Source organism: Engystomops pustulosus, chromosome 4 (assembly GCF_040894005.1).
Source record: "Engystomops pustulosus chromosome 4, aEngPut4.maternal, whole genome shotgun sequence".
Taxonomy (NCBI): Eukaryota; Metazoa; Chordata; class Amphibia; order Anura; family Leptodactylidae; genus Engystomops; species Engystomops pustulosus.
Window position 1 is genome coordinate 107,518,086 of NC_092414.1, and position 129,328 is coordinate 107,647,413.

General features: G+C 42.2%; 3 protein-coding genes and 1 long non-coding RNA gene across 9 annotated transcripts; 2 read left to right on the forward strand and 2 right to left on the reverse strand.

The window, feature by feature from the left end:
• The first annotated feature begins 2,402 nt into the window (after window positions 1–2,402).
• On the forward strand, window positions 2,403–43,248 carry ASB15 (ankyrin repeat and SOCS box containing 15). 3 transcript variants are annotated; one of them, XM_072147018.1, is made up of 11 exons: window positions 2,403–2,475; window positions 3,416–3,504; window positions 5,989–6,100; window positions 31,264–31,316; window positions 31,405–31,536; window positions 31,911–32,069; window positions 36,386–36,631; window positions 37,652–37,823; window positions 37,957–38,524; window positions 40,589–40,742; window positions 42,601–43,248. In XM_072147018.1, exons 3-11 carry the CDS (start codon window positions 6,003–6,005, stop codon window positions 42,774–42,776), a joined length of 1,758 nt encoding a protein of 585 aa, XP_072003119.1. In that variant the 5' UTR covers window positions 2,403–2,475; window positions 3,416–3,504; window positions 5,989–6,002; the 3' UTR covers window positions 42,777–43,248. The 3 variants fall into 3 exon arrangements, with proteins under 3 accessions (XP_072003119.1, XP_072003121.1, XP_072003120.1); XM_072147020.1 differs by lacking the exon at window positions 31,405–31,536; XM_072147019.1 differs by lacking the exon at window positions 3,416–3,504.
• On the reverse strand, window positions 31,406–56,398 carry LOC140126950 (uncharacterized). 3 transcript variants are annotated; one of them, XR_011854930.1, is made up of 3 exons: window positions 55,923–56,398; window positions 47,024–47,156; window positions 31,406–31,544 (listed from the first exon to the last, which is right to left on the reverse strand). It is a non-coding gene; the product is annotated as an uncharacterized lncRNA (long non-coding RNA). The 3 variants fall into 3 exon arrangements; XR_011854929.1 differs by having other exon boundaries at window positions 47,024–47,159; window positions 55,766–56,398; XR_011854931.1 differs by lacking the exon at window positions 55,923–56,398 and adding an exon at window positions 52,740–52,818.
• On the forward strand, window positions 51,529–60,570 carry LMOD2 (leiomodin 2). The gene is made up of 3 exons (XM_072147021.1): window positions 51,529–51,938; window positions 53,677–55,083; window positions 60,240–60,570. The coding sequence occupies exons 1-3, from the start codon at window positions 51,669–51,671 to the stop codon at window positions 60,264–60,266; spliced, it is 1,704 nt and encodes a 567-aa protein (XP_072003122.1). The 5' UTR covers window positions 51,529–51,668; the 3' UTR covers window positions 60,267–60,570.
• A 15,467-nt stretch (window positions 60,571–76,037) lies between these two features.
• WASL (WASP like actin nucleation promoting factor) lies at window positions 76,038–113,480 on the reverse strand. Of its 2 annotated transcripts, XM_072147022.1 has the most exons (12): window positions 113,186–113,480; window positions 87,038–87,172; window positions 84,905–84,991; window positions 84,299–84,395; window positions 82,619–82,642; window positions 82,127–82,292; window positions 81,533–81,575; window positions 80,920–81,073; window positions 78,942–78,959; window positions 78,163–78,677; window positions 77,974–78,082; window positions 76,038–77,193 (listed from the first exon to the last, which is right to left on the reverse strand). In XM_072147022.1, the coding sequence occupies exons 1-12, from the start codon at window positions 113,294–113,296 to the stop codon at window positions 77,132–77,134; spliced, it is 1,521 nt and encodes a 506-aa protein (XP_072003123.1). In that variant the 5' UTR covers window positions 113,297–113,480; the 3' UTR covers window positions 76,038–77,131. The 2 variants fall into 2 exon arrangements, with proteins under 2 accessions (XP_072003123.1, XP_072003124.1); XM_072147023.1 differs by lacking the exon at window positions 78,942–78,959 and having other exon boundaries at window positions 113,186–113,478.
• Between the last annotated feature and the right edge of the window lie 15,848 nt (window positions 113,481–129,328).

Below are 129,328 nucleotides of genomic sequence, written 5' to 3' on the forward strand. Positions count from 1 at the left end.
TGTAGTGTAGGGTAGCCTTTTTTTATTAAAACTTTTAGTGCCCCAGATTGTGTGAAAACTTTTATCTAAGACATATGTAAATTTTCTTTAGAGGCTGCTGGGGCATGGAGTAGCCGCAACAGGAGAACAGCTCCAGATAAACAAGGGTATGCAGCTACTGCGCAGGTGCAGGACTCCAGGATCTTGGACGAGTGCTGAAGACAGGAGGGTAGGAAGGATTGAATGGAGGTACTGGGGCATGGAGTAGCTGTAGCTCCAGCTCCATGTCACGTCTACTCCACGCCCCAGTAGCCTCTTAAGAAAATTTACATATATCTTAGATAAAAGTTTTCAGACAATCTGGGGCACTAAGAGTTTTAAGAAAAAAAGGGAATAGATTACACTACATTACAGAAACCTGACTACCTTAGTAGGTCGATCCGTGATGGTAGGTTTCCTTTAACACATGGGCCCACATTTATTAAAAACCCATGCACCGGAGTTTTGTCTGGCATGTTCTTTTCAGTGCAAACTATTTGCAAATGTATTTATAAAGTGTCTGCCATACATTTGTGTTGCATCTGCACTATACCTGATGCAACACAATTTTCTGCGCTGAAATTGGCGCTCCAATGCTGTCGAAGTTTGTAACACATTTATCATGCAGTGTCTTACAGAATTGTGTCTCACTATTCTGCACTATTTTTGATAAATGTGGGCCATGGTGCATGAGCAGCAGAGTTATCCCAAGTATGGACAACCTTCAACTTCAGTGGAAAAAAGAAATATCCTTTAAAAAATTACCAGAAAATGAATTGGGATTTAGCCCCAGTTTACTTGGTGCACTTTTCTATGGTCTATGTTTAGTGGAAGCTGGGAATTGATCTCATACAATGGCATCCCTCTCTTGTTGGATTGATGTATGCTCTTATGACCTCTACTATATGTGCAGTGGGTACAAAAAGTATTCAGACTCCTTAACATGTTTCACTCTTTGTTTCATTGCAGCCAATAGGTAAGATCAAAAAAGTTCTTTGTTCTGCACATTAATGTACACTCTACACCCCATCTTGACAGAAAAAAACAGAAATGTAGATATTTTTGCTAATTTATTAAACAAGAAAAAGTGAAATATCAAATGGTCATAACTGCTCAGTATTGAGTAGAAGCACCTTTTGAGCTTGCAAAATTAGTCTTCTTGGGAATGATGCAAAAAGTTTTTGTCTCCTGCATTTGGGGATCCTCTGTCATTCTTCCTTGCAGATCATCTCCAGTTCCCTCAGGTTGGATGGTGAATATTAGTGGAAGCCATTTTCAAGTCTCTCCAGAGACTCAGTTGGATTTACGTCAGGACTCTGGCTGGGCCAGTCAAGAATAGTCATAGAGTTGTTTGCCACTGCTTTGTTATTTTAGCTGTGTGCTCAGGGTCATTGTCTTGTTGGAAGGTGAATCTTCGGCGCAGTCTGAGGTCCAGAGCACTCTGGAAGAAGTTTTCAACCAGCATATCTCTGTACTTGGCCGCATTCATCCTTTCTTAAAGTGCAGCCAGCCGTCCTGTAAAAATATCTTCATAGCATGATTCTGCCACTGTTGGGATTGTATTTGGCAGGTGAAGAGCAGTGCCTGGTTTTCTCCACACATATTGCTTAGAATTAACACTAAAAAGTCGCAATGGAGCTGACAGAGATCGCCGAGCGCTGTGCTCGGCAATTTCCATCAGCTCCATAGAGATTAATGGAGCATTAGTCTGACGGAGCAACAAGGGGTCCAATGGAAGTCCATGGGAGTCTCATCACTGACTGTTTGTGGGAAAATCCCTTTAAGGCTCTTCTCCCACGATTGCTTAGTTTGGCTGGAAGGCCAAGAGTTGTGCTTGTCCCAAAATTCTTCAATTTAAGGATTATGGAAGCCACTGTGCTCTTAGGAACCTAGAGTGCTGCAGAATTTCTTTTGTCACCTTGGCCAGACCAGAATTCTGTCTGTGAGCTCCTTGGGCAATTCCTTAGACCTGATGATTCTCATGTACTCTGACATGCACTGTGAGATTTGAGGTCTTCTATGCACTGCAAGATGTGAGGACACTACTGTACAGAGGCTACACAATATGGGCTTCTCTATACAGAGCCACCAGGGCTTCTTATACCACTGTACCCATGGATCTGTATGTATGAGCCCTTAAAATTACTCATTTGTTTTCTACAAAATTACTTGAATTTTCTCTTATTATCAGTGTTTTGGAAGAAGTAAAGGTGCAGACCATGTTTTCCTGTTTATTTACTGGCCAATGTAAACAAGTGTACCAAAGAAATTCACACATAGTTAATCTCTAGGGGAGTGCATTGTACTTGGAGTGAAGCTCCACAAGGTCATAGTTATATATAACACAGCTCTTCATGTTTAATTTTAGAAAGCGTGTATGAGCTGTGTTGTGCAGCCCTCTGCTCTTGTCACAAGTAAAGGCCTCTGTTAGCCATGTTCTAGTGAGGACTGGGAAAGGTGAGAAAAGCTTTACCTGTTGCCTAAAACATATTTATTTAACAAATGAGAGAAATCCAACTAATCATATTTCAGAGCTTTCAAAGGTGTTGTCGGGGCTGGCAAATAAAGGTCATGTAGCCAACACAGTATATGCTAACACTGTGTTATTTACACTATAAAAGACGTAGTCCCTTAGCACACCTAGTTATGTTCTTCTCCTAGCGCAAACTCTATGTATTGTTGCCAAATCAGTATTGTCTTTGATGACTTTGTTATGTTAGTGCCAGGAATAAATATATAATTTAAATTTCTTATATATAACAGATGTCGCAATGCTGTGCCCAGGAATATACAAGAAATTACAGTACAGCTTAAAGGGGTGTTTCCATTACAGCAAATTCATGTTATTGTTTGTATTATAAAAATGTATACAATTTTCCAATATACTTTCTGTATGAATTCTTTGTGGTTTTCTAGATCTCTGCTTGCTTCCTGCTACAGAAAGCTTCTGCGTCTATATCCAGTGGACAGAAATCTGATCATGGTCACACATGTGCACAGTTCGTTATGTCCCTGGTCATGTGATGTCACACAGGTGCACGGCTCATAATAACACACACATCTGATTATTCTCTGTGCACCTCTGTCCATTGGATCTATAACTTTTTATAATACAAACAATAACATTAATTTGCTGTAATGGGAACACCCCTTTAATAATGGCAGCAGCCTCTGTCTGCCTCTGGGGTTCAGCACGCTCCCCCACTACTTGTGGCTCTTTCCTTTCCTGCTATTCCTGACAACCATCTCCTGGATCCTAAGGGGCATCCCACTTCATGTGTGTCTGTACCTGACTCTGACTGTGACTCTGATCCATATCTGCCTAGCTTGACTATAGCTTGACTGCTGCCTGCCCTAAAGCCAAGCTTTCTCAAATTATTCTCTTCTTGACCCTTAGTGTTTCGCACCTACCAACGTCCTTGTGCCCTTGTTTCACCAGATCTCTGCACCAGAGTTAAAGGAAATCAACCAGTGACACAATAAATGGTAAATACTTACCCACGCTCCTTTTAATATTGATCCTGGTGGTATCCTTTTCTAAACTTGACACACCAGGATCACCTAGAAAAGAAATGTATAATTAGCCGCCCATAGCGATGTCTGGTGCTCCAGGCTGCTAATTATGCACAGCCTCGCCACCTCCCTCTCCCGTGCTGGAGAGGGAGGTGACATCATGCAAGAAGCGTGAATTCATACCTCCTGCATGACAGATGGTTCCCTCTCCCATGTTGGAGAGCAAGGTGCCCTCATGCAGGAGGCATGCTTAATGGGGGTGAATACCAATGGGTACAGTTAAATTAAGCCTTTAAGGTCAAGCCACATTCAAATTACGGCTACATTCACACGACTGTTGGGGGACGTATATACGGCCGCCGTATATATAGGCAGGAAATGGGCGTACGGAGCAGTTCGGTGCAGCACACGTGCAGCACCATACCGTTCCATACCGGGGGAAAAGATAAGACATTTCCTATCTTTCCCCATAGTACGGCGCTGTGCACTGTGTATCTCTATGGAGAGGGACTGGGGAGAGTAGTGCTCACCCCCTCCTCCTCTCCTGTGCGGCAAGGTGTGCCCACCATGCTACGGCACAGCGGGCAGACGTGAGTGTGAATGTAGCCTAGGTTGGTGACACAATGGGTAAATATCCTGTTTACACCTTCTATAATATAATGTCATAGAACATGAAGGTTTGGCATCACAGATGAAGCAGCAATAGAGTGCCAGCTTTTTTTCAATGCATTATAAATGAATATTGTATCAGCACCACCTTGTAAATTTATGGTCAATGTCTGCTTTAGGGTGCGTCCACAAGTTCAGTTTTTCAGATGTAGTTTTTGGAGCCAAAAGAAGGTGTGGGTCATTATGGGTGAGACAAATAATTGAAAGGTGCTGCTCCTCCTCCTACATTGAGTCCATTCCTGGTTTGGGCACCAAAAACTGCATCTGAAAAACTGAACGTGTGGCTGCGCCCCTAGGGCGAGGTCAAACGTTGCATTTTGGTTGCATTTTGAAACGCATAACTACAGCTGAGGAGAGGTGATTTGCCTAATTACCGTATATACTCGAGTATAAGCCGACCCGAGTATAAGCCGAGGCCCCTAATTTTACCACAAAATACTGGGAAAACCTATTGACTCGAGTATAAGCCGAGGGTGGGAAATTTCATTGGTCGCAGCCGCCCCAGTGTATATAGCCTGCCAGCCCCTGCCCCAGTGTATATGGCCTGCCAGCCCCTGCCCCAGTGTATATAGCCTGCCACCGCTGCCGGACAGATCGCACAGAAGTTATACAGGGGTCGCCGGAAAGGTGAGTTTAGATATATTTATTTTTTTGACTCGAGTATAAGCCGAGTTTGGGTATTTCAGCACATTTTTTGTGCTGAAAAACTAGGCTTATACTCGAGTATATAAGGTACATTACTGTTAACAGCGTTTACAAAACGCAATGTAATGTCAATGTAACATTGTGTTAACGCATGTGTTTTGTTAACAATGTGTTAATGGGTTTCATTGCGTTTTGTAAATGCAAATGTTAACAGTAATGTCATTAGGCAAATCACCTCTCCTCAGCTGTAGTAATGAGTTTAAAAACTTAATGAAAACACAACAAAAACGCAACGTGTGACCGCACCCTTAGGCCGCGGTCACACGTACCGGTAGGCGTCCATTCATAACGCGCCGCTAGCGCACAGGGGGAGGTCCTCGGCCCGAACGAACATGCGTTTCCAGGGAAACGTATGCAATTGATTAGCCGATCGCATGCGTTTCCCTGGAAACGCATGTGCGTTCGGGCTGAGGACCTCCCCCTGTGCGCTAGCGGCGCGTTAGGAACGGACGCCTAGCAGTACGTGTGACCACAGCCTTAGTGTTATGCTAGTAAAGAAAACATTTGCATAACTAGTCACAGATGGATAGGATTTTCCTTAGAATATCCTCAAAGAAGCAGCCAGGTGACATTTTCTAATCTTTCATCACAATCCTGAGCATGTATCAATGTATTATGTTTGTTTTTATCTTAGAATTCTCTCCATGTTCTCATCACTTGGGTCATGTGAATTATCATGCCTTTATGTTGGCTCAGGGGGTCACCACCTCAGGCATCAGGCTTTCTGTATGATCTTCACAGACGGTACACCCAAACTCTCCACAGATGGTAGCACATGCTACTTTAAGGCCCCTTCTACACTTGCGAGTGTGACGCGATGAACGCTGCAAAACGGAACTGAACTGACATGCTGAGTTCACTCCCGGTTTGCAGCGTTCAGGACGGAAGATTCCGGCAGCACGTGCTGCGAGTGTGATGCAAGTGATGCCTAACAGTCACTGATGACTTGACAAACTTCTGTCACACAGTTAGGCCTCATGCACTCAAACATGTGAATTTTGACGGAGCAGGCAAGTGAACTTGAACTACCATTCGCAGTATGGTTTGCATGTTTGCTGCTAATTTGCATTATGTTTCTTATAGTTTTGCTTTAAGATATGGAGGAAACCTTTGAAGATCAGTTAGACAGTTATGAAATCCAATTGAGTATTGAAGAATCCTTGCAAGCTGTTGCACCTTCTATTCGTCAGGATGGGTAAGATATATATGTTTTAGATTTTAATGGTCATCCTTAGTTGCAAGCACTGGGGGAGATTTATCCAGCTGCCTTAGAGTAAGAATGTGCTTAGTTGCCCACGGCAACCAATTACACCTCCCATTTAAAATATTCATGAGCACTGATAAAATGCAAGCTGAGCTGTAATTGGTTGCCATGGGCAACTAAGCACATTCTTACTCTTAGGCAGCTTGATAAACTATGTGCAGTTTGCCTGTGTAGTGTGCGGAGGACGCCTGATTCAGGATTTGTGCCACCACTTCTTCATTAATCTGGCGCTCCCTGCACTGCCCTGACAGTGTGCATCAACTTTTTTTGGTGCACCTTTAACATCTTCTGTCGGACTCTGCATGTTAAGTGTGGTGCACAGTCCGAGTGAGCCCTGGAACACCCATTTCAGTGCAGAAATTTAAGTGGGTTATATCACACTGTTGTGATGACATACACCTTACACATCATTTACTAGTGTAAAATTAGCTTTTATATTATATATGAGATGATTATTACCTTACAAATCATAATAAACACAGGAATTTATGTAATATGTCTCCTCATGTATATAATCCCAGTTACCTTATACGTGGTAGATGTAACTGTATGTCAGCTTATTACCTCAAACACTGTGGATATGGCTGCTTGATGTTACTGGGGAGAAATCTTTTATAATATTATGTGAACATGACTGCTGGGGTGTACTGCTCCCAGTTACCTCACATATTGCAGACACGGCTGTGGAAGTTATTTGCTATGGGATTTGCTATTTCTATAGGAGTGTTATTACCTCACACACTGTAGATATGGCTGTTTTCTATTCTGTGTGAGCGTTCTTACATTATTATCACATACTCATAGCTTCCCACCGTCCCAGATTCGGCTGGACAGTCCCGGATTTATAGCCATCCCGGACGGTTGAGAGATATCTCCCTTGTTGTCCCAACTCAACCTGCTCCTGGTCCCGACACATTAGGCTGCACAGCATAGAACCAGGCAGAATTAGCAGCTTCTGCTGCCTCCCACAGAGTGGTGTCTTCCCCCACGGCTTCCCCTATGCCGGCTCTGCCCCCCCCCCCATATTGTGCCCGAGATCAGAGGAGAACGAAATCACAGGGGGTTCAGAACCAGGAGTTCAGCTGCTATGGACCCCAGAAATCCAGTCTGTAATATTGCCAAGGAAACTTCCATGAACCAGATCCTCTTCAGCTCCTGCTGTGCTTAGTTGTCGGTCACAGCAAGGAGGGAGAGAAATCTGAGAGCTGCCTGACCAGGAACAAGTAAGGCCCCTTCCACACTTGCGTTGCAGATCACGTCAGAGTTTGATCAGGGTGCGATCAGGGTTTGGTCAGTGAAAAACTGACATTTTGCATCAGAGTTCAATCAGTTTTCAGTCAGAGTTTGTTCAGTGTCTCAGTTTTTCACGCGCATTTTCAATGCAATTTCAATGCGGTTTCAAGCACTCAGGACTGAGCTCTATCTTTTCTATGGCAATTGATGCGTGAAAAACGCATTGCACTTGCATTGGACTTGCATGTGTCTCAGAGTGCGATGGGTTTTTGATGCGTCTCCATAGACTTGTATGGTGCGTTTTTCACCCGCGTGACTTGCAAAAGAAGAGAATGCTGACATTCAAACGCGCGTTAAAAAAAACGCGCGTGTGTGCGTGGAAAAAAATGCAAGTCTGAAAAAGCCCATTGATTACAATGCATCAGAGAGCAATGCAAGTTCTGCATGTCAAAAGCATGCGCAGAAAACGTGCATGAAAAACGCAAGTGTGGAAGGGGCCTGAGCCTCATGTAACACTGGCAGCCTCTGCTCATAAACTGCGGGCTCCACCACAGGCATGACATAAGTAATTCACTGAAAAGAGACTGGCTGCCACTTATATCACAGAAGGTAAAAAGTCAGTGTATATTGGTAATAAATGTGTGTGAACAAGAGTGTACATTATGGCCCACATTTATTAAAGGGGTTTACCCATGAACAAAAGTTAGGCCCTATCCACAGAATAGAGCCTAACTTGCTGATCAGTGGGGGTCTCAGTGATGCAACAGCACCACCCTGTTTGCAATTGTCGCTCGTTGTGGAGCGGTGTTCAGTTTGTCATGACAGCCTGGGGTCTATGTAAGACCTGAGGCTGTATGGTTTCTGCACATTTGTTACAATGTGCCACTGTAGAATTGCAGTATATGGCAGGAACAATTAGACTGTCTAGGGTTAAAGTACCCTCAAGGGTCTAAAAAAAATAGTTAAAAAAATTAAAAATAATTGAAAAAAAACTTAAAATTAAAATCACCCCCGCCTCTTTTTTCTACAACTGATATAAAAATAAACAGTAAAAATCACAAACATGTAAGGTATTGCCACATCCTAAAATGCCCGATCTTTCAAAATATAAAAATGGTTATTCTTGGCGGTAGACCCCATAAGGGAAAATAGCGTCCAAATATCCGAATATCGCCACTTTTACACCATTTTACATTACATTAAAAAATGTATAAAAAGTCATCAAAAGGTTGCAGTGTTCTCAAAATGCTAGCAATGAAAACATCAGCTTATCTCACAAAAAATAATGTCTTAGACAGCTCCATACACTAAAGTATGAAAAAGTTATTAGCGTCAGAAGATGGCGAAACAAATTTTTTTCTCGTACACATTATTTTAGTTCTTTAAAATGCATTAAAACACACCGCAATTGTACCGAACCAAAGAATAAAGTAGACATATCTACTTTTTTTGGAGCGCACTGTGAAAGCCTTAAAAACTGAGCCCACAAGTGCCGCGAATGCGTTTTTGTTGCCATTTTGAGTACATTTGGAAGTTTTCCAGCTTCCCAGTACACGGCATGATATAATAAATAATGTCACTGAGAAGTAAAATTTGTTACGCACAAAATAAACCCTCACACAGCGGTGTACACAGAAAGTTATAGATTTTTGATGGTGGGGAGCATAAAATGAACGAAAAACGGCTCTGATGCGTAGAGATTAATGTGCAGAGTGAACCAAATTGTCAAATACTGATGCACGGTCCTTATGATTCTGGCGCACCCTGCAATTGCAAAAAGTCTCAAAAAAGACAGAAACAAAAAGAAGAAAAATAAAGATAAATGACCTCCTGTATGTTATAATAAGCCGTGCACCTGTGTGACATAACATGATCATGGACCGGTGTTTATTTACAGGAACGATGAAGCTTCCTGCTGCAGGACAGCAAGCACAGATCTTGGAAACCATGAAAAATTGATACAGAAGGTGTATTGGAAAATTGTATAACTTTTCATTACTCAAACGATAACAATTATTTGCTGGAATGTGTTAAACACCTTATGGACACGCCTAAAATGGCCTTCAGGACATAGACCTTTTTTATTTTCCTGCTCAAATTCCAAAAGACATAACTTTTTTTTTTATCTGACATGGGCATATGAGGGCTTGTTTTTTTTTTTTTGCTGTAAGATTTGTATTTTGCAATGGGTTCATTTTTATGGTAAAAATAGCATGATGATTCCAATTTATTAACTCTTTCCAGCAACTGTACAGACTAAAACAGCTGTTTTACCACTTGTTTTTTAAATAAAACATTTACGCAGTTCACCATACAGTATAATAAACAAGATACAATTATTCTATTAACCCCTTAAGGACACAGCTCATTTTCACCCTTAGGACACACCCCAATTTTTCAAATCTTCCTGTGTCACGATATGCAGTTATAACTTTGGAACGCTTTATCTTAGCTAGTTTATTTTCAGACTGTTTTATTCATGAAGTGTTGTACTTCACATTAATGCTACCGTGTTTCCCCGAAAGTAAGACAGTGGGGCACATTTACTTACCTGGTCCGTTCGCGATCCAGCGGCGCGTTCTCTGCGCTGGATTCGGGTCCGGCCGGGATTCATCAATGCAGTTCCTCCGCCGTCCACCAGGTGGCGCTGCTGCGCTGAAGTCCGCTGGAATGCCTCGAAGTACACCGGCCTACCCAGGTTGAAGGTGAGTGAAATTTTCGCGACACAATTTTTTTTTTAAATGCGGCGGTTTTTCCGAATACGTCGGGTTTTCGTTCGGCCACGCCCCCGATTTCCGTCGCGCGCATGCCGGCGCCGATGCGCCAAATTCCGATCGCGTGCGCCAAAAACCCGGGGCAATTCATGTACAAGCGGCGCAAATCGGAAATATTCGGGTAACACGTCGGGAAACCGCGAATCGGGCCCTTAGTAAATGACCCCCAGTGTCTTACATTCTTTTTACCCTCAAAAGTCCCCCCCAAAAATGTCGATTTTTGTTTTAACCATAAAAACCACAGTATCCCACACATCTCCCATAAGGTTACAGCCCTATACAGTATCCCACACATCTCCCATAGGGTTACAGCGCCATACAGTATCTCACACATCTCCCAGAGGGTTACAGCCCCATACAGTATCCCACACGGATCAATTCCTCTACGGTGCTGGGTAGAGGTGTGGCTTCTTCTTTCTCGTGCAGGTGCCGCTGGTCCAATCAGAGGCTGTACATGAGGGTACGGAGGCTGCATGTTTCTCTATGCCCCGGCCCCGCAATCTCCGGCCTCCGCCGGCATCAAGCTCCCGCCCACCCTTTCGCCGGCTCCAACCCGCCCCCCCCCCCCATACCTCCGCTTTCCACCCTGCCCCCCCTCCCCATACCTCCGCTTTCCACCCCTCCGATCCTGGATCCTGCATATAGCTCCCGCCCCGCCGGCCGACATCAGACTCCCGCTAGCAGCCACCAATCCCCCCTCCGCTCCCGGCACCCCTCCTGCTTCTGTATGTTGTCCATGGTCCTGATGCAGGTACCGGTACTGCCGACCAATGTAAAATTTATTACGTCTTACTTTCGGGGTACGTCTTACATTAGACGACACCCCTTAAACCCCCACTACGTCTTACTTTCGGGGGTGTCTTATTATCGGGGAAACACGGTATATTTGCACTTATTTATAAAACAAAAAGAAATTTAACTACTAGGGGCCACAGCAGACCACAGATTGGAAGGAGGCATTGGGCTTTTAGAGGGGAGATTTTGGTGACATTGTTTTCAGGTGCCATTACACGTTTGAAAAGTTCTTGAACTACGAGAACAGTGAACTCCCCCACCCCCCTATAAATGATCCTATTTTGGAAACTACACCACCCATAGAAAATCTTTTTTCAAAAAAACCTTTCGACCCCTGAATTTTTATTTTTAAAAGAGGTTAAAGAGGTAAATGCACGGAATAGATTTTTATCCAGTTTCTCTAGGTTGCAGTAATATATCCCACATATGATCACAAATTGCAGTATGGGCGTACTGCAGGGCTCAAAAGTGAAAGAGCGTCTATTGGCAGATTTTTGCTGGAACAGATTTCAGATGCAATGTCCCAATTGCTAAACCCCCAAGACAGAAGGGCAGTAAAAACCTCCAAAGATTGGACCTTTTTTAAAAGCTAGACTATACTATAAGTGTTTGTGTTTTATACACCAAATAGCATAAATAAGGTGTTACTTATGTTTTATGGGTCAGTACAGTTACAGTTATATCCCATTTATATAGCTTTTTATGTTTGACAGAATGTTTTAATTGTTCTAAAGAATAAAAATTCCTTGACTTTGCATTGCCGTCTACTAGGTGGCGAAGCCTTGTTATTATTTTGTTTTAAGCTGTTTTAGGGCTTTTTTTTTATCATGCAGGGGTATTTGTGACTTTTTCATTAATTTATATGACCTTTTTTTGTTTGGTTGGATGCGCTTAAATCATAATTTTTACTGTGTTTTCTACCTTTTTTAAGGCCCCTCCGCAGCATCATGATGGCTAAAGGAATTAAGGAGATACCAAACACGTACAGGCTTTCTTATTTTACTACTTTAGCAAATAAAAAATCCTTTTTAAGGAAACCACATTTTCTTAAGTTTTGCAATATTATAAGAGCTATAACTTTTTTATTCCTCAATCAAAAGAGGGCTATTAGGTACTATTATAGGGTACATGTGGCGTTTTGATCGCTTTCTACGTAGAAAGCAATAAAATTGCAATGTTTAATTCTTTTTTTTTTTTTGCTATTATTTTTTTTATCCCGGGAATATGGGTATAATAATATATTGGGTGCTTGGCCAAAGGCGCTATGGACATGGCAAAGTATGTATAGGGAAAGGGGTGGTTTACATGGGTTTTTTAAATAAAATACATTTTTTTACTTTACCTTTTTTTTACTATCCCACTATGGGACTTACACTGGGGATACCTTGATACCTTATACAATACATAGCAGTACTTCTCTACTGCAATATATTGTACATGTCATTCGTTTATTGACATTTTGCCTACTAGACTGTGTCCTAGACTGGGCCTCATCGGCCACCATACATGGCAGACTCTGAGGACTTTGTAAGACCTCCAGCTGCCATTGTAACCCCCTGCTACTCCACAATCTCTGCATGCCAGGCAATCGCAACATCGGGACTAGCTTGTATGGAAAAGCCGGTCTCAGCCTGTCAGTGTGCCAGCGGGATCCAATATAGATCGTCCTTATGCGCCATGGCCCACTGATTAGGACAATTTATGTCTTGTTGCGGCAACCAGTTGAAGTGGACAACCCCATTACGTTTTTGAGAGTGTAAAGTAGGGCATACTGGCTGAATGGATGCAGATAATTTGTTGAACCATGTTTAGAGCACCATGTATTTTTTACAAGTGAAGAGCTGAATAACTGAGGCAGAATTATCAATCTGTTTACAACAGTTATTATTTTAACCACAACTCTATCTAAAATCCCTTGACCCACATTTATCACACCTCTTAGAAACTTTTATGACTTGTGCACCAATAAATAAAATGTGCAAAATTAGACTAGACAGATTATAATTTAGCATTAGACACTGATAAATGTTGGTGCAATTTAGTTCTGTCTGTCTAACTTTGCACCATCTAAGTTTAAGACACTTTTATCCCAGGGTTGAACACTGGCAAATAGATTGTTTGCTGGGTCAAAACGATATATGCATGTAATGTGAAAATGAATGATGGATCCTGTTTGGTGAAGAATATGAGAAGGCTAAGCTCTATTTTAGTACAACTTAAAATGATAAGTTGGCCAAGATAAAATTGCTAGGGGTCAATTGGAGACCTGTCTCTGAATCTGAGCTGCAGGATTAAAGGCTGGCATGTACATTTCACTATCAAATTCACCCCAATGAGTAGGCGTAAGTTAGTAAAAATGTTCATGTAGAAAGAGAGAAGATGCAAGAGCAATACATGCATCAGAGTTAGTACCTGAGCAAATATGAAACTTTAGGAAACATGACCAAGCAATATCCCCAATAAAAAGATTGCTGGAGGACTCTTATCCTTTAACGTTATTGCAAAGAATAATATAGAATGATTTTATCTCAAATGTCATTTCATAAGCTTTGGATTAAGGGATGTTCACCTCTGCAACTATTTTTGTGATTGCTGAATGAAAGGGAACCTGTCAGCAGAAAGTAACCCCATAGACCTTATTTAACAGATTAACTTTCCAGATCATGTTCCTTTTATGGTGCAGTGTGGTGGCATTATCCAAAACAACTACTTTAGTGTGATTAAGGAAAGCATTCAGTGAGATACATATTTTCCCCCACAGGATTGTGGATAAGTTACAAAAGACTGTGGGTCTGACCTCTAGGACTCAGGGAGTGCCAGTGCGGTCAGACACCTAGTGATCAGCAATTTATCCCCTATCCTGGGATGTTTCTTGGTGCAATGACAAGGTATAAATACTAAATTGTTAGCAGACAGGCTAAACCACTGGCTCCCCCAGCTGGTCCATAAGGATCAGGTGGGTTTTGTTAGATTTCGCCAGGCCGGGGACAATACACGAAGGGCGGCTGACCTCCTGGAGGTTATTAGACATCAGGGAGAACAGGCCCTTTTCCTTAGCCTTGATCGCGAAAAGGCATTCGATCGTTTGGACTGGACCTTTATGTTTGCTACCCTTCAACGCTTTGGGCTTAGGGGTCCCTTTCTACAAGCTCTTAGGGCACTATACTCTAATCCACGCGCAGTAGTACGTTTGCCATATGCCCATTCTTCCCTCTTCCCCATACGGAATGGCACATATCGGGTTTGTCCACTCTCCCCACTGTTATATGTTATGAGCATAGAGCCTCCTGCGGCATATATTAGGGTGAACCCCGATATATTGGGAATATTGATGCGTGACACCCAATTCAAAATTTCCTTATTTGCAGATGACGTCCTGCTTACCCTATCTAATACGGTCATAAGTCTGCCAAACCTTCAGGAAACACTGTAACAGTACAGTGATCTATCTGGATATAAAATTAATGAGTCAAAGACAGAAGCCCTCCATATTAATTTGCCCTAAAGAGATTTAGTGGCACTACAATCGGCTTTCCGATATTCATGGAAGAACTCTTCTCTAAAATACTCAGGCATTAATTTAACTCCTATTTATGGTGAGATTTTCAGAGCCAACTTTGCGCCCTTATTACAGGAAATTCAACGTCTTTTAGGCAAATGGAAACCAATACATATGTCACTTCTGGGACGCATTGCAGCAGTTAAAATGTTGATACTGCCTAAAATATTATATTTGTTTGAGATACTCCAGGTTAGAGTACCAATGTCTTGGTTAACTAGACTACAGTCCCACTGCCTGGACTATGTCTGGAATGAGCGCAGATACGGTATCCCAAAGTCAGTTATGAGAGCGAGTGCCTCCAATGGAGGTTTAGCTTTCCCTGATTTGAAATTATATTATTTTGCAAGCCAGACATATAGTTTCCTGGACCATGCTTTCGACATACAACATGGGGACGGAAATAGAGAAACTGTGGCTAGCCCCTTTCCATCCGGCTATTCTAAAATGGGGCCCGGTATCAGAGGTGACCCCTTCTTCCCTTTTGGGACCTATACAATTCACAAGGGAAATTTGGCTTAAATGTAGGGTCCGCTTCCAGCTTGCTACATTGCGTTCACTGATAACCCCGGTCCTCTTTACCCCATATCTTCCTGAAAGTGTCTCCTCTACAGGCTTTAAACCCTGGATACAGGCCCGGAAATTTCAGATAAGGGATTTTATAGACGCCCATACAAGACCACCTTCCATTCCCCACATTGGTAGATCAGCAAATCAGACGTTATATATGGTCCACTATCGGTCCATAGACGGTTCCGTGGCCCACTCCTTTCGAGTTATTATGCACCAGCGGCCCATCCCACAAGGGCCTGATTTCTTATATCTATGGCATTTTTAATTCCCCCTTGGCCCCTGACCTTCTGACACATAGGTATATGGAGAGGTGGCAATCTTGGTTAGGCAAACACCTCTCAAAGGAGCAGTGGCAGATCGTCTGGCCCAGAGACAAAAATGTTCTGTAAATACCCTTTATAAAGAAAATCAAATTAAAATCCTCATGAACTGGTACCATACCACAGAATTGCTTCACAAATTTAATCCTGACATTCCTGATACATGCTGGCGTTGCAATGCAGCAGGGTCTCATTAATGCATATTTTTTGGGATTGTCCAATCATACAACCTTACAAGAATGCAGTTAGACAACTAGCCGTAGACTTAATAGGCCTGGATGTTCCCCTAGACCCCGAGGTATACTTGCTCAACCTATTACCGAAGACCATACAGGGTTCAAATGCCAAGCTTCTCCTTCACGTCCTCACCACTGCCAAATGTTTACTCTCCTTATTCTGGAAGAAACCCACCACGCCCTCCACTTTGGATATATACACCCGAATTAAAATATAAGGATAATGGAACACCTGACCGCCCAAGTAAATAATCAAATGGATAAGTTTGAAGTGGTGTCGTCTACCTGGGACAATTTCTGTGCAACGCATGTTCCTTAATAGTAGGGTTGACTGCTCAGATTATTCTTCTCATTAAGTACTATGAGTGAGAAGGGAATGCCAGTTCTATGTTTTTTTTTGTTTATTGATGTTATGTACTCTATATTCAGATATCCAAACACAAGCTGTCACATATGCAGTCTTTGTGCAGTGGTCCTCCTGCTGCGACAGGAATAAAGTCTGTCTTGTGCTTCCTTCTCCTTCCTTGATGCATATGTGTAAATTTATTCTGAAAACCAAAAATAAAGAGTTGATTAACAATCAACAATTAAACAATTAAACAATTGAATGCCAGGTGGGCATACTGCTGTGCGCTGAGTGGAGGTGACCCCTCCCCCTCCATAGAAAAAAGTGGTGCACAGTCGCGCACATACAGGGAAAGATAGAGCATGCTCTATCTTTTACCTGTGTACGGCGCGGAACGGTGCCACACATGTGTGGCACCATACCGCCACCGGACCGCCATTGACGTCTATGGGGGCAAATTTGCGGCCGCATATACATCCCCATAGATGGCCGTCTGAATGTACCATCAGTCTACATTCACGCGAACGTGTGCCCGACCTACCATAGCACCCCCACCCTTTCCATAGAGAAACATGGCACACTGTGCCGTATTACGGGGAGAGATAGAACATGTCCATCTTTTAACAATACGATAAAAAATGCAATGTTTATTTAAAAAATCATTAAAAATGTACAAAATAGAACAATTACATGGAAGAGAAGTGCAAAGGTCTGCGTTTCAATAAAATATCTTAATCATGTCTTAGCGTGGGGATCTGGTAGCCTGGATTATCTTCCCTTAATCTGCCGTTGTCACATGATTTTTATCACTACCAGGGGTTGGGGAATAAACAGTGGAAAAGCATATATTATAACACTTTTTATTTCAAACTTTATAATTGACTTGTCCCACTGAATTAGACACAATGAAAAAAAGAAAAAAGAAGACTATGTTTGTTTAAAAATCAATAATACCTAATAGAAAAGAATGACATCTTGGCGTCTGTTCAGAGCTAGGGGAGTACGGGTTTTTAAGAGGAAGATCCAAAATATTTCACGTTTTAATAAACATCTTTTATGGTCACCTAGTCTATTTGGTTTGCCGTTGGCAGCCATCTTACAAAAAGTGCAATCCCCTCAAATTGATTGAGGTTATGCACCCTGCCCATTTCTCCAACTTTATTTTCCAATGGTTTTGGTAAATATGCATTTGAAAGTATCTTAATGGAACAAGCTTTTCCACCAGGGCTCCAAGTATAGACAATCACTTAAGCTTCCAGAGATTAATGTAAAATACAGGCTGAGTAGGAATGCTGTGTCACAGACCAATAATGTCTGATGACCAAATGGTTTACACAGAATTGTCTCAGATTTAGAAGCTGATTAGGATGTGCCAAATGTCTGGAATTGTTCTTCATGATAAAATTAGAAGAAGAACATCCTGGTGTAAGCTTATTGTTATTAACACAAAACATGGGCCTAAATCCAGTTACTTCAGAGGCTGTTATAGATAAGTGAAATTATTATATGGGTAGTTGATTATTCTCTATTAAAGAGGTATCCCCTGTTTACAATGACCTACACTCAAGTCTCGCTTGGCAAGACTTGCTCCAGTTCAGTCGTGATGTCATATTTATGGTTATGCAATTGTGATTTTTGCATTCTTGCCTGATTACACATCTTGTAAATGTTTGATAATTTTCTCATCTATTTGATGATATATTGTGTCTTTTCATTTGAAGGTTTATGTTTTCGTTGAATATGTATGTTACCTATGTTGTTCAATAAAGGAATGATACAAAGAGGTATTCCCATGTGGGCATACATTTTAATTTAATTCATCTGCCATATATGTATATTTCTTCAATTGAAGTTTTGTTTTTTTATGAACCTGTGTGAAGATTATTTAGCCATGTTGTATCCATGTTGTTCCTTAAAAAAAGATAGCTGTTCTTGGAGACAGCCATCCCCTTTTTCTGGCAGCATTGGCCACAGATGCCCTATTGGATTCAGTGGTGCAGTGTAACAACTGTGGGACATGCAGTAATTCCCATCCATTTCACATGCAAAAAAAATTCATTACTTTGTGCAATCCTTCAGTTGTGGTCGTACCCAAGGACATATGTCCATCATTTCTGAGGGACCATATGACTACATTTATGGTACAAAAAAGTACAATAAAGCCCAGAAGGGGGTGGGTCAAACTAAAGTAGATTAGTGCCCACAAAAATCCCTTATAAATAGTAAAGAACAAATTACAAACAGTGATTTGAAAAAATGCTTTCTTTTATTAGTTAATCTACACGAGGAAGATGAAGCTCAGAGAGTCTTAATGGTATAAACTTGGCCTCTCCATTGGTAGTCAGTCTGTGAAAAGAGAATTTGATCGTATGAGTGTCAAATAATGGTGACCTCGTGATAGTGTGGTAACGTAAACGTATTATCAAGGGCTCACCTTGTTCATTATTCGTACATCTCAAAGGTCAGAAGTGAGGTAACTCTATAAGGCTCCTAGAGGAAATACCCAAGGAAGTTCACCTTAGCCTTTGTGACTGTCCAAAAAAGGTCAAATGCGGTCTAAGGTGAGAGAGGTAAAGATCCAAGTAGAATACTTCAGAGTTTTAGGAGAAGAGAGGGTGACTGATAGATGTTAGTCCATCTGGGCTCGGATCTTACTGGCCAGATAGTCATGTAAAAAATCCCTATACAAGCCCTATTTAGGACATAAACTATTGCACCCTGAAAACCTAGCCTCGGGACTATGATCCTATATGATCAAAGTACCGACTGGAACCTGTCCCTGCAGTAACTGGCCCTATTAAAGACCTATTCAGCAGGTATATACAGGTAGTTTAAAGCCTATTGGCGTCGTATACTGTCACAAGTAAGGGTCAAAAGATGTGTCAGAGAGAGAACCCCAATCCCGACAAGGCTTGTTTCGCCCCATTTGGGCTCATCAGGGGAATGCTGGGTTCTTCAGTGAACGCCCTATTAGAGACAGTAAATGGTTGCCATGTTATCCCCAATGCAATATAATCAACCTAGACTTGTAGTATTATACATGTATAGGTACGGTATGCGTGAAAAAATGGGGGGTCTTACCTTGCTGCCGTGGGGGCTAACAAGGGAGTAGCATCAAGCCAGGTATGCTTGCAGCCGTAGGAGAACGTGTAATGCTCCAGGTTACAGCCGTCTCAACCAGTGGGTTGTACCGACTGAAGCCATGCAGGGATTTAAAAAGGGAGCGCGCTGCGGCATGAGGGAACGCCCCCCACTCCCCCATGTCGTCCACCCATAGCAGCCAACAAAATTGCTTACTGAGGCTGGAGGGCGGGCGAGACGGGCGCACGCGCAGTGTACGCCGGTCGTGGGAGGTTCTAGCGCAGAGTCGGGGTAGAGACTCGACACGCGCATGCGCGCGCCCGGCGTGACCGCCGAGCGTGCGCACCCAATGTACCCCGCCCCCGTGGGCGTCCCAGAGGTGGGCGGATACAGAGGGGAGGAGACGTAAGAAGAAGGTAAGTGAGTTAAGAGTAGCACGATCCCTATGTATAGTAGGTATTAAAACTAAAATACCTAATGATCTAATGGGCCAAAGCGTGCCTATGGCACTGAATTGGTCCAGATACATAAAGAGGGATTTTATGAGGCATGTACATCAAAGTGGCTGCAAAATAGGGCAGGGCAGTACTGACGGACACTTAAGGGCATTATTTATCAAATATGATAAAAAAGGGGAAAGGTACCTCAATATACTGCGGACTGTATATAAACACTAGTCCAACCAGATAGTACAAGGGGTTAGTGGAGAAATAAATCCATTCACGCATGTTGTGGACTGTATATAGTAATCAGCCACATCGGGATAATAGATTATAGAAAGCAAGAGAAACTTAGCTGTTCATTGAGGCCAAGTGGAGACTCCGTACGCATGCGGAAAATCCAACGTGCCTCTTTTTGTCTTAGAGTACGGTCCCAATTTCCTCCTCTGTCTGAGGGTCTAACAAGATCAATACCAATAAAGGAAAGACCTGTCATATCGCCTTGGTGTTCATCGTGGATATGTCTAGCGAGTGGTTTATCCCTGTTATGTCTAATGTCACCCAGATGTTCGCCAATTCTGCGGCGGAATTCTCGGAAAGTTTTGCCGATATATTGTTTCCCGCATGAACAAACGGCCATATAGATGACCCCTAGGGATCTACAGTTGATGAAGTGGTATATGTCATATGTATTGCCTGTCGTGTGGCTGCTGAAGTTTTTACAGCTTTTAATTACTGGGCAGGCAATGCAACCACTGCACCTATAGCAACCTTTAATGTCCTTATTGAGCCAAGTTTGTTCTCTTCTTGGTTTTGTAAAGTGGCTGTGTACTACCCTGTCCTTAATGTTACGGCCTCTTCTAAAAGTAATGGAGGGCTGTGTTGTAATGACAGGACTAAGGTCAGGGTCTATTTTTAGAATGTGCCAATGCTTGGACAGTATCTTACGTATGCAGTCGGTGCCTCCGTCATAGGTACCTATTAACCTAATGGTCTGGGATGTAGGTGGTCTCGGTTTAGTAGTCAGAAGGTTGGAGCGGTCTAGAGCTAAAGCTCTTTTATATGCAGATTTGAGAATGTGATCCGGGTAACCCCTTGCTCGAAATCTGGAGCGAAGTTCTTTTGCTTCACTAGTAAAATCCTTCGTTGTCGAGCAATTCCTCCGGGCCCTGAGGTATTGACCGAAGGGGATACCACGTTTAAGGGCAGGGGGATGATTGGATTCCCATCTGAGAAGTGAATTTGTGGCGGTGGGTTTCCTAAATATCGTATTTTCTAATTCCCCTCTGTTGTTCTTCTGTATAAGGACATCCAGAAAGGGGATTTTCACGGGTTGGATGTCGTAGGTAAATCTAAGACCCATTACGTTGTCGTTAAGGTCCTCGACCAATTGTTTAAACTGGTCCGTGGATCCTTCCCAAGTGAGAAAGATATCATCGATATAGCGGGCCCAAAGGCCCGCCATACCGATGTGTCTTGGGCTGTTTTCTTCTTCACCAAAAACGCAGCAGTGCTCCCACCAGCCCAGGAACAAATTTGCGTAGGTAGGGGCGCATGAACTGCCCATTGCAGTGCCCCTGAGCTGGTGGTACACGCTGCCGTCGAAGGTGAAGAAGTTATGTGTAAGAGAAAATTCTAACAGCTCTATGATAAAAGTGCTGTGTGCTTTGCATTGGTTCCCTCTTGAGTTAAGATAGAACTCTACTGCCTTCAAACCAAGATTATGTGGGATGGAGGAGTAGAGAGCCTCCACGTCTATACTCGCGAGGAATGTCCGTTGTCCAATAATGAGGCCATCCAATCTTTTAAGTAGATCAGTTGTATCCCGGGTGAACGATGGCAAGGTAGACACAAAGGGGGCTAATACCTTATCGATATAGATGCCAATATTTTGGCAAAGAGATCCAACACCCGAAACGATTGGCCGACCTTTAAGTGGGTTAGTGCCTTTATGCAGCTTTGGGAGATCATAGAAGGTGGCCAAGACAGGGAATTTGGGTAAGAGGAAATCACTCCCAAGTATGTCTTCCAAAGTGGCCAAATATTGTTTTGTGGGGTTCCTCGGAAGTATGGCATAGCCTTCTTTATCATTTAAGAGTTCAAGGCACATTTTACGGTAGTCTTCTGTCTGTTGCCGCCTTTGTCGGACGATTTTATAACTATATTGCGATCTTTTTTGAGTGCGGATAGGGCTGATATCTCATCTTTGGTACAATTCAAAGTTTTAGATCAAAGGTCTGTGCTCATGAGGTCATCCAGGACCAAACGGGCGAAGATATCTATGCTTGAGATGTCTCCTACAGGAGGGGTCTTGGTACTGCGGTGCTTGAGGTCTGTGAATGGTCCCTTGCCGGTAGTTGTGGCAAGGGGTTCAGAGAGACTATCCAACAAGTGGATGTCCGCTAAAATATCACTAGGAATACCCAAATCCTGGCATTCTTTTCGTTCCTGAATTTTAAAATATTTATGCCACCGTAATTTGCGAAGGAATAAATGTATGTCTTTATACCAATTGAATATGTCGCATCTATTTGTGGGGACAAATGATAACCCTTTCCTCAGGATGGAGGTTTCTGCCGGAGTTAATGTGTGTTGTGATAAATTGATGACTAGGGAGTCTAGGTCCTTGCTCTGGGGTTCCGGTTCCTGAGAGGGTAAATAGGGCCTGTTGGTAAAAAATGTGATGATGAGGAGGAGGTGCAGTGTGGGCCTGAGTTTAGGGAAATGTTTGCTGTATTACTACCAGGGGTCTGGTCTTTCCTATTGCCGCCCCTACCTCTACCGCGTCTTCCTCTCCCTCTGCCTCGTGGGCCCTGTGATCCCACTGAGGGGTCTGTGTCGGTGTCAGTGTCCGTCGTTAGGTCTGTATCCACGGGAGTCGGTCTTACGTTTATGCGGGAGTACGCCTTGTTGTCCCTGAAATCGCTTAAGTCTCTGTTAAACTGTTTATGCTTTCTTTCTTTAAGGTGATATTGAAATCTCTCTAAGTTGCTCTGTAGCTGTTTCTCAAGTGATGCAAAATCTGGTTCTGCTGAGAATTTATCTGTAACCTCAATGTGTTCCTTTAGTTTGGCAGTTAGAGAATCTAGTCTAGTTTTTTCCTCTTGTAAGAGAAGTTGCATAAGACGTAGAGAACATGCAGTAGCCTATTTTTCCCACTTAGTGATGAACCCTGATCCTTGATATCGAGCTGCAGGGATGAGGGAAATTCTGAGGCCACGTGGAACTATATTATGTTTAATATAATTTTCTAGTCCTTGTACCTCCCACCAGGAGCTAATTTGATCTCTATACGTTTGGTGGAGTTCCTTAAAGGCTCCTTTAATTGTGGGTGTGTATTTCTTGATTGTAAATGCCTTGTCCGAAAATACTTCACTAGCCTCTGTCAGCCACTGAGAGGTATCCAATCCAGTTTTTAGGAAACCGGCCATCCCTATGAAGGAATTCAAAAAAGTACAATAAAGCCCAGAAGGGGGTGGGTCAAACTAAAGTAGATTAGTGCCCACAAAAATCCCTTATAAATAGTAAAGAACAAATTACAAACAGTGATTTCAAAAAATGCTTTCTTTTATTAGTTAATCTACACGAGGAAGATGAAGCTCAGAGAGTCTTAATGGTATGAACTTGGCCTCTGCATTGGTAGTCAGTCTGTGAAAAGAGAATTTGATCGTATGAGTGTCAAATAATGGTGACCTCGTGATAGTGTGGTAACGTAAACGTATTATCAAGGGCTCACCTTGTTCATTATTCGTACATCTCAAAGGTCAGAAGTGAGGTAACTCTATAAGGCTCCTAGAGGAAATACCCAAGGAAGTTCACCTTAGCCTTTGTGACTGTCCAAAAAAGGTCAAATGCGGTCTAAGGTGAGAGAGGTAAAGATCCAAGTAGAATACTTCAGAGTTTTAGGAGAAGAGAGGGTGACTGATAGATGTTAGTCCATCTGGGCTCGGGTCTTACTGACCAGATAGTCATGTAAAAAATCCCTATACAAGCCCTATTTAGGACATAAACTATTGCACCCTGAAAACCTAGCCTCGGGACTATGATCCTATATGATCAAAGTCCCGACTGGAACCTGTCCCTGCAGTAACTGGCCCTATTAAAGACCTATTCAGCAGGTATATACAGGTAGTTTAAAGCCTATTGGCGTCGTATACTGTCACAAGTAAGGGTCAAAAGATGTGTCAGAGAGAGAACCCCAATCTCGACAAGGCTTGTTTCGCCCTATTGGGCTCATCAGGGGAACGCTGGGTTCTTCAGTGAACGCCCTATTAGAGACAGTAAATGGTTGCCATGTTATCCCCAATGCAATATAATCAACCTAGACTTGTAGTATTATACATGTATAGGTACGGTATGTGTGAAAAAACGGGGGGTCTTACCTTGCTGTACATTTATGGTACATTTAAGGTTAATTTTTCATAACATAACATCCAATAGAAGAGATGTATGGACATGGCAGATGAATTGAGTGAAATGTAATACCAATTTAAATATTGCCAGGGGCGTAACAATCATGGTAGCAGGGGAGGGCAAGGGCTCCTGACAGTGCATGCTTTACACTATTAGCTGCAGACGCTTTCTATCACTGGGTTCTTTCAACTGTATCGAGTCCCTATGATACAGTTGAAAGCACTGGCAAAACAAAGAGTTTACAGTCCCTGTTCTGCCACTATGTGCAGCCCCACAATGGATGAGAACAGAGGGAGAATCTGGTCTGCGATCCGGCTCCCCTTTTCCCCTTCCCCCTTCTATGTGAGGCTCTGCACAATAGTGAGGGAAGGGTGGGCAGTGTTACTGTATCCTGTGTCTGCCAGTCCTCTTCTCTTCTATATAAGTTCTGCCCTTGCTTCTTGGAGCTGTCAGAGGAGATAAAGCAGGGAAGGGGTACAGCGTGAAGGCAGAGGAGTATATGAAATTTAGGGAGCTGTAAGCTCCTGCCTGCCCGGTGTTCCCCTTCTCCTCCTATGATGCTGAGACTAGTGATGGGTCGTTCATGAGCGACGGGATTCGGTCCCCCTCAGTGAGCCGATGGCTCGGTTAACCCCACAATTAATTGGCTCACCACGCCCCCTTTAACTCGATAAACTTGGGTTAAAAGTGGTGTGGAGTGGCTGACTGCCTGGACTGAGGCTCCCAATTATACATTTACTAGGGAGCCATTCAGGAGCCAGAAGAGCAGCGTTTTCTTAGTGAGCAGAGCCTAATGAGCCAGATGACTAAGAAGAGCCAGACTTCCCATCACTAGCTGAGACATCATTTGCTACACTACATACCTCCTCTATTTATGCCCTGAGTGCTGGGGGTTAATCTATCTGCCAAACCAATGGTTATTACTGTATGTGTGTGACTGTGTATGACTAGATACTGCGCTGAGTAAATATGTAAGTGTAAAAGTAAATGTCTGTATATTAGGGCAAACTGCAAGAGAATATATGACTGTGTGTGAATATGTATATGCTGCATGGGTGCATATGCTGTGGATATGCTGTGTGTGTATATGTTTATATATTACAGTATATGTGTATATGGTGTGTATATACCAGATGTGTTTGTTTATAGGGTGAGTATATGCTGTGTGTTTATGTGTATATGATGTGTATGTACTATATGAATGTCTATTTGATGAATATATATTTTATATATGATGTGTATATACATGTATATACTGTATATATAGTGTTTACATGTAAATATGACTGTATAAGTCTGTAGGAGTGTATGAATGTCTGTATATATAAGTGTATTTATGTATTTTTGTGTGAAGGTATATGTCGGTGTAGTATATATGTGTATTTTCAAATGTAATTTGTGGGACAGAGTTAGCAGCTTGATTTTAGGTTTATGGGGACACCGATCCAAAGTTCGGATCAGGGCCCAGTGGTGTCTTGTTACCCCACTGAATATTGCACATAGTAGAATATTGTGATTCTAACAGTGTGATCAGTGGATAGTAAAGTACAAGCCTTTGGTGAGTGTGAATTCTAATAAAGGGGATTTACATTCCCTATCTTGGGGCCCAAACAGAGGCCTACCCATTACTTATGTTGACCAAAGTAGAATGCTGCTATTGTAAGTATCATGAGCTCCTGCTTTAGTGAATCCAAATATGTGAATCCTTGTTAAATGGTCTCTATGCAATACAAATTTATGGCTGTTGCAAGTTGTTCTGACAATTGATACCGAAGACCAGCTTCAGGTTGAATAATGTCATGTGTGGTACCTTATGTTACATTTGTACAGTGTATTAATAACTCTTATACAAGGTTACCTAATTATAAATCCTACATAGTGTATGTCACCATACAGGCTCAAACAGTATAAACCCATAATATAAACCGGTAATTCAAGTGTTACTGAGCTTGTGGGAAAGTATACATTCATTTGAGTGACCACTACAGCACAAGTTATGTCCTTAGTACAGGAAAACCTGATGTCAAAGTATTAATTCACTGTATCCACACTGGTATGGCTTGTTTTCTCTCTGGTGGTGGAGTGATCAACTTGTTTTGTTGATATACTGTAAAATTTCTGACTACTGTAAAGGGGTTCATAATAGTTGTTTTACTTAAGGACCAGGTGACGTAAACATTATAAGAAAATAAAATCTGATTGTGTCACGCTCCTCCTTATTGGGGTTGTCACAATGGAAGCCTAGGCCCAATGGCTTATGAGTGAATTCTGTAAAGCACAAGGACTCCAGTTTCTGCCATTGTATTGTTTGTCTCAATCCGTTTCTTCTGCAACACTTCAAACAGAACTCATCAAGAGACATTGTTCATATTATCTGATAACTAGGCATTTGGCTGGTAACATTCTGTTTACTTTACTATTCTCACACTTTAGGATCCACCATCAAGACGACAAGTGTATCACTAATAGCACCACTAAATCTAGTTCACCATCAGAACTTGGGCGTCTTGCTAGGAAGTAGAATAAGCAGAATTTTATGAACCAAGTTATGTGTTAGGTTATCAGAGAGTATGAACAGTGTCTGTAAGTGTTTTAGGCAGGAGAAATGTGTCGAGACTGAGACAATACAATTACAGAAATTAGAGTCCTTATGCTTTGCAGAATTCCCTTATAAGCAGTTAGGTAGTCAAAGCTAAGAATACCACAAATAATGCAAACAAGCAGAGGTGCACTGCAAACTGTAATAAGCCTGCTCTGACTTAGCAATTATAATATACCAGCAGAAAAGTGAGATAATAAAATCAAATTTTATTAAAGACAAGTTTAAAATGTACAAAAATATAAAAAGTCCCTGAGATAGACCCCAAACAGAAAGAAATGACTCCCCAGACAGACTGGCAAAAAACACTATGATATATAGCCACAAATAATAACAAGTGTTGAGTTAATGCAAGAAGTAATAACCCCTACATGTATAGTAGCCACAAGCCGTGAGACTACTTCACATACAGGAACATATAAATGTAAAAGTAATATGGCTACTTACACAATAATGAGGCACCCTTTCTGCCGTTTCACCAACATGATATACAACATGTCGACAAAAAATTATCTGAAAATCACTTGGGTTTTTGGTGTGCAACTTTATTGGGGATGTACAATGCGTGGAGTGTACAGATTAGGGATACATTAAAACGAACATATGGGGGACGTATATACGGCCGGCGTACATACGGTGTTTATACATCCCCCATACACCACAATGGCCTCACTGCGTCATATGGGAGCGGTGCGGTACAACACACGTGCGGCACTGTACTGTTCCATAGCCCGTAGAAAGATAGGACATATCCTATCTTTCAATGGAATACGGCACCAGGCCCTATGTTACTCTATGGAGAGGGGTAGGGGTGAGATAATAAAATCTTAAATGCTTTATATAAGTAGTTGGGCCAGAGTTTCCATTGTCACAACTCCCACCGGCTCCCACAATGAAAAGTTATAAGTGGGAGGAGTGTAAGACAACCAAGATTTAGGCAAACACTGTTTTCTTAAAGGCATATCTTCCTGTTATGCAGGTTCAGAAAATGGACTTGTTGATGAAACAGACACTAATATTTAGCTCAGAGATTTAAGCCCCTTCCCATCTGTCCCTTACCCTACCCTGAGCAGTATGGGACCACTGGTCGACAGAGAGACAAACACAAGACTTAGTAGCGTAGTCACAGTGATGCCCACAGTAGTCATAGCACCAGCCCACAGTAGTGAGTAGTCAAAGTGATGCCCCCAGTAATCACAGGGATGCATCCTATAGCCATTAGTTACAGTGATCCCTCCAGTAGCCAGAAGTCAAGTAAACCCCCAGCAGTGACAGTGATGCCCCCAGTTATGCCTCCAGTGGGCAGCAGTCATAGTGATACTCCCAGTGGTCAGCAGTCACAGTGCTGCCCCCATTAGCCAGAAGTCACAGTGATGCCCCCATTAGCTAGTAGTCACAGGGATGCCCCAGTAGCCAGTAGTCACAGTGATGCCCCCATTGGCCAGCAGTCACAGTGATGCCTCCAGTGGCCAGCAGTCACAGTGATGCCTCCAGTGGCCAGCAGTCACAGTGATGCCCCCAGTGGCCAGCAGTCACATTGATGCCTCCAGTGGCCAGTAATCACAGTGAAGTTACAGTGATGTCCGAATTAGCCTGAAGTCACAGAGATGCCTCAGTAGTCACAGGGATGCCCCCTGTAGCCAGTATTCAGAGTGTTTGCCACCAGTAGTCACCGTGCCTGACCCCAATAGCCAGTACTCACAGTGCCTGAACCCAGTAGCCAGGAATTACAGTGATGCTTACAGTAGCCTGTAATCATAGTGATACCCCCCCCCAATAACATATGGAAAAAATAAAATATGAAACATAGTTACCTTGTTCCTCTCCACATCTTATTCACTCTGATGCTGTATCTGTGGTGCTGATGAAGTGTGTTGACTTCAAACATCCGTATGTGTCGGGTCAACTCAGGCCACAGGCTTCTCCACATTCGACCTGGCACATCTGGCGAACATCTGCGCCACATCTACTATCGCACAGACCATGCACTTGCAGAGAGCAGTGGAGCAGTATCCACATATTTCCAGTGGTCGATATCTGTGAAAAGGTCATTCAACCCTTCCACAGGTTGAGAACCGCTCCATTAAAGCCTAATACATGCTGAAGCTAATGGTAAGAGCCAAAGTATGTATAGCTCATAGTAAAAAAAAAAAGTCTTCAAGCTTAGTGTCCAGAGTGAAAATTACAGGATTGTACAGGATTAAAATATAGATAATGACATGAGAAATGTTTAATGGAAAGTTTTATTTTAAAAAAAATTGATACATTTTTGGTGGCACATTTCCTTTCAGGAAACTTTAAGGGTGAGTAAAACAAGTCTTTAAAATGATGCATATATTTCTTTGTACCAATGACTAAATATTTTACTATACAAATATTTTCTGTGTAATCATTTCTTTTTTTTTATATGTTTAAATTTACATTTTAGTTTTTACATTACAAACAAATCCTAAACATATCTTTCATATAATCAAACTGAAACACCAATATTTACTTCACTGGGAATATTTAAGCTTCTAAACATCTAAAACTATCCATTAGTTGTTAGACTGAGTGGCAGGGGCGTAACTAGGAGAGGCTGGGCCCCATAGCAGATTTCTGCATGGGGCCCCCCTTCCCCTTAAAATATATATATATGGCAGGCACACGTCGGGCGCGCTGGAGAGGAGGAGAGGTGAGCGCGGCTCACCCCTCCCCTCTCCATAGAGAATAGAGCCGCATGGCCGTTCTTATGGCCATAGATTGAGCACGCTCTATCTCTTTTGCTCAAAACAGTGAGTACTCGTTGTGCTCACCATGCCGAGCCCTGGCGTATAGAAGCCTATGGGGGAAGTATATCCGGCAGCAAATCTGCGGCCAGATATACGTCCCCCATATGTTCTTGGGAAGGTACCCCTATAAAGACATGTTTATACAATTACACACATTTATACACTGATATATACACACCTTTATATACACACATAAAGTTCTACATTTGTATACTCACACCCTTATACATACAAGCATTCACTTATACACACACATTTATGCACTCATATACATTTATACACTAATACACAGAGTATATACAAACTCATACAGTATACACATTATATACATATAATACATTTACAATACACACACACACATATATATATATATATATATATATATATATATATATATACATACATACACAAATACAGTATACACTGACCATATATACACATACATGCAGGATAAAAACACCATATACACACATGCTGCATATACATACAGAATATACACATACATTCAGTATATACAGCATACATACTTACCACATACAAAAACACACATCATATATATATATGCTAATATAAATACATGCATGTAAAAATACAGTATTTGCTTCAATGCATTTATACACAGTATATACATGTATACATAGTAGATGCATATATACACATATACATAGGATTTACATATATATATATATATATATATATATATATACGGAATATGCATAAACAGTATATATATATATATTTATGTATACACAGTATATATACAATATATACACATATACACAGTATATACACACATATTCACAGTATATATACAATATATACACATATACACAGTATATATACAATATATACACATATACACAGTATATATACAATATATACACATATACACAGTATATACACACATATACACAGTATATATACAATATATACACATATACACAGTATATATACAATATATACACATATACACAGTATATATACAATATATACACATATACACACATATTCACAGTATATATGCAATATATACACATATACACAGTATATACACAATATATACACATATACACAGTATATACACATATATACAATATATACACATATATACACATATACACAGTATATATACAATATATACACATATACACACATATACACAGTATATATACCATATATACACATATACACAGTATATACACACATATACACGTATATACACATATACACAGTATATACACATATACACTGTATATACACATACACTGTATATATATGTACACAGTATATGCATATAAATACATATATACATACAGATAAATACATATATACATACAGATAAATACATCTGTATATACTTACCTTTTAGGAAGTTTGGGAGCTGTATGGGTGTTCAGGCAGGTGTTCAGGTGGGTGTCCAGATGCATTCAGACGGCGGGGGGGGGGGGGGGCGCGAGCGGGGGGGGGGGCCGAGCGGGGGGGGGGGCCGAGCGGGGGGGGGGGCCGAGCGGGGGGGGGGGGGCCGAGCGGGGGGGGGCGGCCGAGCGGGGGAAGGGGGGGGCAGAGAATCAACTGTGCCGCTCTGCAGGCTGATGAGCGGGCAGGTCAGGGAGATGAGGGGGGCGGGTCAGAGAGGTGGCTGGGGACCGGGTCAAGGATATGAGCAGGCAGGGATCCCGGAAAGAGGTGGATGGGTGGGCGGCCGGGCTCAGGAGACGTGTAGATGCACAGAGAGGGAGGGGCCCGGGGGCACGATCCGGCACTGCAGCCCCGGACCACTTACCCCAGGCCGTGGCAAAGCACTGCAGGGAGCGTGCATCCCCGGGCCCCTGAACCTCACGGGCCCCGTAGCAACCGCTACGGCTGCTACGGCGGTAGTTACGCCACTGCTGAGTGGGGAACCAAACTTTCTATGTAACAGAAACACAGATTTGATGCTAAAATATTTTCACAGATTTGTACCACCAAGTGATATGAACAGAAAGATTGTGTCTGCTATAAAACAAGGTAAGTTGCAAACAAATATACATATATATTTGGGTAACACTAGTAAATGATATTTAGTAAAGAAAGCATTAAAACTTATCCTTTATAGGGGAGATTACTGAACTGCAGAAATATATGCAGTATAAGTATGCACTTGATGAAGCTGATGAAAAAGGTTGGTTTCCTCTCCATGAAGCCGTTGTCCAGCCAGTCTGTCAAATAACAGAAATCGTCCTTGATGGTAAGTTTCTACAAAATACAGATGTAAAAAATAAACCCTAATCATATGTATTTCCCCCACATGAGCACCACTTTCATCTCTGAATTCAACTTCCTTACCATCTCCTTCTCCCTGCTGTAAGATCTTACCAGAAGCTTGGTACTGCTCTTACTCAGAGGAGAGGGGATGAATTGTGCTATGAGATCACATACACTGGTGCACAAAAGCATTTAAAGTCCAGCTACAATCCTGAAATATGAATTCATACAAAAATGTATGGTTACATAGTTTTCCAGGGCCATCTTATGTCTTTGTGAACCTTAACTTGGAAGTTTGATGGACTCTCTCTTCTTCTTCATCTTCTTTTGAGTTGTGTAATTTTTGAATTCCTACAGCTTTACATAAAACACAGTGTGAGCAGAAGACAAATGATGGAGAGACCCCACTGACCCTTGCAGTAAAGTCTGGAATAATTGAAAATGTCAAGGTGCTTCTTGAGAAGGGAGTTTGGCCAAACAACAAGAATAGTAGGGGTGAATCACCTCTTCTTATTGGTAAGATTATCGTTTTATGTTTACTTTTGTTTGTGAAAGATATAGCTTATTTTCACCTTTAGGACACAAGCCAATTTTTCCGATCTGACATGTGACATCCGATATGTGATTATAACTGTAAAATGCTTAAACTTAGCCAAGCGATTTTCAGATTGTTCTTTCATGACATGTTGTATTTCATGTTAGTCGGGTAATATTTTGAGTGATTATTTATGAAAAAAATGAAAATTTGGTAAACAATTTATAAATATTTTAAAATGTTATGCTCATCAGACAGTTGTTCTAACCACCCAAAAAATCATTTTTTTTAGAACATTATGAGGCTTATAAAAAAAACAACCTTAAATTGGTAGCACAGTAAAGCTTCGGACTAAACATAAATGATAATACACTGACCCTATCTATGTAAAATAGCAGGCCTCTCTACATACTTCAACGAAACTCATAAATACCCAGGAGAGCAAATTATGTGTGTAATATTTAAAAATAATCAAATTTTATTAAAGACAAGTTTAAAATGTACAAAAATATAAAAAGTCCCAGAGATAAACCCCAAACAGAAAGAAATGACTCCCCAGACAGACTGGCAAAAAACACTATGATATATAGCCACAAATAATAACAAGTGTTGAGTTAATGCAAGAAGTAATAACCCCTACATGTATAGTAGCCACAAGCCGTGAGACTACTTCACATACAGGAACATATAAATGTAAAAGTAATATGGCTACTTCCACAATAATGAGGCACCCTTTCTGCCGTTTCACCAACATGATATACAACATGTCGACAAAAAATTATCTGAAAATCACTTGGGTTTTTGGTGTGCAACTTTATTGGGGATGTACAATGCGTGGAGTGTACAGATTAGGGATACATTAAAACGAACATATGGGGGACGTATATACGGCCGGCGTACATACGGTGTTTATACATCCCCCATACACCACAATGGCCTCACTGCGCCATATGGGAGCGGCGCGGTACAACACACGTGCGGCACTGTACCGTTCCATAGCCCGTAGAAAGATAGGACATATCCTATCTTTCGACGGAATACGGCACCAGGCCCTATGTTACTCTATGGAGAGGGGTAGGGGTGAGCGGCGCTCTCCCGCTCCTCCTCTCTGTGGCGGGCATACGTTGTGTGAATGTAGCCTTAATGTAATTAGTATTCAGCATATAAACCTCAGATTGGGAACAACACACAACCTCCTACTGAAACTTGTGAGATCAAAACACATTGAGGTCTGTAACCTACACCATAGACACCTTTCCTTTGCTAAGTGGGCGATGGTTAATGTTGAAGTGTGAGCCGCAATTAGGTGGTAATCCTGGTTCCCACAGTTTACTTATAGAGACATATTTACCACTTGCCATTTTTACCTTCGATTTAAATATAAATATAACAATTTCTTTAGCCAAAAGACTTTTCTGGTGGTTATAATCAGATATGGTATAGTTTTAACCCTTTCACGACCCGTGACGTAATAGCACGTCACGGGTCGGCCGCGGGTGCATGGAGAGGGCTCACGCGCTGAGCCCTCTCCATAGCCGGTAAGTCTTTGCTGCATATTGCAGCAAAGGCTTACCGGTAACACCCGCGATCGGTGCTAGCACCGATCGCGGGTGTTTTCACCTCGATCGCCGCCGGCAATGCTGCCCACGCGCCGCCATCTTTTCGAGGATCGCCGCTCCCCGTGACGTCATCGGGGAGCGGCGATCCGTCGCCATGGTAACCTCGGGTCTCGCGAAGACCCGAGGCTACTTCAGGTTAACCCATGCATTACAATGTGCTATCAGCACATTGTAATGTATGAGTAGTAAAATCCCCATATACTGCCATACTGTAGTATGGCAGTATATGATAGGATCGTGCAGACCCCCTAGGGCAGTGATGGCTAACCTATGGCACTGGTGCCAGAGGTGGCACTCAGAGCCGTTTCTGTGGGCACCCAGGCCATCACCATCAGATGACTCCAGGTATCTTCCTGCAGTCCCAGACAGCCCAGGACTTGCTGTGCACAGAGCTATTTTAAAGTGACAGCTGTACCTGGGACTATTTTCTGCTTTATTGGTGTCCTCAGGGGCTGGTATCAATGAAAACTGTGACAGAGAATGGAGTATAAATCACAAATTAAATTTCTGTGTTGGCACTTTGCGATAAATAAGCGGATCTTTGTTGTAGTTTGGGCACTCGGTCTCTAAAAGGTTCGCCATCACTGCCCTAGGGTTAAAGTACCCTAGGGAGTCTGAAAAGTACTAAAAATAAAAATAAAAAAAAGTTTAAAAAAAAAAAAATTATAATAAAAAACCCTAAAAACTCAAATCACCCCCCTTTCCCTAGAACTGATATAAATATAAATAAACAGTAAAAATCATAAACACATTAGGTATCGCCACGTCCAAAAATGCCCGATCTATCAAAATATGATAACGGTTTTTCACTGCGTTTAATCCCGTAACGGAAAATCGCCCCAAAGTCGAAAATGGCACTTTTTTTGTCATTTAAAAAAATTAAAAAATTCTATAAAAAGTGATCACAAGGTCGAACAGTCCTAAAATTGATAACATTGTAAATGTCATCAAAATCCGCAAAAAACTACACCACCCACAGCTCAGTACACCAAAGTATAAAAAAGTTATTAGCGCCAGAAGATGGCAAAATCCCCCAAAAAAATTTTGTACAGGAGGTTTTAATTTTTTTAAATGTATGAAAACATTATAAAACCTATACAAATTTGGTATCCCCGTAATCGTACCGACCCAAAGAATAAAGTAGACATGTCATTTGGGGCGCACAGTGAAATCCGTAAGATCCAAGCCCACAAGAAGGCGGCACAAATGCGTTTTTTTACCAATTTCACTGCATTTGGAATTTTTTTCCCGCTTCCTAGTACATGGCATGGAATATTCAATACCATCTCTATGAAGTGCAATTTGTTACGCAGAAAATAAGCCATCACACAGCTCTGTACATGGAAAAATAAAAAAGTTATGGATTTTTGATCATGGGGAGTAAAAAATGAAAATGAAAAAACGAAAAAGGGCCAGGTCCTGAAAGGGTTAAGGTGAAGCTTGGGTCAGATCCATAATTGAGCATGAGGCCCCTTCCACACTTGTGAGTGTGATGCGCTGAACACGCATCACACTCGCAGCGAGGGCTGGCTGGATCAAACACTGCAAACTGGAACTGAACTCAGCATTTCAGTTCAGTTCTGGTTTGCAGCGTTTGGACCGGGAGATGCAGGCAGTGAGTTCAGCGCATCACACTCGCAAGTGTGGAAGGGGCCGAAGGGTTTATGTGTCAGCAGTGATACCATCTGTGTGTTTCCCTGTGAATATTCCCTATTTATTTCTTAGGATGTAGTTTTGGATAGCATTTTATCTTCTGTTATTTGAACATTTTTTTGTAATAAAATATTAATATTTTTATGGATCAGGTTATTTTGGTTATATGGATCTATTATTTTATTGTACGGGTTGTTTTTCACAGATGTAGTGATACCAAATATGTGGCGTTTGCATGGCGAATTTCTTATTTTATGAGATTTTTTTCTATTGAATAGGACACTTTTATTTTTTATTGTTTTTATATTTTAACTTTTTTTACAGTTTTTATTTGATCCACTATAGGACTATTGGATTGTTTAACAGTCCAATAAAGTTATGATTCTGAACTGTTCCCCTGTGTAATTACTCTTTTCTTACCCTTTTATTTAAAGAATCTTCCCACCAGCATGTAGCTTTGCACATGCACATAAACTAGCGAATGTTATAGTATTCTTCACATTTTATTATATGCACTGTTATATTGTTCATACCTACTACTGTCAGTTTTATGAAAACATTTTGGGGCACATTTACTTACCCATCCGGAGTTGTTCACCGAGAGTGCATTATCTGACAAGAATGCACTGTGCCGCCCACAACATTTTTTGGCTCAATGATTTTGAGATTGTGTTTGTATACTGTTTACTAACAAAGTCCAATGATTCAGGAGAATCACAGCAATCTCTAACTGTTACAAGTTTTTAAATGCTTGAATCTTTGTAGAAAACAAATGTATGTGCAAGCAGTTTGCACATTTTTTCCGTTGCAAAGTCAGACAGAAAACTGGTGCAAACACTATGATAAATGTCAATATTTTATGTGGCTGCTCTCCGTATTTACCATATAACAATATAGATTTAGGTGTAGTAGTATATTGAAGAATTTATTTAGGTAAATAACTACTTAATTCTACTAGAATTACTAGTCATTCACCTGAAAGGTTTTTTTACTTTAAAAACATATTCACAATATCTTATTTTCAGCTACAAGGATAGGAAGTCATGACATGGTGTCACTTTTGATCAGTTACAACTGTACCATTAACCAACCCTGTGTGAAAAGATGGTCGGCAATGCATGAAGCTGCAAAACAGGGATACAAAAGTATTGTGTCTTTACTTTTAAAAAATGGTGGAAATGTCAGCCTTAGAGATGGATTTGGAGTGACACCACTAGGAGTTGCTGCTGAATTTGGTCACTGTGACGTACTGGAACAACTGATACATAAAGGTATGTAAAAGTATTTTTAACATAATGGGGCACATTTACTTACTTGTCCGAATCACGATCTGCGAGGTGCATTCCCCGAAGATCCTGCACTGTGCCGCGATCCACGTAGATCCTGTGCCTGATATCCTGCACGTGTCGCTTCCCCCTCAGGTCCGCCGGAGTTCACCTTCTCCGGACCTGATCGGGGAAGCGGCACACTCAGCAAGTCGTGCTCACGATGTAAGTGAATCGCGGCACAGTGTTTGGGATCTCCTACGGACGGATAAGTAAATGTGCCCCACTGTGTGCCTTAAAATGTGCACCATGATTTTGTTGCAATATTACATAATGAACTGTTCCAAATAATAGAAGGCATTAAGTTAGTCTAGACAGTGAAATCACAGAATGGTGCGATTTGATTTTGCCCATCAGATATACTATACTCCTGTTTTGTTATTTAAAGTAAACCTGTCACAAGTAATGTCATTTTTAGTTGGTGACAGGTTCCAATAGCCTATGCTTTGCTGATTTTAAAAGTGGCTTTGTCAGCATTCTGAATACTGCCACTACTTTATAAAGTAGAAAAATTAGTAAAATTAGTAGTAAAATTTTATTTCGCATTACTTGTCTCCCTCCCAGAAGCGTGTGGTGAGTCTCACAGTAGGGTGGGAAGGGGGTCAGGGTGCAGCTGTAGCAACTTGCCTGTGTCTCAGTCTCCTCAATGATTTCTACCTCTTCTTTAAGAAGATTACTTTAAGAAGACAGTATTGAAGACTTTTCTTGGCAGGATTGGGTATTGCTTAGAGATGGGGTGGTCCCAAGTCCACATAGAAACATAGGCCACGCTGTGCCCTAAAGTAGGACAAACCGTGTTCCTAAAAATGTGCATGTGCATCAAAAGTTTGGTGCATTATTACGGAATGAACTGACACTACAAATAGAAGATATATAGTTAGTCTAGACAGTATTTAACACAGTTTCTTTTCGGTTTAGTTTTCTTCTGTTCTCAGTTATCTAATTATATTGAAAAAAATATTCTAGGTGGAGACATCAGTGCAGAAGCAGATGATGGCTCCACAGTGCTCTCTGACGCTGCTGCTGGGGGAAATCCAGACTGCATTGCTCTCCTTTTGGAATATGGGGCCAGTGGAAACATGCCAGATAAAGAGGGTTATCTTCCCATACACAGAGCAGCTTATGGAGGACATTACCTGTGAGTATTTCTTTTTTGAGGATACTGATGTGGTTAAGTTTAGTGTTTAGGTGTGAACATAGCGTTACTTAGTACTGTTAGAAATATGCACTTTTATGGGTGTAACATTCACATGGTTTTTATTTTCCTTTAGTGCATTAAGATATCTTATCCCGGTGACATCACAACATGCAATTAAAAAAAGTGGATTAAGTCCTGTTCATTCTGCAGCGGATGGACAAAGCGTCCAGTGCTTGGAACTACTCATTGAGAATGGCTTTGATGTGAATGACCTCCTAGCTGAACATTTATCTGAAAATTATGGTGATAAAAGGTTGACTGCATTGTTTTTTGCAGTGTCCAATAAAGATGTTTTATGCACAGAGATGCTATTAAAAGCTGGTGCTAATCCGAATTTAGACCCTCTGAACTGTCTTCTAGTTGCTGCCCGATCAGGAAGTCATGAAATTGTTCGACTTCTATTAGTTCATAACGCCAACGTCAACTGCTACTTCATGCTCGTGAATGACACTCATTTTCCAAGTGCAATACAGTATGCCCTCAGTGATGAAATCATGCTACGGATGTTGTTAAATAATGGATACCAGGTTGAGAGGTGCTTTGACTGCTTGCATGGGGACATGTACGGTGGATCATTTGTATGGGCAACCTCTGAAGAAGTTCTGCCTGGTTGGACATCAACTGTCATAAAGGACACCCATGTGAGTAGCCTTATGCCCCTTTCAAACTTGTGTTGCAAATCACATCAGAGGGCGAAGCGTGAAAAACATACGTTTTTACCTGCGATTCTCATCAGTTCTGATCATTTTTGATTTATGCAAATGGTCTGATTACTTATGACCAGTATTTCAGTTTTTCATGTTTAACAAATTAGCAAAAATATGTACATTTCTGTTTTTGTCAAGATGGGGTGCAGAGTGTAAATTGATGTGAAAAAAATAACTTTTTTGATCTTACCAATGGGATGCAATGAACAAAGGCCCACATTTATCAGAACTAGTGCAGCGGTCTGCACTATGTGCAGTTTGCCTGTGGAGTGTGCAGCAGATTAATCAAAACCGGTGCACCCTGCTCTGCTCAGGAAGTGTGCACCATTTTTTTTATGCACTTTGTTCATGCTACAAAATTGTGGTGCAGACAGAATTGTGGCGCACACCAGTGAACGTGGTGCAAACTCCAACTAAGCTCTAACACCGCCCTTTAGCTGCACATTTTTCAGGCTTGTCGGACACAGTGCAGCTATGTGACAAACCTGGTGCAAACACTTTATAAACACATGTGCAAGCAGTTTTCATCTGAATACTTTCTGTATCCACTGTATATTATGTAATTATGAGTATGTAGAAGGTGGGTAGTCAGGTAGCTCCATCTTCTAATTCAGTGATTAAACTAGGGCATATTCAACTGACATGGTTTGGTCCTTTGGTCCGAATACTGCCAGGAGTCCATGCATCCCTGTAGGACAGCAGTGCCATACTTTAATCACAGTTTCAGTTCAGGGAAGCATATATACTCAAGTCAAGAAAGAAAACAGTGTACTCACCTTCTTAACCCCACCCCCACCCAAAAGTCCTCTTCTATCCATCACGGCCCCCCGCATCGGCTCCGTGTCCCTGCTCGGTCCATCACAGGCATTATGATGTCAGCCGTGCGCTGACATTCTAGTTTGTGCGCAGGCATCGGCACACACTATGATGTCGGAGAGTGGCCTACGTCATGGTGCCTGTGGGGCTGGCTATATATTGGGGGACAGGGGCTGGCAGGCTATATACTGGGGGGCAGGGACTGGAAGGCTATATATTGGGGGCAGGGGCTGGCAGGCTATATACTACAGGGGCTGGCAGGCTATATACTGGGGGGCAGGGGCTGACAGGCTATATACTAAGGGGCTGGCAGGGTATATACTGGGGGGCTGGCAGGCTATATACTGGGGGAGTGGCATGCTATATACTGGGGGCAGGGACTGGGAGGCTATATACTACAAGGGCTGGCAGGCTATATACTAGGGGGCTGGCAGGCTATATACTGGGGGTCAGGGGCAGGCCGGCTATATACTACAGGGGCTGGCATATTATATATACTGGGGAGCTGGCATTCTATATACTAGGGGACTGGCAAGGTATATACCTGGGGGACTGGCAGGCTATGTACTACAGAGGGTGTGAGGCTATTTACTAGGGGACTGGCAGGCTATATCCTACAGGGGCTGGCAGGCTATACACTTCAGTGGCTGGCGGGCTATATACTACAGGAGCTGGCAGGCTATATACTACAGGGGCTGGCTGGCCATATACTACAGGGGCGGGCAGGCTATATATTACAGGGGGCTGGCTATATACTACAGGGGGCTGGCTGGCTATATACTACAGGGAGCTGGCAATATACTACAGGGTCTGGCAGGCTATATACTGGGGGGTTGTGACCAATGCATTTCCCACCCTCGGCTTATACTCGAGTCAATATGTTTTTTGTGTTAAATTAGGGGTCTCGGCTTATACTCGGGTCGGTTATACTCGAGTATATAAGGTAAGTAAGATGTGTGGACTTTCATTCCATGAAATCTGGCCATCACACAGTTTGCAGTTCAAAAACCAAACGCTTTTGTGTGTTTTACTCTCCTCTTAAAAGATATTAAAATTTCTTGTAATCATGTGTACTATTACCATAATGTTTGATGTAAAGTTAAATGTCTTATACCACTTTGTTACTGAATATAATTAATTGTAGTAGTTATTGCTGACATTTTCTGGTATACTTTCTTTCAGTTTTGCGATTTCATCACAGTGTCATGGATGAGGCATCTGGTTGGGAAAGTTATTCGAGTTTTAGTAGATTACATGGATTATGTTCCAATTTGTACAAAATTGAAATCTGTTCTTGAAACACAAAATGAATGGACTGAGATTCAGGAAATTATAGGTAAATACATTATTTATTATCAGTGTTTCACATTATTGCTAAGTAAAGTATCCTAAGCTGTGCTAGAACAAGGGATTTGGTGCCCTAGACAGAAAAGCAAAATTGAGCCCCCACCTACTGTAAACCTGTAGCAAAAACGCGGTAGTATTAGATAACTGATAACGAGAGGAAAAATGAAATGAATCCTCCCCACCATTAAAAATAACAAAAAAAGAAATCTAAGAGGCCAACGGCTATGGGATCATCTACAAATTGGCATATCAGCAGCTGCAGCCTTCTGATACATTCAGTGTGCAGCTGCATGCAGTGCAGTTTTACACCACGTCCTTCTTGGCTTAGAATTGTGCTTGAGGCTACATTCACATGGATGTATGCCCTTATGGAGGTACACTGGAGAGGACCCCTCCCCTCTCCATAGAAAATAATGCGGCATGACTGTTCTTAAAGCCAAAGATGGTGCATGCTCTATCTTTTTTGTGGCCATGGCTTGGAACGGTGAGCACTTGTTGTTCTCATCATACCAAGCCCAGGCACAATAGCCGTCTAAGGGGGGTGTTATACGTTGCCCCGACGGTCATGTGAATGCACTCTTTGTCTGCGACAGTTCCTAGCGAAGGCTATAGTGCGTAGGCCAATTACGCCAACAATAACATCCCCCTTCACATCCATCCACGTGGGGAAATGGTTGTAATTCCAGGCCGTACAATCTCTGATATATCTGGCCCTATGTGCTCCTTTTTTATGTTACATTATTCCCATGGGTTATGATTTCTTTTTATGAACTAGATGACACCTTTAACTACATACTACTTGTTCCACATAAATTATTAGGCTAATAGTCCCTTCACCAGAAGCCTATTTATGTATGTGCTGTCTCTAACAGCACTGCTTGCTTCTATGAAATAAGCTGTTTCTTGTAACTAAAGCCCATAGACACATTGCTCATATTGAGCAATATGTTCTCAAATTCAGAAGCAACCCTAGGTTGCTCTAAAGCCTCATGATTTCAATAATGTCCTTACATGCTCTGCAAAGAGAAATTAGAAAAGTTCAGAGAAGAAATAATCTGCCTCTTTAATGCATGTCTGAATCTACTGGTAACAATAATTTAATAAGCCATTAGGTCACTGTTACCATTTATCTCTATATGGAAAAACAAGCAAATCCATAGGACATAAGTTCCCTGCTAATTTGTGGCAAAATAAAAATAGTTTAAAGGACATCTACCATCTTATATACCTGCACAGCTGTCTGGATACCAGCCGGGTTTAATTGCAAAGCTGCACTGGTCTGCAGGTTATATACTGGGTGGGCAGGGCTGCAGGCTATATACTGGGTGGGCAAGGCTGCAGGTTATATACTGGGTGGGCGGGGCTGCAGGCTGTATACTGGAGAGATGCAGGGGCTGCAGGCTATATACTGGGGGGGCAGGGGTTGCAGGCTGTATACTGGGGGGGCAAGGGTTTCAGGCTGTATACTGGGGGCAGGGGCTGCAGGCGATATACTGGGGGGCAGGGGCTGCAGGATATATATTGGGGGGCAAAGGTCTGGCTGTATTCTGGGGGCAAAGGGCTGGCTGTACACTGGGGGCATGAGCTGGCTTATACTCGAGTTAATAGGTTTTCCCAGTTTTTTGTGTTAAAATTAGGAGTCTCGGCTTATACTCGAGTCAGCTTATACCCGATTATAAACAGTACCTCCTCCATGTAGAAAAAAATTCTAAACTTTTTTAAAGTTAAACATTAAATTGATACTTGTAAAAATTAACAATTTATCAATATCAATTGATTTGATTTGTTGTATAGCTGGCAATTATAGAAAATAAAATATAATTGATTTTGCTCCCATTTATTTTTAGGCAACCCTCGACCACTGAAGCATTTGTGCCGACTAAAACTACATAAACATTTTGGTTGGGAGAGATTACAAAACCTGTCATCTGTGAAATGTGTTCATCTCCCTCCTCTCCTGAAGTCCTATTTATTGTACAAAGAATATGATTTATATGGGAAGGGGTTGCACCTCGATACATAATCAACTAGAAGCAAGTTTACAAGTTAATGCTTGATGACTCCTTGGACATTTTTGGGAATTTTATATCACATGTATTAGGGGCAAATTATTTTCTAGTACCAGAAAATAAAAAAAAATTCTGTTGCCAAGATACTAATGTGAGCAGAAACTGAGTGGATCACTCAAATTATTCATTAAAAAGAAAGCCCTTTATTCCATTTCTCCTGAGTAATGAATTTATAGATTTTTTTTAAAAACAATTGATTTTCTTTTAAACATGAGAATACAAATACACAAATCATCAGTGGTGAACACTTACCTTTTCACATCGCATCATACAATCAGCAATTGTACACAGTTGTTCATAGCCGCCTTATAGAAAACATCATTAATCTTGCTAGTTCAATTGTACAATGCTAACAGTACAACAGAAATATTCAATGAGGGTTTCTACTGTGGTACATAAAAAACAATTTGTAAAGTAACATTTAATAAAACAACAACATTTACAGTTTGTCTAACATTATTTTAATTCAACCTAAGCCCTTATGCTCTTAGGATCGGCAAATCTATTATTCATGAAAGTGCGATCTGTGTGACCATATTTCCCATTGTTTTTGGAAGGTACTGATTTTATTGGTTTGAAAGGCTATTGCCTGTCAGAGCAGGGAGTCTGTGGACCCTCTGGACCACCGCGGAAGGTGGTCCTAGCCGACCTGGGACCGGAGTCTAAGTGGAAACCCGGTGTTCACCAGAGCCCGCTGCAGCAAGTCCATCCCACCAGGTCGTTCCACAGGTGCGACTAGCCCGCAGTGGCTGCCAAGGTAGCAATACAGCTGATACCACATCACATCACATCAGGAATCGCAGGAGCTGGCACAGAGGAACACAGGACCACAGGGATGGACTGGTACACAGGAACGGACTGGCAAACAGGAACGCAGGACCACGGGAACGGACTGGCACACAGGAACGACAGGGACGCAGGAACGTCAGGGACGCAGGAATCACAGGGACGCAGGAATCACAGGGGAGCTTTCTCTTCATGGGAAGACTTGAAGATCCAGCAAGGGTCACAGGAAGAGGCAGAACTTATAACAGGCCAGCGCCAATTACCAGCGTGCTGGCCCTTTAAATCTGAGCGAGCTGGCGCAAGCGCGCCCTAGGAGACGGGGACGCGCGCGCCGAGCCGTGGGAGCAGGAGAGGACATCGCTGGAGCCAGGGAAGGTATGCAGAGCGGAGCTCCGGGGGAACGCTGAGGGGCACGGGAGCGCCCGCAATCGGAGACAGAGATCGCGGGAGTACCCGTGACAGTCCCCCCCCTCGGCCTCCCTCTCTTCTTCTTGGTCCCAAGAAACCTCTGGAGGAGAGTCCGATCAAAGATGTTTTCTTCAGGCTCCCAGGATCTCTGCTCAGGCCCGAACCCCTTCCAATCTGCAAGAAAGAACCGCTTACCCCTCACGATCTTCATGTCCAGAACCTCCTTAACTTCGTAGACATCTGGGGAATCCGCCACAGGAGCAGGAGGAGGGGATTGCTGGGAAAAGCGGTTCAAGATGACTGGCTTCAGGAGGGAGACATGGAAGGAGTTCGGGATGCGCATTGATGGTGGAAGGTGGAGCTTGTAGGCCACTTGATTGATGCGCTTGATTACCTCAAAGGGACCGAGAAATCGGGGACCAAGTTTGTAACTGGGTATCTTAAGCCAGATGTATTTGGAGGACAACCATACTTTGTCACCAGGAGAGAAGACAGGAGGAGCTCAACGTTTCTTATCAGCCTGAAATTTGGTACGGTTCGTAGAAGGGACTGGCGGGTCTGGTCCCAAATAGACTTGAGGTCCTGCACCAAATCCTCTACTGCAGGGACATCAGAGGAAGTAGACAGTGGGAGAGGCGGGCGAGGAATGTGTCCATAGACCACAAAGAACGGTGCTGAGCCAGTAGACCCCGAATCCAGGGAATTGTAGGAGAACTCAGCCCAAGGTAGTAGATCAGCCCAGTTGTCCTGACGGGCTGAGACAAAGTGACGAAGGTAGCAGCCCAAAGTCTGGTTCACCCTCTCCACTTGACCATTAGACTGCGGGTGGTATGCAGAAGAAAAGTCTAAATTGACCCGCAGGTGGTTACACAAAGAACGCCAGAACCTTGACACAAACTGGACTCCTCGATCGGACACGATGTGAAGCGGCAGCCGGAAGATGTGTCTGAAGAAGCTGTGGGGAAGACGGAAGACCTGGAAGGGAAACAAAATGGGTCATCTTTGAAAACCGGTCCATCACCACCCAGGCACCCAGGAGACAGGCACCCAGATGACAGTACAGCCCGAGGGACCATGGGCGACTGGGTATCGGCAACGGCAGTAACAGTCCAGCCGGTTTGAGGCGAGAGGCTTTGTTGCGGGCACAGGAAGAGCAGGATCCCACAAACTCCCCAACCTCCTTGACCAGGTCTGGCCACCAGTAGTAGCGGGAGATGAGGGCCACAGTGCGCTGCACCCCAGGAAGCCCAGCCACATGAGAAGAATGTCCCCAAGATAATATCCTTTTCCGGAGAGCAGGTCTAACATATGTCTTGCCAGGAGGTAGCTACCGAAGATCAACTGGAGCTGCAACAACAAGCTGGTCCGGAGAAATTATGTGCCAAGGAACTGGTTCTTCTCCAACCACATCCGAAGCCCGGGACAGGGCATCAGCCTTAACATTCTTGTCAGCCGGACGAAAATGGATAAGCAGATCCATTTTATTTTACTATAATTTTACTAAGTTTTATTGCTGTTTTAGCTCCTATCACTCCCTAGGTTGCTCAATGCAATATCCCAGGGTGTGAGGGGGTGCTCTTTAAGAAGACACATTATGATCCATCTAGTTCTGTGAGGTGACAATGTGGTTAGATTATCAGGGTACAGGTGTATATACACTTTCATCTGGCTTCTGACATTGTACTAACACACTAACACATAGAGAGAGATGAGACAGATCAGAGATGAAAGATGCATGAGATTACACATAGGCTGACAGACAGATGCTGGCTGACAGACTTATACACAATTACACTGTGAGCTCTGCTACATCTCTGTTCTCACAGGTATGTGCTTGCCCCCCTTCTCCCAGATCACTTATCTCCTTGTAGTTTGCAGCTCCTCCCTCTTCAAAATGTGCTGACGGGAAGTGATCAATGTTAGCTCCGTGCAGGGGGCTTGGCTACAGGCTCATAGCCGAAAGACACAGACATCTCAGCAAGCACGGCTGTCACACACAAATCCAAGATGGCGGCCTGACCCTAAAGTCAGAAGTTACAGGGTCGTGTCTAGGGGCAACTGAAATTGTGTACAGCAGGACTGATAGAAACAGGTTGGACTTATATCTGTGATATGCTGTATTTTTGTTAATAACATTGAATTAGAGAATGTGTTATTTTGTTATACTGAGTACATATAAGAAACTTTAGGGTCGGGCTGCCATCTTGGAGTTCTGTATGACAGCTGTGCTTGCTGAAATTTATGTCTCTCTCTGCTGTGTGCATGGAACTCACTCACTGATACACTTCCTGTCAGCACATGGTGAGCAGAGAGGAGCTGCAAACTACAAGGAGATAAGTGATCTGGGGGTATGGGGAGGCAGGCACATATCTGTAAGAACAGAGATGTAGCAGAGCTCACAGTGTAATGTGTGTTAATGTCTGTCAGTCTCTGTCTGTCAGCCTATGTGTAATCTCATGCATCTCTGAACTGTCACATATCTCTTTCTATGTGTTAGCACAATGTCAGAAGCCAGATGAAAGTGCATATACACCTGTACCCTGATAATGTAACCACACTGTCTTCTCACAGAACTAGATGGATTATAATGTGTCTGCTCAGAGAGGCCCCACCTACACCCTGGGATTTTGCACTGAGCAGCCTATGGAGTGATAGCAGCTAAAACAGAAATAATACTGATTAACATTGTAAAGTAAGGGGTTAAAATTATCTTTATTGTGTAAACATCACTAGGGGATTGAGATGTGAGAATTTTCTTTCATGGCTAAACCCCTTTAAGTAACAGAAAGTCCTGATCAGTGTCCTTGGTGAGCTCTCCCTGTTCTTCCAGACTAAATATACTTATCAATCATCTGCTTTATGAGACATATGTACTGACAGACATCCCACAGGACCCTGTTCCCCAATCTACAAACTTACATACCTTTGAGTCAATGGCATCATACTTTACATTTTACAATGAATATCCTGATCATTTATTTTTTTGTGTGATTCTAACAATACTTACTAGAAGGTGTTGTAGTCATCTATGGGCAAACAGCATGCAGTCTGTAGCTCTGTGTATTAGGATTCTTTATGTAGAAGCTTCAACTCTTCTGGATCATTGTCTGTGTGGTTTTTCTACCATATTGTAGTTTCTTCTGCTGATGAAAAAGTGGGAAATAACCATTAAATAGTCTTACCTCTTAGGTCACATTCACCTTTCCTTTAGATCTTCAGTTATTTCCTTCATTTATTGTCAAACAAAACCATGTGAGGCTGCATATACGGAACGGGTGCTACTCTTTCCAGTAGCTATACAGAAGATAGGTATAAGAGAAAGATTGGCACCTGGTATGTGTGTTAAATCACTTATGGTTTTAGCTCAAAATACCTGAAGGAAATAACTAAAGACCATACAAACATGTAAACTGACCTTAAAGCACATAAGACCCTTTTTTAAAGTCCTTTAGGAACCAGTGTGTTAATGAGTTCAGTAAGTGCTTCTAGCACCATTCCTTTGCTATTAGAACAATTGTACCAATTGTACCAAATCTACGTACCAAACGTAGGCTAGCCCCACTTGCTCACAATTTAGAATTGAATAGGGTAACTGAAAGATTCTTAAATCAATAATTACCATAGGAAGGTATTGTAAGCTATTCCTTCTTCCGATTCTGTGTAAAAGACACCACTGTGATCATATCAGAATGGTTCTATAAATTGTTAAATTAGTTTCCAGAAATGAGACCCTTTCCCAGAACATCCAGTTGTCTTTATGCATTATTAAAACTCTCTAAGCCATTTGAGATCATTGTGTCCTCGAAATGTACAGCAACATGGAAGATAAAACATGATGTTCTGTCTCCATGTACAAAGTACGCACAAAGCTTTAAAAGAGATTCACATTTCTATTCAAATAAAACTTACTCACAAGTCCTTCTAATACCCTGTTTCTCCGAAAAGAAGATCTACACCAAAGATAATACATGGCATAATTTTTCAGGATTTTTTTGTATGCTTGAAATATAAGCCATAATTACAATTCATTAAAAAACTGCGTGCAGACAGCTATATACATACAAATCTTAAATAGCATATAGCAAAACAAACACAGTGGACTCTTCATCAAGGAAAACAGTCTAGATGGTGGGCGATTCAATCAGCCAATCTATATGTGTGTATGTAAACTGGGGGCCCATGTAGTATTTTCAGGCTTTTTTCATGGAATGTAGCCCCCACAGGCAAACTAAGTAAGTTATCTATTAATGTATGTTTAATAGAGGTGGATTATAAGGTTGTAATGTGCTAGTCCAAAAGAACACACATTACTCCAGCTCACCTAGATCCTTGGCGTCACCAGTGAGTGCACGGACCCACCCCGCTGCTGTCATGAGTAAGAGCCGCGTTAACTGTTCAGCTATATTCCTGTTTTATGCTTGTGGACGCCATGGATTGATTCAATAAATTTAATCTGTTGAAGAGCTGGATCTGGGGACCTTATTTTGACTTGTAATGTGCTAGTATCTCGCCTCCCATATTTTCCCTGACTCCTCAGCTTCTTGTTTTAGGAATAGTGATCTTCTTTTGCAAACTTAAAAAAAATTGCAGCTGCTCTGCTGGATGGGAGGGTTGTTCAAAACAGATGGTCTGACTGGTATATTTATGCTGACACCTCATGGGGATCAAAGTGCTCCCATTAAGTAGTGTTTAATCCCTCCTTTTTCTTTCTTCTTTTATTCTTTGACTTTTGGCATGCTCATTCCCATTTTGGTTCTCTTTTTCCAGATGCAGGTTGTTCCATGGTCCAGTTTCCCCTTCTGGTTATTCTTCCCTTTTTGTCCATGTTATCCTTCTTTTATCATCTGGTCCTGTGTCTTTTGATTTTTATTTGTCTTGTTTTGTATGTCTAATGGGTAATTTGTATATTTTAGCATCTTTAGGTACCTACGTGTTTTCTTTATTGCTTTTTCACTGTAGGCCATTTGCCACAGTCCTTTTATTTTACCCTTTTCTGATTTATTCTTAACTTGTATTTTTGTACATATGATTTATAATGTGTACCATTTTTTTTTGTTAAAATGTAATAAAAATGATTGAAACCATAAGAAAACTGAAACCCCTAAAAAAATCTGACTCAAATTAACTCACAACAATAAAATCTGCCACACCAATAACATTTTTTCATACGCCAATTGGGTTGTCCCGTTGGTATCACCCAACTCCTGAGCCTGAGGTTTGTGGCTGCTTCAGGTCACCAGAGGCAGCCAACCGCTACATGTGGCTGCATTGGAATACAGCTGGAATGTTGTGTCTATTACAGAAGTGATGTAGATCTGTGTGAGAGTGAACATCCATCAATGGCACATAACAATTAATTGTGTAAGTCTAAGATGGTATGAAAAGTGTGATTCTTTTCGGGATGCCTGTTGTTCGTGGAGAAAAGACATGATTGCATTGTATTTTGTTCACAAAAAAATTTGTGGTTTCTTATACATAGAAAAAAATAACACATCCCAGAAAATAAGTCACAACTATATTTAAGAACAAAATATACTATCAACCATGCCTTATTTCCAGGAAAACACAGGTATGTCCTTCTAGAATATAAGTATATACATGAATCACATCCAGGTATAAAGTTTTTATCTTCAGCTGTCATAATAGAGAAAGGGGTGTAGACCATAAGCTCACCCACAACCCCGTACCCTGCCTAATTGACCTTGCTGTCCTAAGCACAGAGGACAACTAAAAGGAAATCCTACTCTGAATAGATGCCCAGAAAAGATGACAACAAACACAGTGACAAACAAAAGAAAACAGACAGACAAGTGAGGTCAGACAAACTGGTTCAATACCACGAGGGAGGTGATGCACAAATACCTTAGCCAAAGAGCGGTCGATAAATGTAGCAAAAGTCAGATACACAGTAGTAGAAATAGCAATAGAAAGGCAGAAAAACAACAAGTGTCAGGAGACTAGTAATAACCAGCAACCTCCAGTGAAACTGGGCAGTTATATAAAGATGTTCCTGGATGGATCCAACAGAGCAGCCCTGGGAGGGATTCACAAGCACAGAAGCAAGTAACCTGATCTAATTCAGAGGGGGTTGACACTGTATTTTTATTGTTTTTCATTTTATCAAACAAGAAACAACAACAGCATCCAACCCGTTCACGGGTCTGTCGTCAAACGTCTCAAAAATCCATAAGAGGAATGTTTCAAAAACAAAAATCACATTTGTAAATAAGGCAATGATACAAGATATGAGGATGAAGTAAACTACATGGAATGGTTCACAATAAAACAAGGAACTATTCACACAGGGAGGAAAAGGAAAACTAAGTATTAGTGGATGCCATTGCCATTTCCTTAAAACTGGAGTCAATGTATTCACCATCAACAAACTGCCAATGGTCATCTCATGGAGTCCAGAGCATGTTAAATTTATCAAGTCTATTCTGTATAATCCATTGTGCAGACCTTATGTATTCTAGAGCATAAATCAATACAAGAGGGATGAGATACAAATTTCGATGTATTTAATGTACAAAGATCTCCCTTGGAAGAATACAGTTGTAACAAGTCCTTAAGGATGAACAGGGTGAGGTGTATGATGTTTTTCATCCTCCCCATTCATATGTTGCAGTCAAACCACCACTTAAATGACGGCACATCAAGGCATGCAGATTAGTTCTTATTACAACTGGAAGCTTCTCTAATGCTCCATGGCTTTCATTATTTTTTTGTTTGTGACCAATTTTTCAAATGTAGCCCCATTTAAGAACACTACCTAAAATTATGCAGTTATCTGTTAAAAAGGTTTTCCCAAAACAGAAAGTATAACTACAAAGAATAGAGAGGTTTTGCAAAAAGCTGTTAAATTGTTCATTTTTAAAACACATCCTAAGATTCTTTGACATCCCAAGAGTCAGATGGCGAATAAAATCGATGGCAAATAATAGTGATACTTCTTTGCTTCTACTAAGATTATGTCCAAAGGTGTGGTTACACAGATCTCCAGAGCTGCTATACGGATCTCGAGAGCTGCACATTTAGTAAAGACTACTGGAAAACTAAGTAAATGAAAATAATACACGTGGTTTCTCATAGTTAACATAGTTGACACTTGTTGGTGTGTGTTCATTGCAGGCTGCTTAATAGATATCTCCTTTCAGGTGAGTAAAAGCATCTTTCCACTATACATTATAGTAAGGGGATGATGCTGATAAATGATCAGAATGGTTTGCAGGATCCCGAATGATGTGTTATATACAGAAACATCCATAGTCTTTACAGCGAAGTATTTTAGATTTGATCTATGAGAAGACATAAGGAATCCAAGTTAACCAGCGTACCCTTTATAAGGTAACATTCAGTGTGTCAGTAATCCCACAGTCAGAGAGGCTGTAATTCACATGTGATGTCACTTTGTCACTGTCCCTCTACCCAGCTGACGTTTGAGGCTTAAATAGAGTATGCCTTCACCCTTTTTGTTTCAAGGGAACACCCATTGAACTTTTCTTAAAAGGCTGGCTCATCTCATCTGACTTGTCAGTTGGTGCTCACAAAGGACAGAGAAGGCAGCTCAATTATTTTAACCTTCCCTCTTGATACTTTTTAGTTGCCTGCCTTGACTGGTTCTAGCCTATTCTGTAGCACCCAAGGGGACCATGTCTGCCTTTGGATACAGGAGAGAGATCAGCAAGTATGGAGATATTGATGAAGATGAGCTTCTTGCTTCATTGTCAGCAGAGGAGCTCCAAGAACTGGAAAGAGAATTGGAGGATATTGAGCCTGACCACAATCTTCCAGTTGGAATGAGGCAAAAAAGTTTAACAGAGAAATCTCCAACAGCTAACTTCAGCAGAGAAGCTCTAATGGCATATTGGGAGAAAGAAACCAAAAAGTTAATGGAGAAAGAAATGGGTGCTGGCTCTGAGGTGGGTTAATGCATTGCTTACAACTGACCTTTTATAAGTGGATACAAGTAACCATCAATCCATTATGTTGCAAAAGTCAAACATATTTTAGTTTTCCACAAATATTTGTAGAGGAATAAGTACAGACACTACATTGTTTGCATTGTGAAGTTTAAGCTGAGTTAAATAATTTAATAAGGCAATTGATAAATGCAGATCTGATATATATATATACTTGCTCAAAACTAAAAATTATATATACACTAGAAAAAAAAGTATTACGGATACTAACGTAATCTACTAACAAAACATTATTATAGGAAGTCACAAGAAGTTACTTTATGTGCATTAGGAGTTAAAACGAGGCATTACCAGTTGCCTCTTCATTGGATTCCCCACTGCTTAGTCAAAGCTCTCCACTTGTCTCTGGTATTTGATTGTTTTCCAAACATGGTAGTTATCAGAGATTATTCTATTGCTTCTATATATAACCACCGTATAATCTGTTACTAGCACAGGGGATGACAATGTGTTGGGCGACAGTTGGCTGCAATAGTCATCAGATATGAGGTGTCCTTGAATATGGTTTATTGTTCTCCTAACTTTTTAATAATAATGAATTAATGTTATGCACTATATTTTGTGTACCAATTATGTATTTGCTAGTTATGAGAAAATAATAGAATTATTATTATTTCTGAAAGAAAGAAATCATGGCCTCTAAATTTGAAGGGGCTGTCCAGTTGTAACAAATAATTGATATACCTTGAGTAAGGAAAAGTTATACAATATTCTAATATACTTTCTGCATCAATTATTCACCGTTTTAAAGAACTTGCTGTCCTTCTTTAGAAAGCGTCTTTGTTTACTCCAGTAGATAGAAAGCACTCCTTGGTCTTGAGATGGGCAGGCGGGTGCACGAGCCGTTATTATCATGAGTCTCTGTGGTAATAATGACTCGTGCATCCACATGTCCATCACAAGACCATGGACAGATTTTTATCCACTGGACGTAAGCATAGAAGCTTTCCATAGCAGGAAAGCAAGCAGAGATCTAGAAAACTGTGAGGAATTGATGCAGAAAGCATAATGGAAAATTGTATAACTTTTCATTACTCAAACACATCAATTGTTTGAAAGTGGACAGCCCCTTTAAGCATCCAAAGGGTTGCAGATTTATCAGTATAATTCTACCTACACAATAGAGAGTTAAAATAATAATTTTTGTCTGAAAAAGACTTACTGTGCTCTCTAAGCCTATGCAGCAGCTGACAGCGGGAAAAACTAAAGAAATAAATATGTATGTATTAGATTGGAAAAAAAGATACTGATACTGATTTGATGCCATATGTAATCTTTGGTGCAGGAATACAATCTAGAAATAGAATTCAATCCAAAGTTTGTTTACTATCAATAGCCAAAAACAGAAATAATTCCATTGCTGTCAAAATGAAACAAAGATTCAGATCTCCATAAGAAGAACATTGAGCTTTGACACCACAATATTTTTTTATATAACATATATGGTTTTAAAATTCTAAATATAGACCTACAATATTTATTTAATACTTGTTATTCAATTTCCCTAGCCATTTTATTATACAGTAATCCATACATTTTGAAGTCGTTGTTAAACGGATAGGCTAGGTTTGTACTGTACATGTAAACAAATATGAATTAGGGTTATGGTTGTATAACTAAAACGACAACACAAAATTAATTTTCTGATCATTTAACATCAGTTACTTTTGCTCTCTAGAACGGCAAGGAGGAGGAAGAGGAGGGAAGTGAAGAAGATGATTTCACAGGAAGTAACAGTGAGATTTCTGAGGAGGTCTATACAGAAGAAGATGATGAAGAAGATGAAGAAGGTGAAGAAGAGGTGGACGAGGAAGAAGTAGTAACTGAAGAAGATGAACAGGAAAAAGAAGAGAGTGAAAAGGAGGATGTAGACAAGGAAGACGCTGATGAAGATGTAGAGTTTATTGAAAAAGAACGCAAAGCTATAAAGATTCCTATTCAGATACCAGAACTAAAATGCAATGGAGTTACTGTTGAGGAGCCCACTTGCAATGGCTTTGGTGCAAATCATGGCAAAACATGGCAAAACAGACAAGCTGATGAAGCAACGAACAATAAAATGTCTACAAGCCTCACACTCTCAAACCCCACAGTAATTGATGAAGCGCTGGAAAGCATTAAAATAAATGATCCTGAGACTTGTGAAATCAACCTAAACAACATGGAGAATGTAAAAGCTGACACATTGGTGGCATTTGCGGAAGCTCTGAAAGACAACACTAATGTTAAGACATTCAGCTTAGCAAACACTCATGCTGATGACAATGTTGCAATGGCTATTGCTAATATGCTAAGGGTTAATAAAAGTATCACATGCCTAAACATTGAATCAAATTTTATAACTGGGAAGGGAATAATAGCGATTATGAGAGCTCTTCAGTATGCAAATAATGTTCTGACAGAACTGCGGTTTCATAATCAGAGACACATCATGGGAAGTCAAGTGGAAATGGAAATAGTAAAACTGCTAAGAGACAATGCCAGTATTGTCAAGTTGGGTTATCATTTTGAGCTCCCAGGGCCTCGCATGTCTATGACAGGCATCCTTACTCGAAATATGGACAAACAGAGACAGAAAAGAATGCAGGAACAAAAAGAGTCAGGTTATGATCCTGCATCTAACCTGAGGACCAAAACTTTGCAGAGAGTAACTCCAGGATCCTCGCCATATCCTTCACCTAAGAGCTCACCATGGTCATCTCCTAAAGTGACTAGAAAAGTTCAGTCTACTGTCACTGCACCACCGCCACCCCCTCCACCACCTCCCCCACCACCTCCACCACCTCCACCTGCTCCTCCACTTCTTCCAACAGTTCAGGAAAAAAAGATTCCAACTAGAAATATAGCTGAGGTTATCAAACAACATGAAAGATCAGCCAAAAAAATTCAAAATGGACAAAGTAAGACAAAGGGGAAAAAAGGCAAAAAAGAACAAAATAATATTTTGAAAGAAATCAAAAATTCATTAAGGTCAATTTCAGAAACGAAAGGAGAAGAAGGTTCAAGACCACCTACACCACAAAGATCTGCACGTGATGATCTTATGGAAGCTATAAGAAGCAGCAGTTTAAGACAGCTTAAGAAGGTAGGTTTTATCATATCTACATATCGTTGGAAAATTTTAGAGCATAAAGTACTTACACGTAGTATGTCCCAATAGAAAAATTTCATAAAGAAGGATCTATTCTAAATAACTACAAGTGTAGGTCAAACACGGTAACTTTTTAATTTTCTTTGAAACCTTTCTGTAATACAGCAGTGTCAGAAGAGAAATTAAAGGGTCTTTATTTACATACCTCTATATGATTTATCATGGACATTTTTTTGTTGCCCACATTAGGGGAAACTACTCCGTAACATATTCCATCAGATACTAAATTTAAAAAAGGCAACATATTATTGCAATATGGTACTAGACAGAGTCTGTAATTCAACATTTGGAAGTATTAAACCACAGCTGCTCAAGGTTCTATGCTATGTACATGGCATCTTATTTTATATCACATGGTTAGCACATGTTATAATGCCCCTCTGTATCCTCATAGAATATACCTCCTTTCAATGCAGCTTACCACAGTATAGTTCCCCCTTCCTGTGTCTACATATATCCCTTCCGACTTTCAATCTTGAACCCCCTTTTGTGGCCTTCTAAACTTATAATTCGGTGCCAAATTTCTCCCCTCCTGACCTACTGACAATACCCCCATATTGCATCCAGTTAACCACTTTATCACTCTAAACTTTAAATACAAAAACATAATACTCACTTCTCCCCATTCCTACTGAAGCACATCTCCATTGTGCGCTTCCACTTGTATGTGGGGCTCTGAGGTTGGAAGGCTTAAAGCTTATGTGTAAAGTTACTGACAAAAAATTAGTTTTAGTACAGCTGGAGAGAGCCTTTGACAACAATTCCAATGATACCTGTATCATGCTGCTGGCTTTTTCATAGCCTTAGATACAGCCTGGTATATCCATCATCCCTTCTTATAAATCATATTCCGCTTTTCCTGAAGTGGGTGGGATTTCCTGGTTGTGAAGTCGTCTAAGGGCATTCATATAAATTAGGACAGCATGTTTGTAATTGGCCAACATCAAGCATGTGATGAGTCACATGCTCGTGACATCACCCAAGGTCCTCTTTTCATGCACTACTCTACTACTGCTCCTCCCAACAAGCCTTCTCTCGTCTTATACAGTTTCTCATGAAAGTATGGCAAATGGAGGCAGGTAAACACCTGCACCAAGCTAATTGGAGTTAATAAGAAAATTGCTTATTTTTTGCTTTGAGTTAGGCAAAAGTTTTTATACTTTACAGTTTTACTTTAATCATTATTCCCTGCCCACCATATGATTCAACTCTAATGTATCTTTAGGGCACAAATCAGGACATACCTCAAACTTCCCCATAGAAAAGGTTTTGAGGTATGCATCATACCTCAGGAAATTGTATACATACTATATACATTATGTGGTTTGAGTATATTTCAGTATTCTATTACAAATATTTATTAAAGCATATTATTAATAATTAATAATTGCATGATAAATCAGGGAAACCTACTCTTCTATTCTTATATTTGTTATCCATGGCCTCCTTCCTTCTAAAATAAAGTTTTAAAAATATGCTAATGAACCTGAGGGGCTACCCTAGCCACTCTGTCATATGGCTTTTCAAGCTGTTACACTGTCTCACCCTTGTGCCGTGAGAACTTCCAGCAGGGGGGGGGGGGGTGAGACAGTGTAACAGCCAGTAAAACCATATCACAGAGGGGTTAGGGTTGCCTCTCAGACACATTGACATAATTTAAAAGTTAATTTGGGAAGGAAAATGGCCATGGATAACAATTATAAGAAGATTAACACAGTCACAGTGCCTGGATTTATGAATAGGTGTCCTGGCTTGATTATGATTTCCTTTAACATTGATCTTGTGTCTAATATTCCTGATGATGATGAAAGCAGCATGATCACATAACTCTTTAATGTCTAGTTTACAGTCCATGTATACTGCAATAAAACTACAAAGCCTATAGTGAGAATAACAGCTCTAATATATCCTGAATGCGGATGAGCTGATAGGGCACTCATGAGGGGGGATTGGAGAGGGGTATGAGGTTATCATCAGAATGTCAGATGGGGTATTACTAAAATATGGTGTATTAGGTGACTACTATTTATTATATTATCTAATGGAAATGAATGTACTCTTAATTCATCATATAAAATGTGAGATGTTTTGCACCTGTACATGTGTCATTTCCATGGAAAGAGAAATCTAGATGAACTAAAGGTGCAGATGCCAAATCCCATTAACAGGTTGCAGAAAATAGCTATGAGCATAAACACTGGGGAATACCTGACCATAACACTTCATTATACTATTACCACTGATCATTTAGATTTATAATTAAAAACAAAAAAAATCATTAAAACAAATTAAATGAGGGGTTCCCATTCATTGAAAAAATAAATCTAGTGTTTAAAGATTTTTAGTTTATCTCTTTAAATTATTTGACAATGGTTTTTACTATATTTTAAGGGGAATAAGCTTAGACCTGAACACTCAGGCAGGCTAGATATAAATGAAGAAAATTTCTCTTGGGTGTGAAAAATGGATGTTAACATTAACTTTTTAAGCTTCATTTGCATCCCTTTCAATTACATTCTTTTTCACAGATCTTCATAAACAATAGTCTATGAGTGATCCATTATTTCAACCCAGGACATGCCCTACCCCTTAACGGAAAGGTTGCACAGTCCATTAAAATAATGGCTGTGGGCATTGATCTGGGCGACACACCCACACGTTTTTACTGTTGTGTGCCTCGACACTAAAGGTGTTTTTCTAGGTAAAACTATATAAGAACTATCTATTGCTGATTGGTCGAGGTACAACACAATCCATAGTGGAGCAGTTAAGTTACAGATATAGCTGACAGACTCCATCACGAGCCCATCTTGTGTGCAGAGGCTCCACATAACACTTAAACATATATTCTAAAGGACCATGGGGTACGTGGTCAGTGGACAATGGTTGTCGAATTAAAGGAAATCTACCAGCAACATAAAGCATGATAAGCCATGGACGCTTACTCATATATCCAGGCACAGTGACTGTGGTAATCTTCTTAGATTTGTTATCCATGGCCTCCTTCCTTCTTAAATCAACTTCTAAAATTATGCTGATAAGCCAGGAGGGCATCAACTGAGCCCCTCAATGCTGTATCTTCACAGGCTGTTACACTGTTTCTTACCACCACTCCCCCGGCTCCCTCAATACTTCAATCCTCCCCCTGCCTGTTGTAATCTCACTGCAGCACATAATAAAAATAAAGATCTTTATATAACATCATCATATTCCATAGCACTTTACAAATCATAGGGGACATATACAAATATAATATTACATTATAGAGGGTAATGCTTGCAAGAGCTTACAGTCTATAAGGATGAGTGGGTGACACAAGAGGTATAACAGCTCTTATAATGGTTCAGTTATAAGGGAACAGAATAAAATAATGTAATATATAAAACTGCTGCTGCTTAAACCAGCCGTCAGCCACCATCTTATATACAGTCCATGGTGAATGGGACTGCAGAGGAGCCTGAAGCTTGGCATTTATGTGGTGTTTGCTGGATAACAGACGGGAGGAGGACACAGGATGGGTTAGTAAAGAGAGTTAATTTCATGCAGTGGGGCAGATTAACTTACCCGGTCCATTCTCGATCCAGCGGCGCGATCTCTGCGGTGGATTTGGGTCTCCCGGCGATTCACTAAGACAGTTCCTCCGACGTCCACCAGGTGTCGCTGCTGCGCTGAAGTTCGCCGGAGTTCACGATCCTATTCCTGTTGAAGGTAAGCGTGTGTCCAGCGACACTTTTTTTTTTTTAAATGCGGCGGTTTCTCCGAATCCGTCGGGTTTTCATTCGGCCAGCCCCCCCCCCCCCCCCCCCGATTTACGTTGCGTGCACGTCGGGTAACACGCCGGGAAAACACGAATTGGGCCCTTAGTAAATGATCCCCAGTGTGTTTAGCAAGTGTGATAGGCTTGCCTAAAAAGATGGGTTTTAAGAGCACGTTTGAGACTGGAGGGTGGGTATTAGTGATTAGTGATTAGAGATGAGAAAAGAGTTATAGGGAGGTGCAGCATTATACAGAGCTTTGTGGATGAGGGTTATTATTTTAAAGTGAATACGAAAGGATACTGGTAACCAGTGCAGTGAATGGCACAGACTGCAGGCATCTGTGTAGCGTTTGGTCTGAAAGACAAGCCTTGCTGCTGAATTAAGTATAGATTGTAGAGGAGAGGGTTTAATGAGTGAAAAACCAATTAGTAGGTAATTAGGTTTCTTTAGTAATCGGGTAACAACCACATGCTTGAAAAAAGAGGGGATGGGGGTCACTGAAGCAGGTGGTGGGCGAGCAAAGGAGCCTCTGTGACCGGCTCAAAGGAAGTGAACAAACAGAGTAAGGTACGAGGGAAGGGGATTAATGCAGTGAGTGGATTGGTGGTCAGATCTTCAGCCCAAAGGCCTGTGGTAGGTGGCTGCACCTTTGGTTTCAGCATACAGTTTTCCTTTCACACTATAACAGCCTGTGAATCTGTAGCCCTTCAGGCTTATTAGTATAATTTTAAAAGTTGATTTTAGAAGGAAGAAAGTCATGTATAACAAATATAAGAAGATTACCACAGTCACGGTGCCTTGATCTATTAGTAAGTGTTCCTGCTTTATCATGCTTGATTTTGAAGCTAACGTTGTATGGAAAAGTAGAAAATGTCAAAACAGACATGTACTTTTAACTCACATTGCACTTGTACATTTATACTAGTATATATAGTTATACTCAAACTATAATAACCACTGGTTTTGGAAAGAATGCTAAGCATTAAATTCTAACACTTAACTAAGCCTACAGCTACTTATAAGCCACAGAAACCCCAGCTGTCATGAGGCTTTAACACTTTACAGGCAAATAAGTCTAATTTTTCTGCTTAGCCTACTCTATACCTAGCAAATTACCCTGGTTCATAGACTATTTTATAAAAATGAAAGTAAAGAACTTTAGCAGGCCCTTCAGATGAAAGAAATGATTGGACTGGATCTTTTTTGCACTAGCTGTGAAGCATAAAGACTTATAGCACAAGCTTCAATAAACCTTCTTTATCAAGAAGATAACATTTTGCTCAAGTAAATAATATTGCCTAAATATCCAGTAACAAGATTTTTGTCTTTCAGGTGGAGGTCCCAAATTCACTCCGATAATATCCTTTGTAGAAAACAAAACAACAAAAAAAAAAGCTTTGCCGCGTTATCTGCAGTTTATAAAATGTATTGTTGAGCTAGCAAAGTACACACTTACAGATGAAATGTACATCTCTATCCTTTACCCGACCCGAAATTTTATGTAAATAACTTTTTTTAATATTACCTTTTGTTTAACGTAGAATAAACTTCTATTAATGTTGAAAATGGTCACAAGCCTCGTGTTTTGCACTAAAGGTTTTTTTTTTTCTCTATGGCTTGTATTTTTTATGAATATGCAATAAAATATTTTGCTTCAATGTTATTTATTTAAATGGTAAGAGCTACATTGCAAATTTAGGAATTTGCTTATGAAAAAAGATGAAAAGTTACCGTTCTAAAGACACCTTAATTCATACAATACAGGGGCATTCAAAGGAAATCTACCATTTGATTTCATGCATTATGAAGCAAACATAACTTGAGAATGCTGAAGCTACACTGAGGCAGAAACATGTTTAATCGCTGATCCGAGTGGTTTTGCTAAAAAAAACTATTATAAAATTACGATAATGAGGCTCTCTCCTTTGGCTCCCTCGGCGCTTCTCCTCTCCCTAATTATGCACTGCTTTAGCCTTGTCCTGCCCAGCATAATCCAAGAATATGTCATCACTGAGTTGTCCATGACAGGCAGAAGTAATAAATCGCTGCACCATTCCCCAGCTGCTGTCAATGAGTCATCCAGCTCAGGTTGATTAATCTTGTCGGGATAGTTCAGGAATCTCAAGGTGTAATGTGTTTAAGTAGACACCCAGCTTTCTCAAGGTCTATGAGAAATACCATATTTCCGGTTTGACAGAAGCCTAAAATAAAATAAGCTTTTGAGGGATAGCATTAAAGGACACCTGTCATCAGGTCTCTGTCACTATTTCTGTCACTTCTACCTGTTGGAGCAGCTCACAAGGATCCATCCCAGCCTTTATCTAGTCAATTCATACATTAATCATTGTAAAGCACATGAAGGAGCCATTACACCATTATACCTCACATCATTATACAGGCTGTCAGTCATGTGTATAGGAGTATCTCATACACCCAGGCTGCAGGGGGTGTGGCCGCCAGCACCAGAAAGCACATAGAAGAGCCATTGCACCATTATACCTCACATCATTATACAGGCTGTCAGTCATGTGTATAGGAGTATGTCCTACATACACAGGCTGCAGGGGGCGTGGCCACCAGCACCAGTGGTCACATCATTATACAGGCGGTCAGTCATGTGTATAGTAGTATCTCATACACACACAGGCTTCAGGGGGCGCCAGCACCAGGAAGCACATGGAGGAGCCATTACACCATTATACCTCACATCATTATACAGGCTGTCAGTCATGTGTATCGTAGTATCTCATACACACAGAGGCTGCAAGGGACGCCAGCACCAGGAATCACATGGAGGAGCCATTACACCATTATACCTCACATCATTATACAGGCTGTCAGTCATGTGTATAGTAGTATCTCATACACACACAGGCTGCAGGGCGCGCCAGCACCAGGAAGCACATGGAGGAGCCATTACACCATTATACCTCACATCATTATACAGGCTGTCAGTCATGTGTATAGTAGTATCTCATACACACACAGGCTGCAGGGCGCGCCAGCACCAGGAAGCACATGGAGGAGCCATTATACCATTATACCTCACATCATTATACAGGCAGTCGGTCATGTGTATAGGAGTATCTCATACACACACAGGCTGCAGGGGGCGCCAGAACCTGGAAGCACATGGCGGAGCCATTACACCATTATACCTCACATCATTATACAGGCTATCAGTCATGTGTATAGTTGTATCTCATACACACACAGGCTTCAGGGGGCGCCAGCACCAGGAAGCACATGGAGGAGCCATTACACCATTATACCTCACATCATTATACAGGCTGTCAGTCATGTGTATCGTAGTATCTCATACACACAGAGGCTGCAAGGGACGCCAGCACCAGGAATCACATGGAGGAGCCATTACACCATTATACCTCACATCATTATACAGGCTGTCAGTCATGTGTATAGTAGTATCTCATACACACACAGGCTGCAGGGCGCGCCAGCACCAGGAAGCACATGGAGGAGCCATTACACCATTATACCTCACATCATTATACAGGCTGTCAGTCATGTGTATAGTAGTATCTCATACACACACAGGCTGCAGGGCGCGCCAGCACCAGGAAGCACATGGAGGAGCCATTATACCATTATACCTCACATCATTATACAGGCAGTCGGTCATGTGTATAGGAGTATCTCATACACACACAGGCTGCAGGGGGCGCCAGAACCTGGAAGCACATGGCGGAGCCATTACACCATTATACCTCACATCATTATACAGGCTATCAGTCATGTGTATAGTTGTATCTCATACACACACAGGCTTCAGGGGGCGCCAGCACCAGGAAGCACATGGAGGAGCCATTACACCATTATACCTCACATCATTATACAGGCTGTCAGTCATGTGTATCGTAGTATCTCATACACACAGAGGCTGCAAGGGACGCCAGCACCAGGAATCACATGGAGGAGCCATTACACCATTATACCTCACATCATTATACAGGCTGTCAGTCATGTGTATAGTAGTATCTCATACACACACAGGCTGCAGGGCGCGCCAGCACCAGGAAGCACATGGAGGAGCCATTACACCATTATACCTCACATCATTATACAGGCTGTCAGTCATGTGTATAGTAGTATCTCATACACACACAGGCTTCAGGGCGCGCCAGCACCAGGAAGCACATGGAGGAGCCATTACACCATTATACCTCACATCATTATACAGGCTGTCAGTCAGGAGTATCTCATAGACACAGGCTGCAGGGGACACTGGGGGATGTGGCTTATTCATGAGTGGGAGACTCATGAATAAGCTAGACAGCTTGAATATGATAATGACTCATTGGACATCTTACAGGTCATTTGCATACAGCTTTAGGACCTCATTGCTTAGGTTTTCAGGCATGTAGAGGGACAATGAAGGGATAGAGGCAATGCTTTCTAATGGAAGTTTGTGAAAATATATTTAGTTTAGGGGGTTAATTTGCCTGATGGGTTCTCTTTAAGAGCAGTATACACATTACACAAATATACTGTATGGTTAGGTTAAGGGCCAACATCAGGGGGGAACAGTGGGACATCAGTCATCGGCCCAGCCGCAAAGTCCCATTATTCCCCCCTGCAGAAAGAATACGGTTCTGGAGCTAAATCACATGTCCCAGAGTCATCTCCCGTTATCTTCACGTGCACGTGAGGAAAGACAATGGGGCTTATTTACTAAGGGTTCCACAGCCGCATTTCCGTCGGGTTTTCTGATGTTTTTGGGGATCGGGCCGCTGGGACAGGTATTTACCTGGGACAGGTATAAACCTTAAAAATTGTGTCGCAAGCCATGCACTTACATGCACCGGGAGGAAGATGGTGAACTCCGGTGGACCTGAGCGGGGAAGCGACATATGCAGGATATTGGGCGCACAATCTTCTTGAATCGCAGCACAGTGCATTGTCGTCTGACTTTCGGGATCTCCTCCGGACTGGATAAGTAAATGTGCCCCAATATGTCCCCAATTCATTTAGAGGCGTTCCTGATGTTGGCCAGTGCAGGATGTATGGGGGCTAGGGGAAGGGTACTATAGTATAGTAATCTTGGTTCTATGTAGTAAAATAGTTTTTGTACTGTTACTATGTAATAGGTTTAAATGAAGAAGAGAGTCATATCATTGCTAACTCCAATAGTATTGCAGTATATGATAGGAACAATCAGACCATCTAGGGTTAAAGTACCCTAAAGGGTAACAAAAGTTTACAAAATAATTAAAAAAAAATAAATTCAAATCACCCCCCTTTCCCTAGAACTGATATAAAACATAACAAACAATAAAAATCACAAACATGTCAGGTATTGCCGTGTCTCAAAATGCCCTATGTATCAAAATACAAAAACGGTTCTTGCCAGCGGTGAACCCAGTGTCCATGGGCTGTATAAAAATTTTGGGCCCCCAACCCCTAATTAATTAACCCCTTCCTGCAACCCGGTGTAACAGCACGTCTGTGCGAGAAATTACTTGCCGCAACCAGATGTACCATTATGTTGGGCTTCTGGCACTGAATCACATGCGGAGCTGGTACCAGAAGCAGCGGGTATGTAGCAGCTGACACTCCACACTGAAGTAGCGTTCACACGTGGCGTTAACTAATGCGTCAACATTGTGTTTATGAAATGCATGCATCAAATCAATGTTAACACATGCGTTAACATCGCATTACTGCATGCATTTAACACTTTAACACAGGGGTAGAGAACCTATGGCTCGGGAGCCAGATGTTGCTCCTTTGTTGGCTGCATCTGGCTTTTAGACAGACCTGTAATAAATAGTGATGGCTGCTGTGTGTCTCTTAGACTGATCACTGGATACAGGCAGCATTGTTACCGCTGCCTACGTTCCTTGTGTGACCCAGGCGCCATCCCCGCCATTGTCTAAGCCTGGGTCAAAGAGAAGAGTGTGAGAGTGATGAGGAGCTGGCTGGGGGGCATGTGTTGGGGCTACCTTTCTACTGGGGGGCATGTGCTGTTGCTACCTATTTACTGGAGGTATGAGCTGAGGCTACCTATCTATTGGGGGGCATGTGCTGTGGCTACCTATCTACTGGAGGTATGTGCTGGGGCTACCTATCTACTGGGTGGCATGTGCATATTGTAGGTCTCTTACGGAATAACATTTTAAAATATTTGGCGTTCAGCCAAAAAGGTTCCTTACCCCTGCTTTAACACATGCATTCCGTAAACATGTTTACAGCAATGTAATCATCTCAACTGTTGTGATGCGTTTGAAAACGCATGCGTTGTCACCATGTGTGACCGCACCCTAAAACCCACGATCGAAAATGTCTCCGATCATGGGTGCCCTGTGGCTGCCCAATGTCTCCTGCAGTCAGACCCCTTATGGGTCTAACCATAAGATCTCATACAGTTTGCACTGCACTGCAATACAGTGTCTTGGACTTGAAACATTTTAAAAAATATTAAAGTTAAGGTCCATAAAATGACACATTCTCATATGAAAACCTAATAAAGTATAATAAAACACATAACACAAAACTCCCCACATATTTGGTATTTCTTCATCAGTAACAATCTACATAATAAATCAGAATCATTATTGGACCCGCACGGTAAACTCCCTATAAAAAGACCCTGAAAAATTTTCAGAAAAAGATGATTTTTCAATATTACCCCTAAAAATATGCTCTAAAAAGTTATTAAAAATGGGAACTTGAAAACACATAAGTTTCACCACAATCACTACCAGTGGACCCCAATATATAATTTATTCATGATGAAATAGATATGATGTGGTGGAAATAAAGGAGACAGAGTGAGCATATATTTCTGCCACCCTTGTTTAATTATATGCAGCCTCTCCCCACCTCTTTTCAGGACAACTATAACTATATAGCTCAGCCCACCCCCCATTCCCATCCCGACTAACAGATCTCCTCAGCGATAAACGTTCCAGACCCCTTAATCTCTCAATCAATCCCACAACCCCACACTTACAGATACCCGTTTGAGTTTTCATGGAGAAGTGGCAGCCCAGTGAGGTGCGCCGGGCAGCTGCAAGGGGAGACGGGACAGGAAGCAGGGGAAGTATCGGACACTCTCTGTTATGCACCAGGCACAGCGCTATTAACTGTTTAGTGCCCTGCACACGGAGAGTGTCAGAAACTCTGATAGAAGCACTCAAAGTCAGTGGCACTGCTGCAGTTATGCCAAGTGTCAGCAGCGCCACTGACTTAAAAATACAGAGGCCGGTGGATTTTTATGGTGGTTTGGGCGGCCGAGGGCCTCTGGGGCGCAAGCGGCCCTGTGTGGTCATCCATACCACCTATATGAAGATTCTCCATTTTACATCACATTTTACATTAGCTCATTTAGCAAAAAAAAATTACATTTTACACAGCTTTAATAAAATGTATTAAAACACAATAAAACCTATATAAATACCAAAGAATAAAGCAGAGGTGTTATTTGGAGAGCACAGTGAAAGTCGTAAAAACTGAGCCCACAAATGCGTTTTTTTCACCTATTTCACCGCAATTGGATTTTTTTTCCAGCTTGCCCGTACACGGCATGGAACAATAAATAACGTCACTGAGAAGTTAAATTTTTTTACGCAGAAAATTAGCCCTTGCACAGCTCTGTACACGGAAACATGAAAAAGTTATGGTTATTTGAAGGTGGAGAACGAAAAATGGGCGAAAAAACCCTTCATCCTTAATGGAAACCTACCACCACGGATCTATCTATTAAGGTGGCAGGTTCCTCTAATGTGGAGTAGTATAGTCCATTTTAGCTAGTTACCCCAATATTAAAATTTTCTAAAGAGGTTGCTGGAGTAGCCGGAGCTGAGGCTACACGGCTCGGCTACGCCCCAGCTGCCTCTTGTGTTCCGCCTACCCTGGCATCTTCAGCTACCATGAGCTGCCCACACTCGCCTGCAAAGCTGGGTTCTGCGCAGCTCTTGGTAGCTGCGAGCACTGGTATGCGAAGTTGGTTCTGAGCATGCGCAGTAGCTCTGGCTTCAGAACCAAGACTGTGTACCGGCAGCCTGCGTTCTGCACAGAACCCAGCTTCGCATACAAATGCACGCAGCTACCAAGATGTCAGGGTAGGCGGAATGCAAAAAGCTACTGGGGCGTGGAGTAGCCGCACCGTGTAGCCTCAGCTTCGGCTACTCCACGCCCCAGTGGCCTCTTTAGAGGGGGAATTCAAATTTATAAAAGTTGTGGGCCACGAAAGAATTAGCCATAAAAAAGGGCTATACAACTATACATTAGAGGAACCTGCCACCAGATCAACCTTAATAGGTAGATTCGTGGTGGTAGGTTTCCTTTAAGGGGTTAATGTTAAACCGCATTCACTTAAACTCATATCAGACACAAATAAGAGGATGCCCATATAAGGTATAACAAAATGTGATATCTCTTTATTGAGTGTAACACATTGAAAACAATTAAAAGATAAACATGTGCATATAATAAAGCTCCAAACCTACACATCTACATACTGTATATCTCAGTATAAAGAGTGACCAAATAAGCTGCTATAATTGTTTACATCCAAATCACTAACAAGTAATGGTCATAGAGAGTCCGTATAGTATAAGATAATACACCTGGAGCTGGCGCACAAGAAGAAAGAAGAGGGGATGCCCGGGGCGTCAGAATGGTGAGTACTCAGTTTATTATTTGTATACCCAAGTATAAGCCGAGAGGGGAATTTTCAGCACAAAAGTTGTGCTGAAAAACACGGCTAATACTCAAATGTATATGGTACTATATTTATAGAAAAAACTGAAATATCTCATGGTCATAAGTATTCAGAGAAGAAGCACCTTTTAAACTAGTAAAGTCATTAGTTTTCTTGGGAATTATGCCATTCTTCCTTGCAGATCCTCTCTAGTTCCCTCGGGTTGGATGGTGAATGTTGGTGGAAGCCATTTTCAAGTCTTTACAGAGATGCTCAATTGGGTTTAGGTCAGGGCTCTGGCTGGGTCAGTTAAGAATAGTCATAGAGATGTTCTGAAGCTACTGCTTTGTTATTTTAGCTGTGTGCTTAGGGTCATTGAGTGTTGGAAGGTGAACCCTTTGGCCCAGTCCGAGGTCCAGAGCACTCAGGAAGTGGTTTTCATCCAGGATATCTTTGCACTTGGCCACATTCATATTTCCTTCAATAGCAACCAGTTCTTCTGTCCCTGCAGACTAAATACACCCACATTGGGTTATGCTGCTACCACCATGTTTCACTGCTGGGATTGTATAGGGAGGGTGATGAACAGCACATGTTTTTTTCCACATACTGCTTAGAATTAACACCAAAAAGTTCAATCTTCGTCTCATCAGGACCAGGGTATCTTATTTTTCATAGACTGAGAGTTCTGTTTTTTTGCAAACTGCATGTGGGATTTCTTATGTGCACACTCTACTATAAAGCCATGACTGGTGGAGGGCTGCAGTAATAGATGACTCAGTGGAACTTTCTCCCATCCCCTTACTGCATCTCTGGAGCTCATCTCTCTCGCCAAGGCTTTTCTCCCACAATTGCTTAGTTTGGCTGGACTGCCAGGTCAAGGAAGAATTGTGGTCATCCTATACTTCTTCCATTTAAGGATTATGGAGGCCACTATGCTCTTAGAAACCTTGAGTGCTGCAGAAATTCTTTTCTAACCTTGGCAAGATCTGTGACAATTCTGTCTTTCAGATCCTTGGACAGTTCCTTAGACCTCATGATTCTCATGTGCTCTGACATGCCCTGTAAGCTATGAGGTTTTATTTATACCTTTCTTAATGAAGTCCAATCAGTTTAATTAAACACATCTGGATTACAAGGAAGGAGTAGAACCATCTCAAGGAGGATCAGAAGGAAATGGACAGCATGTGAGTTGAATATGAGTGTCACAGCAAAGGGTCTGAATATTTAGGACTATATGAATGTTTAGTTTTGTTTAATACTTTAGCAAAATATCTACATTTCTGTTTTTTCTGTGAAGATGGAGTGCAGAGTGTACATTAATGAGCAAAAAAAAATATATATATTTTGATCTTACCAATTGGCTGCAATGAAACAAAGAGTGCAAAATTTAAAGGGGTCTGAATACTTTCCGTACCCACTGTAATATCACTTTTCAGCTGCAAGGGTTGTAATTATTTGTTTATAATTATTTTCCAGCCTTCACTGTATTTTACTATTAAGATAATATTCTTGCACACTCATATAGTCTTGTAAATAGTGCCGATGGCATAGCTGTAGTCTGTGAGGATGTTTTAGACTGATCCTTTTGTACCCTGGAAACAATCCAAGTTAACAAGATATCATGTATTCCTCAGAGGCATGTCTGCTGCTACCACATAATCTCAGCTGGTACTAGACTCAGAAACTATACATAGAAAAAAGATTATATTGCAATTTTGTTTGCCAGCATTTCTCCCTTGAACTACAAATCTGAACAGACATTATCTAGACCTTGAAATGACTGACAGTTATAAAGCTAAATTCCTCTATTCTAAGTTACTGGATCTACTCGAGTATAAGCCAACCCCAGTATAAGCCGAAGTACCCATTTTTAACACAAAAAAACTGGGAAAACCTATTGACTTGAGTATAAGCCTAAGGTAGGAAATGCATTGGTCACTGCCTACAACCAGTATATAGCCAGCAACCCCCTAGTATATAGCCAGTGCCTGCCCCCTTGGATATAGCCAGCAGATCCCTTTGAGATTGGCTGCTGCCGATGTACAGTATATTTCCCCAGTCATCTTGCCTTTTCCGACGAATGCAACATATACTGTTCATTCGAAGGTAAGTATTATGACTCTGTCTGCCAGTATATGTCAATAGGTTCGCTCAACGTACTCGTATGGAGCTCTCCTGATGTATACCAAAAACGAGATGTGAAGGCAGCCTTAGTATTGCAATATTCTGACATTTTAAACTTTTTCTAAAATTTCCATACAATAGTGCATAAGATGTCACTATTATTAGCTAATAGCAGGTTTCTTCTGGATAATACATCTCCATAATATTGTATTAGAAATATAATTGGGTATTATTGGACATAGGTGTCATACTTTAGGTAGCAGAGGCAATAGGTATTGTGTCTGAGTAAATTTGGTCATGTACAATAATATTAGAACATGGAGAACAACAAAACATTCTGAGATTACACTTATCACATTTGGACAGTTTTCATCACAGTGGAAGGACAGCATTTCTGGTCACACTGCTTATCTTTGTCATTTTTATTTAGGGGCATAGCACTTACATAGAATTCTAGGAATTCATTAGAGATAAGATTACACATGTTTTAGACCCATCAGCAGGATATGGGTGTAAGTGTTTGGCCACTTAATAGTGATTATTCACATACAAATTAACATATTAAATGTATTACTTTTAAAAAAGTTCACCTGCCAGTGATTATATAGTTAACTCTCAATAAGCCACTGCAGACTACAAATAAGAGGTCATTGACACCTCCTTCTATGCGATGCGATTTCTTGTCAAACACAACTTGTATGTGACCTCTAGTTGTCACTTAAGATTGACAGCTCTGCCCTGCACAAGGCAGATGTCTTTCCAACTTATGCTTTTTACCCTTAGCATGGGACTTTCTGTCCACGTTTTTCTGGGGGCTTTAAGCAAATTAACAAGCGCTTGTCTGATACAAGCTTTCGCTCTAACAGCTTTCGCCCCTTTTCCCTCCTCCTCCAGGTTTGCGTCTGTGTCTTGCCTTCTTAGTCAATGAATCCAAATATAAGGCCCAATATCCCTATGTAAGCTGGCTCAAGAGATATTCTGATGGTAGACTGCCCTCATCTACCTTTTTTGTTACGTCTTCTAGGGGTTGGAAACGTTTTTTGTTAAGCCAGGAACTTCCCTATTCACCTAAAAACATTTATAAAAATCTGCTGCGGCTGACGTCAAAAGAGCAACTCTTTGCTCTGTCGCCTCATTAAGTATAAATGAGCTAGAAGAGATCAAATGGAGATTGAATTGGTATGTGATCAATGAAGCTCACCTCTATCGTGGAGGAGGAGCACAATACATTTCTGACAATCTGGTCTCCATGGTGGGATTTTCATCACTCTTAACTTAGGGTAGTCTTGTTTATTGACTCTAACTTAGGGTAGTCTCTCTTCCTCTAGGAACTACTACTTGACACTCATGGGAGAATCCTTCCCCTCCCTCTTCCTCCCTTCTGATTTTTCCTAACTTTATTCACATTGTTCTTGATATTTTTAAAAAGTTAGATTCCATGTTGATTGTATTTTGACATGTTATCAGGGCTCTTTAGCTCATAAGGGACACCACTGCTTATGTATGATACACTCACATCCATGATTTCACAGTTTGTAATTTTGTTCTGCACCAAACCACTGTCCTATTATGACTAATTTACACAGTTTTATTCTTTTTATTTCAGTAAACAAACTGAAAAAGACATAATATACTCAATAACAGAGATATTTGGCTTGTGGGCAAATTTTAAGATGAACTTGAAATGCACTTTAACCTTTACAGGTGACCTTAAAGGGAAGCTATCATAAGGTTTTCACCAATAAAGCTAAAGAAAGGTTCAGCAATGTAAAAAGAAACTGAAGAGAAAACATCACCGGCACCATCCGGAAACCTCAACGAGAAAGAGTCTCCCCAAATCGCACTGATGCCGATGCTCAGCCAGACAACTACAATCCATATAAATCCAAAACAAAGATAAAGGAGTAGCACACACCGAAGTCATGTGCTATTAAGAAGATGCTATTAAGAAGATAGGCGTCGAACAGGCCACTTCGCGCTAACTAGCGCATTCTCAATCTGCGATTTGTGTTTCTCTGTCACTACTATTCTCCTCAGCGGTCTCAGTATGCACAGCCTGACTAATTGCAAGTGCAACATAACCTCCCGTGCCACGCTCTACTTCCCCACCTACTGCATGAAGCAGCGGATGTCTGCCCCACCTGTTCATTTCCCCCAACCACTTAGGGAAATGAAAAGGACAGAGGCTGGTTGAGGACAGGTGAGGGCCACGCCAACTAAGAGTTGTATCTGACGAACCCACGGACTCTTGGCTGGGGTTGTCAGATGTCATTTGGGAGGAAGTGGATGACCTAGTCAACCAATCCAGAACCTTTGGGTTATTAATCAACACACTGCCGCTATGACACCGGCATTTCTGTCCTCACAGAGTCACCCCTGCCGCGATGCCCCCTTACTGTGCTGCGACCTGTACCTGCTCTACCTGCCACCTCTCTGTCTGACATATTGGTTAATCAACTATGTGGATTTGACACAGATTTCTTGATATCTACTTTATCAACAAAAAAACACTTGAAATGGGGGTGTACTACACCACAAGAACTGAGACCCTGGACTTTGTGCTCAGAAGCAGCTGGAGTGATTTTTTTTACTCAATGAGATAGACGCTACAGACAGCACATGCAGTGTGAAATGACAAGATTGGAAATGGCTGCCTGTTTTTATAGGGCTGTGACATTACATAAGCCTGCTGGTCACTGAGTGGCTTTCATGTCTGCAGGGGGGATAGACTTAGTTCCCACGAATCACCGTAAATTTTGGAATTGTGAAGAATCGAAGTTTTTCTCAAATTCAGAATGAATTCCGATTCATTAGAATCGATTCGCCCATCTCTAATCACTTTCTCCATATTTTGGTTCAGTTTGTAATAACAATATGGTGATGTTTTATCTAACAAATCTCGGACAGCCCATGTTACAGTTATGAACCTGTGAAATTTACAAGCCAGAGAGACATTGGCTCTAAATTTACAACCAAACATAACAGAGATTGTAAGGCATCTCAGTATAGAAACTTATCTCTAGTGATAGTTCAGCACTGGCTTCTTGTGTGGTGCAACCCATCATAAATACCGTCACGGGTGCTCCTGCGACCCTTATCCCATACCCCTCTCCGCTCCCCAGGACCTACACTGCCTCTCTCACCTTGCTTCGTTCCAGCACTGGCTTTTAAGTTATGTAATGTTGTAATAAATCTGAGGTGTCTTCCATTGTAATCAGACAGTGGAGCACATCCTCTTTTCACAGATTGCCATCCTGCACGGCCATAAGGATGCAAAGGAACACATGCTTTATTCCTTCACAAGGCACTGTATCCCATTGAACAGTAACCGACCCTGAAGTACCAGGCACACTTTTGTACTTTTATTAAAAGGAGTGTAGAAATTAGGGTCTCATCGGAAAATACAGCCATTAAATTGCTTCCTAAAAACCAAAAAAATAACTGGTGTGGTACTTTTTACCTTAAGTCCACAAGTCTTTTTTTACGCCCCCTGGTCGTCCAATTGTGGCAGATATTGGTGCTTACCATCAGATTTCCCCTATCATCTTATGGACATCAATGCTTTTTTAAAAGTAGTTACATCAATTAATGTAGAAATTCCATAAGACCTTGGGGTGCAATGTATTCCCGACATCTTAACTAATGCGCGGAAAAGTCCACATTATATTGATTTTGTTAGTGAAGGTTTACGGTCCATGCTTTCCCACAATGCCTTTAGTTTGTCCAGAGAACCGATGCAGCCATGAGCACTCTTGTTGCTTGTATCTTGGCCAACTTGTTTCTCCCTTGTTTTGAAAACAGGTACATCTTTTTCTCTGGACAATCCATTTGTCTCAAATTTGAAGGCATTCCACCGCTATGCGGACAATATTTTTATAGTATGGGAAGGACCAAGAACCCACTTAGTTGAATTTGTGGAATACCCCAATGTTCGTAATCGGATGAGTATGCGATTCACTGCGGTATATAGTGGCAGGGAATTTTTTTTTTTTTTTTTTAGATGCGACCGTCAAGGATTTCAAAAGAAATCACACTAGAGACAAAGGAATGAAGGAAGAGGTTTGCTTTCTGTTTTGAATTTCATTCATGTGAAAATGTGATTCACAGTACCATTTTGAAAAATTGGAGTATTGTAAGACAGAATTCCCAATTACAGGACCTTACTACATATTACCATTAGAAAGTTACTGGTACCGAGTAGGTTCCACACATCTCACTTAGTTGGAGAAGGGGATTCCGAAATGTAATCTAAGATGTGGGCTCATTTTGGGGTAAAAAGCAAAAGGTCTGTTTCCTCATCACTTGTAGGTCTATATGGTCTATATAACTTTTTGCCCATGCAACCGTTACTATTTTGGGAAAACCATACGTAAGTTGTCTGTACAATTTAGGGAACACCAGAGATCTACAAGAATCAGTAATGGAAGTCTACGGCTCATTGAGCCCCTGATGTTTTGAGGTCTGCTGGTATTGAGCAGGAAACATCGGGCTCTATTAGTCTGAGAAAGCAAATACACCATTAGATTTGATAAAATGGGTGAATTATGTATGAACGATAGGAATGATTTGAGCATTTTAAGGTATTATAGTGTAGGAAGTTGTCCCCTCAGGCTCATACTTAGAAAAGCACACATATAAAGACTTAACTAAGAAAATGTATAGATGTTAATATCTACGTGATGAACTTCGTCCCGAGGAATTTGCAACCTAGGTGGCGTTAGCCCACAAATTTTGTTTTGATCTTACATGTTTTGATGTAATTTTTTTTTAATAAAGCCTTACGCAACTTTGGTGAGTGCCACTCCATTATATAATGAAAGGTTCCCACAAAAGTCTTCTGTTTACCATTCAGTTATTATAAAATACATAGCTCATACTTTTTTTTTTAATTGATTTAATAAAGGTAACTGGCATCTTGCCAGCAGACTCACGGGGTCAGAGGGGGCGTGTTTTCACCAGAGTTTCCCTCAGCTACCCCATGCCTGTTATTCCCTCATCACTGCCAGGTCTGATCTGACTGCTGTCTCAATGAATAATATTAGACAGAATGTGCTTGACCCGTTGCTTAGTAACAATATTGGAGTGTGTGAAAAAACAAAATTACTTGAGGTGCACATAATCAGAGTAAGTTTTATGAATCCACTGCTAGACCTGCATATACAATTAATACAACATTTGCCTGAGGCTGTAATGTGCATATGTTCTCAGGGAGACCCATATAGAAGTAACTAGTATACAGGTCCTTCAGCAACTTATTGCCCTTGAAAGTAAATAGATGGGTTCATGTAATAGCCAACACTTCTTTCCTGCCATTTCCTGTGGAAGGATGTTTATGTGTCTGCAGATTTTTGGCACAATTGGCCAACCATCTTTAGACAGTGCAGCTGTCCACCAGAAAATACTTAACTACTTTAATGCAGCTTTTTGTTAAAACAAATAACGCAAAAACAACCTGATGAGACTATTGCTCCAGAACATGTTTAGCCATCGTGACCTCAGTGATGTGCTTCTGTGTCTGAGGTGGACAACGCCTTTAAAATGAACTATACAGCTGTTATACTTTCTGATAGGTGTAAGGTCGCCATATGTTTATGCAATGATGCTTGGAATGCAATCAGATTTTTAGCCAAAGTGAAGTAGAACTTACCTGTTTTGAGAAGCAAGCAACATGGGGAAATAGAAGGGAACTATTGCCATGTCAGCCTTGTTACATGTGCAGCTCGGATACATCCACTTAGCGACCAAGGGACTAGTAACTTTATAATAATAATAATAATCAATTTAACAGAAATAGACCTACTATTGGTGTTTGTTTGCCAATCCAGACCCTGTACATATCGTAAAAATGAGAAACTACATACAATTCCTTAGGAGTTGTTCACATGAGGATTGGATACCTGCTAGCCATCCAGAAGTATTGTGAATTCCTTGGTTTCTTCCAGGAAAACCTGTGTAGTAAACCTAGCCTTGCACGATAACCACAACAGTGAGATATGACACCGGGTTCTTGTTTTCACATCTACACAGGACGAGAGCCGAGGAAAAATAAACACAGTTCTAGGCATGCATAACATAGACTATGACATTTACATGATGACTTTAATTGAATGATTATTGATAGTCCAATACTTAGGATTTCCAGAACATAAAATGAAACAGGTCCAGCCTGTCAAACGTAACCTTATATCAGTTATTAACAGCCAGTAACATTTACAATGTAAGCTAAATCAACAGGAAAGCAGCGGGAACTGAGAGGGGGCTCAAGTATCGCGGAATCGGAAGCACATACTCGTCCATTAGCAATAATCGTCTCATATATAAAGACATGTCAATAGATGTATACAAAGAGTGTTCTTTATTTCTTATTAATGCCAACTTCTCTTCCCCAAAACTATACAATAGATAATAGAGCATTGCAATAGGCAGGTTCATAACATATTAGTGTTTATTTTCCATATAGACTAGTATTCATTTGCCATTCAAGATAGCTTTTCCGTATGATTGTGTCGTAGTGTTTGCTATTGGAGAAACAGGAATGCAGCACAATAAACAGCACTGAATGGATTCTGGAACTTCTGCAATGTGGCAGGTATGCATTCAGAAACTTATCCCTACAGTAGACAAGCAAGCAGTTCTGTCAACATAGAGACTAGGGTCAAAGTGCAAAACGGGCACCATTTTGGATATAGTCCAATGTGTAATGTTATGTAGAATTGCCATGTCAGTCTATCCTCACCATATAAGTTAATATCACCAATTTTAGTTGGTGTTCAGTCTTTCAGTTTTGCAAGGTATTGGATATAGAACTGCCGATTAATATTGCTGTAAATAGCAGATGCTATTGCTTCAACTTTCTAAAATGTGTTATTAGAATTATTGGTAGTGGCTGCTGTAATACAAACCAAATTCTTGTAGTGTCCGAAAAAGAAAAAAAAGTGCAAAAAACAAAAAAAAAGATAGTACATATGTAAGTAACATTTAGCTCAAAACCAGGGGTGGAATTAGCAAAGATCAGCATGACTTAGAAAAGAACATAGTGCTATACTAGATTTCAATAAGAAATTTAGATACAGAAAAATCAGGGTAAGAAAATAGTGTTTCTTTTTTCATTATAACAATTACATTAAAGGTTGTTCTGTCGCCGACTCAGTCTTCCGGAAGGAGATCTGGCCACATCGATGTTCTAGATTTCCTCTTGTGATCTGTTATGTAATGTCAGTTTGCACACCGTGTGCAGCGTAATGACAAACCTTTGCATTTCCAATGAGGTATTGCACAGATTATTAAAAAAGCAAAAAGGCAACAAAAATATACAGCAGATTGGTAAACCATTTACATGATCATTTTACAGAAGTCATAGACAGAAAGTAGTGTTTAGTATTCATTCACCTTAAAAAAAATATATATTATATATATTTATATAACGTGTAGATCAATCATCCCATTCATCATCATCCTCAAAGTCTTCATCATCATCCTCATCTTCATCTGTATCTAGAAGGCAAAGGAGGACACTTTATTAGCAGTAAAGCAACGGGCTAAACCAAGCTGCAAAGCAGCTGTCACTCCCCCACATGTGAGGCGTTTCACAGTCCTCCCTATATCCCTTCATGTTTGTTTTTGTGCCTATAAGTATGATTAAACAGTTCTACTGAGAAGATCTACCACCAAAGGGTGAGTGCAATTCTTTTTCAACTGCTTTTATTTTTTGCATATTTATAATGCCCCCAGAGCTCAGAGAGGCTAGGTACATGCCCCCAGTAGCCAATGCAGGTGTGGTTGAAGACATAGTATGGAATCAGATCTTTGTCTAAAGCTTGCATTCACAACTATGACTTTACCTGCCCATATATTTGGTTCTGAAATTCTTTTTTTAATATGATATTTATAGTTCTAGTAACTGGAGAGCCCAAGATATAGGTAACTAAATTTATGCCCTCCTCCCGGCCTCTGATCCAGACTCATCTCTGGCAACCATTCTCTGCTCATTTTCACTTGACTGGAGGAGACTTTGTATAGGTAAATGGCCAGAATTTCACATAAAAGGTTCTGTTAGTTTAATGGGGTAAACCTAGGTGTCGGATTCCCTTAAGACCAAATTTTCATATGGCGTTTGCGTTGCATTCCGAAATTTAATGCAAAGGCTCCACCCAAGATAACATGTTGAGGTATGTTATGAAACTTGAGGGCAGACAGACACAGAATCTAATAGGTAAGAGGAGTGCCCCATAAAAGCTTTATGGTAAAAACATAGACACCACAGCTTTTGCTTACCTGAAGAATGAATGGCTTTATTCCTTTTCTGCATAACTTCCATCAGCGCCCCTACTATTCCAGAGGTAGGAGCAGGTGAAGGTGGCACAGCATCTGCCTCATCCGTCACCTGATAAATAATGAAGAAATAATCTTAGAGACGAATAATAATAATATTAAGGACAGCATCTTAAAAGGTTAGTTACTTACAGCTTTCAACTGTATTCCCTGACGTATTTGGTCTAGCAGAGCATCTCGTCCGGAGGAAGACACTGGTCGATTATCCTTACTGTCTACTTTCTTAAGCTGTGCTCCTCCCTTTATCTGGTCAAGAAGTGCTGCTCTGCCGCCAACAGCAGGTGCAATTTGGTGGTCATTGTCTGGTGCGGACCCAGGTAGAGGTGGAGGACCAGGAGGTGGTGGTGGACCAGGTGGAGCTGGAGGAGGGGGAGGGGCAGGAGCTCCATATCCTTGCATTGGAGGAGGAGGTGGGGGAGGTGGACTTGAAGGTGCAGATGAAGAATGACCTGCTGGTGGTGGAGGATGCATCCGATTAGGTGGAGGTGGGGGCGGTCCTGAAGCCCCAGGTCTCAAAGGTGGAGGTGGTGGGGGTGCACCCATAGGAGCTCTTGCAGGTGGCGGAGGAGGTTTTGAAATGCCACCTCTTGCTGGTGGAGGGGGTGGTAGACCTGGAGCAGCACCTCTTGAAGGAGGTGGTGGTGGTGCTGTAAAGAAGAAATCATTCATAGCATTATTAACTTGTTGATTCTTTCAACTTACAATCCCTCTTTTAGAAAACCAAGTTCACTAATCACATTTCTGGTTTCATGCATTAAACCCGTAAAATATTTAGCCAAAATATTATAGCTAAAATTGAGCAAAAGAACTCTAAAACACTTATTACTCAGTAAGCTCCATTGTTAATTTTATATCAATGTCTGAAAACCACACTTATCACTCCATGCTGGTCACACCCCTCACATACATACCACTCCAACGCGGAGGACCTACAGGAATAAATGGAGCAGACCTTTAAAACTGGTTTATATTAAAAGTCAATAAATATCAACCGCAAGCTAGTCCGTGTGCTGCCAGCATGAAACCACTGCTAGGAGCTAGGCTGGCTGCACACAAACACGTACAGCCTGTGGAAGTGCTGGGCACATTGGTGTGAACCGGCTACAGGGCTGAAGTTTTGACTAGCATGTTGGGGGAAGCATTACGCTCTGGGGGTGATCATCTTCAGCAGAGACTGGGAGAGTGGTCAGAGCTGATGGGAAGATTGATGGAGCTCAATGAGAGCAATCGTGGAGAAAAATATGTTACAAACTGAAAAAGACGTTGGATTGAGGTGCTCACCTTTCACCTACAGTTGTCACTGCAGATAAGGGTTATATACAATATTAACTCAGGGTGCTGAATGCATATGCACACTATAAACTTTTTTGTACACAAGGTTCAAATATAAGAAAAAGTTCAAGAGGTATACATTAAGGGATGTAAAATGTAAAAGTATGCACTAAAGAAAATAAGCATTGTATTCCTTTTAAAGGAACGCTGGATCAGATCCAAGGAATGTTTAAAGGATATCTAACATCAAAATCAAAGCCTGATAAACACTTACTCATAGATCCAGACACTGTGATTGTGGTAATCATCTTATATTTGTTATACATGGCCTTCTTCCTTATAAAAATCAATATATAGAAATATGCTAATGAGCCAGAAGGGCTCTAGGGGTGTTACACACCTGCCTGCAAATTCACAAGCTGTAACAGTGTGCAATAAGAATCCCCCCCCCCCAATCACTGTGTGCTGAAACTTTCTGTGCTGCAGTGAAATTACATCAGGCAGAGGGATGGGGAAATGCTGAGGGAGAAGAGGGAAGAAGACACTAAAAGCCTATGAAGCTACAGCACAGAGGAACTCTGGTAACACTAGAGTTAGAGGCTCATTATCATAATTTTAAAAGTTGATGTTAGAAGACAGGAGACCAAAAATAACAAATGTAATAAGACTACCACAGTCCCTGTGCCTGGATCTATGAGTAAGTGCCCCTGGTTTGTCCACAATTGATTTATTATGATACATTTTCTTTAAGTGTTTTTATGACACAGCACCTTTAAGTGCCAGAAAATATTGGGGGTGCAGCTACCAGCTTAATGGCTGCTTCTTTATAGTATTGAAACATATATATTCTTAAATTGAACAAAACACATCATCCAAAAAACCATCACAATATAACCACAAAAATAGGTTGTAGCATTTTCAAAAGAATCAAGGCAAGTTTTACACTGGAAATAATAAACAATGTGGTCAGTGAAACAAACAGGAGTCTATCCAAGAGGGGTAAAGGAAATTGAGCCTTTCAGTGATGTTATTTTGTACTGTGTATATAGAAGTCATCTAACTTCCAATTGCACATACACACTGGGAAAGGGGTGTGCTGCAGTCCCCAGGAACAACCTCTAAAATAGCACCAAGCCCCATCAAAGGCCGAAAAGTTAGGTCCCCACCAATCAAAAACTTGCAGTATAACCTCACATTAATCCATGACTTATCGAAACATCTTTTTAAATAGGAAGTATTGTAATTACAATATTTACTATCAACATCAATTTTAGTACTTAACTGCCATTCTAAATACCTAATATAAGGATGGCTCCATAAAGAGATATAATATAAACCCCCAGATTCATTGTTTTATTTACTAATAATTTAGATTACCATTCAGAAGTCATGTGCTGCCCTCTAGTGGTTTTAAAGAAAACTTAAAGCTCGCATCTGCTTATTGCTTACAGTTATGTTCTCCCCAAGGAAGTTTTCATTTTTGTATATGTATGAAAACATAAAACCTATACAAATTTGTATTCAAGTGATCGCACCGACCCAAAGAATGAAAGAGACAGTATAACCATAGACAATAGATCCATAATAAGCACATACATAGCTCCAGATAGGACTCACCTTGCCTACGTAGCTCATTTTTGACAGCTTCAACACCTCCTGTTTTCTCAATGAAGTCGTAAATGACTTTTGATGTTTCCTTATCTTTAAGTTGAGCTTCAGAGATCCCACACAGATCAAACAGTTTTTTCAGTTCTGGGTCCAAATTATTCACCTAGATATATACATTTAAAAAAAAAAAAAAAAAAAAAAACACACTTACAGGCGAGACATTTTCAAGGCTCAGCCAAGATAAAAACCAAGTTGTAGGATTTTTGCAAAAAAACAGGTTTACACAAAAGATACACATTTTTATTTTTTTAGTGCCAAAAAATGGTCGGTTTAATAGTCTGTACTTATTTCTGATCAGTTCTTAGATTGACTATAATTAAAAAGTATTTAGCCATGAAATTGCCATTTTAGGTACATGACTCATGTAATGAGTCAATGAAAACTAGAACAGCTGGATGCTTCACCAGCTCATGACAACGAGCAGTACCTTGCTGGTGAAACCTTACTAATCATTTAATTATAACTTACTTGACACAATGTAGACCATACATTTACTAACATACACATCCTACCCAGCTTCTAAATAGTCATTTCCATAGTTCTCCAATGCCTACATACTTACATCAAAGCCAGTGTTTGGATCCCAGCCCACGTGTCCAATGTGTCTAAAGCAAAAAAAAAAAAATCAAGGATAAAATAGTGTAACTACAAGAAACAACAAGGACACCATTTCCAGGCAATCCATATCTAAAATATTGGCAATAAACCATGTTTTCTAATACATTAAAAAAAAAAAACATTTTAGCTAGTTTTCTGCAAAACATTCAACTAAACTTTCTACTTTGCTGTGTGCCCCCCTTCATTGATGGAGCTCCATCCTTCCTTTACTACACCTTCATGCATTTACAATCTGTAGCAGAAATGCCTGGCACATCTGCATATAACAGGTGTGGGACCAAAAATGCTCGGCCTACCAGAGATGGTCATGTCTGATGTCAGGAAAGGCATGAGCCACCAAGGCAGCAGTGGATTTTAAAGACTGGAATTATTTTAACACTTTCTGGAAATACTGCACAGATAAAATCCAATATTACCAGGGCATATTTTTGTCATAAAATGTCATCCATTTAGCGAAGCACACAACTTATGACGAGGAAAAGCAAATCTAGGACCAGGTGATATGCACATTTTAAGTCGTATAGTCCTATTTACGTACTGGAAATTACTAGGTGTTCCAATGTCTGCCTTGGTGATTTTTTTCTTCTTGTTTTTTCCTTTTTTCTTATCTTTGTTATAAGGAATGTTATTCACTTGTGTATTGTATCTTGGGGTGGCAATTTCCGGATGTATAATGTCAACAGTTGCCATGGGAAGACTTGGCCCTGGAAAAAGCAAAATGATAAAACAGATTGTAAAATGAAAACACTTACGATATTGAGTCAATCTTATGCTTCATTCACATGAACTGGTTATATCCTTGTGAACCAGCAAAACTAAAGGCAAGAAAAGGTGCCTGAATTTGAGTGGTTGGCTGTGATGGAACATCACAAGCACACGCTAAGCTGGAGCTGAATCTACATTCAGACGTATCGGATTTAAGAATCATGAAGGTGATAGCACAATGGACAATCATTTGTCACAGAGACTACCCTGCGGAGTGGTAGTGGAATACTTGTGCACACATAGAAATGAATCAACTTCAACTTACCATTTGGGGGGCCTTGCTTTTTATCTGAAAGAGAAAAGGAATTTATAAAAGTATACAAAAAAGCAAACCCATAAAAGTGTGGTGGTCACTTAAAAAAAAAAGTTTCATGGTGCCCAAACCACAGGCAATATGGTAAACCAGGCTCTCACAGAGTGACAGAGCTAAACAGTCAACTGTGGTCAATCTGTGCATCCATGCAACATAGTGATACATGATGTAAGGAGTCCCTTCTTCCCCTCGGTATTCATCAAAATTCCAGCTCAGCATTGCCGTTCCTCAGGGAGAAAAGGAACCCTTTGCTTCATTTATATCTATGATGGTATTCTCAGAATGAGCCACTTTATTACATAATTTATGATAAACATAAAATATGATCCTAACCAGACTGATTAGCAGAAGTATTAAATAACGCCTTACCTACGGGCGCCGTAGTAGTACGCGTGTCGGGTCCCAGTGCATGGAATGGCTTACGGGCTGAGCCCTCTCCATAGTTGGTATGTCTTTGCTGCATATTGCAGCAAAGACTTACCGGTAACACGCACGATCGGGGCTATGTGCTATGTTGTTGATCGCCACCAGCAACACTCCCGCTTCAAAAGGATGGCAGCGCCATCTTGCCAAGGATCGCCGCTCTCCGTGACGTCATCGGGGAGCGGCTATCCAACGTCATGACAGCCTCTGGTCTTCCAAAGGCTGTCTTCACGTTTTAACCCTTTCATTACAATGTGCTATTAGCACATTGTAATGAATGAGGAGGAAAATCCCCATATACTGCCATACTGTTATATGGCAGTATATGAGAGGATCGATCAGACAACCTAGGGTTAAAGTACCCTAGGGAGTCTGAAAAATAGTAAAAAAAAAAAAAAAAATTATAATAAAAAAACCCCTAAAAATTTAAATCACCCCCCCCTTTCCATAGAACTGATACAAATATAAATAAACAGTAAAAAAAATCATAAACACATTAGGCATCACCGCATCTGAAAGTGCCCGATCAAAAAATAACCGTTTTTCACTGCGTTTAATCCCGAAACGGAAAATAGCGTCCAAAGAAGAAAATGGCACTTTTTTCCCCATTTAAAAAATATTTTTAAAAATTTAAAAATTATAGAAAAAGTGATCAAAAGGTCACACAGTCCTAAAAATGACAGCATTTAAAAAGTAATCAAAAGTCGCAAAAAATGACACCACCCACAGCTCCATACACCGAAGAATGAAAAAGATATTAGAGCCAGAAGATGGCAAAATAAAAAAAAATAAAAAAATTTGTACAGGATGCTTTAATTTTTGTAAATGTATGAGAACATAAAACCTATACAAATTTGTTATCCCTGCGATCGCACTGACCCAAAGAATAAAGTAGACCTGTCATTTGGGACGCACAGTGAAAGCCATAAAATCCAAGCCCACAAGAAAACGGCGCAAATTTGTTTTTTCACCATTTTCCATGTATTCGGGATTTTTATTTCCTGCTTCCCAGTACACGACATGGAAAATTAAATACCATCACTATGAAGTGCAATTTGTTAAGCAGGAAACAAGCCCAAACAGAGCTCTTTAAAATAAAAAAAAGTTATAAATTTTTGAAGGTGAGGAGTGAAAAATGGAAGTGAAAAAACTAAAAAGGGCCCGGTCGTTAAGGGGTTAAAAAGGACTGTGTTAGAATATCAATCCTACCAGGTTTTTTTGGTCTTCTTGCAAGAAGTTCAGTTATCGCTTTCCTGAATCTTTTTGCTTCCTCTTCACTGGCAAAGTTGAGGCCAATTTGACATGCCTGAAGTACATCAAATATATACAAATTTTATGTTTCATAAAGAAATATTCTTATTACTTGATATAAAGAAGGCACATGACAGAAAGGGAGTGTAAAGGTAGTTTTGACCATACAGAGTTTTAGTTAGCAGCCCTGGTGTATATTTATATGCATTTATATTCCAGAACTGTAACAAAAGGGGATCTACTAAGACTGCTGTGATCTTAAATCTCTGCATTCACACTGCTCTGCAGGACTCCACTACTCTTTAATAGCAGACTAGAAACCTGCTACAGCCCTTACTGTGAGCAAAGGTTAGGGTCTGTGCTGCAAGATCACACAAAAGGTATGATCAGTTTTCTAGAGAGGCAAAGGAAGCAAACAAACTTAAATGGCAGCCAAGCTCATTGAAAATCTGCATATTCACAGTTTACTGTGCAATCCACAGTTCGTTTACATTCAGTAGAAAAATATTTCACCACGCAGTACTGATGTACTTTATTGAAGTTGTGCACATTTTATATACTTACATCACCAGCAAATGTGTGAAAATATGATCTTGGGCTATTATATACAAAGTTATAATATAGTTCCTGTTCATAGAGTGGTTGACCATCCTAAGGAGAAACCAAAAATAAAAGTGATCATTGATGTAAAATGTGTTTAACATAGCAAAAGATAAAAAGAAATGGCTTATTAATTCTATTCTGCACTATATAGATTCCAAAATTTATACTGGCAGTACCCAACTTAAGAACAACCGACTTACAGACATTCCCTAGTTACAAATGGGCTTCTGGATGTTGGCAATTTACTGTCCTTTAGTCCCAGGCTAAAATGATCAGCTGTAACAGTTATCAAAAGGTGTCTGCAATTAAACTTTATGAGTCTTCTGACAACTAAAAATTTTTAAAAATCAAAAAAAATTTTGGGCTGGGGTTACAATTATAAAATATAGTTCCAACTTCTATACAAATTCAACTCAAGAACAAACTTGTTCAGAATAAGCATCCAGCACCATAGGAAATAATCTTCCAAAACATTATTCTTTAACCCATTAAGGACACAGGGTTTTTCCGCTCATTTCTCGCTCTCCAACTTCAAAAATCCATAACTTTTTTATTTTTACGTGTACAGACCTGTGTGAGGGCTTATTTTGTGCGTAACAAATTTTACTTTCCCGTAATGTTATTTATTTTAACATGCTGTGTACTGCGAAGATGAAAAAAAATTCCAAATGTGGAAAAATTGAAAAAACCCCACACGTGCGTCACATTCTTGTGGGCTCAGTTTTTTCGACTTTGACTGTGCACTCAAAATAACACCTCAGCTTTATTCTTTGGTTCGGTGCGATCGCGGTGATACCAAATTTGTATAGGTTTTATTGTGTTTTAATACATTTTCAAAAATTAAACGAATGTGTACAAAAAAGAAAAAAAAATTTTTGCCATCTTCTGACGCTAATAACTTTTTCATACTTTGGCGCACGGAGATGTGTGAGGTGTCATTTTTTGCGAAATGAAGCGACGTTTTCATTACTACCATTCTGAGGTCTGTGCGACATTTTGATCATTTTGATTTCATTTTTTATGTGATGTAAAAAGGTGTAAAAGTCGCATTTCGGACATTTGGGCGCCATTTCCCGCCTCGGAGGTGATTTGAGTTTTTTATATTTTATTACATTTTTTTTTCTTTTTTAAACTTTTTTTTTTCCCACTATTTCTTAGACCATCTAGGGTACATTAACCCTAGATGGTCAGATCGCTCCTACTTCTGTATTGCAATATATGGCATTTTTGCAGCACATTCATTACAATGAGCCACTGGCTCATTGTAACGAATCTCCAGAAGCCATGTAGCCTCGTGTCAAACGAAGACCCGAGGCTACCATGGCAACTGATCGCCGCCCCCCCCGATGACGTTCAGGGGCGCGGCGATCGTAATAAAGATGGCGGCAAGCACCGACCGTGGTTATTAGCGGTGGGGGTTTTCTGCAATATGCAAAAACCCCCACCCTTGTATTAAGAGGACTCAGCCCGTGAGCCCTCTTCATACACTCCTTATACCTCTGCGCCGTAGAGCTACGGCGCAGAGCGTTAAGGGGTTAAAAGCACCTCTTGACAGTGGTGTGAAAATAACAGCCATGACTAAGCTGTGAAGCGAAACGCGTAGGTCTTTGTACCGGTTCATACATTTGGCAGTTATTTTCATACCACATCTTTATTAAAGAATAAAGTTTTGGAAGATTACCTCCTATGCGTGCTGCATGTCTTATCTGAACAAGTTTGCGTAACCAGAGGTTTTCTATTTACGGCTTCCATGGTACGGGAGAGATCGGGGGGAGGTGAGCTGGACTTTTCTTTTTTTGCTTACACACCTACAGAACCTATCCTGTATGCAACAGGGGGACTGCCTGTACTGAATTCAATGATGCATTCTCAAAATAGGGTCACAATTAACAGTGGGGTTTTACAGACCTTCTACATAGCAATACGTTTATTAGTCTGTTTAGAGGGATTACAGAGTAGAAAGTCAATATCTGAAGATCCCATATACTGGCACTTAAATAGTTAACACGTGTGATGAGTGCCCCACCATGGTCCTGAGCAGTCACTTTGATGAGAAAACCCCTATGGTCTTATTTATTAATATTGATGCCTTACCTTTATATCATAAACTCGAATGAAATAGGATCTTTGTGGATTGTCCTTGACTATGCATACTACTCCACAGCATTTCTTTACCCACATGGAATTACGGTCTGAGACATACAGCTGAACAACAGCTGAATTAATAGTCTGGAAAAAAGTGGAGACAAAGCAAACGTAAGTAAAATGACAGAAATTAAATAAAGTCTTTTTATTTCAATCAGCATCCTATGGAAGCAGGAACACACAAATACAGCATCAGGAGATCTGTACCTCTGACTATACACAGGTTTACATAGATCGATAGAATAGAATGGCAACAAATCAGAGTTGAGCTTTTAAATTTATAAACAGCTGTGTGAAAATGAAAGCTGATCTCTGGTTGGTTTCCATGGGCGACAATGTTTACCTTAGAAATGTATGATAAATCTCCCCCAAGAAGTCTATAGACAATGGAGCGGTGGATGAGGCAGAGAGAGCAAGTGAAAGACACAATGGGGGAGATTTATCAATCTATGACACAATTCTGGAGTAATTTCCTCCTGAAATGCCTTGCGCCACATTCAAGAAGGGTTTTAGACCATTTTGGAAAAGTTTTACAACCTCTACGAAAATGGTGATCTTGGGAAAAAGGGGGTGGTATACCCCGCAAGCCAGAAAACCATATGCCATATGCAACTATATGCAACGCTTTAAAAGGTGTAGTTCCCTTTCGGCAAATAATTGATATTGTTCTGGTAAGAAAAGAATTATAAAAATCTTCCCATATACTTTGTGCCAATTCCTCAAGGTTTTCTTTGATCTCTGCTTGCTCCCAGTGGATAGAAATCTGCATAAAGTCAGGCAGGTGCATAAGCCATTATTATTGCAGAGTAATCAGAGCATTTGATAATAACAGCTGTGCACCTGTGTGACATTACATGACCATGGACACATTTCTATTCACTGAATGTAAACATAGAAGCTTCCTATCGCAGTAAGCAGAGATCTAAAAAAGTGAGGAAGGTATATTGGAAAAATATATAACTTTTACAGTTTTTTTCGTGCCATGCTGCACTGCACCGTAGTGGTATATTTTGGTTTAAATGTTTTGCACTTATTTATGAAAAATTGTAAATTTGGCAAAAAAGTTTAAAAAATAGCAATTTTTTTTATTTCTAAATGTTTTGCTCATCATATAGTTATTCTAATCTTACAAACAGGCTACTAACCAACATTAACCATATGTCTGCTTTATGGTGGATTTTTAGGAATTGTAAAACTTACAAGTATCAGAAAGAAGGCAAAATCACCGGTTTCTGATGTGTACATGTGATGTGCTTGCAGACACATCCACCATTTGAGTAAAAGTATCTTATTTTTCACAGAAATAAAAAGTTAAAGGGCAGATAAGCCAGGCTGTGCACAGGGAAGCCGTGAAGTGTAGGAAGCGTTTACACAGTCTACAAGTCTTCCCACTTCCACAACTGCATTACACCAAGCCCACAGTGAACATAGCAAGCGTTGTACTTTGCCCAGTTGGAAGGATGCTTCACATAAACACTTCATTCATTCTAACCTTTACAATGTCCACACCAGCGCATTGCAAGCCAATGCCCACAAGAAAAGATCAGAACAATTCCAGCAAGGGCAAAAAAAGAAGTGGTAGACTGTTCTGTAATCCACAGCCATCAGACAACAGAATACATCAATCCAAGTGCTGAACATTACAAGTGACCACCACATCCATGTTAGGGCTTATTCAAATGAGCATTTTTTAATGTCCATATGATATACAGCCTCATTGATTTCTATGGATCTGTTCACATGTCAGGTAATCATCACAAGAACCCCAACTTTTTGACATCTTTAGAATGTTATGATGGTTCAGTCCATCTCTATTCCCACGCATTGTATACCTTATCACACCTGGCTATAAAACATTACACAGTAGAATAGAAACTATTTTAATTTTATTTTATTTTGAATACTGTAGTTCTAGAAGTACCACCCCAGTGTCGGAAGGAGTCTTTTGTACCCTCTAAAGATGGAACAGCTACTCAATTATTACTCTGCTGGCCTGTCAAAGAAAGCCATAGGCACTCTGTGGCTCAGAATAGTACCTACAGCGGTGTGTTCTCTGTATTATGGATATTACGGTAAGTATTTTTCACGTATGAATGTTTGTTAAACAAGTACAGTCACAGGGGCTTCCTGCACCTATACTTACTAGCCCATCATGAATTCCCCACTACAAGGAGATGTCCTGCATTTGCGTGCAAACATTTAGGTGGTGGGGTATATTAAAAAAAATAATCACAACATACTCAATTACAAGTTTCACGGAGGAGTAGTGTGGTATGAGTACATGTTATACTACATTCCTTGCCGCTTTCTAGACATTTTTAATTGATAACTCATAAACCACTGCATTTACAGTAACTAATATTCACTGGCTTACAGTGGTACTGCCAAAACAGACGTCTCTTTCCAAAGGCATCACAGTACGATGAAACCTTAGCATACCACAGGACCCATACTGTCAACGGAGCACAGGTCAATCGTATGCTCCATCCTCTATGGCAGTGTTGGCGAACCTTTTAGAGACACAGTGCCCAAGATGCATACCAAATTCCACTTAATTACCATGAAGTGCCAACATGGCATTTTAAGCTGCAACCTATTGCTACCAGTTCTTCCACATCATTCAATCGTATCGGCCCCTGAGGCCACCAATACAGTTGAAGGAAGGAGGACAAATTCAGACTCTCATTGTAGCTTCTCTCCAGGGTCTCTCTGTGCTGGAAGAAATGGTGGGTCCAGCAGGATGACTTCCAAAGATAATGCAGTTATGTCAACATCTGGGGTGATGGCTTGAGTGCCCACAGAAAGGGCTCAGAGTGCCACCTCTGGCACCCGTGCCATAGGTTCGCCACCACTGCTCTATGGGGAACCTCTACCAATCCCTAAGGAATCTACTTCTGAGATCAGACACTTGTCCCCTGAGCTGGGTAAGTTAATAATAATCCTCATACAGAGGCAATGTTTAGTCTGCTTCACAAATCATGGGATGCATACAAAAGCCAAATAAGACATTGCAGGATAACATTATCAGTCCAACAGCAGCGAGTGTCCAGCTCACTAGAGCTTGCAATCTAGGATAGGGGATAAGTAACTATTGTGGCACCACCCCTATAATCCACAACGGATAACAGGAAGCATGGTGGCTTAGTGGCAAGCATTACAGCCCTACAGCGCTTGGGACCTGGGTTCAAGGTTCCTGGGTTAACATCTGCAAAGGGTTTGTATGTTCTCTCCGTATTTGCGTGGGTTTCCTCCCACACTACAAAACATGCTGATAGGTTGATTAGATTGTGAGCCCCATTGGGGACACGGGCCGATTTGGCAAACTCTACGCAGAATTTATTATTATTCATAGGAAGGTAGCAATACTCAATTAAAAACCTTGGGGTCATCGGCCGACATTTATATGGATATATAGATTGAGAGCCCTCACAAGCAGGACCCCCCTCTACTATTTCCAGATCACAGTAATTTGTAAACCCCTTATTGACCCACAATGGAATCAATGGTGATCTATAAATGAGTAATACCACCAACCATAACGCTGTAACACTTGGGTAATAAATGCAATGTGCATATTAAATAACTTGGAGTCAGATTTGCTTAACCACATAGAAGGGGGGTTGTTTATAAGCAAGTAATCTTTCTGCTAGGTCAGTAAGTCTGGTTGTGCATTCTGTGTGTGAACTCTAAACTTTGCAAAGGGATACAAATTCCAATCTCCTCTCCCTAAGGAAGAAAAAGACCAATATTTCCTGTTGCAAATGCTGACTAGCAAGTACATTCCTCCTGCCTTTACAGAAGCCATCAGTATTATTACTCTAGAAAGCTTGAACCAGGCAGACAAATACAGCTACAGTAGGCGCTACACCCAGAAAGCCATTCATTTGTAAGGTTACCTTACACAAGACCAAAATCTGTGACTGTATCTTCACTCCTGACTCTACTCTAGTATTGGGGAAGACAAACCTGTGCAGGAATTTGGGAAGATATAGATCAGGAAAGTTAGACTTTGACCTGCTGTGAAAATAGTAACTTTCATTTCATTGATTTCAAAGTTACTTAATTTGCGGACGATTTTTTGCACGTAGACCGATTTCGAAAATCCACAGCTTTTGAATTATGTGCAAGGATGTTAGTGTGAAAGCTCGTCCTCTGTGTTTTCAGGCTACAATCATTGTGATTGGCTGGCAGATCATTTCACGACAGATCACATTAACAGCTTAACCCCTTCATGACCGATGGTCATTGGTGCTTGAATGTCCAGGTCAAATTTTGACATTCTGCTATGAACGTCTTTAAATGTGGAAAAGCTTTACATATCATAACAATTTTCACTTTGTTTTTTCATGACCTGTGAGACTTTAACCCCTTAGTGACCAAGCTCATTTGCTCCTTGAAGACCAAGGATTATTTTTGAAAACTTGCATGTGTCACTTTTTCTGGTTATAATTTTAGAAGGCTTTAGCTTTCCCAAGTGTTTTTAGGTGGGTTTTTCTGTGAGATTTTGTACTTCAACTTCAAGTGGATAATTTTGGTTGATGTGGATTTTAAATTTATTTATGAAAGAAGGTGAATTTGGTAAACATTTTGAATGAATTTGCTATTTTCAAACTTCAAAATGTTTAGTTTTTCAATCTGATAGTAACTAATTTGGGTAGTAAGACTAACATTTACCATATCTGAGCTTTGTATTTGCGTTATTTTATAAGTGTTCATTTGTTTTAATACGAAGCTAGAAAGATTGAACAGCATTGTCTCACATTTGTAAGAAAATTTTAGATTAAATTATTTTAGGGACCATTTCATTTCTATAGCGGTTTTGGAAGTTCTGTTAATAGAAAGCCCCCACATATCACCCTGTTCTATTAACTTCACCCCTCAAACATTTCAAAACAGCAGGTAAGAAGCTTGTTAACCCTTTATGTATTTTACAGAACTTCAAACAAAATGAAGGTTTGTTTGGAATTCAATAATATGCATCATTAATACATTCATTTAGTTGCAAAATGTACCCACATTTACTGAATAAAAGTAGAAAATGCATCTAAGAATACATTGTGCAGTTTTTTCCGAGTAAGAGGACACCTCACATGTGGATGTAACCCACTGTCTGGGCACATGGTGGGTGCGGAAGGGAAGGAGCCATTGAGCTTTTGTAGGGCAGAATAGTTTTCAGGTGCCATGACGTGTTTGTAGAGCCCCTGAGGCCACATTCACACATGACATTTTGGTTGCGTTTTAAAACACAACCCAAAAGCTCTACCTACAATCACACGTTGAGGTAAGATTGCATTTCCTTTGCGTTCCGTTAACGTGCTGGAAACGCAATGTTACCAAAATATGTGATCACAAGTGGAACTTTTGGATTGCGTTTCCAAACAACCAAAATGCCACTTGTGAACGTGGCCTTGGGTACCACAAACCCTTATCCCAGAGAATTTGTAAACTTATCATGTAGTATAGGGGGCATATTAACCCCTTACCACTGATAGGCTTTTTCTATTTTACTTTCTGTTTATTGCTCCCCACTTTCAAAAATCAATAACTATTTTTTTTTTTTTTTTTTAAAGTGGAGTTTCGAACATTGAGCCCATTATGTCGTTATGGGGTTCACCACTGTGAATAACCGTTTTTATAGATTGGGAATTTTGGGACTTGGTGATACCTAATTTGTTGGGTTTTTTTTTACTTTTTTCCACATTTTATTATTTGTTTTAAATGTGTTAGGGCCTTTTGGGACATTCTAACGATTGTGTGTGTGTTTCTTTGTAATTTTTTTGTTTTTACAATACTAGCATATGAACTAATGATCATATGATTGCTAGTTCATACTAATGTACTGCTGGACAGAGTCGGCACATGCTGATGGCAGACCCGGGCAGCCCTGTGAAGACTGCACCCCGCAATCGCATCCGGGAGGAGAGGGAGGGAGCAGGTATGTAGATTGACCGTGGGATCTAACAGGTTGGACGCTGATCTAAGTTGGTCAGTGTCACAATGTGCAAATTGGAGGTATTTAGCCGCATGGCAGTCATGAAGGGGCAAATGTTGCGGAATCACAGCTTTTTCCTCATGAATACAACTACTGCAGGGCAGTGACCTGACAGAATCAGTGATAACCCACTACCATCACACTTCTACCTTAGGAGATCATTGCAGGTGGAAAAACAGACTGAAAAGGATTGATAAGTGACAGGAACAGCAAAGGGAATGCTAAAGGGGTTGTCTAGAATTATACAGAGACTGCAATGATATGATGAAGGATGCAGTCCATAGATCTTCAACCAAGCCCATTGATACAGGATTTGAAACAACAAAACTTTATTGATCCCAGGGGAAGTTGTTTTTTATAGAAGACATGAGGTTACAGATATTTCCCATCCGACCACTGACGAAAGACGTAAGTAGACATACTTCCCATTAGGGTGAGATCTGTGTGTGCAGGGGGCACGTTTACAAGAGGAGGAAGGGGGTGATGCAGCCTGACTCAGGACAACTCATGAACACCTAGCCGCCTCAATGCACAAGATAACATTGCAGAGTGTGGGGAATGGGGTTTATAATTCACTGGAGCTGCCTACTCATTTGAATAACCTCACCATCAGTTTGGTGGGCTAGATGTGCCAGACAAGTTCCCTTTAAGTTTCCTCCAACTGAGTGTGAAATGGATCTACTAAAACCTTTACTGATATCACCTTTATAATGACTGTTGCTGGAACTGTATGTTCTCTTCACAACAGGAATCACTTTGTAAACTAAACCTTGACTTGTCTGTAAACAGTGCAGAACCCTATTGACCCTGTATCCAAGCACAGGCCGCAGGTGAAAGGATAAACATTACCGCCTCAGGGCATTCAGTCCCTTGTCATGATGAAACAATCACTCATGTGGTGTCTGCAAAGTTCATTGCCTTTTGGAGACTTTGCCAGCCTAGAAATGCCAGTCATCAAATTTCCTGGTAAGTACCACTGTCACATCTTACAAAGCAGGTGACAAGCTCCTCTGTTAAATGGCTATGACATGTTAGATTAGGAGACATCTCAGCACCTTCTGAAATGGTCAGCATCTGTCCACCAGCAGAACACATTGCACCAGGCTGTTCTAGAGGGAACACTTCATTTCGTGACCCTGCATTACAATGGTCAAACAATTTTCTGATTTCGTTATCCTTAAGGGCGCAGCCACACGTTCAGTTTTTCAGATGCAGTTTATGAATGCAAAAGCAGGTGTGGATTATAATGGGTGAGGACTTATTAGGAAGTGCTACTCCTGTATTTTTACTCCTCTTCTAGTTTGGGCATCAAAAACTGCATCAGAAAAACTAAAAGTGTGGACGCAACCTCAACGGAACCAAAATGAAAACGAGCCCCCCCTTTTTTTTTTTTTTACTAAGATTAGTCACTCAGAGACGAAGGAGGAGAAAACACCCAAGTTGTTGCCCCTAAGTTGGGCTTCATTGCACCAAGCATTGTGTTTCTGACCAGATACAGTCAAAACAGTGCTATTTACTGTTGGGAACCTGTTCCTTATTGAACGGATATAAGTTTTGGCATCAACCCTACATCATGTCATTAGGCTTTCTCAAAGTTATGCTTGATGTTAAAAGGGGTTTGCCTCTTGCTGCTGCTGGCAGGAGATAGTTTAACCGGTTCGCGACCGCCCGCCGTGTATTCAAGGCGGCGGTCGCGTTCCGATACATGGAGAGGGCTCGCGGGCCGAGCCCTCTCCATAGCCGTTAAGTCTCTGCTGCATATTGCAGCAAAGGCTTACCGGTAACACCCGCGATCGGTGCCGATCAGTTTTCTTGCTGATCGCCGCCGGCAAAGCTGCCGGCGGCTTCAAACAGATGGCGGCGCATGGGCGCTGCCATCTTTCCAAGGATCGCCGCTACCCGTGACATCGGGGAGCGGAGATCCGTCGCCATGGTAGCTTCGGGTCTCACGAAGACCCGAAGCTACTTCGGGTTAACCAATTCATTACAATGTGCTATCAGCACATTGTAATGTATGAGGAGTAAAATCCCCATATACTGCCATACCGTAGTCTGGCAGTATATGGTAGGATCGATCAGACAACCTAGGGTTAAAGTAGCCAAGGAAAAGGGTATTTGTCCAGCGTCCAGGCAAAGAAAAATATTTTTTGTGTTGAATCATAAAATTTCCACTTTATTAATCAAAAAAAAGAATTAAAAACAATAGAGACGTCTCATAATAGAAAAGGGATCTGACGCGTTTCGGACTATACCTAGTCCTTAGTCGTAGCCTGTTATTATTTTTGATTAATAAAGTGGAAATTTTATGATTCAACACAAAAAATATTTTTCTTTGCCTGGACGCTGGACAAATACCCTTTTCCTTGGCTGCATATTCTGGTCCCCGCACAGCACGTCCGTGCATCGGCAGAAATCCACAAGACAAACAACAAGAGTGGTGAGCTGATTCTCTTTTTTCTATTTTTATTATTACTAAGTAGGGTTAAAGTACCCTAGGGAGTCTGAAAAATAGTAAAAATAAAAATTAAAAAAAAAGTTTAAAAAAATATAATAAAAAAACCCTAAAAATTCAAATCACCCCCCTTTCCCTAGAACTGATATAAATATAAATAAACAGTAAAAATCATAAACACATTGGTTATCGCCGAGTCCGAAAATGCCCGATCTATCAAAATATAATAAAGGTTTTTCCCCGCGTTTAACCCTGTAACGGAAAATAGCGTCCAAAGTCAAAACTGGCACTTTTTTGCCATTTAAAAAATTTTTTTAAATTCTATAAAAAGTGATCAAAAGGTCGTACAGTCCTGAAAATAATATCATTGAAAACATCATCAAAATTCGCAAAACCACCCTCCACCCTCAACTCCATACAACAAAGTATGGAAAAGTTATAAGCACAAGAAGACGGCAAAATAAAAAAAAAAATTTTGTTCATGAGGTTTTAATTTTTGTAAATGTATGAAAACATAAAACCTATACAAATTTGGTATCCCTGTAATCGTACTGACCCAAAGGATAAATTAGATGCTTCATTTGTGGCGTGAAGTGAAAGCCGTAATATCCAAGCCCACAAGAATACGACACAAATGCGTTTTTTCACCATTTTCACTGCATTTGGATTTTTTTTCCCGCTTCCCAGTACATGGCATGGAATATTCAATGCGATCACTATGAAGTGCAATTTGTTACGCAAAAAACGAGCCATCACATAGCTTTTTGCGTGTAAAAATAAAAAAGATAAAGATTTTTGAATGTGGGGAGTGAAAAATGGAAATGAAAATAGGGGAAAGGGGCCGGTCCTTAACCGGTTAAGAAACTTGCCTTCGTGGGAATACCCCCCTTTTATGGGGGCAGCCTTACAAGGTACTCAAGAAGTGCATAAGTGACCTTAAATGGCACCCTAAGGGATCTTAGTTCCTGGTCCACACTATACTGATGATTCGCAAAGAAATTCAAACAGCTCTGTCTACAGTTGGGAGTCTTTGTTATGGAATAGATATACTGGTTTAGGCTTCCTGAAAAAGTCATGATAGGTAGGTTGTCTTACAAGGTAGTCAACCGGAATTCACAATTATAGTGCAGTAAACTAGACCAACTAATAGGATGTGCAAAGTACAGCTCACCAGTCTTATACTGCGCCAGATTTATCATTCAGTATCAGGCACGGTTGTAAATCTGGCACAGTACTGAAGACCCACACATTAATACATCTCCATAATAGCTTCAGAGAGATTGAAAAACATGGCCACTTTCTTCCGAAAAATATTGCCACACATGACCATGGTTTGCACTGCTATTACAGCTCAGCTGTACAGATATGCATAATTACATTGTGTTAACATTGCATTTATGTAAACAGGATTAACACAATAACGTAAATATTACGTTTAGGCAAGCACGTGATCAATAAATGTGATTCTCATAAATGTAGCCACGTTGTCCCTTAGAAACCAGATAGGTTCCTCGGATACGACCACCCCACACAAGCAGTGGTGGCCAGACATGTACTATTCAGTACTGCCTGACCTCCTGGATTCAGCAATCATTACCACAGGATGGCTGCGGGACATGTAGCAACTCCTGGACATTTCATATACAAAAACCTTTTGTTTCTTTGGGTAATCCCTCCAGCAGAGGTGGCCGTATCCAGGGAGACAGTCTTGTTTCTAAGGGACCATATGACTACATTTATGAGAAATGATCTTCACCAAGGTACATTTTTTTTTAATAACATCTAATTGAAGAAATGTTTAAACATAGCAGATCAATCAAACTGAATGTTAACGCCCAGCCGAGAATACCCCTTTAATTCCAGTGATCAGAGGTCAAGAGATCCTTTCAGTACACGGAGTGATTTTCACTGACTGCACTCGCATCTGGGCAAGAGGCCTAAGCAACAGCAGCTGTTCGATGTCTGCACTATGAAAGATGGATAGGGGATAAGGGGTTTTCCAGGAAACCCATCATTCCTGTGGCAGGGAAAATAAAAAATAATAAGGGTGCTGCCACATAGGGGGTTCTTGGATTATTTTTGGACTGTTTTTAAACACATGCGTTTTTGTACGTTTACCATGCGTTTGGCTGGTTTTAATCCGTTTCACAGCTGCCTACAACCGTTTCACAGCTGCCTACAAATTAAAATAGACCGCCAAACACATGAAGAACATACAAAAACATATGCGTTTTTAAACAGACTGGAAACACATGCGTTTTCAGTCCATTTAAAAATGGTCCAAGAACGCACTGTGTGGCAACACCCTTAGATTGCTGCAGATTCCGGCTTCTTCTCCCACACTCGGGGCAGAAATGTCTCAGAAGTGTCCAGCTGAGGCCATTGAAGCTGCAGCGATAAATAAAACCACTGCCTGGCCCTATGCTGCTCTGGCAGAGCAGTGAATGCCGTTCATCTCTGATCTGAGAATCAGGGTTTGGAATAAGCGTCAATGGTGCCACAACTCCCAGAGCTAGTAACTGGCCACAGTGCTCATGTAAATGCAAGCACATTGTTGCCCTAGTAAAGTAACTGAAGCCAAATGCGGAAATTGTTGTGCACCACAACAGCATTTCAAAAAGTCTGTTGTCCACTTTCAGCAAATAATCAATATGGTTTCTGTACAGAAACTATACACCATTTTCCAATATATTTTCTGTATTCCTCACAGTTGTCTAGATCAGTGATTTTCAACCAGTGTGCCATGGCACACTAGTGTGCCGCGACACATGGTCGGATGTGCCGCGGGGAAAGTTCCCCAAACTATGGTGCCCCCTGTGTTTTGTTTCCCGGCAATGCGCAGTCACGGCTTTTTACAATGTAGGAGACGTGTACAATAACACATGCGCAAGCTTTGAACCTCGCACGACAAAATGACGTCACCGAGGCCGGCACATCATCCTCAGAGCGGAGAGACTCTCGCATTTGCCCACCGCCAAGGTAATGCCCACCAATAATGCTGACTATATGAGCTTTTGCCTGAGTATATGAACTGTTGGCAGAATACTCAGCATATGAGCTGGTACTTTTAGTACTCCAGCAGTATACTGCATATAACAATGATAAATGTAAAATGAGAAATACTATAGTCATGAGGCTGGAGTACTACAAGTACCAGCTCATATGCTGAGTATATGAGCTGGCACTTGTAGTCTGGCCTCATGGCCATAGTACTTCTCATTGTACCCCTTTATTTTGCAGTATATGAGCCACATAATAATCAGCACCATATACTAAAAACAGGGAGAAACTGAGAACTGTTGAGGAAGAGCTTTGTATGTGTCTTTCCACCATTCCTGCCAGGATATCCCTTTTGTGATATCACACAGGTACAGAGCACTTTAGACACTGGCTTGCTTTTTGCTTGAATTATATATTGTTTTTGGTGTGTCTGCTACAGAGTACTGTAGTTATAATTTAGCACAAATTTCCACTTTCAATGTTGTAGATACAGGTACAGAGCACGTTATATCACACGGCTCTGACTACTCTCTGTGATAATAATGGCTCATGCACCCGTGTGTCCATCACGTGACAATAGACAGATTTCTATCCACTGGAAGGAATAATAGAAGCTTTCTATAGCAGGACAGCAATCAGAGATCTAGAAATATGAGAGGAATGAATACAGAAGTGATATTGGAAGAGTGATTTTCTTTGTGTAATGAAAAGTTATACAATTATTTGCTGTAAGTGGACAACCCATTTAAAGCCAGAGGTGTGCATTTTGTTTGTCTAGAGGGTCACGTTTTAGGTTCTGGGCTGGTCAGAGCACGTTGGGAGAGAGAGGCTCTGCAGCATCCTATAAAAGACTGCTATAGTCACAATTAGGTATGTGGCTAAACTGGTTTCTATCTGGTAGTATGAACAAGCCTTCTAGTGTAATCTATGTTAAATATGTAAAAATGTGAAAAATGTGTGTTGGTGTCCACATGGTTAAAGGGGTTGAACGAGAAGGATAATACTGATGTCTGATTAACAAGATTTACAATGTGGTATACATGAGCTTCTGATATTTTAAAGAAGAACATGCAACACAAACACTTGCATATCTTTTATACAGGACATTGAAAAAATTGGAAGGAATACAAAAATATGGATAAAAGTTAAATCTTTGGGAAAAAAAATGTAATCTGCATCAAAACAAAATTTTGCTTCTTTCCATGCAAAATAAAAAAACGTTCACAATAAACACTTCATAAATCCTTTTCTTCTGCATTGCAAAACAAATAATTATGTGGAAAAAAAATATTTCTTTGTGTACATTACTTTTGCCAATTCACTTGAAAGCTGCTGTAAAACAGAATTTCAACATGGACATGGAAAAAGCGGGTATAATATGCTAGATGTGCAGTAAGCCTAAGGCCTAGTTCACATTGGTGTTAAGTCTTCAGCTATCGTATAAACTGAGGTACCTTATTTTAGCAAAAAAACTGGGAAAACCTATAGACTCAAGTGTAAGCCAAGGGTGGGAAATGCATTGGTCATTGCCTCTCCAGCATTTGGGCATTGTTGCCAAAAAGGCTCCAGGGCGCCCAAGAAGAACCAGCAAGCGCCAGGACCATCTCATAAAGGTGTTGCAGCTTCGGGATCGGACTAGCAGCAATGCATAGCTTGCTCATGAATGGCAGCAGGCAGGCGTGAGTGCTCTACAGGCAGGTGTGAGTGCATCTGCACACACTGTGAGGCTGAGACTCTTAGAGGAAGGCCTGGTGTCAAGGAGGGCAGCAAAGAAGCCACTTCTCTCCAGAAAAAACCTCAGGGACCGACTGATATTTTTCAAAAAGGTACAGGGAGTGGACTGCTGAGGACTGGGGTAAAGTCATTTTCTCTGATGAATCCCCTTTCCGATTGTTTGGAACATCTGGAAAACAGCTTGCTCAGAGAAGACAAGGTGAGCGATACCACCAGTCTTGTCTCATGCCAACTGTAAAGCATCCTGCAACCATTCATGTGTGGGGTTGTTTCTAAGCCAAGGGAATCGGCTCTCTCACAGTCTTGCCTAAAAACACATCCATGAATAAAGAATGGTACCAGAATGTCCTCCAAGAGCAACTTCTCCCAACCGTCCAAGAACAGTTTGGTGATCAACAATGCCTTTTCCAGCATGATGGAGCACCTTGCCATAAATCGAAGGTGATAACTAAATGGCCCAGGGAACAAAACAGAGATTTTGGGTCCATGGCCTGGAAACTCCCTAGATCTTAAACCCATTGAGAACTTGTGGTCAATCATCAAGAGACGGGTGGACAAATAAAAACCAACACATTGTGACAAAATGCCAGCATTGATTGTGCAAGAATGGACGGCTATCAGTCAGGATTTGGTCCAGAAGTTGATTGAGAGCTGCCAGGGAGAATTGCAGAGGTCCTGAAGAATAAGGTCCAACACTGCAAATATTGACTTGCTGCATTAACTCATTCTAACTGTCAATAAAAGCTTTTGTTACTCTGTATGTAGCTTTCTGTATGTGATAAAAACATCTGACAAACGCACATAAAAACCAGAAAATATAATATAATATATTTGTCTCAAAACTTTTGGCCATGACTCTATACACTGGAGATCAAAATTAGAGAACACCACAGAATTGTTGACAAGTGTTTGTCTTAAGACCAATGCAGAGTAGAACAAGACAGTTCTCTGCTGCAGCAGATTAATCACAGTGTCTGATGCTGGATAATCTGGTGCAGTAGAAGACTTACGAGTCCTATTTTGCCCCTCCTATTAGTTGGTCTAGTTGGCTGCACTACAATATTTATAGCGAATGGACTGAATTTTCTGGCGCATGGGTTATTTCCTGTATGATCACAACCCCTAGTTACCTTTTTGAAACGAGTCAGAAAATGCCTACAGGTCTAAACCTTCAATAAATGCATTTCTAGTGCAAATTACTACAGTTTTCTGCCACAGACAGATAAATATACCCCATTGTTTTCTCCTACATGAATATATCCTAACATGGAGTAAAATACAGTATTTTAATTTATACATTTAATATAGTTTTCCAGAACAGAATAAAAATTTAAATAAGAATTGTAATAGAATACTAATCAAAATTAGAGAACACTTTCAAATACCCGCCAGTTATTGGCGACTTTCCTGATTTCACCGACTTTTCAAAAATGGAGTGTTTCAAAGTGCCTTAAATTTTTATTTGACCACATTTCTCTGCCTCAATATGCAACAGCCAGTATTTTGACTTAAAGAGGACCCGTCAAGAGGAACTCTCCGATAAAGCTAGCAGACACTGTCACAAAGTACAAAAGGAATGCCGGACCACGCTGAAAGTGGTTCGGAGTATTCATGAGGGGTTGGGACTAGGAGGCAGTTACTGCCTCATCAAGCTCGGCAGTCACCGCCGGCCTACGGAGTGGGAGGGGCGGTCCGGGGGAAAAGCAGCACCTCGGACCGCCACCCTCATGAATACATCGGACCACTTTGAGTGCGGTCTGGCGTTTCTATTGTACTACGAGGCAGTGTCTGCTAGCTTTATCGGAGAGTTATACTATATATAAGTTTGTATAACTTATTATTCAAACAATATCAATTATCGTATTTTTCGGCCTATAAGGTGCACCAAAAATCCTTTAATTTTCTCAGAAATCAAAGGTGCGCCTTATAGGCCGGTGCGCCTTATATATGAACTTATACAAAAATGTGCTAAAGACAAGATGTACTGTACATTTACCAGTGTTTAATAGCTCCATCCCCAGAAATTTCCTGCACCTTCCCACACAGTATACAGGGTCCCTAGTTCCTGAAGTGCCCTGGCACCACAACTAACATTGTGCCCATCCTGCCCTCCCCTAGCATGGAGAGACCGGAGCTGCCATAGTGCCGACCACGAGGCAATCATCATCATCAGTAAACAATCCCTCATACCTGACAGCCCTGTAACAGGGGAAAGAGAAGGAGCCACAGGGAACCCCACAGAAATAACACCCTGCCTGAGGAGGGAAGGAGAAGGGGCAGAGGGAGACCGCTTAACCCCTGCTGCATCACCCTACATTAACCCCCAGCAGCCCATACCTCTGAGATCGGAGGTCTCTGACACGCTGAAGACAAGTTTCCCAGGAAGTGTACTGCATTTGATCCTGCGCCTTATACTCCAGTGCGCCTTATAAATGAACCTAGATGTCTTAGCAGGCATTTATTAGAGGTGCGCCTTATAGGCCAAAAAATACGGTACTTCTTTAAAGGGGTATTCCAATGAAGACAAAATTCATAAATTTACTCAGGATAACAAAATGACACATTATCTAGTTCACTGTTATTAAAAAAAAAATACAGCATTTCACAGATATAATTCCAACCTATGTCTATCAGTCATGGTATATACAATTTGGTTGCGCCGGAATCTGGAATTCTCATGAATTCCCCCCCTGCATAACAAGACCAGCTCAGACACAGGCACTTCCTGCCAGCAAGCAGTGTGCAGAGACCTACTCTACTAGCTACAAACAGATAGGGTCTTTATTCGGGAGGGAGGCATATAGCAGAGTTGACTGTGTGTTATATGTGAGTTAGCAGAGCAGAGAGTATAATTGTGTTTTATATCCATCTAATGGATCTCATCATCACTGATCTGTCTTAACTCTATTTTTCTATGTGGCAAATACTAGTAGAATGTTCAGAAGCTAAATTAAAGTGTACCGTATATACTCGTGTATAAGCCGAGTTTTTCAGCACAAAAAATGTGCTGAAAAACATCCCCTTGGCTTATACACGAGTCAATACTTGTAAAAAATAATTAAAAATGGACTAAAAAAAAAAAAAAAAACGTATTTACTCACCCTCCGATGGCCCCGATGTGCAGCGCTGCTCCCCCAATGTCATCGCGGCTCCTCTTCTTTAACATAGTGCTGGGCGCCGCCATTGTTCTTCTCCCGTGCAGCGCCTAGTATGGCGTCAGCAGCGGCGTGTCATACTAGGAGCCGCACGGGAGAGAACAGTGGCGGCGCCTAACACAATGTTAAAGAAGACAGAAGACGGCGCGGAAGTAAGAAGAGGAGCCGGGAAGCCAGAAGAGGAGCCGCGATGACATCGGGGGAGCAGCGCTGCGCATCGGGGCCACCGGAGGGTGAGTAAATAAGTTTTTTTTTTTTTTAATTCTGGGCTGACTGTATACTACTGGGGGGCAGGCTGTATATTATAGGGGGCTGGCTGGCTATATACTTGGCTGGGTCTGTGACCAATGCATTTCCCAACCTCGGCTTATACTCGAGTCAATAGGTTTTCCCAGTTTTTGGTGGTAAATTAGGGGTCTCTGCTTATACTCGGGTCGGCTTATACTCGAGTATATACGTTAAATAAGCCCTGTATCCTGATCATCTAAGCAGATTATCAGCACACAGCATCTCAAAGCAAAGAGGGATCATGAAGTGTCTGCTTAAACCTACCATTTGATTTCATGCATTATGAAGCAAACAGACCCTGAGAATGCTGTAACTACACTGATGCAGGATCATATCTTGTTTAATCCCTGTGCTGAGTTGTTTTGATGAAAAAACAAATTATAAAATTAAGGATAATGAGTCTGTGGCTTCTGTGCTTGGGCTCGGCGCTTTTCCTTTCACATTAGTTATGCACTGCGCCAGAGAATGATGTATTTAGTGTTCTTCCTGCCAGGCAGAATAAGCAATTGCAACCCAGCTCAGGTTGATTAGTCCCGTCTGTTCCGAAAGCTCCATGTGCAAAGTGAATGCAGCTTTCCCAGGGTCCTGAATTTTATAGTTTTTTCAGAAAAATCACTCAGCTCATGTATTAAAGGGGTTATCCGGGTTTAAAAAATGTCTTATGGCCGGGCTGGGGAGGGCTATTTAAACACAATAAACATGTACTTACCTCCTCCGGTGCTGCCAATGTCCCGCGCCGCGGCCGGTCTTCTCTGTGCGCCGGTTTCATTACAAGTGCGCACAGAGAGCTTCCGGCCGGCTGCTGCCATGCGACACCATCTCCCAGTGCTTACAACGCTGAGAGATAGGGACAGATGGGAGGAGCCGTCCACATCGCGGACCGGAAGCTCCATGTGCGCGGCTTCCGTGCCCCTGTAAACAAACAGGGGCACGGATCGAAGGGACCGCGGCGCGGGACATCAGCGGCGTCGGACGAGGTAAGTACATGTTTATTATGTTTAACTAGCCCTCCCCAGCCCGGCGCTAGGTAATTTTTAAAACCCGGATAACCCCTTTAAACAAGATAAGATCCTGCATCAGTGAAGCTACAGCATTCTCAAGGTATGTTTGGTTCATAATGCATCAAATCTAATGCTAGATTTTCTTTAAAGAGTCCCCGCCCACACTCTAGAATTTTACACTGACCATCACCGAGTTATAGGAGGCAAAACAGTAATAAAATAGAGTAAAATTGTAGGGGGTTAAAAATATCTTTATTATGTAATCACTAGGGGATCCAAATTTGAGAACCTTCGTTTATGGGCTAATCACCCCTTCCCGACATATGACATACTATTACTGCATGGCGGGAGGTGCTTTCCCGCAATATGCGGTAATAGTACGTCATGCATCTGGCGCCGGCTCCTTAACTGAGCCGGCGACACCCGCCTCTAACACCCGCGATCGCAACCCCAATACTGCCAGTGTCCCGGGGCTGCGCAATCTTCTTCCAGGGAGCATGCGCTGTATTACACTGTATTAGGTGAAAAATAGCTTGAACAAGCGATCAGAGGATCGCTTGTTCAAGCCAACCTGTAAGAGTAAAGAAAAAAAGTAAAAAAACACTTAACATAAACATTTATTAATAAAAAGAATTAAAGTTACAGTCCCCTAAACACAAACATTCCCTATACATATCTAATAAAGTAAAAAAACCCTGAAAATCTCCAAAACCCCCCCACATATCACCGCGTCCATAACAATCCGTACAATAAGTCAGAAACATTATTGGACCCGTACGGTGAAAGCTGTAAAAACAAAACCCGAAAAACTCGCCAAAAATGTAAAATTTGTCATAAAATCCCTTTACAAAAAAGTTCCAAAAAGTCATCAAGAAAAGTTATGTGCGCCAAAATTGTACCACTGAAAAGGACAGAGGTAAATGAGGTATCACCGTAATTGTAGTGATCTGTAGAATAAAGATAATATAGTATTCTTAGTATACGGTGTACGACTCCCAAAAAATACAAAAAGAAAGGAAACCAAAATTGACAATTTTCTTTTCAGCCATACATTCAAGAGTTAATAAAATGTCATCAATAAGCTAATGACCCACTAAAATGAAGTATTTGTTAAGTGCATCTCATGTTGCAAAAAATAAGCCCTTGTTTGTCCAAATTGCCAATAAAATAAAGATTGTATAGCCAATAAAAAGTAACAATGCATAATCTGCTCTGAATGGCGCAGCTTCCCTTCGATGCCCTGGTGTGTGCCCATACAGCAGGTTACCACCACATATGGGGTATTGTTATACGCGGGAGGGATTGGGTATCAAACTTTGTGGAGTGTTTTGGTATTTGATCCACTGAGAATTTGTACATTTTATGAAAAACACACTCATTTAGCCAAAAAAAAATTTCATTTCGAAATTGCATCCGATTTTGTTTTAACCCCTGTAAACCAATTAAAGGGTTAACAAACTTCATAAAAGTTGTTTTACGTACGTTGAGGGGTGTAGTTTCTATAATGGGGTAATTTATGGGGTTTTCCTTTTATTTAGGCCTCTCAAAGTGACTTCAAACCTGAGCAGGTCCCTCAATAGCAGGATTTTGCGTTTTCTATGAAAATGTGAGAAATTGCACCTAACATTCAAAGCCCCATAACATCCTACAAAAATGAGAGCATGACACAGGGCAGATTTGAAAAAATGGGCCGTGTCAGGAAGGTGAAAAGTGGCTTTGGCGTTAAGGGGTTAATTATTTCACAAAACAAGAGTGCTCCCATTTATCATTTTGCGACAAGTGAAAAACAAGGCTTTGGAATTAATGGAGGTGGTGGAAGGTGCCATTTAAAGAGTTTTCTGGGACTTTCATATGAATGGCAAATACTTAGAATTGGTTATTGGTTGATGTCCAACACCAGGTATCCCCTACTAACTACTTTGTCAGGGAAGCGCTACTCAGGCAAGTACTGTGGACCCTCACTATATACCACACAAAGCTGGATACTTTACCACCACCAGCTGGATAGGAGACAAGACAGAAATTCCCCTTTAACAGTTTTTGAAGCACTAAATGTGTGTCCTGGTACTCAGATACAAACCATAAACAGGGTCCTAATGTATAATAGGCAGACACTTGCCAGAACAAGCACATGAAGCATGTACCAACACAGAAAGTAACTTAAGACAAACTTAAAACAAACTCAAACAGATGACAGGTACCACATGATGATCAGCAACAGCCCAAAGGGATGACAGGTAACAGAGCAGGTGGATGATGAACAATAAAGATCTAACAACAATTGAAAAATGGAGATGTCTCACTTTCCATGTGAAAGGCCTATCATAGGCTTTGTAAAGGCAGATCATGAGTCAAAAAGACTGAAGGGATTTTGTAGATATGTATAACATGTATAGCAGATACCAACAACCAAAAAGCTGGAATTGGGTATCCACCCTCCTGATATTAACCCCTTCCTGCCAATGCCCTTTTTATTTTTTACGTTTCCATTATCTGACTCCAATAATTTTGTTTATATCTTGGTATATGGAGCTGTGTAATGTCATTTTTTGCAGAACATGATGAGGTTTACATAGATACCATTTGAAGGACTGTAAGATAATTTCTATAAGTTGCACAAAAAATGGTGTTTCGTACATACGGGCGCAATTTACAATTACGAGATTCACTGTTGCAATAACTATTTATATATAATGATAGATATTGCTGTGTGCCAAAAGTCCTGATCTAACATGTTTATGGTTTTTATAGTTTATTTTTATATCAGTTTTAGAGAAAGGGGGCGATTTCAACTTTCAGGGTGGCTTATTCCCCAGGTTCCCTTGAACTTTCCTTGAACGCTTTCCTAAATCCTACAGACTAGAAGAAGTGCTTTCCAACTTGAGACGGCTGTCACCGCAGCAAAGGGGTAACTTTGTCCTCCTTTAGGCTACATTCACACTAACGTATGGAGGACGTATATACAGCCGATATACGTCCTCCATAGACGTCAATGGGCGCGCGGCGCCCTACGGGAGTGGTACGGTGCGCCATTACTTCCTATGGAGAGGGGCGGGGGTGAGCTGCGCTCTCCTCCTCTCTCCGTGCACTGCCGTTGCCCGCTACGGTATGGTACGGGCGGACAACAGCAGTGTAAATGTAGCCTTATACTGTGAAATAAACAAAACAGATATAGAAGACTGGTGAGTGCTGCTCTATTTTTATTTTGGATAGGCTGTCCCTAGATTTACCCCTAAACACTGACTCCAAGGCCAGTTTCACATGGCAATACATTACATCATACAATGTTCCAACAACGGCTAATCTAATTTATCCTCAATGAGTACAGGCCAAGGGACCAAGATGACACAGCACAAGCTCAACCACCTTCCCAAGTATAATGCACAGATTAAATGGAGCCACTAGGAAGTATAATTTGCTCCATGGACAACAAGAACTAATTTGGCTTTGTAAATGGAAAAAGTTTGAATTAAAATGATGACTTTTTGGAGTTCAGAGTGAAAAACAAATGTCAACAGAGGGGCCAGTCCTCAACCCCTTAGCACTCTGCGCCGTAGCTGTACTGCGCCGAGTCCCGCGAATAGCGCTCAGCGCAGTACTGCTACTGCGCAGAGACTATGCCTGTTCAGCTCTGCACAGGAGCCGAACCGGCATTGGGGGGGGTCGCGGGATGTCAGCGGTAATCTACCGCTGACATCCCTGGCTAATATCGTGGTCGGAGTGGGTTCCAATCGCGGGTGTTTAACCCGTTAAATGCCGCGGTCGCGTTATCTTTACCCCACGATCGCCCCCCCCCCCCCCGCGCCGTTTTCGGGGGTGCCGATCGCTACTATGGCAGAAGCCATAAGATGCCGTCTTTAAGATGGCGTCTGTGACGTCATCTTAAAGGCAAAGAGTCAGCCTATGCATCTGCATAGGCTGACACTGCTAATACACTGCAATACATCAGTATTGCAGAGCATTATCATGAACAAGCAATCAGATGATTGCTTGTTCATATCCCATGGTGGATCAAGTAAAAAAAAAAGTTTTTCAATAAAAAATAACTTTATAAATCACCAAAAATGCCCATATGCCCCAAAACATATAAAGAGACATAGAACGCTAAAAAAAAGTCTAAATCATAACACAAACCCCACATATATAGTATCACCTCGTCCGTAACAATCCATAGAATAAAACTAAATAACTATTGAACACATATGATGAATGCCGTAAAAAAAAAAAACCTTAAAAAACCCGCCAAAAATTATGATTTTTACCTATTATATCCCACTAAAAATGCAATAAAAAGTGATCAACAAAACATATGTACTCCAGAATGATACTGTTGCAAAGTGCAACATGTCCTGCAAAAAAGAAGCCATCTACCAGCTCTGTAGCTAAAAACGTAACAATGTTATGCCACTTGGAAGACGGCGATGCAAAAATGATAGATTTTTTCCCACATTACGGTTTTATTTGGCAAATTTAGTAAAACATAAGAAAAAATATTCATGTCTGGTATCCCCGTAATCGTATCAACCCATAGAATAAAGATAACATGATTATTAGTCTATACGGTGAACACGGGAAAAAAAAAAAAAAAAAAAGTAAAAAATCCAGTACAGAATTGATGCTTTTCTACTCATGACCTCAAAAAAAGTTCCTAAATTTTCAACAATAGGTGATACCAACCCCAAAATGGTAACACTGGAAAAAGCATCTCATCCCGCAAAAAAAATGCCGTCACATGGCCCAAATAACGGAAAAGCGAAAGTTTTATAGCCTTCAAAAAGGGGGCAACGAGAAAACTAAAATCCTGGCAGCTGCAGGGCTCTCCTTCCCTTCTGCGCCTCGCTGTGCCCCCATAACACAAGTAATGTCCACATGTGGGGGGTCTCTGCACTTTGTAGAAATTGTAGAACAAATTTTATGGTGGGTTTTCTCTTTTTATCTTTTGGAAATGTGTAAATTTTAGGGCTAAATGAACGTATAACCGACAAAATTTGACCATTCTAAATTTCACCGCCATTTTGAATCAATTACTATGAAGATCTCAAGGGGTTAATCTTCATAAGTGCTGTTTCTGATAGCTTGAGGGGTGCAGATTTGAAAATGGTTATATAGGGGGTTTTTGATGCTAAATATGTAAAATTTAATTTCAAACAGTATTTATCTCCAAAATAGTTAATTCTGAAAATACGGAAAATCGCTATTCAATTTGCAAGCCGCGTGACGTCAAAATAAATTATCCAAAAATTATGAAAATGTAAAGTAGACAAATGGGAAATGTTATTCGGCAAGTTATTTAGGTGGTAAATCTATCTGCCTGAAAATGCGGCGATTTTGAATTTCGAAAATGGCAAATTTTTCTAAAAATTCATCATTTTTTCTTTTTTTTGTAAATAAACAAAACTTATCAGCCAAAATTTACCACTAAAATGAAGTATAACATGTGGGGAAAAAACAAACAAACAATCTCAGAATCACTTTGATAAGTAACAGTGTTCAAAAGTTATAACCATATAAAGCGACGCAAGTCAGAATCCAAAAAATGGGACTGAGCCTTAAGCTACAAAATGGCTGCGTCCTTAAGGGGTTAAAAGACACCTGTCATCAGGTCCGTGTCACCAGTCCTGTCACTACTACCTGTTGGAGCAGCTCACAAGGATCCCATCCCAGCCTTTATCTAGTTTTTTCATACACTAATCATTATAAAATCATCTTTTCTTTATTATGTAAATTAGGCTGGTCACATGGTGAGAAGCAGTGTTGTCACCCCTGTTACCCCTCCCCCTGCTCATGTATGTGTGTATGTATCGTAAAGCATAGTTAGTGTATCTGCTGACATGCTGCATCCTCCTAATACAGAGACATAGACATCAGCTACACAAGTACCTGACATGTTCTGCTATAACATGGCTGCATCCTGGAGCTGTTGTATCTTTCACATACACAGGCTGCAGGGGGCGTGGCCACCAGCAAGCACATGGAGCAGCCATTACATGGAGCAGCTGTCAGTCAAGCACTGGGGGTGTGGCTGTACCTCCCACTCATGAATAAGCTGGACAGCTTGAACATGCTAATGACGCATTGGACATTTCACAGATCATTTGCATAGAGCTTTAGGACCTCATTGCTTAGGTTTACAGGCATGTAGAGGGACAATGAAGGGATAGAGGCAATGCTTTCTAATGGCAGTTTATGAAAATATATTTAGTTTAGGGGGGTTATTTTGCATGACGGGTTCTCTTTAAGGGGTTAAAGTCAACAAGTTAGTAAAATATTGCGCAACATTAAATACATTTAGTTAAGATTTCAGCAACAGACTTTAAAGTTATATAACTTCCCTGAAGACATTTCAACTTCGGGGGCCGCTAAATAAAAAGCTTAATACAAGTCACATAATGCAGCTAAAATGTTACTCCTGTACACACAAGGACTATCATGCCTCTAAAGTTTGAGGAAACAGGAGGCATGGTAAATGGAGAGAAGACCTCATGAATGTTCTTTGGGGGACCAGGACTGAACGGGCAGTTTCCAGGTAATTCCTATGTGTTGAGACTAAAAAATACTTATGAATTTGTATTACTGATGTGTAAAACATCAGCAATTGAATTACTGAAACCCAACTATACACAAGAAAGTCAGGAAGGAAATCCTATTAGGGATCCATAGAAAATATCAGCTCACGAGAAGAAGTTGTGCAACTGCTATCAGTGATTCACAGTATGTGAGGCGTCATCCATCTTTATACCCAGAATATCCAGAGCAACCTGGATCCACCTCAGCATTCAGGTTTTGGTTTGGCAAATAGTGAAACAGAACATATAAGAAGGGAAGTAATTATATATTAAACAATCATGTTCTTTCTAAATTTGGGAATTCCAATACCAGATCATTGTATGTAAACCATAAGCTTAAGGCAAGTTTCTACAGCCAGTCATTTGCAGCACCTACAGTCTGAGTGGGCAAGAGGGTCTGGTGACAGTAGAAAAGACACAGGTGGACATGGAAACTACAGACGTGTGTGAGCCCATAGAAATACAAGGGGACTTCCATGTGGACAAACATTTTTGTAAGGGCCCAATGGCACCCTATGCTCCTCACATCTTCTGGCTGGACTGCAGCACTGGCACAAGTCGATGCACGAGATTTCTATAGAATACAAGGGCTCGTGTCCTGTGTAATGTCTGCAGTCCATGGGATTGTATCCCCAGGTTTCACACTTGTGCACGAGCCTTTAGACTGTCTAGTTTATCTTTGCATCTTCTATCTATTGAACAAGTTAACACCACATAAATGGGCCAAATTGTTGATGCAATTGCAGAGTTCTGACACTTCATTTTTCTACAAAGCTATACCACCTGTCAAAAAAGTGTCTAAGGCTCCATGCACGTGACTATGTGGCGTGGCCATCAACTGGCCAAAAACTCCCTTGATAAATACTATTTTTTGGATGAAAATTAAAGAAGGATTACCGTCATAAATTGTTTGAGAAATCTGCCCCATTATTATTATTTTGTGAGTCAGCAGGGCCACGGAATTATCTAATTGATAGATACTTTTGGGTCACTATATTCTGCCAATACTTTTGCTGGGCTCACATTTTTTTATTGGTTGATTTGTATTTCATCTTATTCATTTTATTCTTTAGATTTTGATATTATGGACATTCACCGATATTTTTCCTGAAATTTTAGTTTTTTCATTTAGTTTTGTTTACAGCCTTGATTTATTTTAGCATTAGAATACAGTCTATGGCAAAATGACAAGTTCCTTACTTACCCCGACTACACTTACAATGGAACCGCTCTTGCAGCCATTCCATTGCTTTCACTTATTGTAAAGGTAAAAAATCATGTCTGACTAGAGAACTTTGGGAGACTTTAAGGTTTATGCAATAAAATAGCAAAAACCCAATGTCATCTTTAGAAGGTAGATGTGGCTGATTGGTTAGTGCCTCAAAAATGCTCAAAGTTGCTTTAGCATACACTCTGTTGGGTCATTGACAATGTATAAGCATCTGTTACCCAAGACCTGGCCTCACGTCAGTCATAGACAAGGTATTCCTCATTGATCAGGGGTTGGCATTACACCCCAGGTAATGTTGGAGAGTGCCTTAGGACAAAGGTCACCCCATAGATCATATATAGACCTCAATCCCCGAGCCTAGAATGGACTTTATGGAGCATATTCAAGCGTGCTGCTCTCTACATCTATGTCCACATCTAGATTCCAGTGTCACAACACCTGCCTGACAACTAGGGCATTAGTTGGAGACGACCACTTGCAGGATCTACCTGTGCTCACACGTACCTGCCTGACCCTAGAGAAGCAACTAGGAAACGTTCCCAGGATTAACCAGTGAGACAGGAGGACATCACCTATGACCCCGGTGATAGCAGGTGTAGTAGGAAGTACAGTATGTACTCGGAGGATACCTGCCCCGTCACACTGACACACACATGACACTAGGCCCGCTGCACTCACCACACACTTCTTGCCCAGGTAGCTGAACAGAGTGTCATTCTCCTGCGCAGTGAGCAGGATGGAGCCGCAGTTGGTGACCCGCTTGGTCTGCCGGTTGTTGTTGTTACTCATGTCTGCGGCTCAGGGTCCTCCCTGCGGATGGCAGCTCTACCCCGGTGCTGACTGGGGAATCAGGGCCGCTCCATGTCCCGGGCGCTTGTCGTCGTGTTGTGGGAGGATCTGCTACTGCCGCTTCCTCCCTAGCTGGCTGAGCAGGCCGGCGTTAGTGGGGGCGGGACTTGCTAGGCGTGCGCGATCCCGACAGAAGCGAGCGCGCCCCATAGAGCTAGCACAGAATCACCGGGTGCGTGTCGCGTGGTGCAGTTCTGTATACAGCCGCTAGAGGCGTTCAGGAAATCAGACACACGCAGGGCACTCGGCTCAATGATTTTTTCCTCTTCAGCCTCCGTAGTCTTCTACTGATGCTGGAGCCTCCAAACTTCGTTCTATCAGATGGAAGAGCAGAGCACATTGCCTCAACTTACACTTTTCACCGATATGGTTTTAGGTGCACATAAAATTCATTGTGTAAATATATAGCATTAGTGAAATTTTACTTTTTTTTGGAAAACCGCAGTTGATGCAGTTTTGTGAAGCCAGAAGTACAAGTCTTTCTCTATATTCCTCTTGAAAGTAAATTTGATTTGGCCGAGGTACAAATTGCACAAATACTACAGTTAAACCTTACTACTGTGTGTAAACCAAAGGCTGCGTATACCTGGTCGTACTGACATCTCATCTCATGCATGGAATGTGCTGCCGAAACCAGAACACACCTCCCATCTCCCCCTCACATTGTGTCCCCTATCTCTCCCTCACATTGTGCCCCCCAAGTCTCCCGCACATTGTGCCCCCCATCTCCCCCTCACATTGTGCCCCCCCCATCTTCCCCTCACATTGTGCCCCCCCCCATCTCCCCCTCACATTGTGCCCCCATCTCCCCCTCACATTGTGCCCCCCACCTCCCCCTCACATTGTGCCCCCCACCTCTCCCTCACATTGTGCCCACACTAATAATGTGGTCCGTTTCATATTCTTAGCTTCATATTCTGTACCTCCATTTCCCCCTCACATTGTGTTCCTCCATCTCTCCCTCAAATTGTGCCCCTCCATCTCTCACTCACATTGTGCCCAAACTAATAATGTGACCCCCATCACATTCTGCTCCTCCATATCCCCCTCACATTGTGCCCCAATCTCCCCCTCACATTGTGCCTCTCTATCTATCCCTCACATTGTGTCCAGACTAATAATGTGGCTTCCCTACATTCTGACCCTCCATGTCCCCCTCACATTTGTAAGATTAGCTTGCAACACAAAACACATACATATGCCTTCCATTTTACATGTAGGTCAATACAGAAGAGACAATACAGACTGTAGGGCATTAGTATGCGTTTTGTGTCTGTTAGCCTTCGGATGTTAATTGCAATTTTGAAATATTTTTTTTTACTTCTTATACCCTTCACAGTTCAGATATAATAACTAGAGACACAACAATACCCATTTTGTGTTACTTTTTTTATTTTTTTTAACCCACTATGTAGGTACTTATGAAGAAAATGGTGAATTTTTTTTGTTACTTATTTACTTATTTTATAAAACTTTATTTTAACTTTTTTACTCTCCCACTAGGAAATTTACACTTATATCTTGGTCCCTTATACAATACATTGCAGTACTTGTATTCTATGCAGGTGTTTCTCTGACAGTTTGCCTATTGGACTTGTAGGACATGACAGTCAAAGAGCTCATCTAGCTGCCATGGCATTCTGCAATTCCAGGTTCCCTCTGCCTTGTGCTTGATCGCAGCAGTTAAGGGGCTAAACTGCCCTAGACAGAGGACACAGGGACCAGGCTGTGTACAGTATAACATCCAGTCTACTGCTGCTGATCAGGATGAAACTCTCACAGTATCAGCCCGATCATCAGGACGCAAATGCTCATCCTGAAAGCCTGCTATTTAGAACGAGCATTCTCGTCCTTTGGCATAAACCTGTTAAAGAGAACCCGTCATGCAAAATAACCCCCCTAAACTAAATATATTTTCATAAACTGCCATTAGAGAGCATTGCCTCTATCCCTTCATTGTCCCTCTACATGCCTGTAAACCTAAGCAATGAGGTCCTAAAGCTGTATGCAAATGACCTGTGAAATGTCCAATGAAGCATTAGCATATTCAAGCTGTCCACTCTATTCATGAGTGGGAGGCACAGCCACACCCCCAGTGCATGACTGACAGCCTGTATAATGATGTGAGGCTGTATAATGATGTGCTTCCTGGTGCTGGTGGCCACGCCCCTGCAGCCTGTGTGTGCATGTGTGTGTGTTTAGGAGAGATACAGCAGCTCCAGGCAGCCATGTGCAACACCCTCGCCGATGCAATGGCGAGGTAGTGTTTGCGAATACGTCCCACCTGCATATACCCACATCACACTACATGGTTCTGATAGGACATAGGGGTATTGCAGTGGTGAATCCTGCCTGGCAAGGCAGAGGTTAAGTATTTTGTATGATGCAAGATGCTATTGTCCAATGATATGTGTTACATCCTGTCCTTTGTAAGCTGAGATGTGATTGGAGGAGCAGCCACCACCTGACAAAAGGGAGGTAATAAAACTCCCTGGCCAGGAATGTTCTGGAGGATTCCAGTTTGTCATTCTAGAGAGAAGTCTCTCTCAGGAGAGAGAGGAGAGCAGTCTCTCCCGGAAGGGAGAAGAGACCGGTCCTAGTCAGGCCCTCTGGGTCTGCAGGACGCATGCAGAGAGTAGTTAGCTGAGCAGCAGCTCAGAGTCTCTAGCACACCGGACCAGTGCAGGAAGAGCCTAGCCCCTGTCTGAAGTGGAGAATAAGACTAGAGTTAGTGTAGTGAGGAAAGGGGTATCATCCTACCTTCAAGGGTGATACCTGAAGAGATCCAGGACCGAGCTGAAGCATCCTCTAAGGACACAGCTGCCTCCCAGCCTGCCCTTACATCCAGGCTGGTGGCCTACATCCTGTGGCTCCCTCCAAATACCTCTCCAGTACTCCATCTACCTGTTAAAGGCACGTTTGCTGAAGTTCCTGCGGTTCCAATAAAGAACTGTAAGTTGTTTTCTTCAACCTCTGCCTCCGTCTGGTCCCTGCTACTACCACTACCATCATCACCGGCACCCTGTCCACCCCACAGAGACTCACACTCGGGACATTAAGGGGTTGCCCCAGGGAGATCCGCTATAGCAGCCGCTCCCTCATCTTTTCTTGCCAACACCACCCTGCTGGAGACCTGCCGGGCTGTAGGACAGCCCTCCGGTTCCCCCGTACCAAGCACCGTGACACAAGCGTGCTTAGGCCGCAACCGCCAGCCACTCCGGTACTGCGGGCCCCGGCTGTCACCAGGCCTCACCTCAAGGGCTAGGCCCCGGTGGGGGATGTTGCAAGTGGCGTCACGAATCACAGGATATATACTTCTGTGCCTTATCCTGGCACTAAAGACTGTACTTTATTAAGAAAAAGACTGTGCTGCCTAACCCTGATGCCATCCGGGTTTAGGCCCAAGTATTTGTGTGTTTCTACATTGAACTTTATACTGCTGCCATGTGCTGTCGAGTGCCGCTCCAGCACTCAAGAGGTTAATTCCTGCAAGAACTGTGTCAGCTCTGCTACATCCGGCGCTGCTGCGCCTGAAGCATTTACCTCAGAGGCGTGTGGCGCAGCAAGTATTGCCAGCCCGCCAAATCCTCACTGGCGGGAACTCCAGAGGCGTCACTAGGCTCCGCCCCCTGCGCGAGTGGCGCAAACTACCGTGGAGGAGGAGCTGGAGCGAGTGCGGCCGGCAACGAAGAGGGTTAATCGGCCATCTTGGAATTCGGGCAGGCCGCACCTGAAGCCTGCCAGCAGTGTGCGCCTCATCCGGAGTTCCGGCACACGTGTCCTGCGACTGGAGAACACCGCGGAGCATCACTGAGCCCTGCTGCCTGCCGGACATCGGGAACGGAGACCTTCGTGTACCGGAGCTGTCCTGTCACCGCGGCTGATCCTGAGTGAGTACCGCTGGGGAAGTTAAAGGGGGGTAGAGATTGTTTCCGACGCTAGGTTATTGGCTCACCTCCCAAGGAATAGTGACTGTGTCTTAAAGTGCCCACGTCCCATTCTAGCCATCGCCCCTAGCAACGGACATTGTATAACCCTACAGGCTTCCCTCAGCTAGGCCAGTCATGTCCGCCCAGGACGAAGATACGGGACTGGCGCAAGTCCCGTCCCCTGGTCCCTCCTCAGGGTACCGGAGCATGTTAAGTCCTCCAGAGAGTCCCTTCAGCCCTGCTACAGCTAGTGTCCCTGGGACTCCCACCATGATGCCTCTGACTATGCCCTACTATCTGGGGGCCCCCTGGTTACCCTACTACGAGGGAGAATCACATACTCTCCCTGAATTCAGGGACAAGTTGTTAGCCACCTTCGCCTTGCTCCCATTCACAGAGGAACAGAAAGTGGGCATCCTCATCGGGCAGTTGAAAGGACCCGCTCTCCGGGAAGTCAAGTCTTGGCCCCGAGAACAGTGTCAGAACGTGGTCCGGATTCTTGATAGGCTACGCAACACCTTTGACAAGTGTACTGTCTCCGAGTTGAAGCAGAAATTCTTCGGGAAAAGACAGAAGCCCCAAGAGTCCCTCCGAGACTTTGCCCTCTCCCTACAGGAGACATGGAAGGCCATCACCTGCCTTGAGCCCAAAGACGCTGAAACCTCTGATCAAACCTTAAGGGAACAATTTATTAATGGACTTGTTGATAGAAATCAAAGGTGTCAACTAAAGATCATCTCTTCTCAACATGCCCAGGCCTCCTTCCTTGAGTTTAAGGAAATTGCCATTGACATATTAGGGGACCGACCGCCTACTGGACCGCAGAAAGAGCCTGAATCCGTGGAAATGGAGGAATCTGCTCTAGCTTGCTATCCAACGCAGTCGACATCACCTACTCCTGCGGCTACGGAAGTTGCTGACTTAGCAGGACAGGTCTCTAATCTGGCGGACACCCTGCATAAAATCCTCGATCGGTTGACCCAGTTGGAAGTGACTGTCTCCGCTATGAGGAGGAAACCTCCAGAGAACCCGGTACGGTCAGCTACTCCTCGTGAATCTCCGACTAAACAGCGCCCAAAAGAAGCGAAGTCGTTAAGCACCTGGAGTCAGAAGAAACCCCGCCAGCGGTGCAGCTACTGCCATAAATATGGGCATGAAGAGAATGATTGTCGTCAGTTAAACGACAAACCCTTGGAGCTAAGGGACGACCTCCAAGGGAAGAACTTGTAAGTCCCCGAGATGCTAACTGGATGCCCAGGTTCGTGGGGACTCGCCCCATGGTTCATGTAACCATCAATGGAGTTACCCTACCGGCCTTAATTGATACCGGCTCTCAAGTGACCACCCTCCGGAGTGCTGCCTTCGAGAAATGCCGAGGAGGAGCATCCTTAGTCCAGCCTCCCAAGGCTTACTTGAACATTATTGCTACGAACGGAAAACCCATTCCCATCCGCGGCTACTGGGAGCCCACACTAACCATTGGAGACACTGAGTTAACCAGACAGGGCGTAGTGGTGACCCGAGTCCCCGAAAACGGTAACTTCTCCCTGGTACTGGGTACCAATGTCCTCCGCAACTGCTACCCTGAAGTGCTGAAGGCTCTCCACGACTCCCTGCCAACAGTGCCCAACGGTTCCCGGAAGGTAATTCAGGAGACTATGCAGGTTCTAGCGGCGCAACAGAAGTTTGCTGGCCCTAATGGAGAAATCTGCAGAGCCCGGATCAAGGATCCCCAACCTGTCCGCCTTCAACCTGGGACTGAGACGTTAGTATGGTGTCGAGCCTGCATGGGCGTTCAAGGTCAAGACTACCAGGCGATAGTAGAACCTCTACCAGCTGATGAAGACCTGCCCATTCTAGCCGCCAGGAGCCTAGTCACTGTATCCCGAGGACAAGTACCCATTCGATTACTAAATGTAGGAGACTCCCCAGTGGATCTGAGAAAGTACCAAGCCGTAGCCACTCTCTTCAGTGTCCATCCTGAAGACTTGGTGGAAACCGCTCTGTCTGCCTCCCAACAGTTGGAAGTGAAGCAAGGTGCTGAAGATGAGCCTGCCGAGCAATCCTGGTGGCTTGAGCTCAATATTGGAGACGACGATTTTACTCCTGCAGACCAAGTACAAGGTGTCCTGGATGTCGTCATGAAGCACCACCGGGCCTTCAGCAAACACCCACTGGATTTTGGGCAGACTACTCTGATCCAACACACCATCCCTACTGGCTCTCATCCTCCTATCAAGGAACGATACCGGCCCATACCTCCAGCCCGCTACCAAGAGGTGAAGAAGCTGGTACAAGAGATGAAGACAGCCAACGTTATCCGGGAGAGTCACAGCCCATGGGCTGCCCCGCTGGTCCTTGTGAAGAAGAAGGATGGAACCCTTCGATTCTGTGTTGACTATAGGAAGATCAACAATATCACCCACAAGGACGCCTATCCTCTGCCTCGAATCGAGGAATCCCTCGCAGCCCTAGGGTCAGCTGCCTACTTCTCTACCCTGGACCTGACCAGTGGCTACTGGCAAGTGGCCATGGCGCCGGAAGACAGAGAGAAGACGGCTTTCACCACCCCAATGGGCCTGTTCGAGTTCAACAACATGCCGTTTGGGCTATGCAACGCCCCAGGCACATTTCAACGGCTGATGGAGAGATGTTTGGGTGATCGCAACTTCGAGACCGTCCTGCTATATTTGGACGATATCATCATCTACTCCAAGACTTATGAAGACCACCTCCACCATCTGGCTGAAGTCTTCCAAATCCTGACCCAACATGGGTTGAAGGTCAAGCCATCCAAGTGCCACCTGCTACAACCTAGCGTCAAGTACCTGGGACATGTGGTGAGCGCTCATGGAATTGAGCCAGATCCAGAGAAGATTGCAGCTGTTCACGACTGGCCTACCCCATCAACCGTACGGGACATCAAAAGCTTCCTGGGATTTGCCAGTTATTACAGGCGTTTCATCCCGAAGTTTGCCCAGCTGGCGGCTCCCCTGCAAGAGCTTCTAAGGGGCCTGCCAAAAGAGAGCCAACGTTCCCGAGTAGCCATTGAGTGGACGGCCGAACGAGAAGCTGCCTTCCAGATGCTCAAGCAACGGTTGACTGAGCCCCCGGTGTTGGGATATCCAGACTATAGTCTGCCTTTCACCCTATACACTGATGCCAGCAAGCAAGGTCTAGGGGCGGTATTATCCCAGCTCCAAAACGGAACTGAAAGGGTCATAGCCTACGCCAGCCGTTCCCTCCGAGAACCGGAGCAAAACGACCAGAACTACAGTTCCTTCAAGTTGGAGTTTCTGGCGTTAGTCTGGGCTGTGACCGAAAAGTTCAAGGACTACCTAGCTGCATCATCTTTCACTGTCTTCACAGACAATAATCCTTTGGCGCATCTGAACACCGCACGTCTTGGAGCACTGGAACAACGGTGGGCCTCCAGACTTGCCAATTTCAGCTTTACCATCAAGTACCGGGCTGGTAAGACCAATGACAACGCCGACGCTCTGTCCCGTCTCCCTGACCAGTGGGAGGGACCCTCCACGGATGCTCAGTGGGAAGATGTCGAGATGCCAGCATTCTATGCCCGGTTTGTGCGTCAAGATGCCCAGAGAGTTTACTCCCTACCGACAGAGGCAGCGCCAGCTACTCCTCAAGAAGAGTCAGAGCCCCCTGCGGAAAAGGACCTCTGGATGAGTCTTCAGGCTGATAGCCGTGCCATAGGAGAAGTAATGGACTATCTCTCTAGTGGGCGAGTGCCTGAAAGAATCCGGCGCAGAAGAGCTGATGGAGAACTGTCTCAATTGTGGCGCCAGAGAAAGACTCTGAGCATGCACCAGGGTCTGCTAAAGAGAAGAACTCTGGACCCTATCACTTATGATCGGATATACCAGATTCTGATTCCCAGGAGGGACGCCAAGATAGTACTGGAAATGTACCATGACCAGTCTGGACACTTTGGCGCTCAGAAGACTGAAGCCACCCTCCGAAGGCGATTCTTCTGGGTCAACATGAAGTCCGACATTGAAGCCTGGTGTCGAGAATGCCCGGCCTGCGCCATCGCTCGAGGAGAGCGACACAATCAAAGGGCCCCTCTACGTCCCATTGTGAGCCAACGGCCCTTGGAGATCCTGGCATTGGACCACGTGAAGTTGGAGCCCAGCAGATCCGGTCACAGTTATGCTCTTACTATCATCGACCACTATACCAAATTTGTGGTTGCAGTACCTGTCAGAGATCTGTCTGCAAGGACCACCGCAGCGGCCCTGTGGAAGAGCTTCATCCTCCCCTATGGCTGTCCGGACCAGATCCTTACAGACCAAGGAACAGCATTTGAGTCCCAAGTCTTCCAGGAGCTGTGTACTCTATATGGCTGCAAGAAGCTGAGGACCACAGCCTATCATCCCCAAGGCAATGGGCTTTGTGAAAAGATGAACCAGACTCTAATCAATATGCTGAGGACTCTTACCCCTGCAAAAAGGGCTGACTGGCCAAAGCTGTTGCCCGAATTGGTGTACCTGTACAACAATACCAATCATTGCTCCACAGGGTACACCCCGTACTATCTGATGTTCGGGAGACACGGCCATCTCCCTGCTGATATGACCTGGGACATGGAGTCCCCTGATTCCCAGTCTTTACTCCCCCAGACTGACTGGGTTCACGAACACCAGAGGCGCCTGGCGGATGCCAGAGAAGTTGTGGATCTGCGGTTGGAAGAGGCCCGAGAGAAACAAAAAAGGGACTTTGATCGTAATGCCTGTGCTGAGCCTTTTGCCCCAGGAGATCGAGTGTGGCTGCGCAACAACCATCCTACCAGTAAGCTAGATGGGCGTTGGGAGCGTGAGCCATACCTAGTTAGGGACAGTCTCTCCCCTGAAGTCTACGAGATTTCAAGAGGAGACCGTCCATCACTCCGGGTACATAGGAACCGGCTGAAGAGATGTCTTCGTCCTTTTGCCCCTATGTCTACACCTCTTACCTCGTCCCCCAACTTACAGACCTCCTTGTGTTCGCCTACCCCCAGTTTCTTGGAACTTGTGACTGTGCCTCAATTCTGTTTTGTTTCCACTCCAGTAAGAGGTACCTCGGAGAGACGATCATCCCCACCGCAGTCTCCAATACTGCTGCCTGTGGAGGATGATCCGGCTCCAGTGTCTGCAACCCCTGAAGCATCAGAGGCAGCTGAGACTCCGACTCCAGCGTTTGACTCAGAGGACGACGATGAGGAGATTGTTATCTTCTCCAGGCCGGAACTTCGAAGGTCTCAAAGGGAGACAAAAGGTAAAGCTCCTGCGTACCTGCAGGAGTACCAGCTGGTGACACGCAGAAGCAGGAGGCAGGTACGTTTTTCTGACACCGAAGTACTTACCACCGAAGAAGATGCAGACTAACCCCTGAAGGGCTGTAGCCCACTTCAGGTACTGTACCATGTGTACATATGTATATTTATTTCTGTCCTTTCCCTAAAGAGCCAGAGACTTTCCTGAGACTCTCACCCTAATTTATCTCAGTCAAGAGACATACCTTGAACTGATTATTGTCATGTGCTATGATAGCACCCCTTCCTCTGCCACAGCAGAGATTTCTTCAAAGTACTCTGTCCCTCTACACCAGAGGAGACCCTTTGCTTCTAGTGCACTTTTCCCCACATCAAGGGCTGTACCCAGAAGATGGACTTTGTCACTAGAGACCTTCTGTGAGACTTTTGCCAGATACTCCAAGGAAAAGTTGCCACTTTATTTATTATCATTTTGCACTTAATGCCTTCCTTTTTAGGTACGGACATTATGTTTGCACTTTTATGCCTTTTCTTTGCAGGAAAAGAGACATTCACTATTTTGCTACCCTGAGTAGCCTATCTACTTCTGTAACGTTTGTAACGTTTTAAGATGTGTACCCATTGAGCTCCTAAGCCAATGTGAGCTTACAATATGCTTGCACCCTGTCTATATGCCAGTAGTCTGCATTAACCCTTTCATAGGCTTTTCAGGTTGTAGTGTGGCTGTGTCGGACCGTCTTTCTATGTAAAACACTGACCGCTACCTGATCCCTCAAACTGAGGTTTGCACGTGGGGGTAGTCCGTAAACTGCGGGTCCTACGGGGACCGGGGGTGTTACAGAGTTAGCACCTGGATGCCACCCATACATGGGTAAGGATACCAGTCAGGAGGTACTCGTGTCGCATATGCTAGCGCAATGCAGATAGACACCTTATATATAATTGCCGCCAGGGAAGAAGCGTTGATACAACAAATATACAGGCCTTGGTGCAAGGAGTGGATTACAGGACATGACACCACACCTTTCCTACTGTACAGTTCGGTTTAATGGCGTCAGCGACCAACTGTCATACAGCTATATGTTTTTGTCTTAGTCCGACACCAACCCAGGTGCCTGTCTCCAGGACCATGGGCGGTTTGTCCCTACACCTCACATAGCCTGCACTTCCTAGAAGTGCCCTTAGCCCCCTCTGTGCCCCAAAACATCTGTAGTCGAGCCAAGGGCGGCTCTTTCAATTGCCCCCGGGGTATGCAACACCCTTGCCGATGCAATGGCGAGGTAGTGTTTGCGAATACGTCCCACCTGCATATACCCACATCACACTACATGGTTCTGATAGGACATAGGGGTATTGCAGTGGTGAATCCTGCCTGGCAAGGCAGAGGTTAAGTATTTTGTATGATGCAAGATGCTATTGTCCAATGATATGTGTTACATCCTGTCCTTTGTAAGCTGAGATGTGATTGGAGGAGCAGCCACCACCTGACAAAAGGGAGGTAATAAAACTCCCTGGCCAGGAATGTTCTGGAGGATTCCAGTTTGTCATTCTAGAGAGAAGTCTCTCTCAGGAGAGAGAGGAGAGCAGTCTCTCCCGGAAGGGAGAAGAGACCGGTCCTAGTCAGGCCCTCTGGGTCTGCAGGACGCATGCAGAGAGTAGTTAGCTGAGCAGCAGCTCAGAGTCTCTAGCACACCGGACCAGTGCAGGAAGAGCCTAGCCCCTGCCTGAAGTGGAGAATAAGACTAGAGTTAGTGTAGTGAGGAAAGGGGTATCATCCTACCTTCAAGGGTGATACCTGAAGAGATCCAGGACCGAGCTGAAGCATCCTCTAAGGACACAGCTGCCTCCCAGCCTGCCCTTACATCCAGGCTGGTGGCCTACATCCTGTGGCTCCCTCCAAATACCTCTCCAGTACTCCATCTACCTGTTAAAGGCACGTTTGCTGAAGTTCCTGCGGTTCCAATAAAGAACTGTAAGTTGTTTTCTTCAACCTCTGCCTCCGTCTGGTCCCTGCTACTACCACTACCATCATCACCGGCACCCTGTCCACCCCACAGAGACTCACACTCGGGACATTAAGGGGTTGCCCCAGGGAGATCCGCTATAGCAGCCGCTCCCTCATCTTTTCTTGCCAACACCACCCTGCTGGAGACCTGCCGGGCTGTAGGACAGCCCTCCGGTTCCCCCGTACCAAGCACCGTGACACAAGCGTGCTTAGGCCGCAACCGCCAGCCACTCCGGTACTGCGGGCCCCGGCTGTCACCAGGCCTCACCTCAAGGGCTAGGCCCCGGTGGGGGATGTTGCACATGTTACAGCAGAACATGTCAGATTCATGTGTAGCTGATGTCTGTGTATCACACATGTGTATTAGGAGGATGCAGCATGTCAGCAGATGCACTAACTATGCTTTACTATACATTACACACAGACATGAGCAGGGGGAGGAGTAACAGGGGTGACATCACTGCCTCTGATAAAAAATAGATGATTTTACAATGAATAATGTATGAAATAACTAGATAAAGGCTGGGATGGGATCCTTGTGAGCTGCTCCAACAGGTAGAGGTGACAGGACAAGTGACAGACCTGATGACAGGTGTCCTTTAAAGATAACCTCTGCTCAAAGGAAAAAAATATACAGACTGCTGAATAAAATCTCTAATATTGTCTAATTTTTAATAATTCTCATCCTATAATGAGTTAAAGAGTCAACACACATGTCACCAACAATGATAAAAAAAAAGCCCCAAACCATGCATTGTATGCCTTATCACATCAGAGTATTATAAGGCAACAACCTCAAACTAGTAGTAGTAAAATAAAAGTCATAATACTACACAAAAATTACCCGAACCCCCACACACATACCCATACTTATGGTCGCCATTATAGGGGGAAACTTTGAACTGCAGTCCCAGACGGCCACTAGATGGGCCGGAGCTGCAGTCCACCGCAACCCCCAAACAAAATACTTTGCCCTGTGTGACACGCACAGCGCTGATCACTGGATGTAGGCAGCGATGTTACCGCAACCTGCTTCCTTTGTGTGATTCAGATGCCGCTACTTCTGTTTTTTCTTAGGCAATGGTGCCTTGGTCATAGAGAGATAACTCTGGTGTCCACTCCTCACTACGACCAAGTATTTGTCACCTTAGCAAAGACAGAGGCAACACCTGGTTCATAGAGAAGAGTGGACGCTGGAATCTGCTGGTGCCCTGAAGAACACAGGAGTGAAGAGGAGCCGGCTGCAGGGAGTGCAGATAGGTGAGTATTCATTTCTATTTTATTTTTTGCTGTGGCTACTTGCAGAAATGTGCTGTGGCTACCTATATACTATATATACCTATTTACTGGGGGACACGTGCAGTGACTACTTATCTACAGGGGGAGATTTGCTGTGGCTACCTTTCTACTTATTTCTTTCAGAACTAAAGGACAAAAGTCACTGGCAGGGTTATTATATTTCCAAAAAATTGCCTAAGCCAAGAAGGTTCATCCCATATCCAAGTGCCAAAGCGAAAACAATAAAATGTAACTTTTATTAAATTTCAGATAAAAGGTTTGTAGGCAAATAAAGTTTATAAAATCCCAATGTGTTCTGTGGAGTTAAAACAGTTGTTCATAAGTTGATTATTTTTTAAATAAGTTGATTATGTTTTAAATAAAAAAAATAATCAACTTATGAACAACTGTTTTAACTCCACAGAACACATTGGGATTTTATGAACTTTTTTTTGCCTAGAAACCTTTTATCTGAAATTTAATAAAAGTTACATTTTATTATTTTGGCACTTGGATATGGGATGAACCTTCTTGCCAATTTTCTGGAAATATCTTTCTACTTAGGGACATGTGTGGTGTACACCTATACACTGTGGGCATTTGCAGTGGCTACCTATCTACTGGGGGACATGTGTTGTGACTACCAATCTACTGGGAGCGTGTGCTATGACTAACTATCTACTGGGGGCATGTGTTGTGGCTACCAATCTACTGGAGGCTTGTGCTGTGGCTACCTATATACTTGGGCACATGTGCAGTGGCTACCTATCTACAGGTGGGCATGTGCGGTGGCTACCTAGGTATTGAGGGGCACATGCTGTGACTACATATTGTGGGTAATATTGGTAGTAGTGCAAGAATCAGGTTATAGTCCAAATCAAGTGTTTTATTCACACCCTGTGGTGAAACAACTTAAAGTCAGCCTCAGCATAGGCATAAACAATAAAAAATCCTACTAGTCTGAGTACTGTCTACAATAGCAGGACCCTCTCTATACATGCTCCTGGCTGCCAGGAACCAGCTCTTGGCCAGCAGTATATCAAGAGGAACTCAGTTACCTTTGCTGTGTGAACATAGTCTAGCATTCAGCTCTCCTGGCGTGCAGTCTAAATCAGGCTCTAACGAGTCTTGTGACCTGCACCTGTGGGCTATACAAAAACCCAGGACTGAAACCTGGAGGGTGTAGGCGTCCCACAACAAGCAAACCCCTATGCCATAATAAGCAGGCCCAGTACGGACATAACAAAGGTGCCTATGCCAACTAGGCCAACATAGACCAAACAGACTACTCCTGCTTACAACCCTTGGATTACACATTTCATCTGCCTGTATGACAAATAGCGGTTCTGCCAAAAATCAACTCTTACTTTTTCACACTACCACTTTCTCACACTTACTTTCTCGCACTGTCTCCCGATCTTCTGTGGGGCATGTGTTGCGCTGGCTACCTATCTACAGGGAGGTATGTGCTGTACTGGCTACCTATATACTGGGGGCCAGTGCTGCACTGGCTGCCTATGTAATGGGGAGCATGTGTTGCACTGGCTTCATATCTACAGGGGGGCATGTACTGTGCTGGCTACATATCTACTGGAAAGCTTGTGCTGCAATGGTGGGGGCATGCGCTGTGGCTACCTATCTACTGGGGGCATGCGCTGGGACTACCTATCTACTGGGGGGCATGTGCGTTGGCTACCTATATACAGGGGGACATGTGATGTGTCTACCTATTTACTGGGAAACATGTGCTGTGGCTACCTATCCATTTGGGGCCATGTGCGGTGGCTGCCTATATACCGGGGGCATGTGCTGTGGCTGCCTTTTTACTTGGGGCATATGGTGTGACTACCTGTCTACTGGGGGGCATGTGCAGTGGCTACCTATCTACTGAGGGGCATGTGTGTACCTATCAACTGGTAGCATGTGCTATGACTACCTATCTACTGGGGGGCTTGTGCGGTGACCACCTATCTACTAGGGGGGATGTGCAGATGCTACCTATTTACTGGGGGCATGTGCGGTGGCTACCTATTGATTGACATTTGCTGTAGTTACCTATTTTCTGTAGAAATTTGCTGTGGCTACCTATCTACTGTAGACATCTACTGGGGGCATGTGCGCTGGCTACCGATGTACTGTGGAGCATTTGCTGTACTGGATACCTATTTTCTGGGGACATGTGCTGCGCTGGCTAGCTAGCTAGTGGGGGGCATGTGCTGCACTGACTACCTATCTACTGGCAGGCTTGTGCCGCAATGCTGGGGGCATGCGCTGTGGCTACCTATCTACTGGGGGCATGTGCTGTTACTACCTATCTACTGGGGCGTATGTGCGGTGGCTACTTGTATACAGGAGGACATGCGCTGTGGCTACCTTTTTACTGGGGGACATGTGCTGTGGCTACCTATCTATTGGGGGCCATCTGTGGTGGCTACCTATTTACTGGGGGCACGTGCTGTGTCTACCTTTCTAATGGGGGCATGTACTGTGACTACCTATCTACCGGGGGGCATGTGCAGTGGCTACCTATCTGCTGAGGGGCATGAGCTGTGACTACCTATTTACTGGGGGGCATGTGCTGTGACTACCTTTCTACTGGGGGGCATGTGCGGTGGCTAACTATCTACTAGGGGACATGTGCTGCGCTGGCTACCTAACTATTGGGGGGCATGTGCTGCACTGTCTATCTATCTACTAGGTGGGCATTTGTTGCATTGACTACCTGTCTACTGGGGGCATGTGCTGCACTGGCTATCTATCTACTGGGGGCATGTACTGCACTGACTACCTATCTACTGGTAGGCTTGTGCTGCAATGGTGGGGGCATTTGCTGTGGCTACCTATTACTGGAGGCATGCACTGTGACTACCTATCTACTAGGGTCATTTGCAGTGGCTACCTATATACAGGGGAACATGTGCTGTGGCTACCTATTTACTGGGAGCATATGCTGTGCCTACCTATCTGGGGGCATATGCGGTGGCACCTATCTACTGGGGGACATTTGCTGTGACTTCCTATCTCCTGGGGGCATGTGCTGTGACTACCTTTCTACTGGGGTCAAGTGTTGCATTTGCTTTACTTGATACCTATCTACTGGGGGCATGTGTTGCGCTGGCTACCTCTCTACTGGGGGGCATGTACTGCAACGGCTACCTATCTACTAGGGGGCATTTTTTGCGTTGGCCAACTATCTACATGGGGGCATGTGCTGCGTTGGCTACCTTTCTAGTGGGGGCATGTGCTGCACTGACTATTTATCTACTGGTGGGCATATGTTGAACTGACTACCTATCTACACGGGGTATGCGCTGCAGTGCCTACAGATTTACTGGTAGGCATGTGCTGTGCTGGTGGGGGCATGTGCCGTGGCTACCTGACTATGGGGACATGTGCCGTGGATACCTGTCTACTGGGGGAATGTGCTGTGACTACTTATTTAGTAGGGGGTATGTGCGGTGGCTACTTATCTACTGGGGGACATG

What these genes read in the sequence shown, in the direction of transcription:
- LMOD2 (XM_072147021.1), top strand. Translation starts at nt 51,669, where the DNA reads ATGTCTGCCTTTGGATACAGGAGAGAGATCAGCAAGTATGGAGATATT. An exon ending in AAATGGGTGCTGGCTCTGAG is followed by an intron (nt 51,939 to 53,676) that starts GTGGGTTAATGC and finishes TTTGCTCTCTAG; the next exon opens with AACGGCAAGGAGGAGGAAGA. An exon ending in GTTTAAGACAGCTTAAGAAG is followed by an intron (nt 55,084 to 60,239) that starts GTAGGTTTTATC and finishes TTTGTCTTTCAG; the next exon opens with GTGGAGGTCCCAAATTCACT.
- ASB15 (XM_072147018.1), top strand. Translation starts at nt 6,003, where the DNA reads ATGGAGGAAACCTTTGAAGATCAGTTAGACAGTTATGAAATCCAATTG. An exon ending in GGAACAACTGATACATAAAG is followed by an intron (nt 36,632 to 37,651) that starts GTATGTAAAAGT and finishes AAAATATTCTAG; the next exon opens with GTGGAGACATCAGTGCAGAA. An exon ending in CTGTCATAAAGGACACCCAT is followed by an intron (nt 38,525 to 40,588) that starts GTGAGTAGCCTT and finishes ACTTTCTTTCAG; the next exon opens with TTTTGCGATTTCATCACAGT.
- WASL (XM_072147022.1), bottom strand. Translation starts at nt 113,296, where the DNA reads ATGAGTAACAACAACAACCGGCAGACCAAGCGGGTCACCAACTGCGGC. An exon ending in AAGAAGACCAAAAAAACCTG is followed by an intron (nt 82,643 to 84,298) that starts GTAGGATTGATA and finishes TTTCTCTTTCAG; the next exon opens with ATAAAAAGCAAGGCCCCCCA. An exon ending in ATCCAAACACTGGCTTTGAT is followed by an intron (nt 81,074 to 81,532) that starts GTAAGTATGTAG and finishes GTATATATCTAG; the next exon opens with GTGAATAATTTGGACCCAGA.